This window comes from Miniopterus natalensis, chromosome X, assembly GCF_054644295.1.
Source record: "Miniopterus natalensis isolate mMinNat1 chromosome X, mMinNat1.hap1, whole genome shotgun sequence".
Taxonomy (NCBI): domain Eukaryota; kingdom Metazoa; phylum Chordata; class Mammalia; order Chiroptera; family Miniopteridae; genus Miniopterus; species Miniopterus natalensis.
In genome coordinates, this window is record NC_142103.1 from 9,128,965 (window position 1) to 9,273,143 (window position 144,179).

The 144,179-nt window shown below is 35.9% G+C and overlaps 1 protein-coding gene and 1 pseudogene across 5 annotated transcripts; both read left to right on the forward strand.

Annotated features, from left to right (window-relative positions):
• Nucleotides 1-10,829: 10,829 nt before the first annotated feature.
• Nucleotides 10,830-11,136, forward strand: LOC107525778 (transcription factor BTF3 pseudogene; annotated as a pseudogene).
• A 7,392-nt stretch (nucleotides 11,137-18,528) lies between these two features.
• MBNL3 (muscleblind like splicing regulator 3) lies at nucleotides 18,529-114,760 on the forward strand. Of its 5 annotated transcripts, none has more exons than XM_087829426.1 (11): nucleotides 18,529-18,590; nucleotides 48,961-49,058; nucleotides 59,733-60,634; nucleotides 89,439-89,603; nucleotides 98,111-98,302; nucleotides 99,324-99,560; nucleotides 102,519-102,669; nucleotides 104,324-104,359; nucleotides 106,614-106,708; nucleotides 107,942-108,012; nucleotides 109,834-114,760. In XM_087829426.1, exons 3-10 carry the CDS (start codon nucleotides 60,458-60,460, stop codon nucleotides 107,996-107,998), a joined length of 1,110 nt encoding a protein of 369 aa, XP_087685552.1. In that variant the 5' UTR covers nucleotides 18,529-18,590; nucleotides 48,961-49,058; nucleotides 59,733-60,457; the 3' UTR covers nucleotides 107,999-108,012; nucleotides 109,834-114,760. The 5 variants fall into 5 exon arrangements, with proteins under 5 accessions (XP_087685552.1, XP_087685553.1, XP_016053485.2 ...); XM_016197999.2 differs by lacking the exon at nucleotides 18,529-18,590 and adding an exon at nucleotides 19,119-19,526; XM_087829427.1 differs by lacking the exon at nucleotides 48,961-49,058 and having other exon boundaries at nucleotides 18,556-18,605.
• The last annotated feature ends 29,419 nt before the right edge of the window (nucleotides 114,761-144,179 follow it).

Sequence of the window (144,179 nt, forward strand, 5' to 3'; positions counted from 1 at the left end):
GAACAAAATAAGCTAATGAACAAAATAGATCCAGAGACATAGAAGCATGGAACAGACTGATGAATATCAGAGGGAAGGTGGGGATGGGTGTGTGTGTGATGAGAGATTAACATAAGAATTTATATGCCTGTATGCATGACCCATGGACACAGACAATAGTGGGGTGAAGGCCTGGGGGGAGGGATACAGGATGGAAGGGATCAATGGGGGAAAAAAAGGGGACATTTGTAATACTTTCAAAAATAAAGATAAATTTTTTAAAAATCCAATGGAATTTTTCACAGAAGTAGAAAAAAATCATAAAATTTATATGGAACCACAAAATTTCCTGAGTAGCGAAAGGAATCTTGAGCAACAAGAACAAAGCTGGAGGCTTTTAAGTTATAAATTATAATTTTAATTATATTGAAAACTATAGTAATCAAAATAATATAGTGCTGGCATTAAAAACAGACACAGACACCAGTGGAATAGAATAGAGAGCCAAGAAATAAGTCCCCACATATAAGGTCAAAAATTTTCAACAATGGAACCAAGAATACACAAAGGGAAAGCATAGTCTCTTTAATAAATGTTGTTGGAAAAACTAGATATCTACATGCAACATCATGAAATCTTATAATATACACTAAAATCAACTCAAAATGGATTAAAAACTTAAACTGAAGATATGAACCCCTAAAACTCCTAGAGGAAAACACAGGGTAAAAGCTTTTGAGATTGGTCTTGGCAATGAGTTTTGGATATAAAGGAAAAGAAAAAAAGAAACAGGTGAGATTGCATCAAAATAAAAGTTCTATAAAGCAAAGAAAGAATCGACAAATGAAAGGCAATTTATGGAATAAGGGTGTTTGCAAACCATATATTTGATAGTGGGTTAATATTCAAAATATACACGGCATTCATACAACACAATAGCAAAAAACAAAAACAAATAACTGGATTTAAAAAATGGTGAAAAGATCTGATTAGATATTTCTCTAAAGAAGACATATAAATGGCCAAAAGATATATGAAAAGGTCCTCAACATCACTAATTATCAAAGAAATGCATAACAAAACCTCCTGTTAGGATGTGCTATTATTAAAAAAAAAAAAAAATTGCCTGGCCAGGCGTGGCTCAGCAGTTGAGCGTTGACCTGGGATCCAGGCGATCGAGGTTCGATTCCCGGTCAGGGCGCATGCCCAGGAATTGTGGGCTCAATAAATGACTCTTTCATCATTGATGTTTCTATCTCTCTCTCTCTCCCTCTCCTTTCCTCTCTCTGAAATCAATAAAGATATATTTTTAAAAAAATAAAAAATAAAATAAAAAAATAAAATGTTCTAAAGATAACAAGTGTTGTGAGATGTGCAGAAAAGGGAACCCTTATGCACCATTGGTGGGATTGTAAGTTGGAACAGCCACCATGGAAAGCAGTATTGAATGTTTCCCCAAAACTACAATATGATCCAGCAATCCCATTTCTAGATATAAATCCAAAGGAAATAAAATCAGGATCTTGTAGAGATATATGCATCTCCGCCTTCATTGCAGCATTATTCACAATAAACAAGATATGGAAACAACCTAAATGTTCATCTACAGATGCATGAATAAAAAAAAATTGTCATGCTTTGTGAAATAAGCCAGTCAATTATTGGAAAGGCAAATATCATATGATCTCACTTATATGATGAACAAAATAAACTGACGAACAAAATAGAAACAGAGGCAAGGATACATGGAACAGATTGACAGCTGTCAGAGGGGAAGGAGTGGATGGACTGGATGAAAGAAGGTGAAGGGATTAGCCAAAGAACATATATGCATAACCCACAGACACAGAAAACAGTGTGGTGAGGGGCAGAGGAAAGGTGGGGGTGAGGGCGCAGGAGAGGTAGGTAAAGAGCAGGGAATAGGGACATCTGTATTAGTGTAAATAATAAAAATAAAATAAAAATGAAAGAAAATAATAATTGTAATAAAAAATACATGCACTGAAACATTTCATAAGGCTTGTAATAAAGGTGTAATTAACAAGACACTTAAAAAGTTATAGTGTTCTCTCAGTGAAAGAGACACATAAAGGTTCTGTAATAAATGTAGTTAAGGGCTTTTACAAGGTTTCTGAAAAAGTTTCTGACAAGATTACTAAAAGCAGTTTTAGCAGTGTCAATTTAAAGAATACATTTAATAATCTTGAAAAAAATTTCGATATACATACCATAGAATATTATTCAGCCCTTAAAGATAAGGAAATCCTGCCCTCTGTGTCCAAATGAGTGGACCTGAAGAATATTACACTAAGTGAAATAAGCCAGACACAGGAAGACAAATACTATGTGATACCACATTCCATATATGAGGAATCTAAAATAGTGAAACTTACTATTTGACTATAGTCAAATAGGAGGAAACAAGATGGCGGCATAGTAACAGCTGTACCTACCGCCTCCCACAACCACATCAAAATTACAACTAAAATACAGAACCACCATCACTCAGAACCTCCTGAAATCTAGCTGAACAGAAGCCCCACAACCAGGGAACTGAAAAAGCATCAAGACTGGTAGGAGGGGCAGAGACGTGGGCAGATCTGGGCTGAATCCCAGAGAGGAGGCTGAGGGCCCACAGCCAGGTGCCACGGTTTAAACCTGGGAGGGATACCTTGGAAGTGGAGGTTTCCCAGAGGAGTGAGGGATTCCAGCCCCACAGCAGGTCCCCAGCCCAGCGCTCCAGGGCCGGGAAGAGACGTCCCCACAACTTCGGGCTGTGAAAACCAGCGGGGACTGTCGCTGAGGGTCGTGGAGGCTGCGGGAGCCCCAGCAGCTCCTCTTAAGGGCCCAGCATGGACTCAGATGCGCTGGGCAGCAGCTTGAAAGGAACGTGGGACACTTGGGGAGGAACTAACCTGCCTGAAATTGGGGAGAGAGGTGGAGGGGCAGGTTTCTCCCAGGAAGAAGAGCTGGCAGAGGTCAATGCTCCTTTTGCAAGTCTTCCCCCCACAAAGCCGGCAGGCAGGCGCCATATTTGAATCTCCAGCACCTGACTCACACCTTTCACCCCTACCCCAGTGATTCCCGGAGGTCCCGCCCCTCCCCACCTGCAAGCTCATCCAGGCCATTTCCAGTGGCTTTTCTGTGCAAGTGGCCTGTTGAGCCTTATGCTTAGGACTTTCCTAAAATCTCTTAAACAAGCAGCAGCATGCCCCATATGGCTTAATAAGTGGCCCTAGTACCGGCACTAGTAGCAACCTGCATTGGTTCATACCTTGGCCTCTCCTGGACAACGCCAAGCCCAGTACAAGTAGTAGCTAACTACGGTTTGCTGTGTAGATCATGCTGGGTGGCCCTGGGCAAGGCACTGGCAGAGGCTGACTTTGCACCTCCCTGGAAGCCCCAGAGACAGTGCACCTGGTGGTCAGACTTGACCACGCTAGATTACAACCCTACCACATCCACAAGTGACATACTCAAGGGACACACTTGGTGAACACCAAAGTTCCACTGAAGTAAATCGTGCTCCATAGAGGTGTCTCCAGCACAGCAGCTCTCTGGCTGTAGTTGCAGCTGGTCTTCACAGCTGATTGGCCTGGGGGTCAGTTCCTCCCAGTGACACCAACAGCAACCAAGGCTCAACTACAACAGGACAGTGCACACAGCCCACTCAAGGGAGCACCTAGAAGGCTCAGCCCAGGGGACTGGGGAGGCTGAGCCACTGAACCCTACAGGACACTTACTACACAAAGCCACTCTCCAAATTCCAGGAGACATAGTAGTTCTACCTAATATATAGAAACAAACACCAGGAAGCAGCCTAAATGTGGAGGCAAAGAAACATGTCTCAAAGGAAAGAACAGAAGAAATCTCTAGAAAGGGAACTAAATGAAATAGATCCAAGCAAGCTAACCGATACAGAGTTCAGAATTTTGTTTATAAGGATGCTCAAGCATATTAGTAAGCATATTATGAAAACAACTGAGAAAATTAATGACATAATAAAGTACCAATTTGAAATGAAGACTACACAGACTGAAATGAAGAATAATTTACAGGGAATCAACAGTAAAGTAGAGGACACTGAGAATCAAATCAGCAATTTGGAACATGAGGAAACAAAAAACACCCAACCAAAAGAGCAAAAAGAAAAAAGAATCCAGAAATATGAATATACTATGAGGAGCCTCTGGAACAACTTCAAGTGGCCCAACATTCGTATTATTGGGATGCCAGGAGAAGAAAGAGAGCAAGAAATTGAAAACCCATTTGAAAAAATAATGACAGAAAACTTCCCCTACCTAGGGAAAGAAATAGACTTACAAGTCCAGGAAGCACAGAGGGTCCCAAACAAGAGGAACCCAAAGAGGCCCACACCAAGACACATCATAATTAAAATGCCAAAGGTTAAAATCAAAGAGAGAATCTTAAAAGCAGCAAGAGAATAGCAGTTAGTTACTCACAAGGGAGCACCCATACGACTGTCAGCTGATTTCTCAACAGAAACTTTGCAGGCCAGAAGGGAGTGGCAAGAAATATTCAAAGTGATGAAAAACATGGAACTACAACCAAGATTGCTCTACCCAGCAAAGCTGTCATTTAGAATTGAAGGTCAGATAAAGAGATTCACAGATAAGAAAAAGCTAAAGGAGTTCATCACCACCAGACCAGCACTACAGGAAATGTTGAAGGGTCTTCTGTAAGAAGGAGCTAATGAACAAAAGAATCTGACGAACTAAATAGACCCAGAGACATTAACACAGGTAACAGACGATCATATTTCAGAGGAAAGAGGGAAGGGGGGTGGAGGGTGGGAAGAGATTAACCAGAGAAGTTATATGCATATATGCATAACCCATGGACACAGTCAATAACAGGGTGAAGGCCTGGGGAGGGGGTGGGAGCGAGGTGGAGGGAGTCAATTGGGGGGAAAATGGGACAGTAATACTTTCAACAATAAAGATAAATTAAAACAAAAAACAGAAAAACAAAACAAAAACTTATTGAAGCAAAGGCTAAAATGGCGATTTCAAAGGGCTGGGGAGAGAGGGAAATGGGTAGGTCATGGTTAAAGGGTACAATGTTTCAGGGACTCCAAATAAATAATTTCTGAAAATATTATACAGAATAGTGCCTATAGCTAATAATACCTGTACTTAAAGTTTGCTAAGAGGGTAGATCTTATATTAAGTGTTCTTACCACCAAACAGCAACAACAACAAAGAAGAAACTTTGAGAAGTGGTGTATATGTTTATGGCCTTGATGGTGGTAATGGTTTCACAGGTGTACACTTAACTCATCAAGTTGCACATATTAAATATGTACAGCTTTTTATGTCAATCATAACTCAATAAATTGTTTTATTAAAAACAAACCTATATTGCTTTTATAATAATAAAAAATTGAAAAAACTGATTGAGGAAAATTGCCAATTTCCATTTTTTTTGGAAATCAATATTTATGGTATGTCCTTAATCCTGACTTATCTCCAACTACACTCTTCTCTCAGACAGTCAGATTGTACTATCATTGGCTTTTTGAAAGAGCACCATAACTACTGTGTAATTACAGACTACGTCTCAGGAGCAAAGTGGACTTGTGGTCCTTGTATCATGACATACCAGATCTAAATGTTATTTACAGCCCTGTATTCTCTTTCCCAAGACATCTGCTGTCTCTTTAGCTAATTTTAGTTATGTGAAGGAGGTAAACTGATGGGTCCAATTGCCAAGGCAGACAGGGTGCAGACATGCAGTGCCAGGTTCATGCCATAAGTGTTGATCACACACCTTCATAGAACCTTGCAACACTCCTTGTAATCCCAGCTGGGCCTTCCCTGAGCAGAGAGAGCAATTACGTGTAGAGGTTTTCAGATGTAAACAAATGTTCATGGGGGACTGACTTAAAATCAGCCAAGTCATTTCATTTATGGCTTGCATCAAATTGGAATGAAGGTTTCTGATCAGGGAAATTGTGTACATTCATTTACTGTCCTAGCAAGTGTTTTTAGAACTTAGGTAAATTTCTGTTTTCCTTTAGAGAGATGACTGTATAGTATATTTAAGGCTCAGAAAGCACTTTAGACATAGAACATATCTTAAAAATAACTCTAGATCTTCTTTTGTACTTAGCTCAAGTACACCAGTGTGCATCTGGCTATTTTGTATTGCTGTTATTTCTTATGACTCAGTGCCATATGCCTGGAAAAGGGTAATATAGGAAATTATGTTTTTCCGGGAACTTTGGTGGTACCGTATAGCTTCTCTGAGGAAACTGAGGAACAGAGAAGTTAAATTACTTGCCTATGACCACTCAATTAATAAGTGGCGGAGCCAGGATTTAAGCCCAAGTAGATTATGTCCAAGTCTGTGCACTTAGTGATTTCAGTATGCTACAATTTGCCTAGCTTTTCTGATGATTAGTTGTCCCACTTATAAAAAAAAAAATAGTGATAGCCCTAGCCGGTTTGGCTCAGTGGTTTGAGCATCGACCCTGGGACTGAAGGCTCTCTGGTTTGATTCTGGTCAAGGACACATGTACCTCGGTTGCAGGCTCCATCCCCGCCCGGGCAGGCAACCGATTGATGTGTCTCTTCTCTCACATGGATGTTCCTCAATCTCTCTCTCTCTCTCTCTCTCTCTCTCTCTCCACTCTCTCTGAAAAGCAATCAAAAAAATATCTTCGAGTGAGGATCAAAAAGAAAAAAAAAGAGAGACAATTACTGTTGGCTGTATTGTGAGGAATTCATTAGATAAATTCAGTGAAAGTGCCTGGCACAAAGAAGGCACTCAATAAAAAGCTGCTTATTTTCTTAATTTCCTCTCTTTGAAACTCAACTTTCTCCTGGTTCTTGGAATCAATCTTGCCTTGGCATTTTCTTTAATGTGCACCAGCTCTATGCTTGGATCTTCTACCCCTGCTTGATTCTGGAGTGCCCATCATTATACTCCACTTGTTTTTTGAGTACTTTCTTAGTACACATTTTGTTCTTAGCCTCAAGTGCTTGCCTCACCCTATGAAGCAGGTTAACATCCAATATTTAACCCTTTCTAGTTAGTAGTTTTTTTAACCATACCTAGTGTGTGCAAGACAGAATATCCCTGAAGCATTTTGGAGGCTTCCATCCACTACAGGTACTTATTTACTCAGCAGGTACTTCATAAACATCTGTTGATTGTGTGCTTGGCCCTGCACTATGTGATGTATGGTATACAAAAAAAAAAAAAACCGAAAAAAAATGAGAGAAAATAAAATGAAACAGGATAAAGGGAGTAAGGAAGATTGTAGGAGTAAGGGTGTTCTATGCTCCATCTAGGGGAGCCCATGGTTTTGTCAGATTTTAGTCCTCAGTAGCCTTCAGGCTGCCTCAAGATGCCCTTTCCCTCTTTTTTCCCCCTTGCAGCACCATTTAGTTTTCCTTCATTCACTGGCCTCATGGTCCAGCTTCCTAAAGCTAAGTAATTTGATCAAAGTAATCTTTGCTAAAGTGTTCATCCAGCTAACGGGTTAATGTGTTATTCTTCCTGGGTAATTTGTTCATTTTGAGAGGGTTTTTTTTTAAAAAAGACATTAAGGCATGATTGCAGGAAATTCCAAGGCTCACTGCAGCCTGGAGAGGAAGAGTGCCCCTACAATACCCAGGATTTCAGGATTAACATCTGCCTGGTTTAGTCATTTGCAAAGTCTCCCTGGTGTCAAAGTCTTTGTCTTACGGCTTTTATTATGCCCCATCCAAGTTTAGATAAGAGAGAAAATGCATGATCCTCCTCTTTTGTATCTGAGATGTGTTCTCCCTGGACCCATGAAGAAAAGTCTCCTGATCACAAGAGAAGCTGATAAATGTGATATTTGTGCATGGATAAAAATAGCCAGCACTCATGATCTGGTAGGCAACATTTTAAGTGTTTTACATAATGTTATCTTATTTAATTCTCACTACAAACCCCATGAAGTATGTATGTCATTGTCCCCAGTTTTCAAACAAATAACTGAGTCACAGAGGGGGTTACTTGCTCAAGGTCACACTCCTAGTAAGTGGATACAGGCAGTGTGACTGTAGGATCTGTGCGCTTAACCACTCTATTATACCAAACAGCATCTCAGGTTTAAGTTCCCCCTTCCTGTATAGCATCAGCAGACAGGTCTGACATAACCACCAGCTCATAGAGACTCACCACTGAAGCACACATTGTCATCTCATATCAAGAATATTGCAGTCATGTCCCCATATGGCAAGAGAAATCCAAGTTACTGTGGGGCTGATAACACCTTCTTTCTGTGTCTCACACAAGAGTGACAAGGAACTGCCTCTCATGCTCTCCCTCCTCCACTTCACTCTAAAAATGAAAGGGATGTTTAAACCTGGTGGCTACTCTGAAGATCTGATGAGGTACAGTTGAAGTGTTACCAATCTTATTTTCTATAAGTAGAAGGAAAATTTGCCAAATAGCCTCTCCAGCATGAGTATAGCTAAGCCATCTCTTCTCTTTCTCCAACATGCCCTCTGAATTCTTTCCTCTAAGCCAATGTGCACACTGAGCCTCCAAATCTTCAATGCCCTCCCCCTTCTCTCACTGATGGAGTACTTACTATGTGCCAGGTATTATATGTGCTGTAGGATCATAACCTTGTCATATTTAATCCTACAATATACAGGCATACCTCGGAGATATTGTGGGTTTGGTTCCAGAACACTGCAATAAAGTGAGTAGCATGATTTTTTTTGTTTGTTTCTTAGTGCATATAAAAGTTATGTTTACACTGTTCTATAGTCTACTAGGTGTGCAATAGCATTATGTCTAAAAAATGTGCATACCTTAATTAAAAATGCTGTGTCACTAACAAATGCTAACCATCATCTGAGCCTGTTGGATAAATGGTGTCCAGAGATTTGCTCTACTCGGGGTTACCACAAACCTTCAATTTGTAAAAATAAAATAAAATAACCCAGAAACAAACAAACAAATAAACAAAAAATACACACAAAGTGCAATAAAGAGAAGCACAATAAGACAAGGTATGCTTGTATGCTACAAAGAAGGTTCTAGAATCATGTGCATTTTATTTATGAGGAAATTGAGAGAAATTAAGTTGTCCAATGTCATAATACAGGGATGAGCAAAAGTAAGTTTACAGTCCCGAGTAAGCAAAACACAGAGTATATTCTTGTATTATTATTTATTCTTGTATTATATATTTTTCCATACAAACTGTATACTTAATTTTGCCCACCCCTGTATTTCCAATAGATATTTTTTTAGCTCTTGCCCATTTTTTTGCACTTGTTCATTACCAATTAGTGTCATCTCAGGTTTTATGATTAAGAATACCCATTCATACTGATATTATATTCACAATATCACAAAAGCAAAATACAAGATTGTAATTATTGTATTAACATTGTAATTATTGCATTAACATGTTGCATAGGGGTTAGAGCATGTTTTTGCATGACTAAAAGTCAGATATTTGAAAACTTGAAAATTGGAATAACAGGGTTTCCTATACATGTGAATGTTAATCTTTCATATTTATGTTCATTGTTTTTTTTGTGATGATAAATTCGATGGAATTATGATATGAAGTGTTTTCCACTTGATATAGTTTACAGCCTTGCAGAAACATTTGATTTGGCCTTGGCCATGCATAAATAATTAAAAGATAATTAAATTCAGGTGCCTTTTAAGCATAACTCAAAAATAATTAATTCAGCTTATTCATATTTATTTATTTTATTGTTGAGAGTATTACAGATGTCCCTCATTTCCTCCCCTTCTCCCCTCCACCTACCGCACCCCTCTCCCCAGATCCCCATCTGTCCATTGTCTGTGTTCGTGGGCTGTGCATATATGCTTATAAGTTCTTTGGTTAATCTCTTCCCATCCACCCCCACCTTCCCTCTGAGATTTGTCAGTCTGATCCATGCTCCTGTCTCACTGAATCTATTTTGTTCATTAGTTTATTCTGTTTTTTAGATTCCACATATAAGTGAGATCATGTGATATTTGTCTTTCTGTGCCTGGCTTATTTCGCTTAGCGTAATATTCTCCAGGTCCATCCATACTGTCCCAAAGGGCACGAGATCCTTCTTCTTTACAGCTGCATAGTATTCCATAGGGTAAATGTGCCACAGCTTTTTATCCACTCATCTACTGATGGGCACTTGGGCTGTTTCCAGATCTTAGCTATTGTAAATTGTGCTGCTATGAACATAGGGGTGCATAAATTCTTTCTGATTGATGTTTCGGGATCCTTAGGATATAGTCCTAGAAGTGGGATCACTGGGTCAAATGGCAGTTCCATTTTTAGTTTTTTGAGGAAACTCCAGGCTGTTTTCCACAGTGGCTGCACCAATCTGCATTCCCATGAGCTTATTCACTTTAAAAATGAACAAAAGCAATGTTTTCTTCAACAGATAAAACAAATAAAATACATTTGTGTCCCATATTTTAACCATTCCAAGAACAAAGTCACAAAAAGAGCTAAGAAACATAAAAACAAAAAAGGTGAAGTAAGGGGGATGAGAGAAAAGAAAAAGAGAGATAGCCAGAGCTAGCTGTCATCTTGTGTCCCAGCATGTGTGCACTATTCTCAGCTGGTCTGCTCAAGAGCCCACTGAGCACCAACCTTAGTGCCCTGTGTGGTCTCTGTTTCCTCTCCAACAAGATAAAAGGAACCATCATGAACAAGAGAAACTAGCCAAACTGTAAGTACAAGTACCCATTGGTGGGAAAGGAACTGCTTGAAGAAAGAAGAAGGTGGCTCACAGAGTAGCCATAGTAGATAATGAAAAACAAACTTCAGTTCTTCTTAAAGAACATAGCGGTAAACAATATCTCTGGTATTGAAGAGGTAAATATGTTTACAAACCAAGGAACAGTGATCCACTTTAATAACCCTAAAGTTCAGGCATCTCTGGCAGTGAACACTTTCAGCATTATAGGCCACACAGAGACAAAACAGCTGACAGAAATGCTACACAGCATCTCAAACCAGCTAGGTGCAGTCTGACTAGCTTAAGGACACTGGCTGAAGCTGTGCCCCAATAATCTGTGAGTGGAAAAGCACCATTTGCTATGGGAGAGGATAATGATGATGAAGAAATTCCAGATCTTGTGGAGAATTTTTATGAAGCTTCCAAGAATGAAGCAAACTGAATTGAGAAACTTCTGAAGAAGATAAACTTGAAGAACTTACTGGGAGCTGCTATTTTATATTATGACTGCTTTTTCAAATTTTGTTCATGGGTCTGATAAAATCTAGATCTCTAATATTTTTAAGTCCAAGCTCCTTGGACACTGCGGCTCTTTTCAATTTTACTTATACACAAATCATTCTTTGCAGCTAATTAAGCTGAAGAAGCCTGGGAATAAAGTTTGAAACAAAGGTTAATAAAGTTCTTTGCCTAGGGTGGGGGGTTGGAAAGAGAGAAATAAAGAAAGAGAGAGAGGACCAGAGAAATATTCATAAAAGATAAAGGATCAGATATTGAGAAATACAGGGAAAGATAGAGAGAAATGGCAGAACATGAGAGAAATAGAAGTAGTTTATTTAAAATAGAAGTCTAATTCTCACATCAAAACATTTCTTCAATTTAATACTGCTTTATTAAACAAATTTTCAAAATAATAAAAATTAAACAAATTCCCCCAGTATTAGCTTTTTTGAAAACCTAGATCTAAATATTGGGCTCTCCTGATCATTATCCTTATGAGTACTCTTGGATGCAAGCAAGGTGAAAAAATAATTTTGCATTATAACTTTCTATTAATGTTATTTCATACAATTTTCTGTTTTTCTACAGTGTTCAAATCGTTTCATTAGATTAATATATAATAAATAACTCAACCATTCCCTTCTTGTTGGATATCAAGATTATTTTAAGGCTTATAGTATTCAAACTAAGGCTGCTTTTTCGTTCTTTTGAATTATTATCCAGGATTGGGATCCCTGACTCTAGCACTATGAACATTTTTATGATTCTTGACCTAGTTCCCAATGCCACCAGCAACTTGAATGAACCTGTTTTTCCAGAGTCTGTACAATATTGTTTTGTAAATTGTTATTTTTGTCAATTATATTAAGTATCAAATGGTGCTTCTGAGTTGGAACAATATCTATTTCTTCTAGCTGCACTGATACCCTTTGACTAGTTGTCCCTTGGGGATCTAGTAATGATCTTGTAAATTTGCAGAACCTGTGCATACAGTTTAGATGCTATTCACTTATTGATAATCTTCTTAACATTTCCAACATTTAACCTTTGTTTTGATAATGGTTTTACATTTTTGTATTATGCAGTACTCTCTTCCTTTGCAATATTTTCTATTACTTCAAAACTTTAAAAATTCCCAACATTGAGTTAAATACTCCAGCCTATTCTTAATATATATATTTTAGTTTTCCTTAAACATTTAGTTTTTTAGTTAATGTAGAATGAACTGTTGTGTATGGTAAAAGATAGAGGTTTACATTACTTCCTCTACATATTCATGACCAGTTATCCCAGGTGAATTTACTTAATAATGAGTACTTTCCCCATTGTTTTGTTCTATTTTGTTCATCAAACATTCAACTTTTACTTTTATTAGAGCCTTTTTCTGGTCTAACTGTTATTAATAAATATTTCTGATTTGCGTCAGAATTCTGCCATTTCATCTAGTGATAATTTATAATGTATCCTAGCATTTTGTTTCCCTATATAGTAATGTACAAAATTGTTACTACAAATTATTCTGATATAAGAGATACCTTCATTTGAATTGTCTACATCTCTAAGTCAACCTATGAAGAAGTATCAGTTTCATACCATCTGTGTTCCCACTCAGAAATGCAGTATGACTACATTTATTCAGATTTTTCTTTGTTTCTGCCATTAAGGTTTCATATTATTTCTTTCTCACACTTTTGTGTAGATATTTACTTATTTCCAAACACTTTAATGTTTTTGCTTTATTGTAGATGTTACTTTTTCTCCTTTTGGCTGGCATACTGGTAGATATTTTATTGGATTTCAAAGACTTATCTAGCATTTTGTGAATTTGCTGTATGCTATAGTTTTGTCTAATCATTTGAGGTTGATTATGTGGCTTTTCTGGGTATATACTCTGCTGTCTGAAAATTATCTCTCTGTAATTTCTTATTTCCAAATATTTACTTCTAATTTATTTGCATGCCTTTTTACCAAAACAAGAATTTCTCAGAAATACTAAACTTATAAATGAATAAAAACTCCCTTGTTTTGGTCTAGTTTTTATGGGAAATGACTTTGTTTTTCCAATAAGTAGGAAATTAGTTTTTTGTTTTTTGAATATACTTATTTTATCATGCTAAAGGATAGTTCTCTAATTCTATATTTAAAAGATGTTAACCATAAAGAGGAACTGGATTTTATCAAATGCCTTTTTGTAGTTTACTAAGATGATTGCACATTTGTCAACAATATTGATTGGTAGTTTTGTCTGAAATCATCTTTTCATTTCTGGGATAAACAATATTTGATAAATACTTAAAATTATTTTAATAAGTTTCTGTATTTTATTGGTAGAATTTTGATTAAAATGCCCATATCAACAAGAAGCAGTAGCATAGGAGGAGCACGTGTTTGAGTTCAAATCCAACTGGACCTCATAATAGTTGTATTTGGCATTGTGTAGTAGTTAAAAGTATGGACCCTGTCATCAGAGACAACTAACTTTGAGTCCTGGTTCTGCCACCTAATAGCTTTGTTACTTTGTTAATTTGGAAGAGCCTCATTTTCCTTTTCTTAACAATAAAAACATAATATATACCTTATAGAGATCATTGTGAGGATTGAAATGAGCAAACTTTTGAACATGCTTCTTAGTCCAGTGCCTGATATGTAGTATTTCCACATTCAATGGTTGCTATTGTAATGATCATATTCCTAAGTGATAATAGGTCATATTTTATATGTTTTTATTAATTTTAGAGGGAGAAGGAGAGAGAGATAGAAACATCAATGAGAGAGAAACATCTATTGATGAGCAGCCTCCTGCACAATCTGAATGCCCCCCCACTGGGGATTGAACCCACAACCCTGGCACATGCCCAACCAGGAACCAAACCAGTGACCTCCTTGGTGCATGGGTCGATGCTCAACCAACTGACCACACTGGCCAGGGCTAGGTCATGTTTTTTAAAATACCATTCATTCTCACATTTTTTATTATTCTTATGTTTTTGTATCATTTTTATCTGTATCATTCTTACCATATTTCACTCTGAGGATAATTTAAAAAGTATACCACATTTCTCAATACTCAAGGAAAATTTGTATAATATATTCTTCAAAGGACTAGGGGAAAAATCACCTTATAAATCCATCAGGCCTAAGTGTTTTTTAGAGGATGTGATCCTTTAATATTTTTTCTGTTTTCTTCTGTGTTTGTTAGAACATGTTCAGATAATTCTGACAACTGTATGAAAGAAAAATATGAATTTCAAGGCTTTTTTGCAACCTGAAACTTGCTGATCAATTTATTATCTCTGCTTGCAATTATTTCAGCATATAACTAGTTATTGGATTGCCTTATCCCTTCTTCTGTAAGAAATATAGTCTGCATAATTTTACAAAGGGGTTACTTGGAAGCCAGCATTTATTTGATTGTCTAAAGCTTTATAAGAAGTAGATTCTGCTTTTTTCTGTTTATTTGATCAGAATCTTTTTGTGAGCCCCAAACCCCCAAATTCCCAACTCTGAATGAAAAAGACTTTTCAGAAATTGATGAATGACCAGTGTCTGCTGTTATTTAACCATCCTTATATGTCCAGAGGCTTCTGTATGGAATGACCTTATATGCCCAAATGCTGCTGTGGGGCTGCAGCCTGTGGAGCCATTGTTAGAACATAGCAGCGGCAAATGGTAGCATTTGCTAATAGCATTAAGGTGGTGGGAATAATTCCACAGGTTCAAAAGAGGTGTAAGATCCTTCCCCCTTGTGCATAGCATGACCTGCCTGTATGTCCAAGAGTATTTGTTTGACTACCTTTTAAAGAGAAAAAAATGAGTTATGTGCCTTAGCAAAGGAGTAAAAGAATAATTTTGATAGAATATATTGAGAGTTCAAAACCCTCTGAAAATCACGATACACTGACATATGAGAGAGTTTAACTTTTCACCTATCAGCATCTTCAAAAACACAGCAGCATTTTGTTTAATTGTAGATTACAATAATCCTTTTGTTATTAAACTATTATGCAACTTTTAGAATTCTGTCCCTCATCAAAGTTGATTATATTTATTGGAAGAACATGCCACTTAAGTGGCTGCTACATCCTAAGCTACAGTCTCAGCCATACATTTGTGTGTATAAGTGCCCATTTCAAACATGAAGACAAAGGGAGAGCATAGGGAACATGTTCCCCAAGTGTGTTTAAATGTTTACTTACCTGCCTCTACTTAGTCGACTGCCTAGAGGAGAAGGAAAGGACTGAAAATTTAAATCCAAGTGTTGTGAGTGCTAATCTTTGAAGATCCATTAGGAAATGTGGTTCTCAGACTAGCCCAAAATACAATGGGAAAACAAGTCTTAAGTATTCAGAGACTATAATGTACAGACATAACTTTAAGAACTCATCTAGTGGATCAGTCACTATACAATTTGATTTTTCGTGGGTGATACCTCTAATCATGCCTAAGGGGAAGAAAATTAAAAAAAAAAATCTTAGCTAGCTCTGACCACTCTACAATGTGGAAAGTAATTCCAAGGTGAGTCCAACCCAGAGAGCAATGAGTCCTTTTAAAATTCTGAGGGAGGGGGACAGCAATTTCCTACCTCCTTTGAAAACTCTCTAGTGACCTGGTTGCATGGAAATTTGTCTAGCTTCATTTGTGCAGGTCATACCACCCTGAATAAAAGGAGGATAGTTATCAGGCTAAAATTTGTTTACAAGGTTCCCTTTATGTCCGGTGTGAAAGAGAGAGAATAATAAAGTCTCATTTGCAACTTTCACTGGTCAGAAATTTCAATCAAGAGACAATGTTAAGGCTATGCTACCCTGAGAACTAAACCATTGATGTATCTATGGCCTTAAATTTATGATTAAGCAATTTCAACAATGTAATAACAATAAAATTGATTCAGCTAGTATGGGATTAGGGAAACCTGGAGCCTCCTATAGGGGATAGGATTTGCAATGGTGGACAGAAGTAAAAGAACTGGTGTTGACCCAAGTTATGCTTTGTATAAAGACTCCTTTGCTGACTCGTTGTGATAACAGTTCCTTATTTGTTAGATCACTGGGAATAAAGTTGTATAATTTAGCTTTCTCTTTCTCTCCAGCCTACTCTGGTAGCCAACACCTCCATTAACTATGGTAGTTCCCGGAATGCCAAAGCTACTTCCTATGTGTCAGTCATATTTGACTTTTAGAGTAGTGCAGGTAATTTAGCACATTTGAAGGGAGGTGGTTTGGAATTAGAGCCTTTCTTTTTTCTCCCCTTTCCTCCAAATAACCAGAAATCCCTGGCTTCTGTTTGACTTACATTAAGATTCTACCCATTACTACAAAAATATCAGACACTGTCCTGTACATTGTCTTAAAAACTTTCACGATGCTTGTGGAACACCATGTTTGTTTGTTTTTTCTTAATTATTTAAAGGGCAGTTTGTGCCAGTATTCTCCTTCTAGTCATTATGACCCTGCTTCTATTATGTCATATTTAACAAAAAGAGATTGACTTCCTGCCTAAAATTAGCTAGAGAATTCTATTTGGATCAGTCTGGCAGAAATAAAAATATAATTAGCCTGAGGATTCACTCCACTCCTCAACCTAACTACTGCTTAAATATGTGATGTTTTTGCACTTTCTGCTAAGCATCTAAAAATCTGTATGGGAGTGAAGCAGTGCATTGCAGGAAAGCAGCCCATGCATGCACTGCTATAAGCTTGCCCGTATATTCCTGCATACGTGCATGTTATCAATTAAAATTGTCCTTGTAAAATTAAATAAAAGCGTGCATTTATTATTGTAAAGCTCCAATTAAGAGACAGCTGGTGTCACTCTTACACTTGCATTAAATTGAAACCTGTAATTTAGTTGTCCAGATGCACATTTTTACATCAAAATATATAATTGCATTTGCTTTGCTTATTTCTTATTCAAACATATCTGGAATCCTACTTTAGGGCTTCTCCTACCCTTCAAACTCCACTGAAGAAGGGAACCATACACATAGACCGTTTACCTCTGTGAGGTTCTTAAAGGGAAATTAAGGACTGGACAATTTAAAGGAGACATAGGACCCAGAAAAGCAGCTGGTGAGTATTTTCCTTTTCCTTTCCCATTCCTCCCTCCCTCCCTCTGTCCCTCCCTCCATCCCTCCCTTGCTCTTTTTTTTTTTCTTTTTTAAATTTTTATTTATTTAGTTTTTTTAAAATTTTATTTTTGTTTAAAATATTACAGATGTCCCTTTTTCTCCCCAATGACCTGTTCCACCCTGTCCCTTCCCCCTCCCCAGTCCCTCTCCCCACCATTGCTCTTTTTCTCCTCCTCTCCCTCTCCCTCTCCTCTCCTCCTCCTTCTTTCTCTCCTCTCCACTCCTTCCTTCTCTTCTTCTCTCCTTCCTTCTCTCCTTCCTTCTTTCATGGTCTCTTTCCTTCTTTATTCTCTTCTTCCTTCTCTCCTTCCTTCTCTCCTTTTTTCCTTCTCTCCTCCCTTCTTTATTCTCTCCTTCCTTCTCTTCTTCCCTCCTTCTCTCCTGTCCTTCCTTCTCTCCTTCTTTCTCTCTTTCTCTCCTCTCTTTTCCTCTTTCCTCCCTCTCTCCCTCCCTCCCTCCCTCCCTCTCTCCCTCCCTCCCTCCCTCCCTTGCTTCCTTCCTCTTTTTCTCTTCTTCTCTTCTCCCCTCTCTCCTTCTCTCTGTTCTTTCCTTCTCTTCTCTCCTTCCTTCTTTACTGATCTCCTTCCTCCTTTATTCTCTCCTTCCTTCTCTCCTTCCTTCCTTCCTTCCTTCCTTCCTTCCTTCCTTCCTTCCTTCCTTCCTTCCTTCCTTCCTTCCTTCCTTCCTTCCTTCCTTCCTTCCTTCCTTCCTCTCTGCCTTCAGTAAGGCGATATATTTATTGAGTACAGTAATTTTTAAAATTTCCTATTTCACTTCACCTGTAACTGAAATGCCTCTAAAGCTACAGCTTTACATCACACTGCATTTCTTACTGGCATTTCAGTTCCTGAAGCTCTAGAAACTTTGCTGCCCCCCACCTCCACCCCCGGTTTTGTGCAATCTGCCTGTTTTCACTTTTGTAAAACCTGGGCTTATGACTTGCCGCCCCCCTTCCTTTAATAATGAAATCACTAAGAGCATTTGCAGCGGGGGCTGGGCCGCGGGGCTTGGGGCTGAGGCGCCACACCCCCTAGTAATAAAGCCCGCGCTGCACTCTGAAACCGTGCACGTCTGAACGAACCACACAAAGAGTATATTTGGCGACGAAACAGCGCCCTACAGTGAGAAAGTGCCCGTACCAGGGGCAAGATATTTTGGCGGTTTTTTGGGAGCAGCGAGCAGGAGGCAGAGGACAGACAGTGACAGAGTGGACGCGGGTGCCCGGTGGCAGGCGGCCGACCTCCCGCTGGCCCGCAGCGCGGAGCCAGGTGAGGAGGTGGCAGGTGAGGCGGGGGCGCGCCCGCTACCTGGCTGGGCGGGACGGGGCTGGGCCGCCGAGAGCGGCCCTGCGCTGGTGCCACCAGACAGTTTCGCAGGAGTTACCTCTTTGGCGCCCTATGTCCCCTCGCTAGCGCCCTCCCCTCGGCGCTTCCCGTCTGCGCGGCACGAACATGGGGAGGGCAGCCCCACGACCCCAACTGCTTGTGTCGCAGAGCCCTGACGGGGGACAGCTGGTGGAGGGCACGCCTCTGGCAGGGCCGGGCGGGGTTTGGGCCCGGGTTGCCATGGCAGCCGCTTGCCGGGCTGGAGCCCCGAGCCCGCCCGCCGCTGCCGCCGGGAGGGCGCTGGGGAGCTCGACGGGAATCTCCGGACGGACTGAACCAAGAGCGCGCGGGGCGGGGGGAGGCCGCTCGGCCCCTGGGCCCCCAGCTCTCCGACTGTCCCCGAAAGGGGCGCCGAGTTTGCTAGAAAATAAAATATCATTTCTCGTGGGCCCAAAAGCCGGGGGGTAAGAGCACAGCGTTCTGGGGGCAGAGGGGCGCGAAGGGATCGTCACCTCCACCCGGCTGTCCTCGGCTGCGCGTCTCCTGGCGTGACATTTATATCTCGCAGCGGCCGACTGGGACGAGGGCTGCACGTCCCAGCCGTGAAGTTCCGTGGGTGGGGCAGGCGGTAATTTGCTCGGATCTAATGATTTCACAGACTCCTTTAAAATGGCGGCATTGAGCACACACCCCCGCTGAGTGCTCTCCGGGCACCTGAGCCACCTCGCGCGGCGTTGCTTTTGCTTCTGTAGCTAACAGATGGCATGTGCCACTGTCGCTGTCGCTGTCGCTGCCGCTGCCGCTGCCGCTGTCGCTGCCGCTGCCGCTGTCGCTGAGAGTGGGACCTCTTAACCCCTGGGTTTGCTCTAGCAACACAAGGTAAGGCTGGAGAGGAACTGGGATTCTTGAGAGTGGCTGCCTTCCCAGGATGCGGACGAAATAAAATGCCTTTTAAACTTTACTTTTCAAAATGGCAAAGAGAAGATTGACCCTGCAATTTTGTTGCAAAGTTAGGGCTTTGATCTTTCTTCGTCTTGTTCTTCCTCTCTTTTTTTCTATTTTCAATTTTCTTACATTGCTGCATGCATAATATCTATTCTATATAGTAATTAGAGAAACTTCTTGCATGGCATATTGTCAGCAAATGCGTTTAACAACTAATTTTGCTCGTGGTCCTGCTGTACCCTGAGCAGTGCCCCAGCTTCCTTGGAGCCCTGGTCTTTCCCGCTCTCCTCTAGATCAGCACATCTGGGCAGCTGGCTTGTACTACCGGCAGGCATCTTAAGGGCATGACGGTAAATTCAAACGATTAAACTATTAAAAACTTTAGTTTTTAGCATCCACACAATAGGCTTTTATGGCAAGAAAATGAAATTAAATCAAGGAGAGTAATGAAAGTTAACATTTAGGTGATTCATTTGTGTCGTTTTATCATTATTGGAGTAGATCTATGTGTTTTTCTGACTACTGCCCATTGATCTGGTATAGCAAGATACAACAGTGAGGGTGAACTTATTGTGTTGCTGTTTAATTACGGGAATGTAGTTTAGAACAGTTCTTTTTTTCTTAGATGCTCCTAAGTTGCTAGTGTTTGTAAATGGGCACTGACTGATTCCCACAGCCTATCTCAACACATGTATTGTGTTCTTGGGAAAGCATCAATTAAAACAAAACTATTCTCAGATTTAATTTTGAAATGATATTTGATTTTTCACTATGTTGACTTCCTGGTTTAATCAATATGTCTTTGGTTGATTACTGATATAATGGTTGGAAAGTGGACTGTTTAAATACTTGTAGAAATGATTAGACATCAATGCTTCATACAATTCATCTATGAGGTGTGTTTTTCCCCCTCTGATGAAAGACATGCTAACAGTAAGGCTTACCAGAGACCTCAGCTTTTTCTGATTATATTCACATTTCCTCTTTTGCCAATGCAAATGTTTAAATACTTTTTAAAGTTGTTTTAATTTTTTTTCCAATATGCAATACTTTGGGGGGATGCCTTCATATTTATAGAAACTTCCCTAAACATAACCTAAAAGGACTTTTGTCCATGGCCCAACTAATATTATAATACCCCTGTCTACTTTTTATTTCTCCCCAAACAATAGAAGCTACTTGGCTGGCAGACTATCCTGCCATTAAATTTAGCAAGCTTCTGGGAAAGGGGGCAGGGGGTATTGTTCACCACCTATTAAAGAACTGTGCAGTTTTCCTGCCTGGGTGCTAAAGTGTACCTAGAAAGAAAGAAGTGGACTGTTTACAATGGCATTTACTCGATAATAAACTTTGCATCCGTTTTTCAGATGATTGTTGAGAGAAGTGTATGGGGCAATTCATTGCTTCACATCTGAAAGAAGAGTTCCTGCAGGTAGAGCAATAGGTACTCCCAATTTTGCAAGGGGTAGAGAGAGAGGTGACCAAAAGCAACTTCTCCCATTTTTAGTGATTACATATTTAGATCCCAGTTCAGCAAGCTTTGCTTCCTGGTGTGCTTGCTGCCTTGTTTGCTGAAATACTTCAGACTACATGCATCCTTTGAAAAAAAAGTGAAACTACTAAACCTTGAGGCCAGAGTAGACGAGTTCATCTACTGTCAGAGACCTTAGAAGGAAATTGTGCCAGTTAACATTCTGCAGCTTCATATAATAATGAGATTGGAGACCTTGTATGAAAACATAAGTGAAGGAGTTTGCAAAATAATATTTTGATATATGAGGTGTCCCACCCAAAATGTATACACCCTTTACAGCTGATAGCTCAATTTATATTTCTTTCTTTTCAGACTTAACGCATTGGAATTATTAACCCATTAATAATTATTCAAAGTGTCAATACACTTTTTGGGACACCGTGTATTACTGGGCTACAGGTGGTGATTGCATGTTTTGCTGTACTTCTAAGAGTTACTTCATTTCTCTAATTCCCTTTGCTGCTTTTAGCACTCATAATGATTCCCAGGACTATTGTAAAGTACCTTTTTATCCTCGACTGCCCACACCAGGCATTTGACAACAGCTGTTTTTTAAGGGGGGATAAAACCTCTGATTATGAGCTGGTATCCAAAGTATACTTGGTATTCCCTTGCACCCACCCTTTACCTAAGCAATACTTTGCACAAAGTAGGTGCTTAATAAATGTTCAATTAAAAAGAAAAAAAAAAAGAATAGCTTGTAAACTCACAGAGGAGCAGATTTTGTGCACAACTTTTAATTTAAACAGAAGACATTTTTGTGTACTTGTAAGAACCTAAACATTTTAAGTAGATTAGAATGTATAGTCCCCTAATTGCCTGAATTCTGTTTCCCTCAAATAGGTTCTCTTGCTTCTCATTGTACTTCTAGGCACTTGTGTAATTTATCCCTTTGACCAGTAGGTGTATTATGATTGACCCCGCTCTACAATATGAAAAAGTAATCACAGCAACTTGGGGTGAAAAAGGTTTTGTCTGTTGAGGCTGTACAGTAAGTACTACACATGCTGGGACAGTGACAATCTCTTGGCTGCTGTGCAGATGCTGACTATAGTTTGAAGTACAATTTTGTTCTTCACTCAGTTGTTTTCATATGTGAGTTGGAGTGGAAGGAAGAAAGAGGTGAGAAGATTTTCATTCCTAAAATTTTATTCTTTTCCTGCTTATAGGACAATAAATTCAGGAAAGTGGCTGAATTTTTCTGTTTTGAAATAAATAATGTTGTCTGATAGGATTACAAACAGGGATGGGGCAGAGCAGACACGAATAAGTTACAGTACATGTTTGACAAGTAATTTGATCCTGTAATTAAATTGAGATAATGGTCCCTGCCATGTTAAAACTATCAAGTGTCTGAAAGAGCATGCAAGCTACGATCACTTTTACTTCATCAAGGTGCTTCCATGCTGTTGAGTTTTCGTATAACAAAGTCTGGTAGGGTGAACAGATGGATTCCCTCTCATTATTAATGTGTGTGATGTCAAGAAAATAAAAATCAGAAGTTTTGTTTCTTTGTGGGATTTTTGTTCCTCTCCCCAGGTGTAATGTTGTTCTCACTTCAAAATTAGAAATAAGCCTGTATCTCAGGTAAAATGAGGTGGAAATTTTTCCTCTATGAAAAGAAACTGTGTTTGGGAGCAAGTGGTTTAATCGCCAACCAACAAAACAACAAACAAACACAAATTATGACCAAAAGAGAAGCAATTAGATCTATATTAATGGGGGCGTTTTAGATTTTAAGGGAACCAGGGGCTCCATGGCATCCTATTCTTCCTGAATGGTTATATATTGCCTCAAGATAGCCAATGGCAATGTTGGAAAGGCAACTTTGAGAATTAGGATAAAAAAGGTGTCAATTATGTTATCAGCTGTTAATAATATCTATGTGACCTAAATAGATTAGAGAAGATATTTTTCCAGATCATTCTAGTACAGACACAATATAGGGTGTCCCAAAAAATGTATACACACATTTTGAATAATTATAAAGGCAGTGTTTATTAATATACATTTCATTTTCAAAATTGAGCCATCAGCTGTTAAAGTGTGTATACATTTTTTGGGGACACCCTGTATAAATCCATCATTTAGTTCTACTTCGTACTATGTACTATATTGAGCAACTCTTTTTAAATAATTGATGGGGAAAATAATATAAACTGAGAAATATTTTTATTTGAGAAATAAAGGTACTCCTAATTTTTCTGGCCACATATATATAAGTACACTCATGTGCATGCCTGTGCAAATTAGTATTCATTTTAGAACAATTTATACAGTTATGCATTTATTTCTCCCTGGAGGTTTATAGGAAAATACCTATTTTTATAGCATTCCTCTCATTTTAAGAATGAAAGAAAAAAGGTTCATAATAAACTATAATAAATGTTTGTATTAAGCAGTGTCTCCCAAGCTCAGTAAAAGAGCCGTGGCTCTGAATGTTCAACTCCAGGCAGTTAACTTTCAGAAAAAATTACATTGCTCAGAACTCAAGAAGCAGCAGGAGTAAAAGGAAGCTTGATTTAAATGTGTGTGTTTGTGGTGTACGTATGTGTGTGAATATACAAAATGTACCTGTGTATGTATTTATATTATTTATATTCACATGCATGCATATATGTTATGTGTATATATGAACATGTATGTTATGTAAATTTGCATACATACACATGTAACATATATTTTCCCTCTCTATGTATATGATACTTTTTAAGAAACTCAAGCATGTAATCCCAGAACTTTCTACTCTTTATAACAGCCATAAGAACAAAGTGTTAAGGAAATAAAAGGAGCCTGATTAGAGTGTTCAGAATCACTTAGGCATGCTTGTTAAAATATTATGTCCACTCTCAAGTCCTACTTCCATCAGCATTAAGTTGGCTCATGAGTAGAAGTGATTTGTTCCCAGTTTTAGTCAGGAGTTTTGTGGGCTTTTATTAAATTTTATGCTCACAGCGGGTGAACTACAACAGCCCAGTAAGAAAGGGCTTCCAATTGAGAAAAGCAGTCTGAACAGAAATTCAAGGGGTTAGTACTAGAGACTTCCAGCAGGCTAATTGATCTCTTTAGAACATGGGAGCATCCTAGAGACAGACAGTTTGCTGGATCTTGTTTTCCATTTTGGATCACTTAAATTGGCTTAAAATTGTCCCCATCAGATTCTTTGAATCCTGAGCTCCTTGGCATTACCCAGAACTGGTGTGAAAATTTGAGAATGGTTTCTTTAGGCTTATTCAAGTTTCCCTGAATGTATGAGTAAATCCTAATTATGCATATTACTGGGTCTTCTTAGCTCATAGTCCCAGTTCCTGGCACATAGACTCTCAGTAAAAGTTTGTTAAATAAATGGAAGAAAAGTTTTGTCTTTCTAACTTGGTTCTGTATTTTATGAACACCCTTCCCGTGACTTCAGGTAGCAGCATCTCTGTTCTTTTTTTGAAAAAAATCAACAACAACAATGAAAAAGAGACTGAACACTAGGTTGAATGTCCTGCTGGAGGCCACAGTAGCAACTAACTCTCTAACAAGTTCAGGGAAAAGCAAGCATTGTCACACTTTGGGCTGAGATCTCAAGGATTGGCCTGAAAGCCAGCAGTTATTTTTCTGTCACCTATAGTTGCATTTAGTATATCTTCTCTACATCCAAGGGAAATTAGTCTTCAACAGGAAGTCATGTAGAAACCTTTCTTTAAACCGTTTCACCAGATTAAAAAGGAACAAAAATAAGAAGTACTGTGACTCAGATGCCACGTGTCATGTATAGTTTAGAAAGTGATGAAGTCACAGACAAAACCCCAAAATGACACTGGGAGCTGTCTCATTTTCAGTCAAACAGTGATTGCCCATTTAGAGGTTGTATTTGCATAGTTTTTATTTACCGAGATACAGGTATGAATAGTGCCTCTTTTTATATATTTTTTATTTTTTTACTGTATCCAGAAAGCAAAGCCAACACAGTAGAATAGACAGGAGCTGCTATTGCAGATCCATCACAATTATCTTTTGTGCCCAGAGGACCATCAGGCCTTAGGTACAGCTTTTGCAGTCTCCCCTTATGTGGCAGTATGAAGAAAACAAGGTGGCTTTTTGGAGGGGGTGGCCTGTTAGAAAAAATGAGAGAGTGAAAGAACCAGAGCGCTTGCATTTCATCTTTTGTTTTGTAGTCTTCAACATTTACCCAAGAAAACAAAACAAAGCAAAACAAAAACATCATGTATAATATTAGCTTGGGCATGTATCTCATAGTATAATTCCTCAGTTATTTAATACTTTACAAATTGAGTAAATGAGATTGTCACATAATATTAAGGTAGCTGCTTTATTATGATTGGACTCATGAACTATATAGTGGTTTTTTTGAGTTCTATTAAAAATATTATAGAGACATATTCAACAAGACCCACAGCACAGTGATGGAGATCACATTTCACCTCAGTGTCCAAGTGGAGTTTACATTTGTCTTCTGAAAAGTAGGCATTCAATAAATGGTCCAATTGTGGGTGCTGTTTTGTTAAAGGGTGCATTGATGTTTCTCAAAATTCTTGGTGTCTGTGATCGATGAGGATCCCAAAAAAGTGAACTGAATTTCTTTTCAGATGTGATTTTGGGAAAAATTTGAACTCCCAACTCATTTATGTCAGCATTTTCCCTAAGTAATTGGATAGCTTGAAGAAAAACCTTATTAGCTCACCCAGAAGTATGAAGTGAAAACTAGCACACATTATAAGGTCCACATTTTATGTCTAAGGACTTCAAAATACAGAAAAACCTGTGTGTGTGTTGGGGGGGGGGGTGGTTAGCAGGGGGTGTTGCGTAATCTGATCTGTTTCATGAGCGCCTGAGGCAGTGCCCTCAGCTACCCACAGAGGCTGTGTCAATAAACGTTCTGCTGGCTTTCTGAAGCCAGGGTCTGGGCTGGACTCAGATTGACAGGCTTCCCAAAGGAGGGCCTTTTTTTTTTTTTTTGAGAAAGGCCTTGGGTTTTGGTGGAACTTTTGACTGGCCAACAAGCTGCCCTTCTACCATTTATTAATCCTCTTTCTTAGAAAGATAAACTTGGTTTTGTTGGGGGACTCATTAGACATACTTAGAGATTCAGTGTACTTTCTGACTAAAACTCCCCTTCCAAAGCTCTTTTGTGATTGAAAAAATGACAGGCTGGAAAAATGTGACATATGGCTTGACATTTTATAGTGCTGGGAAAAAATGAGAACACCTCCATGAGTTGTGGAGACTGTGATGATTATGATGTTGATGATGATAATAAAAAGGATCTGAAATGTGATTCCCTTAGAAAGCTGTCATACATGCATACACTTTGAAGTTTCATAAGTTGTGTTGTGAGAATGGTGAGAGAGAGGGAGAGAGGAGAAACTCTAACAAGTTAGTTCCTCTTCTCAGGGACATTGTAGTCTGCAGTTGTGTCCTACTAATTAGATGCATGAAAATTGTGGTTTTGAATATTGATTCTGAATTAACAGGATACAGCTAGTCTACCTAATGTCTGATTCTAAACACTTTTGCATTTATTAATGTAATCTATTTTTCCTGTATTCATTAAAATGAAGAAGTTGAATTGACTGGTTGTGTGACCTGTACAAAGTAAAATTTTTTGGTAAAAGTTACATTTCAAACCTAGATGATATAATAGCCCTCCTTATTGCCTTCCATCTATCCCCAGATAAATTTCCATAATATTTTTAGCTAAGAAAACAATTCAGACAGAGGTACTCAGAAATGGTGGCAAGCAATGACAGGAAATGCTGGTTGCATTGGCCTCCTTCATAACTTAAGGAGGCCACAGCTGGCTGATTTGCTTTTAACTTCCTGTTTGGGGGCTGTATGGGTCAAAAGTAGCAGTGTTTTCCATATAGAGATTATTTTTTGGCTTTATTCTGTATGGCTACAATAAATCTGTCACTGGACTGCGTGTTTTGTATATTTTATGGACTGTATCATGTGGTTTGAGTTTAATTTGGAAGGCAATGCTTTTACAATCAAGATTCTACTCCACCCCCCCACCCCACCCCCACACACGTGCAGTTTTAGGATCTGGGATTGTACCAGCCTTCCAAAGTTTATAGCTCTATTTACACAATAGTGATTGCTGAGGAGGGCATTTCCTGCCAGTTAATGAGTGGTTGGAAAGGCCAACAGTCCAAATCCAGGGAGGGAGGGCCATTCATTAAGTGCCACAAAACGGGACCAGAGCACTTTTATCATTAAGTGGTGAGGAGAAAGTGAAACCACATTCTGCCTTTTGAAGAGTCCAGCATGAGCAGAGCTAGACATGGATGTGATGCTTCCTGACACGGAAAACTGAGCTTCTTTTCATGACAGGGACCAACTAACATTTCCACAAGTTGTCAAATTAGGACTTGGGTGAGCAGGTCATTTCCTTTTCAGTTGATGACACAGTGGAGAGGGGACAAATAAAGATGAGGACCTTGAACTTGCCAAGTATTAAGTATTAACTGCCTGAAAATATTCAACTCACAGGTGTTACGGCTACCTTAAAGACCTTAAAATTCACATGAATAAGTGTCCTAATTAGTTGTATAACTGATTGTTGCTAACATGGACAAGAATTGAGGAATGGAAAGAATGATCTCTTTTCAAGTTCAGTGTAGCAGGACACAGATACTCCATTTCAATTCCCAATATAATGAATGTAACTAATACATATGGAGGATGTCTTGCTTTTTGTGGAAGTACATTTGAGGGCTGTAATATTAACCATTTAACCTGAGGCATTCCCAGGAAATAGCTCTAGCCCCTGTATAATTCTTGCCTGCTATAAAGCAGCTGAGGTGTGAAGAGTTTGGCATTGATTTAGAGCAAAAACAGAACAAGATCAAGATTAGGTTCATATCCAGGAATTCCTGACTTCCTGACTTGTCCTTCACTCCCTTACCTTCCTAAGCTTTCAATTTGCCATGTTAAATGTTTATAAAAGATAAACATCTGTTGTAAGATCTTTAGTAAATACTTCCACAAAAGGAGGTTGTGTGACACCCCCACTCCAGAACTTGGCTTGGTCCCTTACCTTGAAATTTTAATTTCTTTCATATCTCCCAAATTTGGTGAAAGATGGCAGGAGTGGCCTGGACCTCTAAAATACAGGCAATCATTAGAGTCCAGCACCTGGATTTCTTCATGGGATTGAGTAATCTGTCACATTCAGAACAAACCAAATATTAAGTTTCATTTTTGGATCTGGAAAATGTCATATGCTTTAAATATTCAGTAATCCAAGGATTGCTGATCATTCATTACGAGTTCACAAAATAAAAGCACTTTCTAAAGTTTAAAATACTCTATAAATGAACTGTATATGCATTATTGTTGTTATTATTAGATGATGCCTTGAGCAGATTTAAAAACCATATAGTGACTAGATGAACTAAACAAATATTTTAAAACATGATTTTATTTTTGAATATTCTTGAATTTGAATGTTGATATACATTAAAATTTTATTAGCTCAAATTAAAGACAATATCTTGAATAAAAAATGTTTTAGAGTAAGAACAAAGAAGGTTTTTCTAAGTCAATGTTCTATTGGCCTGAATAATAACACTCATTGATAAGTAGCAACACAGTTGCATTTAAATAATGATCCCCAAACCTTAAAAGTTCTTGTGTTAAGAGATTACATACCGTTTCCATCTTCCTAACATTATTATTTTGTTAAGCAAGCCATTTATTTATAGATTATCCAAAAATATATTTCAAGCTGGTTTAGGTTCATTTACCAGTCTGTATTAATGGCATAAAAATTAATTAGAATATACCCAACTATATGTGGAGCCAACAACATTACTTTGTGATATTAGAAATGCCTATTTGTTCTATCATTGTAGTTTTCAAGTGGTGAGCAATAACTCATTAATGCATAATGCATTCCATTTAGTAGGTTGTGCCTGGCATTCCTTTTAAACAAACTGGAGTAAAATAAACAGTAAGAATATCAGAATGTATGTATCATGTAGTAAGGTTAAGTATTTTTGGTAACGCTTATTTCAGATCCATGTACATATGTAGATATGTATTAGGATCTAAAATGTATTTCTTACTTTCTGTTGCTGTCAAAGATTTAAAGGTCAATGTTTTAGTGGATGTTACTTCAAAAGAAGTCAGAAATGTTTCTCCTTCCCCTTTTTTTGAAAGGAAGGTGGCCAAGGTATGCTGGGGGCTTGGAGCCTTACACATTGAGTTTTATTGGTTAAGTACCTTGAGAGTTATGTGTGTGTTTCTGAAACTGAGAAGTGAGACATATTTCTGTGCTAAGTATACTATAAGATTTAATATCTACTGTATTTTGTAGTCCTGAGGGGATGCACATTATGCAAGTATTATGTATTTATCAAGTGATATTACTAGATCATGAGACAGAAAATGATGCTAGCTAGGAACAGAAGCCAAAAGAAGATGTCTTAGAAAAAAATAACCACCAAAAATCTTAAGGCGGCTGTGTATGAGGTGCTTCTAATAGCAATAACCCCATCTTATTTTAGAATCAGTTAAATTTAAGTTAAAAGAGTTCAAAAATTAGTTTTGCTTTTTACAAATCGAAAATGGTAAGTCACATGAGAAATTTTTTGCAAGAAGCAAGTTGGTTTTTAAATAAATATAAATGTACATATTTACAATACATTGGGAAAAAACCTGTGAATGGCTTTTTTTCTGCATTGAACAAAGGCACACATTAAAATGAATTTAAAAATTGTAGGTGGGAGGCATAAGCCGAGAGCCTGTTAAATATACCTGAGCTATTGATGGGAATGATTATACAAATAAAGAAAACAATAACCATATGGTTTTTCTAATTACTTTTTTGTACTGATGAGAATTAAGCTCAGTGTTAGGAAAAAAACATTAACTCACATGAAGTACTGAGTATAATCCATTAGGAGATTAGAAATGTTCTTAGAAGTCTGGATCATTTGTGCATATTCATTTGAGTTAAATAATTGTTAGATGGGAGGAAAATATTGCCTTCTGGGTAAAGTTGTATCTACAGGAGGATCATTAGGATCTCTTCCTCACCTCCCCACCCCCAGTTTCCTCCCCATTCCATTAAATCTCTTTTATCGCTGGACATGACTTCATTTCCAAAGTTCTCTTCCTGTGGACATGCTCCAGAGCCTTACAGCACTGCTGCTTTCTCAACTCTTGAGAATTTGAAATGCAATTAGGCTTTTCATTATATTTAAATGTTAAACTCAAGTTACTGTTCTGAAAATAAAATATAATCTCAGCTCTAATGAGGGTAACTGAGCTCTGTCATTGTAAATGAGTTATTTCCCTCTTCATATATACCGTATTTAAACTTTTTAAGAATAGGAAAAGATTTACACATCTGGTTGTATAATTAGCAATCAATTTATGAAATGAGATGTGAAACAATTAAGCACCATAATAACATGTGGCAGCATCACCAAAAAAAGTTACATACTTTACTATATTTATGATGATAAAAACTAAAAAAATGTTGATAGGTGAACCTGCATATATTTACAAATCCTGGGAGTCACAGGTTTTAACTATTCAGTTTGTTAAAGCTCTTTAGAAAGTACTAATATGGATGGCTTTAGGCCAGAGGATAACTTTGCCTGTAGCATCTATTTCACTGTAAACATTTACAGGGTAGCATAGAGTAGGTGGAACAAGGTGTAGGAAGATATTATGTGAGCTATTCAGGATTTTCAGCTGCAGCAAGCAAGCATGTGGCTGGGTGTGTGTTTTAGGCAAACAAAATTAGTCATTGGTTTGGGGTGTCAGCTACTTTTTTCACTTTAGCCTTCTAGGTTTCTTGTTATGGAATACTTGGCAAATTAATGGTGATAAGAAAACATATGTAAGAAGGTATGCTAAAGCCAACCCAACCCCAAACTATCATTCATTTCACACAGCATTCCGGCTTTCCTCAGTCTGTTTGTAAAATATTATAATCCTTCATGTAACATCTGCCATTTAAAGCTTTAAGGTATACATAGAATTCAATACCTTCGACAGGTGAGTTTATTTTGTATATTGTGAATAAAAATTCCCCTCAGAAGGCAATGAGACTGTGAAAACAAACTTTCCTCTAGAATGAAGAAGGAAGATGGAAAGGAACAGATGCTAGATTTGCTAGTCTTTTGCTTAATTATGGTATAATCTTTTACACCATATTTCTTCTTTTCATAGAATTTTGGCCAAGAAATTAATATGTTGGTATTTCTGTTGGCAAATTTTTTCTAACTGATAACTGAGGAAAATCCCTTGGTCTCAAGAATTGCAACTATTAGCACTTTCAGGAAGCACACATCCAGACTTCTGAGACTATACTTTTAGCATCCTGGAGCAGGACATACTTAGGAAATAGGAAGTTAGAAAGTAAAATAAACGGCCATTGCTTTTCTGTCATTAAGGTTACCTTTTTGATTTGCTCAGTGCAAATAGAGATATAGAATTTAACCACATGAGATGTCAGAGGTCTGTGACTTCCCTTGACACTTACCCTAGCAGGCCCAGACAGGATGACATTGGCGCCTGGATTTCTTGGGTGACAGCTTTTAATACTACCTTCACCTCCAGGAACATAGTCTACTTTCAAATCAATCCTAATATCCATAGGCAGGAATAATCTGTATATTTCCTATATCCATATATTGGAATAAAATTGAACCCCAATTTTTACACCCAATAAAAACGTGCAACAATAGTATTTATTTAGAGTCAACAATAGTATTTGTTTAGAGTCAATAGCATTTATTGAACAATTGCTGTGTACTATATGCTCGACTAGGTGCTTTCATTTTGTTATAACAAGATTTCCTTTAACTGTGAAATATAATTGGTTCTAGCCAGGCAAGTACTCTCTTGGGCATCTAATAGGTATCAGGTTAAGATTACACCTTTAATTCTTTGCTTTCATTTTAATGCAAGCTCACTTCTCACACACGATAATTTCATCATTGTCTAGTCACATTGTTTTCATCATTTGGGGACCATACCATGACCTCATGACCCATGGCCTGCTTCTTCCATCAGTGAAGACATTTATTTCCTAGTAGGTCAAGCCAACATTAATCTCTTACTCATCTGAATAGAAGAAAGACTGGTTTAGCTATCTGGTGGATGGTGCTGCAGTAGAATAGGAAATACCAGAGAATGTGTGAAATGATGTTAAGAGAAAGTGTTGCTGAGACAGCCATGTAGAAAAATCTACAGCAAAGTTGGATTAAACTTGTCCAGAATGCAGAGAAAATAATTGAGCAAGACCTTGGGAGTCAGTCTTTTACCCTTAAGAATGACCAAGGCAGCCCAAGGAGAGCACCAGAAGAGGAATCTCTTTGTGTCACAGAAACGAAGGAGAAAGTACATTTCTAGAAGAGGGGAGCAATCAACAAATACCACAGGAATTATATAAATCGAGGCCACTGGTATTGGTAGTTAAGAGGTCTTTTGTGACATTTTTAGAGACCAGAAGCCAGTTTAAAAGGTTGAGGAGTAAATGAAAAGTTGGGAAATGAAATTGATAATGATTACTTTTTTGACATACTTGATGATTAGTAATGAGAAATGTTGGAACTTCACAAGGAAATAAGATCAAGGGAAGGAAGAGTTTTATTGTTCGCAGGGTAGGAATGACTCAGATATGCTTACTGGCTGACAAGGAGGCAGAAGTGAAGCAGAATTTGATCTCTGACCCTATTTTTACTCATCAAATGTAGAATGTAAGAAGCGTCTCTAAATCATCAGATATGTATTGGGAGCCTACCTACTTGCCCAGTATCTTGTTAATATGCTCAGTGTTATTGTGCAGTGTGATTAAGTAATCCATGAAGAACTCTGGTATTTATTCTTTTTGCCCTTAAAGTACAGGATTAAGGTTGTAATAAAAAGAAACATGAGGTTTGCACACACACAAAAAAGATAGTAGAATTCAGCCAAAATTATATATAAGATTGTTTATAAATGGCTTTAGAGATGAGACAATGCTACTGAATTAGTGAAAATGTGACTGACATCTTTCTATAGGTCAGGCTCAACAAAAATAAAGACAAAATGAGGAAAACTATTAAAAATAATGAGGATTCAGATATGACCACCAAGGATGTACTTTTATTCTTTGATTTCTTTTTAGACTAAATTTCAGTGTCAGTCCTTCATAAAATTAGAAATTTTAACATGGGAAACACCGTCCCTGTGTTGCATCTGGCAACTTCAGGTTTTCAGGAGTCTTATATTTTTACATATAATTTAAAAAATAAACCTCAGGTCCAGATTCACTTCCCCTCATTTTAATCACCCTCCCAATTCTCGCTTTTGAACACATGTTGTTCTTTTCTTAGAAGCTGATGATTATTGGTACAAAATATCTCTAATGTAAGCCTTGTATTTAGTGTTTAGGTTGGTATGGACTCTACTCAAAGAGAAAGATTTGCTGTTCTGAGGCTCTTAGAATCCTTTTTACTCTAAAAAGAAAAAGCCATGTAGCTTAGTTGGTTAGAGCGTCATCCTGATATGCCAAGGCTGTGGGTTCAATCTCTGGTCAGAGCACATACAAGAAGCAACCAATGAATGTATGAATAACTGGAACAACAAATCTCTCTTTCTCTCTCTCTCTCTCCCTCCCTCCTTCTCTTTCTCTCTTCCTCTCTCTAAAAGTCAATAAATTAAATTAAAAAAGAAAAATGATGCAAATTTTGTAAAATGTTGAAAAACTTAAAATTTTGAAGTTATTTTTTGCCCCACCCCAGCTTCATTGAGGTATAATTAACAAAGAGGAAATGTATGTATTTAAGGTGTACAATTTGATGTTTTGATGTATGCATACATTGTGAAATAAACTCCACAATCAAGCTAATTAACATATTCATCACTTTACATAGTTAACCATTCTCTCTCTTGCTGTACAATACTTAAGATCTACCCTCTTAGCAAATTTCAAGTGTACAAACTATAGTAAAAACATGTTGTACATTAAATCTCCAGAACTTATTCAGCTTGCATAACTAAAACTTTATATCCATTGGCCAACATCTCCCCCTGATCCTAACAGCCCCATTCTGTTCTCCCCTATTCACTATTTTAGATTCCACATATAAGAGATCGTGCAGTTTACATCTTTCTATATCTGACTTATTTCACTTAGCATAATGTGATCAAGAGCCATTCATGTTATCACAAATGGCATGATTTCCTTCTTGTTTAAGGCTGAATAATATTTCATGGTGTATATACCACATTCATCCAGTGATAGACTGTTAGGTTGTTTCCATATCTTGGCCATTGTGAATAATGGTGTAAAGGTATTAATCATGTAAACCAGCATTTCCCAAACTGTGTTTATTTTGCCACATAGTCCAGGAAAAAAAAAGTTTTCATGGGTGGAATGCTTGTGAATTTATGGTTAAAAGGAATATTCCGTTCTGAGAATTAAATTTCATTAGAATTACATCCCCCCAAAATATGTATTTTTTATTTCAATTTTTGTATTTTTATGCTGCATTTCAAGTTACTGTGCAAATATTACTGGTTGATAAGAATTTAAGAATACTCCATTAACAGGAATCAAAATAGTTTAATAACATCTTCCTGCCAAGAAAACACAGTGCACAAAATCAGAAGTAACTTAGACTAAACGATTCCCCCCACTTCAGAGAAAATGTGTGTTAAACGTATTTCTAAAATGACTGTGAAAATTTTGGTATTAATTTATTATTTATGATTTCTAGTTTAAATTTCTTTCTTTCCATTTTATGCTGAAGAAAATGGATTTCTATAGTATCAGAAATAGAGAAGGAAACCAAGTGGTTTCACATTTAAGTTATTGAGGCTATCTTTTTAGTTTGTTTAAGGAAAAAATTATTCAGCTGAACTAAACTTACAATAATAGCATAAATGTGCTTATTAAATACATGATCAACAATTTTCAACTCTTTGCCTTGTAATTGGAAAAGAAAGCAGGTTCATATGGTTGGTTTCAATTAAGGCTATTGTTTTGAAGGAATTAAACAGCTTGATAATCAAGTTATGGATTCTATGCATCTCTTAACTAAATAACTTAGTCTGATATCTCTTCAAAAGCCATGTTCCATGTTACTAATTAACTACACCTCATAGGCATCTCACCTCCTCTTTCAGGATCTGCTCTCTGGTATATTATTATTACAATTTCTTATTGTATTCAGTAAAGAAGTTGAATTTGCAAATGGATCATTTTGGGGGTTGATTAGTATCACTAATAACACATTCACAGAGTCCTTTTGCTTAGTGCAATTATATTTTTTACGAGGTTTACACATCGAAATAAAGATCATAATTAAAATTATTAATATTTAAAATTAAAATACATATAGAAAATGTATTTTTCCAAAAGTCTTTACTGTGTTATCTTTGTTTATGTGTGTATGATTAATATTGTCATAAATACCAATGAAATGACGACTTGTTTGTTGAGCTTCAAATGGAAAAATTCCAGCAAAGAAGACAAAAGTGAGTGATGAGAGAGTATTTCCAAACAAACCCCTCTTAAAATGGCTTTGCAGTAAAAGCCTTTGCCTCCACTTCTGCCCAGCTGCATTAAGTTGAGAGGAACATTTACTTTAGGATGCCAAGTACCTTGTCTTTTTCAAAGCTAGGAAAGTCTGGGTTTGTGGGACTTGCCGCCTTTGAGAGGTAGTCATTCACTTTCTTCAGATTCAAATTCTATTTGATTTCTCTTCTGTATATTTATCATCGTAGCCCCCTCTTGTTTCAGAAGGTGAGCTTACATTTGGATTTTTAGCCTCAGTACCTCGTACAATGTTAATGTTGCTAAATGCCCATGTTGACATCCAAAGGTCTGTAGCCTCTTTTCATGGCAGGAATTTGATTTTTCCACTATTCTAATTGAAAGTTGTAGCCTCATATGTGCAGAGCAGTTGGAAAAATTGGGGAAGGGGACAAATTTATCTGACTCCAGAAAACAAGCTATGCAAATGCATATGAAAAAATTAAAATCTACAAAAATACATGGAGAAAAGTCATGTATACCGGTTGGGCATTTCTTTTGCAATTGACTTTTACAGTGTACCAACCCTGACATCCTTCCAAAGCAGTGTTTGACTAGGAAATCGTTATACCTATAGCCTTGGAAAATTGGTGTAGCAATAAAATTTATTATACATTGTGTCTTCTTTTTGTCTGAAAAGCACACTTACAGACTACATATTTATCAGAAGTTTGTAATAGGCCATCCAAAGTATTAAATGCACCATCACAACACATGCACACAAACACACACAAGAACAGTTTTAACTTATGTGCAAACCTGAGTTTTGCACTAGATTGCAGTTGTATTTATGTAGTGGCTATGGATCTTTTTAAATTGTGTATTCCCATGTGATATCTGACCTAAAAATCAATCATACCTTTTTATTTATCAATAACTAGTTTTTAGTGTCAGAGCAGGACTAACTCTAGAATATGGAGGGAAAAAGGGAAGTAAAAGGAATATTAAGATCATATTAATAGGGAGAGGTGATAGGGAGAGGTGAAGTAACTTTGTAGTATTTTCTAATAGAAGCAGCTACTTACTCTGTGCCAGGCACTGTGGTAAGCTTTTTACATATATTGTCTCATCTAATCCTCACCGCAACCCTGTAAAGTTGGTGTTACCTCCTTTTTACAGACAGGGCATGTGAGGCTCAGAGAGATTAAGAAGCACGCCCAAAGACATTCTGCTAGTAAACAGCATCATCAAAACTTGAACTTACCTCTCTAACTCAATAGTCTATATTGTAACCCCCGTGGTTATATTATGGAAGTATAAAAAAGGTTTTATTGGGATCTTGAGTTTGCTGCCTGTCTCTTTCACTATGTCTTAGCAACATAGCACTGAGCACTCCTGAAACACAGTGCTGCTTGAATGAAGTAAACATCTGGAATGACCAGATGCTACAGACTTATAATGACTTCTGAGTTATAGAGCTATAAACTGTTAGGAGTGGAGGAGAGAAAGCATTATGAAATTAACAGTACACTTGTGCTGGATAAGTCTCTTCTGCATAATATTGTCAGTAACAGCAACCAGACTTTTAAAAAGTTGTATTAAGGTAGGATATACTATTATTTAATAGTGACAATTCCTGGTATTTTATAGGAATCTTTTGTTTAGGAGGTTTTAATGTAAACTATGTTCAGTGCATGAGCTATCACAGCACATTTTAAATCCTGGGTTGTTTTTCCCCTAATATTTGACCTCCCAGGAATTTTCTGTTCTACTCTCCTTTCCATCCCACTTTCTGCTTTTTTTTGCATTGGTGGTTCATTCAATATACCTTTAATAAACACATTCAATAAGTCAGTCATGTTTCTAGGTGTTGAAAATACACCCCTGAGCAAGTATTCAAATAAGTTTTAGTATTAACATAAGGAGCCTAACCTTTTTTCTATAGCTTGAGCATCACAAATTATCACTGTCTAAAGAGAAATAATAAGTTGATAATAAGTTGCCTTGGGTGTCTTTCTGTAGTCTAATCATTTTGTCTTAAAATTTTACTGACTTATTTATAATGACCAAGAAGAAGAAACAGCCCAAAGGTACATCAGCTCATGAACAGGTAAACTTAATGTGGCATATCTATGCAATGGAGTATTATTCGGGAATAAAAAGGAATGGAGTACACATACATTCTACAACATGCATGAACTTTGAAAACTTTTTATTAGTGAGAAAAGCCAGACACAAAAGGCTACACACTGCATGATTCATTCCATGTATATGAGATGTGCAGTAGGCAAATCCATAGAGGCGAATATAGATTTTTGGTTGCTGAAGGATGAAGGAGTGGGAATATAGCTAAAGGGTATAGGACTTCTTTGATAGGAAGGGGTATTCAAATGTTCCAGAATTGATTGTGATGATGATTGCTCATATCTGTGAATATACTAAAACCACTGAATTGTACATTTTAAAAACTGAGTATTATGGTATGTGAATTATATCTCAATAAAACTTATTAAAAGTTGTACTGACTTATCTATAATGAATGTTATATTATTCCTATTTGAGGAATTACAAAAGTAAATTAACAGCTAAATTGAGAAGGTTGTTGATCTATTTTTAAAGAGAGGTAATGGATTGGGACAGCTTTGGATTCCCACTTATTCTGTAACCTTTATGGGGAAAGTTGATTTCTTATATAAAAACTCACACTGAGGATCTTTGTTCTTTGGAGTGCCTCTCTTATTTGTCCCACTATGTACTGGGTATTTTGTCATGATACCCTGAATGTAGACCAAATCTTTATTTTCCCACCAGCTAGCACAATGTCGCCTGTAGAGCAGGTGCTCACTACTTCCATTGGTTTAGCAAGTATTTGTTGAGAGCTTACCATGTATGAGGTATTGAGCCAGACACTGAAGACGAATAAGATGTGCCTTTGAGAACCTCAGAGTCAAGCAGAAAGATAAGCAAGAGTTCCACTATAATATGACAAATGTTGAGATGGAGAGGGGCCAACATGTTTGATGGGGGTGCTGAAACCCTGAGTATAGTTCTGTGTCTGGATGTAATTCAACCACACATATGATATGCATATCCCATTTGAGTTATTCTTCCCTACATTTAAACACATCCATTAAGAAGGCACTCATGGTTTCCCAAGACAGTGAAGTTAAACTTCATTTTTCTAATTCAACAAATGCCTATGTATTTTGACATCAAATCTATGAATATAATGCAATTACATATTTCATTTGAAAATAAAACTGAAGGAGAGCTGTGTTAGTATTACATGGCACATCCAGAAATCATACTATATATTAATAGAAGTTTGAATAATCTTTACAATTAAAAAAACACACCTTGGATTCATTATGTGTTGAAATTGCTAGTAATAAGCTTATGAATTTTAGGCTATGTTTGTGCACTGCTGTGCCCATGGGAGGCAGTAGAGAGTAGTTCTTGACATCAAGCATTCTGGAGCATGTCTGCATTTGATTCTGGCTTTTCCACTCATCCACTGTGTGACAGACAATTTGCTTAATTTTTCCATGTCTTAATTTCCTCATCTGTAAAACAAGGACAATAATGGTATCTACCTCAAAGGATTGTTATGAGCAGTAAATGAATTAATGTATGTGAAAATGCTAAGATTAACACCAGGTACATAGGGAACACAGTGTTTATATTAGCTATTATTATATTTTTTGTCCAGCTGAAATTTCATGTTTTACTATTCTGTTTTTCATGATCATACACACTCACGTTTAAACGACATTTGAACCATTAGAGATTAATGTGAATCAGCAATTTTCAACCGGTGTGCTGCAAGAGACACATTTGGGTGCCACAGGAATTTTTAAAACATGCAAAACCTGACTAGTCAGGGGCTCTGACCTCTTTTCCCTTAGATTGTCAAATAAAAAATGACAACAGTCAACACAACAGTAACCATCTAGTGTGAATGAATCAAAATTGTACCTATTTTTGTTCTCAGATTGGAAAAAACAAAAATGTTTTGGTGTGCCACAGAATTTTGGTAATTAGTTTATGTGTGCCATAAAATGAAAAAGGTTGAAAATCGCTAATGCGGAGGTTTCTTTTACACGGAGAATATAACCCTTTGACTTTGTGCTCTTTTGACCTTTTGTTCTTTTTCCATCAAAAACCAAGTAAGTTCTCTCTTATCTCTATTTAGAAATGAGAAGCCAATTTTGACATTCCTTTCTGCTCCTTTTACATGGCCTCAGAGCTTTACAATAAATTATGTGACTATCTCCTATCAGCTTGATAAAATCTCCATAGCTTGAACATTATCCCATGCCAAGAGATCAGTGATTTTAGAATATCTGGTACATAGTTTAAAATCTACAAGAAATAAAACATACAACAGAGTTGGATTTACGCTTCTTGGCCTCATTGATACCATATTGTTTGCCAGCCTTGTGATTTAGATGGGCATAGCTTTAGTCAACCAGTAACATCATTCGCCAGTATGCTGTCTAGGGGCCAAAATTTAGTGATGGCTTTATTCTTCTACAATGATAAATGTGTTTTTTTCAGTGTTTAGGAATTCTACTTGGCCACAAAGTTGACAAATAATTCATTTAGAATAATAGTGAATTAATAGAAGTGTTTTTGCCTTAGTGCAGGTTATTGTTAACCTTTCATCTTTCTATATTGTTCCACATTTATTATTTTTAGTAGTGATATCATTTTCAGGATCAAGCACAGTAAAAAATGCTAAAAATGACACGAAGGAGCGAGGTAGCCAGTTTGGCACAGAAAACAGAAGCCTGATGGGACTAGATGCTATACTAAGTTCAGCTAGGTCTGGGATCCAGTGGAGATCCACATTGTTCTTTCAACTTTATGGACTAAGTTGTTACAATGTCCTCATCATTATGCTTAAATTACAATTTTATCTTTGTCATTAAATGGATGCATATTAATGTCCCCACCAAAAAAGTTTCCTTAGTAGCAGTAAGTAATGGGTTAATTATAGATTTCACATGTATGATCATTATTAATTTTTATTCAGAAGTTCCCTTAAATAAAATACATAAGCAGTTAAGTTGCCTTTAGAAATTTACCAACAAATAGTCTTTACACACTGTAATTATCTCTAAAAATCATCACGTGTTCAGTGACTAACTCTCTAGAGCTTTTACTAAGATAAACAGAGGCAGCAATAACCAGTTCCCTTGTATTTCCCAATCATTGGCATGCCTTTTAGTTGGAGTTTAGATTTAAGGAGGGCTCTGTCTTTCCCTAGGAATCCAAACTATGCTATCTCCTAGTTGGCTCCCTGGAAAATCTAAGCCTCCCTGTTACTCAAGGACTAAAGTCCAATCAGGCTCTTGTACATCCTTTTATAGTGTGTTTGTATTGTCGACAGATCTGAACGAACATGTGTTATGTGTCAGCAAGCACCTAAGCACAGACTAACAGTGTGATACTTCATTAGCATACCTCAGTATGGTCATATATTATTGAAATACTTTTTGGAATACTTCCTTTTTGATTGGTCAATAGACACTGATCAGAGCACCTTTTCCAACGCTCTCACTTCCCAAACACCACACGATTCAGCAACAAAAATGGCAATGCCTGGCAGAATAGCATCAGTCTTGATTGTCATGTGCCCATGTTGTTAGACTTGTTTACTGTTTTGAATATCCCCCCTGGCTCATAGCCAATCATGAGTTCTACCTCTGCCTACATCACACATGCCAATGGAGGTCTGTAACCTTCACAGACTTTTCATGGGCTATTTTCCTCTTTTTGTATCCTAAATGTTAGCTAGCATTCTGAGAGAAGAGTCATATCCCATAAAGAGATGGGGCACTACATCTAGACATTTAGACCTCACTTTTTAACAGAAACTTCAGACCTCATGAAAAACAGGTCCTAAAGCCTTCAAACTGTATTAATAGGTAAGCCTCCAGGGCCTTGCATTATAGCACTCCATAGCCCATGTCATTTGTATTTTAAAATGTATATCTAGCATACTTGATTCAACGCCTTACACAGAAATTGTTTGCTGCATTTTATTTGATTGAATCTGGCTTTGTAAACCACAGAAAAATTTAATTGGTGTGCTTGTGGGGGAAGTAATAGAGGGAGGTACACTCTGATGTCATAGCCAATCAATAGCTGCCAGTGAGGCAGAAGACACACAAACTATAAAAGTAGACATGAGGACTCCAAACACAGGCATCTGGGGCCATTTAACAGTGACCAACATATCCTCCAAGGCATGACTAATGTTTCTTTGTTAAGATGACCAAGAATTATTTAAAAAAGGATAACTTTTTTTTACTATCCTATATCTAAGAGGACAAAAAAGTTTGAAAAAAATTTTAGAAAGATTTCTATCTAGATTGATAAAGAGACAAATATTAATGTTTAAGAGTTTTGTTTTTGGAAGTTTCACTTTTATTGATCCCTCCTGGCCCGTGTTCCAATGAATAAGGTGTTATTATAAAAAGACCTTAATGCAAACTTGTGGACTTTTGTAGTATCTGATGGGCCGGTAATATTAATAAAAATTATTCCTCATAGAAATTATCGTGTTGAGAAAATTATTTTGGGACCAGAACCAGCATTAAAAAATGAAAGCACTTCTGAGCTTATGGAGTTTGTTTATGGAGGAAAAAATATAGAATGCTAATCTTCTGTGTTCTGTTTTTGATGAAAAATAATTGAAGAATTATTTTCTCACTAATAATAGTATAAGGGAGCCTAGCAAAGAATAGTATAAAATGAACTGTTGTCATCATTGAATTTCTGCATGTGCACCTTTTCCTCCCATAAGTATGCATTGTATCTGGAGGGAAAATTATTTTCCCTCATTAATATCATACATGCTCCAAAATATTTGTGCATTATTTAGAAATAGAAATGTGGACTAAATAATAGAGATAAAGAACACCTTAAAATGTTTTTTGAGGTTCACTTTGCCAGTAGAAATTCTTTCAAATAACAATAATACTTTGCTTATCATGTGAGGATTTTCAAGTGCTGTGTGGATGTGAATGCTCACACTACCCTGCATTAGAGGCAGTATTCTCCTGAAGAGAGACTATACAAATGGAAATGCTGCTTGTGTGTGCTTAGTGAAACCCATGACATTTTCTTCAGAGCACAGCTTTAAAAATTAAGTTCAGTTTTGTAGTATTCACAGTCATGAATACTACAGTCATGTGCAACAAATATTCTAATTGATTTAAAAGAGGTACCTCTTTGATAACTAAATAAATAACATAGTAGCTTACAAGATGTGCCCTAAATAGAGTTTTGTATGTACAAATGTATATATATTCAAAGAAATTTACTGGAGGGAGGCTTTTTGATAGACTCCATATTAGCACATGATATTTATGCTGACATATATTTTTGAAAACCTACTATGTGTTCAGCGTTAAAAAGTCTATTTTAGTTCCTTTTTAATGGATTACTCCCTTCCCCTTTTTAAATCATGTTTTATCATTTCAGCTTCCATCTGCTTTTAGAAAGCAGCATTTGTGTTGCATCAGATGGTTTTTGAAGTATGCTCCTTTAACCTCTGGTTAGAATAACTAATGTATTCGGATAGCAATTATAATAGGACATTTTCTTTTGGTGATTTCATCTTTAGCTGATACAGTATCACTCCACTTATCACTAATGGTTTTACTGATTTTTCTATTGACATGAATAACCCAATAAAGAAATGATATACGGAATTATTATTTTTCTCAGGTTTTAAGTTTTAATTCTATTTCCCACTAGATGTGAGAATTGAGTCTCACCATTATTAATTGAGAGTCTCACCAAAGGTTATCTTATAAACCTTTGCAATTGTAAGAGGCAGGTTTTCTTGATTTTAGCTACCATTATAAGATATAATTAATTTTGAATTCACATTGTAGGATCATATTTTTCCTATTAATGAGGTTGCTAATACATTCTCAAATGCAGTGAAAAATTAAGTGGAACTCAACTGTCCAAAACACACAGTCAATAAGAATTTTATCTGCATTTGATCATTAGGAAAAATAAAATATGAATTTACCAGAGATTAAGTGTAAGAAAAACACACCTTGTTATAGCCTAAGGTCAATTTATATTGAAGCAAAACACTAATAGCTTCTGTTAACCTTAATAAGAACTGATGTCCAGGAATGCTGGTTTTAAGGAATTATAGAATCTCTAGTAATGAGAGAATAATATAATTAGGTTTAGTGTATGTGATTTATTAAGATACACGCGCATGTGCACACGTGCACACAGAGGATTGTATTGAAAATATTTCTACCCAAAGTGTTTTCTAATAACCACAATTTAAAATAATCACCCAGTATCTTTATTAATTGTACCTATTTTATATGATCTACTGATTTCAAACAGTAGTATCTTTTCATAAAACTCATGAAGAAAAGCTGTTTTTCTCATGCATCTATTATTTGTGTTAATAATCTCATGCCACATTATTCTCTTCTTATATCTTAAAAAAATTAGCCCAACCTCTTTTAGGTAGAGTGATGGCTGAATTTTTGTTAAATTTATTATTATGTTTCTTTGATTGATTATGGATGAGAAATCCACTCATTTTCTAAATTTTATTTATTGATAGGAACTGCAGTGCAATAAATTCAGCTGTAATATCTGTATATATTTTAAATACCAACAAAGTAATAAAAACAGTCCTTGTAAAGGCATGGTTTGTTATTTGGTGACATTTTACGGGGTACCCGTTTCTTTTTTTAAAATATGTTTTTATTGATTTCAGAGAGAGGAAGGGAGAGGGAGAGAGAGAAACATCAATGATGAGTCATTGATTAGCTGCCTCCCACACACCCCCTGCTGAGGATCGAGCCTGAAACACGGCATGTGCCCTGGTCAGATTGGGACCTCTTGGTGTGTGAAACGATGCTCATACACTGAGCCGCACCAGCTGGGCTGGGGTATCTATTTCTTAAACTATACTTGCAAAACTAGCCTCATGTAGACAAGCCACTATGCTTGCAATTCTGTTAGCTGCCACTAGGTGGTGGCTGGTTGTAAACTGTAACCATCTGGGCTTTCCATGTGTGGATAATAGTGAGGATAGGTTTATAGTACACAACTGAATCAGGGGTTTTTTAAATGAAAATTAATTCTTTATTAAAATTGTCAATATAAATTTTTAGTTATCAATTATAGACAGATTGATACACAGTTTTAACAGCATTTATAGAAATGAAAGTGCATAATTATGAGTACCTTTTTCCCACCAACTTTTGTTATTAATAACTTCAAAATTCTTTGTTTTAAGAAGCTGTAGGCCATATGCTTATATATAGCTTTCTGTAGGCTTTTCTCTTATAGCTTTCTCTTCTACTGCCCTAGTTAATTGTTTCTGCTGCTAGTTCCAATTGTCCTAAATAACTAAAGTCTGAATTCCTTAGGTTTCAAGTGAAGTATTATCAGTCATAAGATTTTATCCCTTTTCCCAATAACACACACACACACACACACACACACACACACACACTCACAAGTAAGTGCACATATCCCTCCCCCCATGCACTGGTTTTCAGCAATATAATATAAACACATAGATTCGTGCCTGTATCTTCCTTTGGTCTCTTCCACCAGCTAGCTGCCAGCTTCTGTCACTCATTCTCACTCCTGCTTTCTTTTGGACTTTGATGCTTGGATTGTTTTAAAAAAACCAATCTGTATCAAATAATAAAGATTATCTATTAACTTCCTTAGTAGATTCCTGGCAGTTTTATGATCTTCTTTGTAAAAGGAGGCCATTACTCTGTTTCTTCTTTTGAAAACATTTATTTAAACTTCCAATTCAAATAAATAGAATGGTATTAAGTAGAGACATAGTGGCTTATTTTGATCACATGTATTCTCATGCCATGAAAATTAAGATTTTAAATATGAAGAGAAAGAAGAGAAAGGAGGGAAGGGGAGAGAGAGAGAGAAAGGGAGAGAGATGAAAATGCCTCCAAGATGTAGAATGTGTACAACAAAGTGTTCAACTCTGGTTATTAGATCATACCTCTTGTGCTGGCTGTGTCACTAACTCTCTTTGTAACTGTGACCAAGTCCTTTATCTTTATAGTTCTGTTGTCTTGTCTGAAACATGTGAGGATTGGTCTGTAGATCATCATTTCCCACATTGTGAGTCTGTGACTCAGGTTCATATTAAAGCAAAAATGTGGAGAATGCATCTCAGTTTCAGGTCTGCTTGAGTTCATGACTGAACAACTCAACTACCAATAAAAAGCACAGATTTTTATGCATAATGAAAATGTATAGGTTCGTTCTTTTTCTTTCCTGCATTTTTTTGACCTGCTGTTATCAATGTATTAAATGCTTTGCATTTGGGAGACATTGGTAGATGTAACACTTTCATATTCACATTGAAGGTAAACAGGAACCCTGCAATGGCTATTTTTTTCATTTGTATAGATACAGTCATTGTGGTTTATAAGAAATATTACCTTTGAATAAGAGAGAGTATTCTAAAAGGGCACAGTTTGTCATTTCTATCTTTGTTGGAGTTTGTGGTTATAAAGCAAGTGAGATTCAGAACTTAATTATATGCCACCTCTAACAATTTGGGGATGTGAGATTATCTCTCCAACTAGATTATAAACTCATTGAGAGAAGAGAATCTGTCTCATATATGCATTTTGTGTCACTCAAAGCCAAAATGCAGTGCTATGCATGTAGTACACAAGTTAGCAATGCACTTCCTTTCTGATACTATAATAAAAAGTTTCTGACTCATGGCATCTTCGTGGTGTACGGTGATTTTGATGTTTCTAATCCAACTTCCCATGTAATGTGGTAGAAACCAAGTGAAGAGGAGTGTATTACCTAGTGAAGCTATTCACTGCACTGTGGAAGAGCCAGCCCTTCACTGTGTTGAGCTAAAATGTACATCTCCATGACTCTCTATAGTTTTCACCAATAGAATCTTCTAAAGAAACAGTAAACAAGTCAACTTCTTGCCTTTATTTTTTTTCTTGCTCATCTCTAGAGTTTCTCATTTTAAATTGTTTCCCTTATAAAGATCTGGAAAAGGTTCTGCTTAAATATCTGAAAAGATACTGCTTTCATTTACTCTGTTTTTGCCACCTTGAAACACTCTACCTTTATTTTGATTATATAAAACTTTTTTCCTAATGAATTAAGTGATATTACTAATATCTGGGTAAGTTTTACTCTAGTCTCTAAGGATGCTGTTAGATCAGCTGTTTTCTTTTCCTAGGGAAGCTCTTTACTTTTTCCCATCTAGGTCCTTTGCACTCTCCCACACTGAATTTATTTAAATGTTCAGTTTAGCTAAGGTAAAATCTAAAACATCAAATAAATACCAAATTTGTTTATATTTTTCATAGTCTTTAAATTCCTAACAACCCACCTATGATGTCTAACACCAGATCCATGTCATTAACTGGGATCATGGGTTTATTGAGTGCTTACTTCACACCAAGGGTTTTCACATTTGTCACATGATTTAATTCTGCTAGGAAACTGAAATGCTGAGGTTAAATATTTTGACCAAGGTTCAAACTCAGGTTTTTGTGATTCTACAGCTCCTTCTATACACCACAGAAAACACTAACCTTTCTTTACTTTTCTGGGCCCTAGTTTTCTCATATATGCAATGAAAACAAATGGACTGAGAGTCTACTAAGTGCCAGAACCAGGATAAGTCCTGCCCCAAACTGGTTCACAGAAATAGGTGCACAACTATGATATAATGGGATCATGGTGGATAGTTCTATTTGAACAATGCTTTGAGAACCTGGTGATCCCTCTGTTTGGTGGAGTTCAGAAGCTAGCTTTAGAAGAACAATGGGGATTTTTTCCTTTCTAAGGAGGTACATTGCATAATTCTATATGAAAAAATATATATATATGTAAATTTAAGTGTGTGGCATCAAAAATATAGTTTTTGAGACTCTTGAAATCCATGAGAAGAGGAACCATGTCCAATATTTTGTACATAGTACTTAATACATATTTGGAAAATGAATGAAGTAAAACATCAGTTTTTGTAAATAAACAAACTTTTGCTTATACACAACTGACAGTTCAAAGATTTTTTAATGAGTAAGTACTATGTTAAGTGCACTGCCACCTTTATTATTTATATAATATTCAACTCAGGCAGTACTTATTGAGAACCTAGTTGTCTAGGTACTGTGCTTGGGGAGGTAAGAGTAAATATACATATGGTTCTAGTAATGTTTAAATCAAATTAGTGTTGTTCTTGAATTCCATTGAATCTAGGGCTGTTTCAATACAATGGTATAGATGGAAGCCATATTGTAGTGATTGTAGGAGTGATTGGGAATGAGGAAGAGAAGGTATCAGGTGGAAAATATTTCAGCAATAAAGGCTTAGGAGGCCTTTCCTGAGAGAGAGAAACAGCTGACCTGTAGAAAAGTCACATGGATTTTTTGGGGGGGGTAGAGACAGAATTGTAACTTAAGACATTATGGGAAGACACCTGAAGAACATAGTTAGGAATGGGTGAGTTCTTCATGATATTGCTTGGCCTCTAAATAATTAACCTTGTGGCCCTAAACATAAGTTTTTAAAAAATGAAGTGTATATAACATACGGATTCCTACATTCATATAATCTATCCACTAAGATTATCTTTAAAAATTTGTTTGAAATTTTGAAAATAAAATGTAAACGTGAGGGGCTGTGGCTTATTAATACATCTTGTCATCTAGTTATATGGCCCTAAGGTAGTCTTCAATACATGTTTGTTCAGGGAATATATTTGTGAGAGATAAATTATAGAGAACTGCTGTCAATATGCATTCAATGATTAAATATGAGCCATTTACCCTGAATGGTTTAGAGTCCTTCATTTACTTGCCTGATGGTAATGAGTTAAATTTGATCTTTCATGATTACTTGCAACTCTAGAATTCTCAAAATCCTTATCCTTCTAAGCATCTTATCTGACTTTTGACAAACCTGATAACCCAAATTGTGTTGTTTCAGTGATTACTAATATGAAGCAGCTTTGTTGATCGTGCCTTGAATGTTTTTAGTTAAACCGCTGTTCAGTAGTACATGTGATTAATAATGCCATTCATATTCAGACCCCGGGAACTTAAGCTTAGTCTTACATCTTTATGAGTTGAAGAAGTTTCTATTATGCTGAGAACCTTTATGGTCTTTTGTGGGATTATACTGTTATTTACAATAGAATCAAGGCATTTTGGTCTCCTTCATTAATATGTGGAACTATATGGCAGTCAAGTTTAATCATTTAAGTCATTCAGTACTTGGTAATATAGATGATAGAATGTTAACCTTCATTTCCTTATCATCCCTATAAGGTGTACTTACATGATTTTCAATTGATGAACACAACATGATTACTACAGTATAGAACTTCATCAGCTTTAATGGATAGTCCATTCACCTCTGTATAAATGTAAGTGCTCTCTTTAACTCAGTATTGAAGCCATTAATTCTTCTCCTCCTCCTCTTTCTTTTTTGCTTGGCCATTTAAGTTGAGTCAATTTTTTTAAAAATAATTCTTGACCTATAGTTATCTTCTTACTTTCCATATATGGTGCTGCTTACGTTAGTGTACAGACTTCCTTGCTGGTTAGACTTCAGCATTTTCAAATTCCTGCTTTCTTTTCAGGCTCTTACTCAGATCTTGTACTGAAACCTTCATGTGGAGAAATTTTTATTTTATTTTTACTTCTTTTTATGATTTGCATACTCTAGATTTTGATATAGCAAGCTTACAAGTTAGCAACAGAGAGAGGAGTTTTTGAAAGCGCTGGCTGGCTACCTTCACAGTTTTTTCATAATTTATAAATCTTGGTTCAAAATTTTCACTTGGGTTTGGATAACCATTTATTTTCATAAATAATTTTTTATTACTGGGGGAGGAATTTAGTATCCCCAAAGGCTTTTATGCTTCCCTTCGGCCAGCTGGATGCCAGATTTCTGGGCCACATGTTCTCTTGAATAGCAGATTTTAAACCCAATATGTCAAGCATTTTCTAACTTATTTGCCAGACATGCATGAGATGATATATTCAAAAAATTATGAGCAATTCAGTATCCTCTGGTTTCCATGGATAGGCAGTAATGAACTTTCATATTATAATTACAAAACGCTGGTAAGAAAATTGAGAAACTGGAGATTTTAAAATTAATGTTATGACTATTATTATGACATTTGAGAACTTTAAATATTGAAAAACTCAATATCACTATTTGGTGACAAGTTTAGACTTGAGATTTGCAACAGATTTTTTTAAAAATAAGACTTTATCAGTGCTCCTTATTATTATCTACTTCATATGGTATTGGAATGATTGAGTGAGATAATGAATATAAAAACACTTAACACAGTGTCTGGCACAGAATAAGAGCACCATAAATGTTAGCTGTTATTAACACCTAGGAATGCCAATTGTTTAATAACCAAGATACCACTTTAGAGTACATCATAAATTGTGGTTAGTAAAGCTAATTTACATTCATTGTGTTATAGTGGTTATTTTGTAAACCCTAAATTCACTTTTGGAATTCTTACTCAATAAAATTCCCAGTATCCCAATTGTGTTAGAAATTGATATAGATAATTTTTTAATTTAAGTATACTTGGTATACAATATTATATAAGTTATACTACTTTCAGGTGTACCATAGGGTGGTTCAACATTTTTATCCCTTACAATATGATCACCCCAATAATTCCAGTAATCATCTGTCGCCATGAAAACTAACCACAATATTATTGACTGTATTCCCCTTCATTCTTTTCACTCATCCCCTTATGCCCTCCACTCTAGTAAACATCCCTTTGTTTCTATGAGTCTGTTTTTGTTTTGCTTATTTTGTTTGTTTTAGATTTCACATATAAGTGAAATCATATGGTATATGTATTTCTCTGTCTGACTTATTTCACTTAGCATAATACCCTCTAAGTCTACTCATGCTGTCACAAATGGCAATTTCATTCTTTTTTATTTTTGTGTAATATTCCATTATATATATGAGATATATATAATATATAATGAAATATATATGTATATACATACACATATATATACCACTTCTTTTCTTCCTTATCCATTCATCTATCAATGAACATCTAGGTTGCTTCCATATCTTAGGTATTGTAAATAATGATTCAATGAACATAGAGGTGCATATATGTTTTCAAATTAGTGTTTTTGTTTTCTTTGGATAAATACCCAGAAGTGGAATTGCTGGTTCCTGTGGTAGATCTATTTTTAATTTTTGAGGATGCTCCATACTGTTTTCCATAGTGACTGCACCAATTTGCAGTTCCACCAACAGTGCACAAGAGTTCCCTTTTCTCCACATCCTCACCAACACATGTTATTTGTTGACTTTTTGATAATAGCCACCTGACTGGTATGAGGTGGTATCTCATTGTGGTTTGGATTTGCATTTCCCTGATGACTAGTGATATTGATTATCTTTTCATATATCTGTTTCCCTTCTGTATATCTTCTCTGGAGAAATGATTTTTCATGTCCTCTGCCCATGTTTTGATCGGATTGTTTATTTTTTTGTTATTGAGTTGTATGAGTCCCTTGTATTTTTTATATCAACCACTTATATACCACCTGCAAATATATTTTCCCATTTCATAGGTGGTCTTTTTATTTTGTTGATGGTTTTCTTTGGTGTGCAGAAGCTTTTTAGTTTGATGAAGACCATTTGTTTAATTTTGCTTTTTTTTGTCTTGCTAGAGAGAACATATCCAAACAGATATTACTATGTTGATGTAAAGTAGTTTATTAACTATGTTTTCTTCTAGGAATTTTATGGTTTCAGGCCTTACTTTTATAGAATATTTTATATGTATGTTTATCCTGACTAGAGGATAGTAGAAGTGGTCTCTCATAAGTAGAAACAGGAAATAAGAGGTCAAAACCTTTGTTAACATTTGGTCATGAGGAGAAATATGCTAGATTATATATGTTTTGGTTAGTAATACACTTTGGCCAGGAGGGTCAGGTTGTTATAAGCCAGTAAGCTGGGTCTGAATCTAAAAAGTTTTCAGAAATTATAGTGGATCAGGTAGAGTGTGGTAGAAAAGCAGAGTCCAAAGTTTGGGTAACTTACATTAGAGAAGCACATGGGACAAAACTATGTATTCCAAGAAGATAGTTTTCTCTGAAACTGAAAGAGGATGTCAAGGCAGTTGCATTGAAATTAATGGAAGACACAGACCAATAGGGATCAATAAATCCTTATAATTTCAGAGGCAAGGTACTGACTTTCCTCAGGGATTCAAAGCTACTGAGAGTGCCCTTTGGGTTTTCACTGTTGTGAAATGCTACCATAGCCAGGAATTAAGCTCCAACACGTATGAGTTGACAATGAAAGAAGTAAATCAGGACAATTGGGTTAAACCTTTGGGAATCTGCTTACCCATTCTGAACACAGATTGCCAAGATATCAGATATGATGAAATTTGATCCTGAGCTCTTCATATATACACTAACAATTTCAGGCATTTTAGCCATGTAGATGAACCTTTCTGGGCCTCCATTCAAAGTCAAATAAATCAAAAGGATACTTTGTTCATCACTGGCTTTGATAACCCTGTTGTGAGCTCATTTAGAGTTTTTGGACTATATATATTTGATGTGGACTTGATTTTCCACACTCTCCGTTTTAAAATCTGAAATCTGGATTTAAATTACACACCATACAAAAGTTGTCATATAAGTTATTTCCCTATTTTTTGAGTCAAATCAAAGTTGAAATTGATAGGTTTCATAGAGTTGTTCTTACTGAAGTTGACTGTTACTTTTCAGGGTTAAGGTTTTGCTTTTTCTTCTCATAGTATAATTTAACCAATCTTCTTTCCAGATCTCTTCTGCTTTGAGGGTTTTGTAATGCTTCCTTTGATACTTATTGAGATTGACCTTGAGAGGTAGAGTGGAACTATTATATCTGGGCCAGGAAGATGACTTTATAATGACTGTACTTTTCCAAAATTCGATGAAATTATGTTTAAAAGCCAGCTTATTTTACATGTCCTCTAAATTTCTCTATAAAGAAAGGTCCATAATTTCCAATTCAGCATAAACCACTCTGAAAAATCAAGAGAAAAAATGGAGTTCTTATTTTAGAGGTCTTTAAGGAAGGATACTCTAAGGCCTGTGTGAATGTTGGGACATGTAGAACTTAAGGTTCTATACTGTCTGTGTTCCCAAAAATTTATTTGTAACTCTTTACTAGAGCAACCATCTGTTCAATATATATATATATATATTTCAGTCATGTGTATGATATAAATGTGAAATAATGTCTCTAGCAGCAGTAACTTCAGAAACAAAAGGTAGAACTCCTGTGTACACTTAACCAGAAAAATTACTTGCCCAGAAAACTCCCATTGAGTCCACTAGCAGTATTGGCATTGATGTATTAAACTACTTGGTCCTTGAAATCAGGGTACATTTGGTCCTCTCTCAACATTTTCAGTCACAAAATTGTTTGATATTTTCCAGGCCGAATTTGCATGAATTTTAGGGATGATAATAACTATTTGTTAAGTGAATAAAATGAATGATGGATATATTTATTTGTTTATTTTCACCTTCGCCCATCCTCACCCATGGCTAACCAACCAATTGTATGATTCTCAGGACAAGGATTTTATCTTGTTCACCTTTGTATCCCCGGCACGTAGATAAGTGCTAGGTCATACTAGATGCCCAATAAGTATCTGTAGAATTAATATTCAGCAAAATCACCCAGCATATATTAAATATAATCAGTCTTGTGATTCACATTGTATTTTACTCATCTAAAATACTTGAACATTAAAAGGCATGAATTGCCAAATATGTTAAGTTTTCATTGTCTTCGAGTTTAAATCCAGCTTTGGATGATTGAAAATCTTTTAACGGCACTGGGATTTCTGCCCCATGCACAAGCAAGCAATTAAGCTGTATTGTTTAATAACAACTATGTTTAGAATCCAGATTTTAAGTTGTTCTTATATTAAATTGGATTAAAGTATTTAAATGGCATTTGTTAGCAAGTTCTCATAACTTTATATAATATTTAAAAAGAGATAAACCTTTAAAAGAAGATGAACTTCTTTGACAAAAACCAGGCACATACATTGCTAAAGCTATGTTTGAGAGAGACACTGTAGCACCTATTTGTTTTTCTATGACCATTTGTATGAACTGAGATGTGTCTTTTTAATTGGTTTATGAAATGAAATAACTGATCTGCTTTTTGTAAAAGGTATATTAAATTTAGTACTTTGGGAGTATTGTGGGAAAATGCAATTAAGCTTTAAAAAACTTAAGGAAAAAGTTCTGCACATAGGCAAAATATCCTTATTTTTACAGGTTTTTTGGGTTTTTTTTGGTGTTTTTTTTTTTTTTTTGGTAAAAAACTCAGTTTTCCATAGGATGCCTGTGAAATCATGCTTTCCATCTGCAATGCTAAGCACCTCTCATATGCCTCAAGAATGAGTATTAGTGAACCACTCACCATAACATGTGAGGAAAATAGAACCTGAAGCAAATATGAAAACTTGAAAGCTTTTCAACTTTGTTAGCCTGCCAATTCAAGCAGCATGTGGCAGGCGTGTCATATATTCGTAGAGCCAAAATAAATGGCCACAAGAAATTCCAAGGTAATACAGATGTAAGGGAAGTTTAAAATGGAAAGAAAGAAAACATTGTTTTTACTGTTTATTCAGGAGATTGATAAATACATTTAAAGAGATGCCTCTTCATATATTCCTTTAGGTGCCAAATAGTATTTTTTGTGATCTTCTTGACCAGGCATTGGCAATATTTCTGTTCTGTGCTGGTTTGTGGAGGGAAAGCAAAAGAAAGGAGGAGACAAGGAAAATTAGAAAATGTGGGCAAAAGTAGCTGCTGGTGGTGGCCTTGCAAACAGCTCTGGAACAAGTTACTGTTTCTAGTAGATCAGTAGAAAATGTTTATTTCTTTGTTTTACCAAGGAAATGCCCATGAGAAAAGTTGTGAATCCTTAAAAAATTATATAATCTACTTTCTAAAAAGAAAACACTTAATAATGAATCTAGTGTGTGTGTAATTTTAAAATAAAAACTTTTATATTTTTCTTATGTCTTATCTAGAATTCTTATAGATGAACATTAATTAAAAGTCAAAATTAACTTTTATTTTCAAGGAAGAGTACTTTGGAAATGTTTCTTCCTATAGCTTAAAGTGAAATCTCCTCCACTGCCACACCCAGTTCAGTTTCATCACACCGATTGTTGAACAAAAACATTTCAAAAATTAACCTCCTATCCAAAGATGTAGGCAGAAATAATTTGGGAATTCCAATTTTTTAGTCTAAATCCCAGGTAAGATCTTGCTGCTGTCAGATGAGCAGGGATAGATTATTCCTTATGGAAACTGAATGCTCTACAGATCAAGCATCCCAGGTATTAACATTCCAATTTGAAAGCTAGAATTGTGGGGAAATACTCAACTTTAAAGGCCTAATAGATTCAAAACTGGCAGAGGTGGCCAAAGCTCTGCCAGCCTCTAAGGTGCTCATCTAACAAAACTCCTTTTTAGCATGGTACAACAGAAGGGTTAATGTTGAATTACCATTTAATCTTTGACTTTTCAAAATAAGAGCATTAAGGAATGCTATAACACTCTAACTTCCAATGAGAAGATAGAGCCAACAAAACTGAGTAAGACATGATCTGTACCCTCAAGGAATTTACAGTCTATTAATGGAGGAAAACTCATAATCATTTTGCTTCTCTGTGGCTTAGGCTTCTTCTCTATTTAAAAGAGCAAAGGAAGTTCCTTGACAGCAGGGACCCTACCAGTCTTACTCAACTCCTAGAACAGTGCCTCACACATAGTGGATGATGGATAAATGTTGGTACAGCACAACTCAGGGATATCATGAAGATGGTAATACAATCAACATGAATGTAATTTTGAGAATGAATCATGAGTACTATACAAAAATGAGTGGCTTTTCTTGTTTAAGATTCCAAAGAGAGATAAGAGATAAGAAATGATCTCTATTACAGTTCTCTGCTGGGATTTAAACATGAATTTTGGAGTCAGAGGATCTTGCCTCGACTTGTGGCTCTATCACTTAAGGCTTTGTAACCTCAGATAAGTAACCTCTATGAGCTTTATTTCGTTCATCGGTATTTTGCGGTTATCACCCTTGCTTTGGAGCATTTTTTAGAGCTCCAACGATGAATGAAATAAAAGCACTTGTGAACTGCAAATAGTATGTCAGTACAAATATGCTAAGCAATGGCAAGTTTATGTTCTACCTTAGAGGACTAAAACTCATTAACAAGCAAAATTGTATTCTTATTACTCAAGTTTAAGGTAGTGAAGATAAAGCTGTATTGTCTCCAAAAGTAGATCTTATTTAAAATCTGGGAAAAATGGACACCCTCCCTGTCTTTTATACAGAGTCAGACAAGCACAGCTGCACAAGAGAAATTCTTTCCATCGTCACAACAGCTCCCTTCAGTTGTTGCATCCAGCTTTTTCTATGCCAGCTCCAAAAATAGTTCCAGTCTGAAGGAAGTGTTTTGAGGATTTGGCTAGGGACCCAGCAGAGGTTACAGGCTGAGTTAAAAGAAAAAAACCACGAAAATTCCTTCTTCAATTACCCCTATCTTACATAAATTGCATGGCCAGAGTCCACTTTCTGTTTGCATTTTTCATTTGTAAAAGTTCAGCATTTAAGTTTATTATTTATTATCTGTTTCTATATTTCATGGACCCCTGTAGAAAAAAATATTTCTCCAGACCCTCACTGTTTATATTCTGAGCAATTTATATATATATTTGGGGGAGGTATTTTTCTCTTAAACATGTTCAGGCAGCCTATATAATTTAGTTGTCAAAATTTTCTTTAAGTATAAACTTATACTTAAAGAATACACACTTTATAGTGCTTTTCATTACACACTAAGTCAGTTACAGTATGGGACTTAATGTACTCTTGAAATTCAACTTAGCACTAATTAGAAGAATTTGTGTCTAAGGAGAATCTAGGAAAGATTGGTGCAGCCAATTTCATCACTCATGAGGCTTTTTTTTTTTTTTTTTTTTTTTTTTGGTTTTCATGTCTCTGTAGACTTTTAAAAAATATAATAACATTATTAACATATAATACACATACTATCCAATTCACCCACTTAAAGTGTACAAGGTAGTGAATGGTATCATCAGCACTATCTAAGTCCAGAATATTTTCATCATCCCTAAAGGACAACACATACCCCTTGCCCAGGCCCTCACAACCACTAATTTGCTTTCTGACTCTATGGATTGCCTGTTCTGGATATTTAATACAAATTGAACCATGCAATATGTGGCCCTTGTGACTGGCTTCTTCAGTTTAGCATAATGTTTTCAAGGTTCATTCATGTTATAGCATCTATCAACACTTCATTCCTTTTGATGGTGGAATAATATTCCATTTTGTGGATATATCACATTTTGTGTATCCATTCATCTGTTGAGAGACACTTGGTTTTTTCCTACCTTTTGACTATCGTGAATAGTGCTGCTGTGAACATGAGTGTACAAATATCTATATCTCTTTGAGACCCTGCTTTCAATTCTTTTCGGTATGTACCTAGGCATAGAAGTGCTAGGTCATATGGTAACTGTTTAATAACATTTTGAGGAACTGTCAGACTGTTTGCCACAGCAGGTACACTATTTTACATTCCCACCAGCAATGTATGACAGCTCAAATTTCTTCCCCATTTCTCTTTTTATTATAACCATCCTAATGGGTGTACAGTAGTATCACATTGTGGTTTTCAGTTGCATTTCCCCCATCTGGCTACTTTTATATATATATTGTTTTCTTATTTTTTTCCCCTAGAGGTCATTTGCCTGACAACCTTAGCCCTCTAGAACATGGTCCTGCATGGAACATATTGTGAAAGGGCCCCTAAACAAATAAGAGCAGTCATAGACCTTCTGCATGAAAGCCTTGCACTTTGCTCCCTGAGGCCCATCATTCACCGAGTAACTAACTCTTATTCAACATTCATGATTGGCTATTATGTTTTACAGAAGGGAGCTAGATAGTCCACTGCGGCAGATATTGTGGCAAGTAAGAGTAGAATTCTAACCAGTACAATGTACACCGGAAACTAATACAAAATAATCTTGAATGTAAACTGTAATTGAAAAATAAAATGTAAAATAAATAAATAAATACATTTTAAAGTAAAAAAACCCACACAGGGATAGAAGTGACAAATATCCATCTGCCACTGAAGATGAAGAGCTATAATACTTCCCAGGACATTTGTGACCCCAATTCTTCAACCAGAGGCCAAATTATGTTCAATATTTTCTGAGAAGCCAAAGCTACAAGTAATACATTTGAGAAAGACTTCCACAAATAATGACTCAGAGAAACACATGCTTTGCTTTTGAATGAATAAGTTTGCATGGATTTTCTAGATACTTAGTTTCCCATCAGCATCTGAAAAATTAGGTGATATTGAGCTTCCTCTTGAATGTGGAAAAGACAGATAGAAAATTCAGATTCTATAAGGTTATAGAAGACATTGTTTTAAAAAAGTAAATGAAATGTTCTTAAGAACTTTAATTCTACTTTTTTGATAAAGTTAACAATTAGTTGATTTGCCTGATACTCAGAGCTTACTTTTGCTTAGAAAATCCCTGTTATTTTGGTATGTGTTCATGGCATAGTCCCAGTAAATCAACCTTTCATCTGTCTTATCTAGCTGAATTGCTAGAATTTGTTGCTGGTTGACACTGGGTTAAACTGCAAACCTTAAAGCTGAACAATGTTTATTTAATGTATGAGTGAACAGTGCTTTCTATCTCACTTATTTGTATATGCTGAAACCTTTTTCTAAGTTCCAATGTCCCTTCATGGAGACTAATAACGAATAGAGCATACACAGAAAAAAACCCAGCATCTTTTCAAAGGGTTTCTTTCTTTCTTTCTTTTTTTAAATATATCTTTATTGATTTCAGAGAGAGTACAGGAGAGAGAGAGAGATAGAAACATCAATGATGAGAGAGTCACTGATCGAGCCCACAACCCAGGCATGTGCCCTGACCGGGAATCGAACCCTGATCTCCTGGATCCTAGGTCGACGCTCAACCGCTGAGCCACTCCTGGCCGGGCCAAAGGATTTCTTTATATGAAGCACATTTTACATATTAGCATCTATCCTACCTCATTTTCAGTGGGTCTCCATAAAATGTCATGACCATTTTATATGACCAGCAACAATTACATTTCAAGTACATACACAGAGTTAACTCATAGAGCAACTTAAATTTTCTTAACAATTCCTGTTTTGTGGATTTTGAGAGCAGATAATCAAGTCTTCAATCAGAATGTAGTAAGGCCAGTTTAAAGACAGATCTTTTATTATTATTATTATTATTACTGTTGTTGAGAGTTTTACAGATGTCGCCCATTCCCCCCTTATCCCTTTTCCCCATTTCCCCCCTTCCCCAGGCCCCCACCTGTCTATTGTCTGTGTCCGTGGGCTGTTCATATATGCTTATAAGTTCTTTGGTTAATCTCTTCTCACCCTCCTTCCACCTTCCCTCTTAGATCTGTCAGTCTGTTCCATGCTTCTATGTTTGTGGTCCTATCTTGTTTGTCAATCTGTTCTGTTGCTTAGATTCCACATATGAGTGAGATCATGTGGTACTTGTCTTTCTCTGATTTGGTAGCCTCTAAAAATTTGGGACACATAGGTGCATCATAACTGCACAAGAGTCTGTTATGATGGGCTCTGAGACTTTCTGTGCAGTGGACCCCAGAATGAATTTCTTCCCCCAAACCAAAATTAAGCATTCTTTTTAAAATTAGGTTGTTGCCTAGTCTTGTACTGCAACAGTGAATCTAAGTATTTGCTTCCTTTTACTATGCACAATTCTACACTGGGAAATGCCCATTTTATTGACAATGGCTGATTGTATTGTGTTGCACTGCCAGTATTTACATGCTTCCTGTTTTAAATAAGATAGTTATCTCTTGTCCAAATCTAGAGTTTAAGTCAGAAGCATTGTATTATATTTGCTAATTTTCTTTTATGTTTTTCTTGCAGGTTTCTGGGAAGTGTCTTTTCTGAAAACTCTGCTGCTTTGATTCCACTCTAGAGTTGTCTCTTTATAAACTTCTCTCCTTACCACCCCTACCTCCACCCCAAACCTGGTGTAGTTCATCTACAGCAATTTGTTCATTCTTTTGATTTCTTTGATTCTCAGTTTTTCATAGTCAATTTCCCTCATCTTGATTTTGAAGCAAAAATATTTTTTCCAGTTGTAACATCCTTACCAATCTTAATCTTTAAAGCCAAGAAATAGGGATAAAAACTTTTCTCCCCCTGAACTGAGACCATTCCACAAATTGAAGGGCAGCCAACAGCATATGTTTTTTGCCAGAATAATTGAAAACATCAACTGGAGAGCACATAATTTTTTTGAAAGTCCACCAGTTATTTGAAGTAACTTTGGCAGAAGAACAAAATAAAACACTCAATATTTTCACCTTTATGGTTGCCTCAATATTTTAACCTTTATGGTTGCTTTCTTAGGAGTTGGTCTGTAATTTGTTTTTTAGTTATTCTGATACAATTTTTATTGTATGATTGGCTTTTTGTTTGACTAGACCTAATTCAACTTAAGTGAAAACCTAAGTGCTAACAAAGAAACATTTCACCAAAACAACCTGTTATCTCTTTACATATAGCTTGAATTCATTTTTGATCTTTTAACAACAGCATTAATACTGTTCTAGAGAGGGTGTTCTTGATTGTAATTTTGTTTCAATATGACTGCTGTCAATGTTGCCCTGGTTCGTGATACCAATTGGCTGACTCTAGAAGTCTGTAGAGAATTTCTGAGAGGAACCTGTTCGCGAGCTGATGCAGACTGCAAGTTTGCCCATCCGCCAAGAGATTGCCATGTGGAAAATGGTCGTGTGGTGGCTTGTTTTGATTCTTTAAAGGTGAGTCTCATCTAAATGTGCATAATGTTTAAATTAAATGTGTTGATTTCTAGTTTTTGAAATATGGTGTACTTTGATACTGGTAAAGTTAATAATAGCATGAAAGCAGTTAAGTTTTTGTTTGTTTGTATTTTAAGACAGGATGTAGACTTTGTGTTTGTACAACTACGCCAGACTAAAGTTCACCCCATCAAAGTCACTGATCAAGAGAGATAGACCTAAAGAAAAAAAAAATCAAGAATTTTTGAAGGAATGAGAAATTTCAGCTTTACAATACTTCTTTGTATGTGATTTAGGTTTTGGATACAGTGATCATAATCCTCATATAACCTAGAGAAGTCCTTTACTGAATTATGTTATCAAAATACACTTGTCAGGGAACAGTCAGCTTTCAGAGAATAAAGTCAGATCCAGAGAGTATAAGATGAAAATCTCACTACCCAGAAAGAAAATGATGGCATTTTGAAGTTTCTTAGTCAAATTATATTTTGAATGTTTAACTGAAACATATTACTATAAAACTAGGTTCACCCATTTTTTTCTTCCTGAACTGCTTTTTGACCAATTTCAGATTTGTCAGCACATTTTATAAGGAAAGTCCTATCACCAAGGTCAACAAACCCAAATAATATGTACTAGAGAATAAACAAAATATGAAAATAAATGAGATATTATGTAGAATAGAACATATATGATTGTAGAACAAGAAAATGCACTGATTTTCATATTTTACCCATAGTTATCCTTAAATTAAGGATAAATATGTATAAATTAAAGCATAGAAGTAAAAAAGCAATAGATTCCTGGTTTAATTAATAAGAAGAGATTTGCTAGGATGCATTAAAGTTTTCCCCCCAAAATATGTTAGAATGAAGTAAATTTAAGAACTTTCCAATTTCTTGATATTATTTTATACTCATCATGCCCAATTTTACCTCATTGACATTTTTATTTATGCATTGGCTAATAGAGATGTATTCCTTCATGTGGTCTTTTCTTCAGAAAACATTTATCAAGTGATATACTACTTAAGTAGTTACTTATACTTATTTTGTAGTTACTAGTTTTTGTTACAAACCATTCCAGTTTAGTAATGGAAACTTGTTACCATAAATATAATGGTAATTCCTACCATTTAAAATGTCTGGATTGCTCTTATTTGCAATAAATATTATGACTAAAGGGCTTATTCTGTTCTTTATTTCAGAATCATTCAAGTTTCACCTACAATTATTTTGTGTATTATTTAAATCTACAGCTGCAGAACTGGGCAGTGCCATGAAGGGGAAAGAGCACTGGTTTAGTTGTGGGGGGAGGGAAGGAGAATATGTCTTTCATCCAGTCCATAAAAAGGATCTGGCACTGCACTAGGCACTTTACATATTTACTTTCAGGAGATCTGGTATACAATCCCAGACCCACTACTGACCTTAGCTATTTAACCTGACACAACTTAAGTTCTTTCATCTCTAACAGATGGGCATTCTTCTCTACTTATCCTCCATGATTATTGTGGAGATTCTATTAAGAAAAATGAAAAACCATCTATCACTATAAAAGTGAATTAAATGAAAGGTTTTCTTACTATTAGCTAACATTTTTTAGGAGCCTTCAAAAGAGCTCTGTTAAGTTAGTGTTTATTTAAAACTACATACTCATGTTTCAAATGTATATGCCCAAACCTAGTTGCCTGAGTGTTATGTTAGTTCTTCAAGCTAAGTATCACTGTTTTTATGGTTTACTCTTTGATATAGAGTTCCTTCCAGGTTTTGTAATGTCTGTATTCCCAGGCATGTAGTGGAAGGAGACCTGTGATGTTCCTAATCATTGTTATAGTTCAGATCACTTCTTCTACTTAAAGGAAATAGAGTGCCATAAAGGAAATATTTTGAGGAAAAGTAATATGGAAAGTGATTGTTAACAGAATGCACACTGCACTATCACTTTTTAAAGCTTGAAAAATGTTTAATTCAGAAACTACATAGATAATGGCCAATAAATATTAATAAGCCATTTAGTTATTTAAATATACTATCTATTCACTGCATTCAGAGTTTTAAAAAAATTTTACATTATGTTAATACCTGATGACCAGTCACGCAAGATATAGATGATTTACATCATCATTACATTCTCAAACTTTAATGAAAACCTTAATGTTTCAAATATTCAGTGCCTTTCAAAAAATTTCCTTTGCTATTTGGATAAAACATTTGTCACAGATCCACATCTTCACAAAAGCTTTGTATTTCTCTTCCTTTTTTTTAAAAAAAAATTATTTTTGTTTAAAATATTAGAGATGTCCCCTTTCCCCCCAATGAGCCATTCCACCCCATCCCCTCCCCCTCCCCAGTCCCTCTCCCCACCATTGTCCGTGTCCTTGTATTGTGCATATATGCACATAAACTCTCGGTTACTCTCTCCCCCTCCACCCACCCGCCCTCCTCCATCCCTCTGACACTCGTCAGACTCATCTCTTCTTTTATATTAGTTGAGGGTAATTGATCTATCATATCTATGTACTCCTATCATATCTATTATACACAAATAACTCACCTCATGGTTATTGCAGCATTTGCTACACCATCCCCCCCCGCTTAAGTTTGTATAATTGAAACACCTTTGAAATGCATCTGTTCACTGTTTTTTTTTTTCTTTCATGGGTGGTTAAATAACTGAAGCAATCATTTGGTGAGTTTTAGGCTGCTGCTTTTGTTTTTGTAAGGACCCCTTTAACACTAGGTAATCTACCAGATGATTATGGTTCTTTGCTTTCATAATAGGCAAAAGAAATATAATGTCCTACACTGACTTCATAATGAGAGAATATTGTGAAAATAAGGGGGGCAAACTTGACGGCTAATTGTGCATTGTGAATGTTGAGTGTTCATTGATGAAGGTTACACTATCTTCAGATAGAGCTTTAGAGAGTGCAGCCCACAGATTAATTTCCAGCTACATAAAAGAGTATTTTGTTTTGTTGATATGCAGCTGTTTTTTACTCAATTGCCTAGTATACTTGACACAATTTATTTAAAAATTTCCCTCCAAAATATTGCTTAACTCATTCTGCACAAAATTCTTGATATTACAGTTTGCCATTGATTTGTGTGGGTATTTTTATTGAATGTCCCTGGAAGTTAACAAAACCTCATCACTAAAAATACCTACCTAAAATCTTTGAGATTATTTTCATAGCCAAGAATGTTATCTTCACCTATTATGCTTCAACAATGTCAGGATATCTTGAACCTTCCCCTCCATACCTGAAACAGTGTCATATCAGCCATCTGTTTTCCAGAAAGAATGTAAACGCTATCATTATTTCTTTATGGCATATCAACAGCCATCACATCTTCCCAATCCACTCACCACTTTGGGTAGTTTTGTAACAAAAGTTCTCAGGAAAGGCCTTAACAGCAGGCATAGTCAGAGAACAGTCATGTAAACCTATATACATTCCTAAAATATTTGAACTGGGTGAGGAACACACGTAAAACAGCCCCACAATATCTTCAAACATCTCAGATGACCACAAGCATAATATTTTCACAAGTGAAACTGGTTCTATAGGCCTATGAATGTGAATCTATCCTTGTAGGTCAAATTGTCCTCAGTTACCAGCATATTCTGTACTAGTATCACTAGTCACAGCATTTTTGCTAGTTTAAAATTTGATCATTTTTGACTGAGTATTTACCTTATCCTTGTTTGCTAAGGGAAACTTACCAGGAGTAGAAGACTCCTAGCAACATAATTGCAAGGGTTGCTGGATTATGCAAGATTTAGAACCATTTTTGAGCTCCATCAGAGGTGTCTGCTGCACTATAAAGACACAAAGGCAGCACCTGTCATCCTTAGACTCAAGGAAAATAACATTTTTCTTAAGGATCTCTAACTTCTATGATATGGACCTTAAAAAGGAAGTATCTTTGGTGAAAGACAATGCTATTCTGGACACTTTAACACCACTTGAAAGACTTATGGACAGAGACAACATTTGTTGCTTTCAGTTTTATATCCCACATCTGAGTGAAATCATATGGTTCTTAACTCTTTCTGACTGATTTATTTAGTTAGCTTAGCATGATATTCTCAGGGCCCATCCATGTTGTTTCAAATGGCAGTATTGCACCTTTTCTTATGGCCGAGTAGTATTCCATTGTGTGTGTGTGTGTATATATGTGTGTGTGTGTGTATGTATATATGTGTGTGTGTATATACATATATATACATATATATACATATACATATATATACATATATATATACACACATATACATATATATATATTCCTTATCTTCTTTATCCAATTATCATTTGGCGAAGGTACTTTTGTTGTTTCTATGTCCTGGCCACAGAAGTCAAGTCAAGCTAGTGAAGTAGAGCATCTTTTCATATATCTGTTGGCCATTTGTATATCTTTTTGAGAGAATTTTCTGTTCATATCCTCTGCATATTTTTTACTTGGATTGTTTGGTGTTGAGTTGTATGAGTTCTTTATATATTTTGGATATTAACCCCTTATAGGAGCTATTTTTCTGATCAGAAAATAAAAACACAGTTTTCTAGAAAACTGTGATATAGAGACAAATATTTTCTTAAAAAAACGTGTAATTCCATTACCCAATGAAACTCCTCACATGTTGGTGTATTTTGTTTCAAAATTTCTTTTAGTGACAACTGTTTTTTTAAGACAAGATTCATTTCTTCCACAGACTCCCAAAGGACTTTCATACTTGTGAAGGAATAATATTTTAGAAATAGGCTTAATTTAAAATATACCATTCTTTAAATAATATGCAGCCATCAGAAGTTATGTTTATGAGAACTATGTCAGAATAATAATAACAAACTCTATGTTCTATTGACTGCGTACTATATACCAGAAACTTTTCACATGTTCACTTTAATCCTTCCAATAACCCTGGATAGGCTTTACCATTGGATAGGCCAGATTTCACCAGCTGTGTGGTCTTGGTTTCTGTCCCTAAGTTTCCTTGTTTGTGAAAACAAAGAACTTACTAACACCTACCTCTGTAGTTACTGAACATTTAAATGAGATGATCCAGGTAAGGTGCTTGGAACGGGGCCTGGCTCATCATAAGCACTCAAGAAATATCTTTCCAAAAAATAAATTCTGGGTGCCCTGAAAATATAAAATTAAATCATGATAGTACTATAATAACGTATAGGTGAACATTTATAATCCTGTGTGGGAAAGATCTTCTAAGCATTCTAAGGCAGAATCAATAAAGGCAAAGGATTATTATTGGCCATACAATAAAAATCATTTCTGAATGGCAGAAAACACCACACAATTAGAAGACAAGCAATAATTTGGAAAAAAAACTGTGACACATAGATGTGTGTGTATTCATGGATTAGTATGCTTGATTATATTTTCTAGCTCAGTCTTAGGAGGACCTAGAAGCAATGACACCTAACTCCCAGATCCTGGCTTCTAATAACATTTTTCAATAAAGGAACCAAGGATCTTGGGAGTAATGGCTGATTCTGGATCAGTACAGGACAAATACAAGGTAAACCTATAATGCTTTGTGCCAGGAAATAAGGAAGCTCTTGAAAAAGTTTGAAGCATGACCAAGAGGACACAGGAGCCAATCTGAAGGAGCTCCCAAGGGCCAGTGCATCAAGATCATGAAAGACTGAGGAACTGTCACAGATGGGAGGAAACATAACAAGTAAATGCAATGCAACATGCTGCAATAGAAAAGATATTAGGGGGGGGAATTGGCAAAATTCAAATAAGGTTTTTATTTTAGTTAATAATATTGTAAATCTCAGAGGGAAGGAGGGGGGTGGCGGAGGGAGAGATTAACCAAAGAATTTCTATGCATATATGCATAACCCAAGGACACAGACGATGGTGTGGTGAGGGACTGAGGAGGGGGGTGGAAGGAGTGGAAGGGGTCAATGGGGAGAAAAAGGGACATCTGTAATATTTTGAACAATAAAATAAAACAATAAAAAAAATAAAATTGTAGTAAAGTTAATTTCATGGTTTTGATAGTAGTGCTATGTATGGTATGTAAGTTGTTGATATTACAGGAATTTGAGTGAAGGGTATGTAGGGACTCTGTAGTAGTTTTGCAATCTTTTATAAATCTAAAATTATTTAAAAATGAAATATTTTTAAAAGTTAGTTTTCTTAGTCTTACATGTGCATCTTTTGTCTTTTAATGCTCAGAAATACAGCGGAGTATTGTTTCTTTTCATTTTTCCTTTTTTTTTAAACTTTGGATATGGTAAGGAGAAAACTCTGAAACTCATGAAATGGCAGATTCTGCGACTGATAAGTCAGACAATTAGATATTTAAGAAAGCATTCATATCCATAATAGCATTTCACAAACCTAGCAAATCAAGAATTTTTACTTTAGAAGGAAGACCATTCAGTTTAAATTGTTACCATGTAGAAACTGGAGATAGTGAGGAAGAGTCACTTGCCAAAAGTCACGTAAGCAGTTACCACAAGAGCCTGAGGACTTCTATGTTCTTGTAGTCATTTTAGTGTGTTTTTTTCCCCTGTGAAGGAAGAAATGGAGCAAACACCAACTGGGCTATTGTTTTATTAAACTAAAAGCATCTGGATTTTAACTCGTTCAGACTGTCACACATTATATTGGGATATACTGCCTGTGAAGTTTTGTTGCTTTCCTTCACATCTTATACTTCAAAAAAGGTGAAAAGCTAACTTTTGCTTTCCTAATCCCTTCTTCACGTATTGTTTCATGATAGTGTAGTTAGATTCATACTTTAGATTAAGGTTTCATATTTAGTACTTTGACAATCATTTGGACTATTAATTTTGAGAAGAAGGAAAAGAGGCAGGGTGCTCTTTATTTTTAGACAAAGTTACCTAACTTAGTGATACCAAGCTTTGTTTAATTGCTGAGAGTCAGGACACTGAGCTAATTATCTCTACTCCCTTGTCCATTCTTCTCCATAAACCCTGCTTTATTGAGTTAGCTAGCCAGAATTGGGGATTTTAACTGGCTGTGGATCATGTACATCTTCACAGCATGAAACTCTCTGATGTCTGATTTTGTTATATATTCATTAGTATAATGCCCTGGACAGGTAGAGGGGCACCTGTCACAGGTCAACTGAAAATAATTGTAGTAGCAGTTCAGCCTATTATGGGTCAAATATTGTACTGTAAAATAACTGGAATCTAACCCAATTCATTTAAAATGTTGTTTTATGGGAGCATAGCTCAAAATATTTTCTCTGCTCCTCGAAGCCAAGTTTGCAGTTGGCTACCTGGTGAGAAAGGACCTGTGTGTGATATATGGTCATTATCGAGATTAATATTTTGTTACAGGAACTCCATTTAGTACAAGAGATCTGAAAATGTGAAGTTTGAGAACTGTCTACTGTTTGTCAACTCTTTTGTTTGGGAAAAAGACTCTTACATGTTAGGGAAATATATATTGTCTTTTTCTCTGTTTTAAGTTTTTGTGAAATATAAGATACTTCTGTGCATCTGGAAATAGCAATTAGTTCTTCTAGGATCATGACTTTATTTATAGAACATCATTTATTGCTCTTTTTGCCCTTACAGGTTAGCTTTCTGTTTGTAACATCCCTGGGTATATGTTTTTCTACTGAAACTCAAATTTTTATTTACCCACTGGAAATTTGTAGAAAAGAAATTAGGCTTTTATTCTTATCCACGTTCTTGTGGATAGACTTTGGATAGTGAAGACAGTTTCTACATTCTAAAAACCATCCATTATTTTGAAAATATAGTCCACAGTGATATAACTCTTAAATATGTGTTAAATATGACAAGTTCCCTAAACTAGGACATAGCCTATGTGCCAGCCATGATTTACTAGCTAACTGTATAAGAGTAAAGTTTTAATTTCTGTCTTTAGCATGCAGAAATGCAAACAAAATAACTTTTTCTCTATGACTTTAAAAACCCTTCCCCCATCTTTTATGTGTCTAGGTACATCGAGTAGGCAGCATTGTAGTATCAACCAACTCTTACTCATTTCCAAATACTTTTTGGAGGCTACAAGTTTTAAAGTGACATTTTTTATGACCACATTGTCACATTGCCTTTAAATTTTTGTTCATCTTATTTTGGAGAGAGAGTAACACTGAAGTGACAATTTGAGGCTGTTTATAGCTTCAAGAGCTCTGTGTTCTTGTGTTAAATATTTGATGAACACCTATCCCAGAAGTTGTTTTTCTGTTGTTAATGTTTATGCTTATTACATGCTCCATTAAAAGAACTTAAAATTTGTCTAGCTTCTGTAAAAACATAATCTCTGAAGTTTTCACAATTTCCTGGTTATTTCACTTTCTATTATCCAGGAGAGCATTCTATAAAGAAACAAATTTATTCTTACCTTCAAAACAACTGAAAAAAATTAAAATCATGTCTGTTTTTATTTTGCTAGTACCCACTGGAGAAAGGATTTATTTTTCCAACTTTATTAAGATTAATTGACATATAACATTGTGCATATTTAGGGTATACAATGTGATACTTTTATACAAGTATATATTTTGAAATGATTTACCACAGTAAGGTTAGTTAACACCTCTATCACCTCACATAATTACCTTTTCTATTTTTTGTGGTGAGAACATTTAAGATCTCCTTCATTCACTATAATCACCCTGCTGCTGTACATTAGATCCCCAGAACTTATTTTAACTGGAAATTTGTACACTCTGACTAATATCTCCCCATTTCTCCCAATACCCAGCCCCTGGTAACCTCCATTCTAGTCTCTGTTTCTAAGTTCAGCTGTTTTAGATTTCTCATGTAAGTGATATCATACAGTATTTATCTTTCTTGTGTCTGGCTTATTTCACTTAACATAATACCATCAAGGTCCATCCATGTTGTTGCAAAGGGCAGGAATTCCTTCTTTCTCGTGGCTGAATAATATTTCATTGTATATATTTTGGGCTATTGTTTAATTTTTCCAAGAAGCTTTAGAAGTAGTCTTGATAGATGCCTCTTTCTTGGGTGAACTTCAGACATAACCATGGAAATATATGAAATGAAGTATGGTATCATCGAGTGGTGTAAACATATAAAATGCTGCCTTGTGATAATAGCTCTAACAAGGGTTCCTTGTGTGGCCTTGAGCAAGTCAGGGGAATCCTACTACCTCTGTTTCTCTTCATCCAAGGGCAAGCAGCAGTGCTCAACTTGTAGGACTATTGGTTGTGAATTACTTCAAGGATTATATAAATGTCAGAGTTCATTTAATGCTGAAAGTCCTGTTAAGTCCATTCAGAGTTCTATATACATTCAATTCCCCAAAGAAATGATGCATTCAGCAAACATTTATTGAAATCTATTACTTGTTTGGCACAGGGCTCAGTACTGTGGAAAATACAATGTTATAGAAGACATGGTCCCTGACACACTTCTTAGTTTGAAGTTGTTTGTGTTATTTGCCACAAACCAGGTACAAACTAACTGCTAAAAGAGTCCAAGGAGAGAGGAAGGGGCTGAGATTACATACAGCTGTGGTGACTAAAGATGCAATCATGTGAGAGGTGCTGTTTGAGGTATTCTTTGAAAGAGGGATAGGAAGCTATTCCAGGCAGATGAGATACCCTGAACAAAGACAGAGGGGGAAACTGTGATGTATATTTGGAGAGTTGAGTGTTAAGTCATCCTGGCTGAAGCACAGAGCTTCTGTTGGCAGAGAAGTAGCCTCAAAAGTCAGTGAGGAGTTTAAACTTTATTTTGTAGCTTTGAGGACTCTGACAATTTTTAAGTTATGTCATCATCAGCCTATGCGAGATGAAATGGTAGAGCAAAAGAGGCCGGCAAGAGGGGGACTTCTGAGAAAGTTGTTATAAGTATTGAAGGTATGAAATAATAAGAATTTAAATTAGATAGTGGCAGTGGGAAGGGAAAGCCAGTGATGGAGTTGAGATACTGCTGAAGTCAATGTAGGTAAGTAAGAGGGTATTGATATTCTATTCCAGTCTACTGCTATTTTGCTCATCTTAATATCCAATCTGCTATCATTGTTTTGGTTTCACATTAGATGCTGTCTTGTTTACCACTGTATCTTTTGTGCCTAGCTCACATAGCACATATTAGGAGTTTAAAAATTATTTGTTGAATGAAACATGAGCTTATTGAATCATTTTGAGAGAGGGAGAATAAATATGGGCTCCCCTACAAGGCACGCAGTCATCTCTACATCTGCATTTGAACTTCCACTCCCAGTTTAGTTTTTACTTAAATATGAATTGAAATTGTATACACCCATTTGCCAACTTTCCTCATTCAACCACATTTAACCTAGATTTGATGACCTACAAATTGCTGATTTTTATGAATTTAATTCTGTTCCTTAGCATGATAGAAATATTCTTTAGACACATGTCATTGGATACTCTCCAAATGTTGCATTTTGAGTGCTTTTACCCTATATATGGATTTTAAAAACTTTGCTGAGTGGCCATTGTTAAATATTATTTTAAAGTAATTAGTGTGGTAATCTAGTAATATTCAAGCATTATTTTTGCCTTAAAATGTTTAAAATTGAATTTTATAGCAGATGGCTAGCTTGCAAATCAAGATATTCTTGGAAGCCTGATTAGTGCTAATAAGGTCATTCTGAGTCAAGTATAAAGTCATAATCTGCAGAAAAGGGTTTTGTGTAAAAGGTAACTGCCTAGTCCAATAAAAATATATTTAAAGTTTAATTACTAGCTACTGCTCCAAATGTACAGTAATAATTTCAGAGTCTAATAAGTTTGATCATAGAAAGGCAATGCATTGACATTTTAAAATAAACTTAACTAGAACCCTCAATAACTAGAACTTCCTCATTTTTTAAAAAGCAGATTGTTTGAATTAATTTCTAGTTATTGAGGGCTCTAGTTAAGTTTATTTTAAAATGTCAGTTCTCTATGAGAATTATTCTTTGTCTTTCTATGATCAAACTTATTGGATTTTGAAAATATCACTGTATATTCAAAGCAGTAGCTAGTAATTAAGCTTTAAATATATTTTTATACCTTTTTCATCTTCATCTCCATTTTTGCGTAGTAATTTCTGTTTTTCAGACGAGATGACCCTGAGGCCTTGGGTACAGTCCTTAGTAATCAAGACATGATTCAGGTTTGTTTCTACTTTCAGACATAGGAAACGTACCTGGAACTTTTTTTTAAATCCTCACCCAAGGATTTAAAAAAAGGATTTTTCCATTGCTTTTCAGGAAAAGTAGAAAGGAAGGAGAGAGAGAGAGAGAGAGAGAGAGAGAGAGAGAGAGAGAGAGAGAGAGAGAGAGCAACATCGATGTGACAGAGACACTTGGATTCGTTGCCTCCCGCACAAGTCTGCAGCCAAGGTATGTGCCCTTGACCAGAATTGAACCCAAGACCCTTCAGTCCATGGGCCGACACTCTTAACCACTGGGCTAAACCAGTTAGGGTGGACATTTAGAAAAATGTTTCAATAAAAAAAGGAAATTAAAGTTGGCTATTGTAAATAATGCAGTGAACATAAGAGTGCATATATTCTTTTGAATTAGTGTTTTGGGTTCTTTCAGATATATTCCAATGAGTAGATGAGTAGATTAAAAAACTGTGGTACATTTACACAATGGAGTACTACTTGGCCCTAAAAAAGAAGGAAATCTTACCTTTTGCGACAGCATGGATGTATCTGGAGAGTATTATGCTAAGTGAAATAAGTCAGAGAAAGATAAATACCACATGATTTCACTTATATGTAGAATCTAATGAACAAAATAAACTAACAAACAAAATAGAAACATACTCATAGATACAGAGAACAGATTGACAATTCTCAGAATGGAAGGGTTTGGGGGGCTGGGTGAAGGGATTAAGCAAAAAAATATGAAATGAAATTGTATACATTGTATACACCCATTTGCCAACAAAAAACAAACTCAGACACAGACAACAGTATGGTGATTGCCAGAGGGAAAGGGGGGGGGGTAGAGGCAGGTAGAAGAAGGTAAAGGGGGGATAAATGGTGATGGAAGGAGACTTGACTTTGGGTGGTGAACACACAGTACAATATACAGATGATGTATTGTAGAATTGTACACCTGAAACCTATATAATTTTATTAACCAATGTCACCCCAATAAAGTCAATATAAATTTAAAAAGAAACTTAAAATGATTTGAACTATTTAGCAGCATTCAATTGATGTCATTAATATTTTTAATTATATACATAATTGTGATTTGCATTTGTTTAATAGGCTACTGACAGCTAAAACTAAACCAAGACTCTCTTTCACTTTTCCCAAATTCTGAAGACCTCACTCAGATTGCACATGACATTTACTCTATCTTTTAAATATTAGTGATAAAACATATGTAACCATATTTTACTTGTTTCTCCCCCAATCTTCCTATTTTCTCACTAGAGAAATGTAAGAAAAAAATGACATTACCTCCAAGTCAGAGATTGTAGAGAAAAAGGAAAGAAAGAGAGAAAGAGAGAAAGAAAGAAAACAGAAATCAAGAATGGAAGGAAGGAAGGAAGGAAGGAAGGAAGGAAGGAAGGAAGGAAGGAAGGAAGGAAGGAAGGAAGGAAGGAAGGAGGAAGGAAGGAAGGAAGGAAGGAAGGAAGGAAGGAAGGAGGAAGGAAGGAAGGAAGGAAGGAAGGAAGGAAGGAAGGAAGGAAGGAAGGAAGGAAGGAAGGAGGGAAGGAAGGAGGAAGGAAGGAAGGAAGGAAGGAAGGAAGGAAGGAAGGAAGGAAGGAAGGAAGGAAGGAAGGAGGAAGGAAGGAAGGAAGGAAGGAAGGAAGGAAGGAAGGAAGGAAGGAAGGAAGGAAGGAGGAAGGAAGGAAGGAAGGAAGGAAGGAAGGAAGGAAGGAAGGAAGGAAGGAAGGAAGGAAGGAAGGAAGGAAGGAAGGAAGGAAGTTTGGAGACACCTACTGAGAGAAGTTTTTCATTTTGAAATACTTCAGCTCTATTAATAATGTATTTGAAACAAAACCCCAATGAAGGTGTAATGAATAAAATAACACTAATGAAAAGAGGGTGGTAAAGAAAGTAAGACTCCCCAGAGAGATAATTATTTATGCCATTTTAATCACACATTTTCCACTATAAACTCTTCTTTTCTTGAAGTGAAAATGAAGATCTGTGATTAATCATGGCTCAGAGATGTCTGTTTTTTCTTACCAAACTTGCTCCTCCTTGTTCTCAATAGCACAAGTAAATGTACCCCTAGTCATCTTTGATTTCTACCCCATGGTTTTTCTTTGATTTCTGTACCTACTAGTAGGCCAAGTGTTAGAGCCCCTTCCAGCAACATTCTTCATATCTCTGCAGTTGCAGGCGGGATAAGATATGTAAACTCCTTGTGGCCAAGTTCCCCGTCCTGGTCTTCTTTATGTCTTCCACAGTATCAGCAGTCTTTTCACAGAAAGGTGCTTATTAACCGGTATGCTTTCTTTTATCAGGCAGTAAGAACAATGCAATTCAATACATGCCCTATTTACTATGGTTGCCAGAAAGGTCAGAGCTAAATTTCCTGCCCAGCTGAAGCAATTCACCTTGGTTGAGATTTTTGATGTTTTTTTATATATTTGTTGCTATTATCCCATCTTCACCATGATCTTACTCTTACTCATCAGGCTTATCATAATGATCTTATTGAAAATGCATCTTTCTTATAAGTTATTTCCCAGTTTTTCTGGAAGAATGTAGTTGTATAACTAGTGAGAGAGCAAGGGAGCAAAGGAAGGAGATAATGCTGTTTCTGAATTTCTTATTTGAAGCTTATTAAGCTATCTTTCTTTTTTTTTTCTTTTCTTTTTGCTGTGTAAATGTATTGCAGGTATTCCAGTCATGCAAACTGGGGGCTTTGGTTTTTATGGGCTTCAGTGATACTCAGAAGTAAACTAAGTGCTGCTGAGAGTACTCTTAATACATAAACAAAAGAGTAATGAATACTTGGATCACCTTAGACGTGTTTTCTTTACAATTAAAAGGACATAGTGTTGTATGAGATGTACTGTTTTCTTACTGCATCCCTGCAGGGTACAACTGATGAACTTTGGACTCAGTACTTGCTTTGAGGTCTATGAATCTATCGATATTTCAGCTTCTGTTTGTCCATAATGAAGTGCCATGATCCTCACTGGGTTGTTTGCTTAGTTGATGTGAAAAGTATTTTCCTCTTAGCTTATCTTTTTCCAGATATTATTTTGGGGAGTGAGGAGAAGGGGTAATGCTTACAATCAAGTGTGCTTTCTGCAGTAAGTGAAGGTATTAATTTATTGGAAAGCTGAGGAGAATTTGCTACAAAATCCTTTATCTGCTTAAATTCGAGCATATAGCAAACATTTAGAAAAACACTCTGGCGAGGTTTATAGAGTAAATGTAAGCAAAATGTCGTACAGAGCTCTTATATATTTAAGTTTACAACTAATACCACTCACTACTTTGTAAACAGAAAATGAATGTTTCTGAGGAGTAGTAGAGTAGAATTCTGAGAAACCCAGTTTTTTTGTTTTGTTTTTCTTCATGACTTGGATTGGCCCTCTTTTATATGACTGCTAACTTCATTACTGAGGTCGGAGATATGAAATTAAGATATCAAAATCACTTGATGTTTGAATTATCAGTAACATCAGAAAATGCTTAATAAACAGCTAAATCTGTTGTTGAATAGGACCAAATTCGCATAGAACAGAGGTTCTCAAAAGAGTTATTGACAGACTAGCAGCACCAGCTCCACCTGGGAACTCATTAGAAATGCCAGTTCTCAGGTTACCCCACAGAACTGCTGAATCAAAAACTCTGGGTGTAGGTCTGAGGATTTGTATTTCCAGAAGCCCTCCTGGTGATTCTGATGAAGACTAAAACTTTAAAATCATTGGTTTAGGGAAAACCATGCCAGTCCAGGAGAGTATCATCTAGAGAGGTACTTCTTAGTTTCAGAGTTCTCAGCAGTTGCTCCCTAAATGGTTTTCCTTCCCTTTTCCCACTGTTCTTTTCAAATGGCCTCATTCTTGGGTTATTGTTTATGTTCATATCTGGTAGAAAGAAAATGGTGTCTGTTCTGGAAGATTATATATATAATCTTTGAGAAGCTTGTTATGTTTCTCCCCCCAAGGAGTACCACAATGCTTATTAGCTAATAAGACTTAATTAGAGATAAGGCTTTGAAACATAATGCACAAAAGATGGCAGTTTAATTTTGTTTGACCCAACAGTTCTCAAAATTCTTTGACCACAGGACCCTATTTTTGTGGAGCATATAGAAACTTCTCAGGGAACATTACATCACAGATATTGGGGAAGAATAATATGTGTCTAAATGTATGAAACCAAAACAAAAAAAAATGTTCCTATTATAACACTTTGAAAACATTAGTGACTTTTTTAATACCCCAAGAGCTCTAATGTTGGTGTTTCTAGCTGTTACAGGGGGGCTTTCAAAATTTTATATGCAGCAAATGTGGAGGCATAAAAAGGTGTCTATACATATGTTATATAGTTATATACTTATTAGTTCTAATGGTTATTTCATATTTATAATATCTGTTGTATATTTTTAGTTTTTAACAATAGAAATGTATATGTATATACATACATATCACATATTCAAATATGTTTCATGTTTATATGAGTCAATCTTGGCTTCTAAGAGTTTCGCATAAAAATGAAAAAGTGAAAAATTAGTTCAAAAACTTATAAAGTTTTATAATGAAATGCAATTTTAATATTTCACCAATTTATATAAATAATATTCAAAATCCTTTTGTTGTAATTAATTATTTGTTAGTATTTTAAGCACCATTAACATCTTCTTTTATTGTCTGTTATTTGCTTTGCTTTATCCTCCTAACTTACAAGGCAAAAATGACTTGCCTGATTTCTTTTATCACTTTAATATTATAAATAAAATATAACAGCAGGTTGGCAAAGTAAAAATTTTTAAGTGTATCAACCAAAAAGTGTGGTGTTCCAAACATTTTTATAAAATAGAAATTACTTTAAATGTTTAGTCATTATGTTTCTAAAGTGTATTTTCATTATGAGAGACCTTAAAGTAAGAAGCTTGTGATGGTAGACATGTGTCTCTTGATTAGATAAACAGGTCTCCCTAAGTAAGCACTGGCTTATTGCCAGTTAAAAAGGGAGCAGTAATTCTTTTATCTTTTCAGTTATTTGCAAGGATAAGATTAAAGCCTGAATCGGCTTCTCTATCCTCTGCTATTTCACCTATCATACTGCTGAGCTGTGGGAGCAGCAACTGTTTAACAATATCCAGTTCTAAGAAGAGAAGTGTCCGTGGCTCTTTAACATTGTATATAAGTTCCCTCTCTAGGCCCATGATAATTTACCCACAACATCAAGAATTACTCATATAATAATGCACTACTTTTGTGGAGAGGTAAAATGGTAAAACAGTTTGTAATCTGTCATATTTTAATATTTAATTCACAGTAACAATTTTAGTTCTATTTGAAAGAACTAATAAAGAGAAATAAGTATAACACTTACTACATTTTGTACTCATTATATTTTCAAAACATACTAAATTTTACTTTTCATTTGTTCAAAGTACTTCTGAAGTGTATAGGGTCCAAAATTATTCCTAGAAAAACTGATGCACAGAATTGGAAAATAATTTAGCCATGATCTAAAGGCAATCAGAATCCAGGACATTTAAATCCCGGTCTAGCACTCTTTCTAATAAAAAATGGAAATCATATTAAAATTTAGACTTATTACTGCTTTGTCTAGGAACAAATATATGAGAAGTCAAAGTATGAATAGCCTGTGACCTCACTCCAAACAGTTGATTTATTTCAACACTGGATTTTTTACTATTGTTATTTTCTCTATGAGATTGTCTTTAAAAGTATAAGTACACTTTTGAGTTCTGCATGCCCAGTCGTTCAGTCACTTATAAAATCCAGGTTCGCAACTATCATCAGCAAGTATCTATAACACTTTGTTTTTAAAAAGCTGTGGGAAAACCTAAATGATGTTATAAATAGAATTGATGTGTTTATATTATTGAAGTTTTTACCTGATATATCCACGTATTGATTTGTATTTGAAGTCTTTAGATTTATTTACTTACCCAAAAATAAATTGGCAATATAGAAAATAAAATAAACATAACTCCTGTTCATATCCTACTTTTGAAGTACTGAAAAAGTCAAACCCTAATTCCCAGGCCCACAATTCATCAATCACCCTGCTTTGCTCCATCTCAAAGTATGTACATTCTCTGGTCATTTAAATGAAATCCCTACTACTGAGCTTTTGGTTGTGTAGTTTTTTGTGTGTAGTGTATGTGCATTCTCATTTGCTTGTGCTCTTAGTGGAATGGAATGCTTAGTGGAATGAAACACTCGGCACTACTTTGTGATACAGTTGATCTTTTGTCACCATTTAGACATTTTCTCTGCTTTATGATAGCGTTGAAGCTACAACACTTAGACATTTGTGGTCTGAGTAAATCTGCTTCTAAATGGCACTACTGTGTTTTTAAAAGAGTCTTCTTTTAGTGTGGTAATGACAGCCACAAAATGCACACAACCAACTCTTTCACTGAGCTCTACTTCCATCTGTTCTCTATGTCCATCAGGTTTTGCTGGACTGTCCTTTTGTCAGGTCATGGTTGTTTGTGTTTAAACTCTTATAACCCAACTCCTGATAATATGACACTGCTTCTCCCAAACCAAATGGCAAAATTCTATTGTGCAAGCATTTAATAAAAAGCTGAGCTAAGAGAGGACAGGTTTGTACTAATTGTTCTGCTTCGGTAAGGATGAAAGACTTAATGCATATAAAGCACTTTGAACAGTGCCCAGCACATGGTAAATACACAATAAAGTAAGCTGTAATGATTCAGGTGTACGTGCTATAAAAAAAATGGACATTCAGTTACCTTGTCTTACTTGTTTTCAAGTCACCCAAGATCCCTAGATAAGTAACAAAACATCTTATTCTCCATAAATTTAGCTTAAATAGTTTCTGGACATACCTAACAGCCGGTTGACGTGCAATAATCTTAGAGGAAAAAATAGTGGCCCAGACAGTAGAAATATTTGAACTAGCTCATTCCTCAGTTTAGTTAATGTCAAAGTATTTGTGGGGTAATAGTGTGCTGGTTAGGAATGTGAGCTCCAGGTCCAGAGCACCTCAGTTCCAATCCCAGCTCTGCTACGTTAGATCTGTCACCTTGCGTAAGTTTCTTTACCTCTCTGTGTCTCAGTTCCTCAATAAAACACTGACCTCCTAGGGTTGTTTATTGTGAAGATTAAATGAGGTAATGCATATAAAGCACTTTGAATAGTGTCTAGCACATGATAAATACATAATAAAGTTAGTTGCTATTATTCAGGTGGATGTGGTGTGAAAAAAAAGGGAAACCAGATTGCAGAGTTCTATAAATTCTTTAAAGGGGTTTATCATTATGACCACTTTCAAGATATTAATGGAAAATATAATTTTATGGAGGCCTCAACCTGGTGTCTAAATATGTGTCAGCAGTTGTCACATGCCAAATACATGTGTTAAAACTGTATATACAATTATTCTCCAGCACACTCATAAATGGTAAGAATTAGTTCATTTCTAAAGGTCATTTGATCTTATATACTAGAGTCTAGTATATAAAGTCAATGTAAAACATGAAACAAAATAAAACCAATTAAAATTTCTAGTTATATTTAGTAGAAAAATAAGTGGGAAAGATTGGCACAATGATGTTTATTTCACTGTATCACTTTATAAAATACTTTTTTCTAGAATTAAATTTTATTTGCCTTATATAAGAGACACATAAACTGGACTTTTATTTTTCACAAAGACCTGATTTTTTGAAGTTTTCTAATTTTCAGGGAAGGCACAATGAAGCTAGAGTAAATCTGTTTTATTTTATTTTTCCTTACTAAAATAAGGAGTCCACTAATCAAAAGGTATCAATAAGACTTTTACTATGACCCTTGAAACCTTTTTGTGGTTAATATAGAGGGTATATATTTTCAAAGAACGCTACATCCCTACAAGGGTACTATTCTCCCGGTAACTCTTGTTCCAGCTGTTGAAACTGACTTGAGGAGTTCAAATGAATAGATTTAAAAATTACTAATTAACTTTTTCTGTTCTTTGCTTTGCTTTATTTTTCCTTGTTTTAGATTTGGAGATAGGCATTCTCTGGTAGAGGTCATATTTCAAATTCTTCTCTGTAAGGATATGAGACTTTATGGTTGAGGGATTGATTTATTTTAAAACATAAAACCTCCACTTATCATTTTATCTTCTTTAAACTAACCCCATTTCTAGTCACATTGTTTGTGGATAGCCTTGTTTAGGTTCTTTAAATACCAGGAACAGTTTCATCATCATCAAATATTAACTTCTCACTGAAAGCAGGTGAGCTTAACAAGGTTAGTATATTTACTAAGTTAGACTGAAACAGGATAATTTTAAAATACATATATTTTAAAAAGTAATCTCAGTACTTTTATCTAGAACTTTGTCAATTCTGTTCAAATCCCTGAGACACATTCTGGATGAAACTTAATATACTTGATAGATATTCAGGCGAGGCAGCATAGATCTTTGTTTTTAAAAGAAAAAGAATTCGTATCAATAAATTGCTTTTCTTATGTCTGCAGAACAAAATGAAAGCTAAGTTGGCCTAATTTTCAGATATGTTTTAAAAGAATCCCTTGGCTAAAAACACCACTTTATTTAAATATACAACGTGTTTGGAGTTTTTTTGGGGGGTGTAGTATTTGCCTGATACTCTAAAATGCCTAGTTTTAATAACAAGTTAACACAGAGGTCTCAATAAGACTTTTGGTGATATAAAAAAATGTTATCATTGTATATTTGGTGTTAGTTTGGTAGTTGGGTAGGAATATGAGGAAAATGGCTTAAAGTGGATACATTTTGCTCTATTTGGGATCTGAAACATGATTTCACACTTAAGAATTTAGCCAGACCCTGTAAACAGCCATTTTGATATCACACTTTTAATTTTCTTTATCTGAAAGAGGACTTATGTTTAGCAAAGGAGGGACTGATTTTCATCTTTGTGCCTCTAATTTAAAAATGCAAAGGTAAATCAATAACTGTATTTGCCCTTCATATGACCTCTGGGTGGAGGGTTACGTGTCTGGCTATAGAGTTGTAATTATTTAATTTATTCTTAGCAGCATTCTGAGCTCTGCAAAGCTAAATTGTTTAAATCTGAAAAATAATCATTGCCTCTCTCACTTTATACCCTCTTTCTAAGTTTGCAAGATATTTGTCTAAATTTAATTCTTCTTTGTAACTTTCCTTTTACTTAGAGACAGGAAATTTAATTTTGCCAAGTGGAAACCCCAAGGTTTAAGTTAAGTGCAAAGCTAAGACCCTTAGGAATGGAAGGGATTGCCAAATACGTTCTTACTTCCCAAGTTTTAGAGCAGTTAAAATTCACTTGAGACCCTTAAGTCATGGAAAACCTAAGCTAACTGGCATGGGTTCAAGGGACAGAAGTCATAGTGTAGGAAATCCAGTTAAACAGATAAGACTCAAAGTTGTAACTTCAGAAGTTGCCTAACATACATTCAAATAAAAGAAGAAAGCTTTAGCAGCCATTTGGAAATATCTGACAGAACTTACAGCTTTGGCAATGGGAGTTGGGAAGATGTTTGTGGGATCTTTCTTTGTAGCATTCATAGGAAAAATCACCATTTCTTTTTTTTTAGCTTTTGGGAAATCAAGTAAGGAGATCTTCAAATGATGTTGTTTTGTTATAAAGTTGATGAGGGGGAAAAATTGATTCCCGGCCAGAGCCACTGTCTCTGTGGAGTTTGCATGTTTTTCCCATGTCTGCACGGGTTTTCTTCAGGTTGTCTGGTTTCCTTCGCATCGCAAAGATGTGCATGTAAGGGGAACTGAGGTATCTAAATTGTCCCAGTCTGAGTGCCCCTGTGATGGAAGTGTGTCCTGTTCAGGGTGGGTCCTGCCTTGTGCCCAGAGCTCTGGGAGAGGCTCTGGCCACCAAGGACCCTGAACTAAAGTAAGCGGGCTGGAAAACAATTCCCTTATTTGTTTTGATTCTTCTTTCTTATATATCTGTAGAACTCCCATTTATTTCCATGTTTAATATTAGAAGTATTTTTGAGTCTTTATTTAGAAGTTTGGTTGGAGCTTTGTACTGTATACCAAAAGGTCATCAGTTCGAATCCCGGTCAAGGCACATACCTAGGTTTTGGGTTCCATCCATGTTCAGGGAGCGTGTGGGAGGCAACAGATCCATGCTTCTCTCCCACATCGATGTTTCTCTCTCCCTCTTCCCACTCTAAAATCAATAAACATATCCTCGGGTGAGGATAAAAAAATAAAAAGAGGGATGGTTTTTGTGATTAAAGTATGTTGGGAAATGCTGTTAACAAAAGTAAGCAGGTTTCTTTACTGTAGGACATATAAGAGAAACTTTACTATGCTCTGGTGTGTTGTCAGTCTACACGAGAGGAATATAGTTTGCCATTTCTTACAAGTATTTAACTAGGAAACTCAGTTTTTGAGGGTTCTTGGGAATGAATAGTGGTCTCTGGTACACACTCTGGCAAATGCTGGACTAAATGATCTCTAAGAGCCATTCCAGCTTTAGTATTTAATATTTCTGTGACAGGTTGTCTATTATCATATAAACTTCCTCAGTGAAGTACAATTTCATTCTTTTTGAGAGTACTAATTCTGAATCTTTGATAATTCCAATGAAGGAGTTTGTATTCTTAATGAATAAAAAATAATTTCAGAATTGTGTCTAGAAACTGATTCTTAAATGTTCAAAATTGTCACTTTTGTAATATATATATTCTATAATGTGGAGCTATTATGGATTGCCATTTTTCCTGAATACATTATTTTGTTCATTAGAATTAACCATGCCCCTCTACTTCTCCCAGTCTTTTAATGTGCATTATCAAGGGTTGACTGGAAAATAAATCTATGCAAATAATGGCTATTCATGCCATTTTTGCATGTTTTGAATAAGTATCTGCATAGATCTTGTGTGTGCATATAGAAACATGAAGCTTAAGCAGTCATTTTCCTGAGCTTCAATGGATGACTGTTGCTTGAATTTGAGTATGCCACAGACAGACCTGAAGGAAAAAAAAAAAATCTGCCCTCCTCACCCCCCCACACATATAAAAACCTTAAAAACATAAAATCCTCATTTTCCTGTAATAATTCAGATGTTTAAAACTTCTGTATAAATTTAGAATCAGTAGTTAGGCGTGGTGGTCACTCACCATGCCTGTCTTCATTCTAACCGAAGGGAGGAGCTCTGGCAGGCATCAAAGTCATTTGAATATACACTTGCACCACTCTGGGTGGGAAAGCTAAGTGGCTGACAGGATTGGGAGGGAGCCATGTGAAGCTTTTTGGTGGGAGGAGCCATGAAATAAAAAACTGCTTTCCCCAACAGTCAACTTCCTTAAATTCCTTGTAGCTGGTCAGGTAAGCTGGGACTGAGAGTGCCTTCTGGTTTGCTCCGGGCAACTAAAGGCCAAGTAGAACCTGGGCTGATTCCATGGAGAGGGCTGCTTACAACTTTAAGGTAAAGGGGGCAAATTGAGTTTTGGATTATTCGACTCTATTTAGCTCAACTCACACGGATAGAAGAATAAATAGGGAGAGGGTGGACAGATAATATATAGATTTGAGCATACTTATACTAAAAAGTTATTTGTTGTTTATCTGAAATTCAAATTTGGTTGGGAGTCCTATATTTTCCTTTGATAAATTTGACAACCCTAGATAGTATTCTAAGCAGAAGCCCTAGCTGGGAAGAAGGGGTGCAAGTAGCTGGTGTCCTCTTTGTCCTTGTTCTAAATTGCTGTGGTAGGTGACTGGATGGGGTGTCCAGAAAAGGGAAGTGAGGGAAGCCTATGAGCAGGAGATCTGACTGACTCTTGGCTGAGATACCCTTTTATGTTATTTCATAACAAATTTTATGCAATAAGTAGATTTTGAAGTCACATGGTTTTATGTGTATTTTATTCTTAGAGTAACAAGTTGAATGTCATGATTTTTCTTTCCTTTTTTGCTAAATTTTAATGACATTTTATGTTTGCTGCCATCAACTACTTTAAAGACAACTTCCATGAATACTTAGCATCAGAAATGCCTTCTGACTTTTGGTAATTTGTATCAGTGTACTTCAGTAGTCTCCGGGTTTTAATTTGATTCTGGTTGGCTGCTTGGAAACAGAGACAACGCATTCTTGAGGAGCTTATTATTGAACAGATATTCAGTTAATATTTTTCTAAAAAGATTGAAAGTATTTGGTTAAATCAGGAGGAAACTGGGGAGGGGGCAGGAAGTATATTTGGGGTATTGGTGAGGCAGGCTTGGTTTCACTGTGAACAGCAACTATGATATTTTATTTAACCTTCCAAAAATTTCAAGGTAAAAATTTAAGGTCATGATTATTTGAAAATAAGTGTTTAATGCAAATGCAGCTGAATGTGTGTCTTTGAAGTACAGGGGAACATGTTTCTTATAAGAAGTCAGTATATGTAATAGAGATCCACAAGGAGGCCCCACCCATGTTATTATCCCAAAACCAGGTATTCCACCTTTGTCCAAGTAGCTTCTTGGGAATTTGACTTGCAGCTTGTTCAGAGAAATGTGGAGTAGAGGTGGAGCAGTTTGAGAAGGCAGTTTATTCAAAGCAACCCTGGAAATGCAGTGCTCCCCCAGGCAGGCCCAGATGCTTCTTAGATATGAATCTTCTGCAGGTTCCTTTATTCAGCTCTGTGGGATCCTGTACCCTGGGGGTTCCTGTGACCACAGACTTCTGTGAACACAGACCAGAGTTAGTGTCTGTGTACCTCATGAATTCTTGACACTTCTGGTTCAGTTATACTGAATTACCAGAATTTTTCAGCAAGATGGTCACATACACCTCTGAGTATATATTCATAGGAAAAAAAAAAAAAAGATATAAATTTGTTATTTTCTGGGCCTGAATAGGATAACGGTTTATTTGGAACAAACAACCAGGAACAACCTTAGTCATGTGTTGGCTACGATTCTCTTCTTGGAGCAAGATAAAAGAAATTATGAAAGGAAATAACAAGAGAATGGAATATAAACACAATAATCTGATGAACAAAATAGATTCAGTGACATAGAAGCAAGGAACAGACTGAGAAATCTCAGAGGGAAGGTGGGGGTGGGGTGGGGAGAGATTAACCAAAGAATTTATATGCATATATGCATAACCCATGGACACAGACAATAGTGTAGTGAAGGCCTGGGGAGGGGAGTAGGTGCAGGGTGGAAGGGGTCAATAGGGATAAAAGGGGACATCTGTAATATTTTGAACAGTAAAAAAGAGAGAGAGAAAGAATTAGGCCTCTAAGGCAGACTTAGTGTTAGGCCCTGTAAGATTATTTTCACAAAGTTTATTCATTCAATCAGCAAACTTTATGGACTGGCCACTATTAACCAGGCACAGAAACATTCCTGGAGATTCAAAGATGAGGAAGATATAGCCCTGCCTTTAGATAAGCTCAAAGTCTAATGGGGAGATAGGTATGCAAACAATTTATCACAGTGTACACAGTGATAAGTACAACCATAAAACTGAGTACAAGGTGCAGCTGGAGGCACAAAACAGGGGGAGATAAATGGCAGTGGGGGTGGGGAGATGGGTCCAGGGAAATTTTTACAGAGGAAGAGTCATTTGAACAGAAAATCCATATTGGGTAGTGAGAATCTGAAAACTTGGCTTCTGTCCTTCCTGTGCTGCTTGTTAATTATAGGACAAGCCACCTCATCTCTTTCTCTGAAAGATAAAGGTGCACAAGATGTTCCTTAAAATCTGTCTCAGCCCTAAATGTTGCAATTCTGGTAAACAAGTTATCTTAGTGGGCTATTTCAGAACAATGGGGGATTGTTGAGCATATTACTCCCTTCATCTTTTGGAGGTCACAATTTGAAAGCTTTCTTGAGACAGGCAAGAAAATTATTCAGACCTTCTCCCTGCTTCTTACATATTCAATCTTGGTTTCTGGTTTGTTCCAAAGTCATTGCCCTGTATATGTATATCAGTGCTGACTGCCGTGGAAGGTGTGTGTACTTGGCTGGACCTCTCCATGGACTCTACGTTCAGCCTCATTAATTTTGGCTTCAATATATTCCGGAAATGGTTTACTATAGATCTGAAAAAAATTTCTTGTCTGCATTCCAAATTTAAATTAAAACTTGTATGCAAGATTTTAAAAATGCTCTTTGTGTATATATATTGACATTCATAGATGGTATAATATTGGAGGAGAAAATAATACAAATTATATTTGTATAAAGACAAAACTCTAAAAGGAAAAAAGTGGAGAATTTGCCATTAGTATGCTGATATCTGGCTAATACTCAGTTTATGTTGATGTGCCTCACTTTTAGCTCTTTGAGATCCTTCCTAGCCTTTAATAGGTCTGAGATGGTTGTAGGAATCCGGGAACCTAGTACGTATGATTTGTAATTTTAAAATTGCTCTTACTTCCTCTGAGAGGCCATGTCTATGCATATATGTAGGTTTCAGTGGGGCAATATAAAATCAATAGGATTTTTTCTTTTAATAGATGATCATTTAAATGGAATAACATTTTTGTTCACAGAACTAATCATCTGTTCGTTGCCTTTATTTAACATTTAACTTAATTCTTGGTGGCCTAGCAGAGCAGTGAGATATCTTTGAAAATATAATCCAGCTATATTTGAGAGGATTTTCCTCCATAATTCCAAATGTATTTTAAGCAGCAAGTAATTTTGCAAACAACTGTTTCTGTTAAGATACAGTGATTGACAAAGTGTAATTTTCAGCTTCATGCTGTCCTTTTCTTATTCTGATAGATAGTATAACTTTCTGTCATGAACATAAAAATAGTACATTTCTCAGAGTTTTTCTACCACCAAGTATATGGAAAGCCTTGTATCTGACAGAATCTCCTAGGTCCCAAGACTTCGGTGGGGTTTGAAACTCTACAAGGCTACCTTTCTCTTTTAGTCAAAGGTTTTGCACTCATTTGTGAAAAGCTTAAAGGTAGGAAAAAGGAAATAGATTGAAGTTTGGAATTTTTATAAATGCTCTGCAACTTTTTTTGTTTGTCATCAACTTTTTCATGCAGTTGTATTTTAGAAACTTCACTGACCATTTTCTCCCCCCTGCTGCCTTTTGGATGCATATTCAAAAAGAGTAGATAAGAGAGGGCTGCTGGAAGATTCATAGGTGTAGTAGTGCTTGTTTCAGTAGAGAATCACTCTGGGTAGAGAATGCAGATATTTTTGTCTTTTATAAACTTTTTTTAATATAAACAACAGTCTCTGTTAAGGTACTATTGCTATACATCTGCATTGTTATAGAATTAAATTATGAATTCTGTCATTCATAAGAGACTACTTTATAAATCAAGTAAAATCTCATAAATAAGATGAATATGTTTGTTTTTTAAATCTCATGCTGCCTCATATTCCAGTTTAGTTTTAAAGCCCAACTTGATGTAATTTTTAAAGAGTAAGTCTCTCTTTTTCCCTATTTTTATATACTGTTTTGCTTTGTAAAAAAAAAAAAAGTCATTAGTTTCCCAGGATAAAAGCTTAAGAAAACTTATTATATGTAAAGGACAATTATATAAAAACACAAAGGCGGGTAGTAACTCTTTGTAGATTGGCAGGACATGTGCCAAATACCCCGTTTTCTCCCTCTTTTCCTTCCTCTCCCCTCTCTGATTGCATTCAATATAAATAATGTTAAAACTCTAAATTGTAACAAATGTCAAAATCCTAATGTATTTCTCCCCCCCCCCCGCCCCCCTTTTCAAATGATCTATTGTTTGGAATTTCTAAATATAAGACAGTCCTCATTATACAGGTTTTTTGGAAAGGAGTAATAAATTGTGTTCTCTATAAATGCCTATGGTTGTGTTTGCCACTTGTCTGGGAGAGCTATGGTGCCTAATTTCTTTTTTCATTGCTGCTCTGTAACTGTCCTAAAGTATGGGGATTTGAGCAAGGGTCCTAAATGTAAGTATGCAGGAAAAGAGAAACTAGTCTGAGGGGAAGAAAGGTCAGGAGTAAGTTCTTTAGACCTGGTTAGGGGCAAGATTTCCAAATGCTGCTGCAATTAGAGATAAAAAGGAATGAAATTCAGAAGAAGAATCAGAGAGATAGAGATATAAGGTCTGAGCAATTACTGTGACAGATGAAAGTTTGCACGAATTTCATTTCTCAAGGGAAAAGAGATTAGAGAGGAGAGCAAAGGATCTAGTACCAAACTTTGGGGAAATCTTTAATGTTAGGGTGTGAGAGAAAGAAGAGAAATGGTAAAGTAGAAACTAATATGCTTAGCTGTGGAAGCCACTAAGTGTCACTGCTTCCCAGGGCTGTTAATTTTGAGTCATATAACCTCAATTATGCTGGGTTGAGACTGGAGAATCTAGGGACTAAAATCCTTGAGACTATCTTTGCCTTGGTGCTAGTTGTGGTAAGTGTAAAAAGAAGCTCATGTTATCTGTTGGGAGGTGTATTAATGGGGGAAATCTTCATTATTGTGATTTTAAATTTTTCGTACAGCGGTTATATGTGCTGAAATTATGTGGCTATCCTTAGGCTACTTTTATGAATTTGGGAAGATTGGGTTAATAGCATTCTCAACTCTTACTACTAATAAATTATTCCTTTTCCAGGATTTGCAGAGAAATGTAAAGGTACATTGAAACTAAGTTATTATTTCATTTTATAAATCATTTAATTTGATTAAAAATAAATTGAGCAATGGGAGAAACAAGAGGACAAACCTGACAGAAAACAATAGTTGAACCTTTCATATCTCAAGCTATGCTTTAAGTTGTACTCAGCTTCTTGCCAGGGAAAGTAAAATAATGGAGCGCCTCATCCCACTGATCTAATATTTAAAAGAGCAGTTGCAGTGCATCAGGTTTTGCATTACATGTAGGTCTATAAAGTCTTGAAGGAAAAATCTTGATTCTCAGTGAAATTATGGGGATGATTTAGTAACAAGATAACTAAATATGGAGATGTGATTGTGTAAACCATTTAGATATCATAAATAAGGAAAATTCACAGCATCAGTTCAAAACACTTGAACTAACTAATTTCTCCTGGTTCGAAACAAAAAGTTGCCTTTTTTTCTTCATCCATCTCTAGCACCTGTTGGGGGGGAGGTTGCTCGCAGTTTTTCTTGTCTTAAATGAGTTATGGTGAACCTAGTAATCTAAATGAGAGAACGATTAGCTGCTTTATATAATGCTCATGAGTTAAACACAACAACAGTTGACATTTGCCGATGCGATAAATATCTGTCCAGTTTTTCTATAGTAAGCATCCTATTTAGTAGCCACGTCAACATTTAGGCAACACCAAAGATGCTTGATTCCACAGGACTGACATATTATTCTGTTTGGAAGTGTTTAAACCATCAATAAAGCATCCAAATAGCTGTGGCTGCCAGATATAGAGATTTATTCTATGGTTACAAGATTGTCAGTGGATTTCAGGATTTTTCTCACATTGTATGGGTTTAGGAAAAAGAACTTGAGACCCCTAAATTTCCAGAATAATGAACCTAAAATTTAGAAAATATATTTCTGTGTATATCGTATTTTTATACTTTTTTCTCCACCCCCAATTGAGGGAAAATTTAACATTTTCCCTTTAATTTTCTCTATTGTTTGATACACTTTTATTATTCTTAGCCATATCAGATTTTTAGAAATATTAATGAAAATTAGTCTAATTCTTCATTTTTAGGGTCGGTGTGCCAGAGAGAACTGCAAGTACCTTCACCCTCCTCCACACTTAAAGACACAGCTGGAGATTAATGGACGGAACAATCTGATTCAACAAAAGACTGCCGCAGCCATGTTTGCTCAGCAGATGCAGTTTATGCTCCAAAATGCTCAAATGTCATCTCTTGTAAGTCAGAATTGTCTTCGAAAAATTGTGTATGTGTGCCTTTAGGGGAAAAAAAGAATATATGTCTACACTGGAAAAACCTTGCAGGGCCTTTGGGAAGTTAGTTATGGAAGGATTTAGGACACAAGCTAATGTATTAATGGACAACACAAAGCTGTCCTTCATAGGAAGGGAGCAATCAGGTGTGTTCGATTTGAAATCTGGGCTGTATTTAGGCATGAATTCAGTTTATAGAAGAATATTAATAAAGGAGCAGGGTCATTTTAAGATGAGGAAGAGGCCTGATTATTATTACATGATGTAAATCTGCAAATTCTAGGACATTAATTCCAATAGTTTTTTATGGTAATTTTATTGTTGCTTTTTAATAGACTTTTTATTTTGAAATAATTTTAGATTTAAAGAAAAGTTGCAAAGATAGTACAAAGGGTTCCCATATTATCTCTTACCCAGTTTCCCCCACTGTTAATATATTTCCATGGTATTTTTGGTGAAACTAGGAAACTGACATTTATACATTACTATTAACTAAATTCCAGATTTTATTCAGACCTCATCATTAGTGTACTCTTTCCGTTCCAGTGCCCAATCCAGGGTACCTCAGTGCATTTATTTGAATCTCTCTCCCCTCTCCTCTGGTCTGTGACTGTTTCTCAGCTTTTCTCTGTTTCCCACGACCTTGACAGTCTTGAGTAATACTGGTCAGATATTTGATGGTGGTTTTAATTTAACCTAGTCACCGAGTTTCTCTTTGCAGAAATTAATAAGATTATGGTGTCATTCTAGACAAGTATCTTACTATTTTTGTGGATCAGTGAGCTTAGATAGGTCCTTAAAAAAGCAATTCTTTTCCTATTGAGAATGAATCATCTTTTGCTACCTTAAAATATAAAGTTTCAGTTTGGTCTTTCAGGGGGAATTGAAAACTGCCTTTTCTACTGAATTTACCAGGTCTCAAATTTAGTTCAGTGGTGTTTCATTCTAATTCCAACTGGTCTACTTGCTTTAAACCATTAACAAGATGCTAATTTGAAAGAGTTATGTTACCTTTATTTGTTATCTGTTTCATCAGTGAATAAGTAATAAACACACTGAAAGCTGAAAGATGTTTGTAGTATTTAGATACGATGAAAATATGGATGCCAAGAGTGGATTGACTATCCCATTATAAAGTTGATTCTCAGAATTCAAGGAGATATGTGTAGATAGGGCACCCCTTAACTAGTCCAAATTGATAAGCAGTACATAAAACAAGTGGTGGGGGTACTGATGAGTCACTAAAATTTTGCACTGTTTCTTATTTCAAGAACATCTAGACAAATTTAAGTAAAATAAATAGATTTCATGTTCTATAGTATTAGTTTGCAAAAAATATTTGCCTTGGAATTCAGTGTTGATTAATTACATTATAAATTAGTTCCCAGAAGCTCACCAGTGAGCTCCTCAGAGCTCCTCTTTGGCCTTCAGGATTACTTTACATGGTTGAACTCCTTCAAACTATTTCCTGGGCTTTCACACACTGAAATATTTACATTTCTTCCTACTTCTAAAGGGGTAGGAAAGAGAAAGTCCACTAGATGCTGAGACTGGATAAACAAAGCCACAGAAAATTGAATGTGCTTGGTGAGTCCAGAAAATGTGAGTAGATGGGGAATAAATCAAGGGAGCTTTCTACCCATCTGTACTACTCTCAGCATCTTGTGGGATGTCCCAATTTCAGACTGAAGAAAGGATAGGAGCCAGACTTTATCACACACTTGAACCCAGTCTTTCCTAAAGAGTGAGAGTGTATATCTTTTCACAAGTCAAGGGACAGCATCAGGGCAGCAATCGAATGCCCTGTTTCAGGGAATCAGAGTAAGGTCTGGGGTAAAGCAGTGGTAAAGACAGAAGGCTGACTATTCATTTTCTATTTAGACTCCAGTAGAGTCTCTCCATTCCTAGTCTCAATTCTTTATGCATTATTGATCATGCTGGCTCACACTGGGGAACAGGGAGTAGTTTTAGAGCCTAATAAGAGATACATAGAATTTTCTGGCCTCTTGTTCCTTCTAATTTGATTCTTCATGCTTTCTATAATAGAATACATTTCCCTTATTTCTCAGTGAAGGTAATTTTAGATTCCAGGCTGTAGAACATGACTTACATGACTCACAGGAGTACAATTTATTTTATAGCATATCACAAGATACAAGTCATTACTTAGAAGACCCCAGGGAACAATTGGAAATTGCTTTTCTAGCTCATAGTTATTTAAAAATAGCTGTTGTGACGTGATAAACTGATAAAACATTAAATTTTGCAATTATTATGTGTAAAAAAATTAACCCCACAATGGTTAATATGATCCTCTTTTGAGGTCTAGAAAGCTGCTTTGAAAGCATGTTGTAATTGAGCTAGTAACAATTTTAAATGACATTTACCAGTCTGATTAGAAAGAAACGTTCTTTGTTATGGATCTTGATATTACTATAAAAGTAACATGTATTTTACTTAATTTATCTCATACCTACTCTCCCCAAATAATCCTCTCTCCCTTTTAACACTCTCCATAATGTGATCATTTTCTTTAAAATAGTCAAGCTTTTGTTTAAATTTCCAGCCCTGATGTTTGTATGGTTGCATATTAAGACCCATTTGATATCGCTGGCTTGAACTTCAGGTCTTTCCACAAAACATACTTTGATCTGTTTCTAGGATACCAGAAGAGCACATCTGTTTTTGGAAAACTGGAGTATGGTTTGCTTATTATAAGCCCTCAGATAAGGAGAATGTCAGCCTAAATGGTATGGTAGCTAGAGAACAGATTCTGTTCAGTGTGACTGAACAATGACTAAAAGCCACACCTAGTCAGTTTGGGTGGAATGCTTGCTGTACCAGGCAAGTTTGTTCACTGTGTTTAACAGGCTTGAATTGACATTTACTAGTATAAAATTCCACCTCTGAAAGCTTTTGTTAGCCCTATTGAAGAAGTGTAGTAAATGAGAGAAATGGTGTGACTCCCTGATATTTTTCAATGTTGATTAAGAGAGAATTTTTGATGTTCTCAGCAAAAAACTATAAGTTTACGAACTCCCCGTGGCATCATTAGGGAGGCCAACATGAGCACTGTACAAGAATCTTAGGCAAAGTAGACATACTGGATTACTCTCAAACAAAGCTAATGGTTTAAAATTTTAGGAATTTTCATTACAGGGAGGAAGGAGCCTCACTGCTGGATGCAGTGTATGTATGTATAAAGTGGACATGGTGTTATAAGGCTATTAAATATTTTTTATTTAGACATTTTGCATAATCCAGACCTGTCCATATCTAGTAAATTTCTTTAGTTTCTCTCTCTGAATGTGTTGACTCACATTGAGGCAGTTCTTTACACACAGATAAACTTGACTCAGTTGAGTGTATTTACCTGATGATTTATATAGAGATTATTGGCTTGGCACATTTGGCTTAGCCATTGGGGTGTACCAAATCCTCTGGCCTGCTTTATGCTTTTCATGGCTTGCATTCCTGTGGCCAGGTTATGGTGTCCCAAACCACGCAGACTGTAAGCATGGGTTTCACTCCAAGATTTTCGTTTATCACAGATAGAATTATCTGACTTCTGTCTGGATCCTCCCCACCTTTTTAACATAATTTTTATAGTTCTATTTACCAAATACATTTCTCATAAACAAGATTATATGTTTATCTGACATTAATATAGTAAAAAATGAAGGTTATGTGACACTTCAGAACCCAAAGGGGAAAAATAGGAAGTTCCAGTAGAAAGGAAGAAGGGAGATATACTAATTAATAAATAATATCATTATTTTCAGACTCCAGTGTTTTTAATGTTTTTCTTCTTTTTTTTTAAAATAGGAGCTATAAGGTAGTTTTAAGTGACTTGATGTAAAATTGCAAAATATTTATTTACTTTTTCATTTTTGAAAAAGTTTAATAGTTAAATGATTTTAGTAGTTAATGACAAAAGGATAATATCTTTCCCTCACCAAGGTACATTATACATTGTGCATATTCACATCAGAGTTACATTTTTTCTAGTTCACATAAACTAATTTTATTGACTGAATTATTTATGCTATATCTCTAATTGTCATGGCTCTTTTATTAAAAGTTATGAAAAAGGTGGGTAAAGTATTTTGTAGATTTCAAGGAAAAGGAAACTATGTCCATATTCCAGATTACTAGTCTTGTGGTCAGTACAGAAATTTAAGTATATTTTAATGGTGGTTCTTCAGTGGGTTTCTCAGTTTACCTACTTGCAAAATGACAGATGGTGCTTAGCTGTTTCATATCGGTGTGGTGACATTAAATGTTTTGTAAAGTGATTTTTGCAAAATGTTCAAGTCAGTAGATAACATGCATTATGCAATTATAAGGCTAATATGCTGTTAATATAATTATGACTGACTGTCATTATCATGTGAAGTTCCATATTGACTGAAGTTGACCAAGTCACATCACAAGAGTGAGTGGAGTGAAACCATACTATGAACCCACATTTCATCTGGATTTCACTACGTTCTCTAAAATATTAGAGAAGATTTTACTATAGCTATAGCAACTAAAGCCTAACATTATTTATTTGTTCAACAAATTATTTCCAGGGGTAGGTTAGTGAAGGCTCAGGGCCCCTCATTTGCATGATCTCCTTCCAAGGCCCTTGGAAAAGCCCAAACAATATGTTTACAATGGGTTTGTAAAATTTGCAAAATATATTTCTGTATAAAGCTCCCCTCCCCAACTCTACTGAAAAACGACAGGCCCTACAGATCCTGGATTCACTCCTGATTGCAATTACTGATCTAAAATAGAGTAGTCATTCAGGTTCTTTCAAAAGGCTGTGTATGTTACACTGCTTAACGCTCCTTTTGTAGTAAAACAAAATAAATCACACCAGCAGTAGGTTTGCTGTCTTGTGTCAAGTCTGTTAATACACAATGCGAAATCTTTTTTTTTCAAAAGTTAAACAAAAATGGTACACTTTTGCAGACAGAGGGCATTTGTACATGATATCTTTTACAGAGCCCAGTTTCTTTGATAGTGATAAATCTCAACATTCTCCCTCTCTCCTCCCTCATATTTTCCCATGGGATATATTAAACGTAATCTCTTCTCATTACAGTTTGTGTCCTTATCCTCTGGGGCTGGTTAGCTCAGTTGGTGCTAATGAAACCACGTGGGCCTGCTCTTGGTCACAGTCTAAGCTACAGCCAGCTACCTCAAAATTGCTTGCTGTTGATCAGCAGTGAGATGAAAGCAGAAAAGTTGGGAAAGCTCTGTGAAAAGCCTTTTCCTTGATGGAAGATAAACAAAACAAAAGTAACAATAAACAAAATCAATGCTTGACAATCTTACCTATAAAGGATGATCTTTTTCTTATCAAAGCCATCCCCTTGCTCAGATCTCCATCAGGAGACCTAGTTTAAAACCCACGGTTGCTCCTGCACAAGATAATAATCTTCACTCCAATGTAAAAATGCATACATACATATGTGTGCCATCTACTCTGTGCCAAACATTTAAAGGGTAAGAGGTGGATAGAAAGATGAATTAGAAACAGTCTCTAACATCTAGGAAAGTATAACAATAGTAAGATGGTGAATTAATGTTTTTGTGACCCCCCTTAATTTCTGACATATACCTGATCTTCTGTATTTTTATAGCTTTGGGCTTTTCTTTTTTCCTCCATAGAGTTATCTTGCTATTAATGATGTGAGGTTTTGCTTTGATTTGTGTTATTTTGGTGGTTGTGATGGCTGTTTGTTGAACCCCTGATCATTATAACACTTAGAGTCCGTTTATCCTGGACTTGCACTGAGATGTTTAGAGTCTCCCCCCTCCCTGTGGGGTGTTGGGGTTTTTTCTTTTCTAAGATCTTGGCATTCCTTCCTCTTCTCAAAAAATCTACATTTTGTTTCATACCTTTTGTTTAAATTGAGTAACCATTTGATTTTTAAAAAAATACTTTTCCTTCCCTAGTGAGATGATAAAGTTAATTGAATTGTCATTATTACATTGTGGTTCACCAACAAATAATTTTTAGGTCAGTTCTTGTTCACTTCTCGGGAACAAAGTCAAAACTGCCTTGTCCAGAAGATCCTTACCTCTAGTCATCATCTGGTGTTATGCTGATGTGTGTGTAGGTTCTCCGTTATAACTCCTGGCCTACTTTACAGCTTCTTCTCCACCAAATATAGGCAGATCCAAACCAGGACTTGCCCTGTTTTGCATGCTATACTTTACACCTTTTATCCCTGCAATAATCTATTGATCCTTTACCTACCTGCCTACCTTGAATGCTTTCTCTTACTTGGAGACTTCTGTGACTAATAAGGTCAGAAAATCCAGGTCTAGGTGAGAACAACTATCTACTTTTGACCCTTGAACTTATTTTTTTCTTAGCTTTCTCTGGAGCCACAGTGACTTATTCATTAACAAGCATGATTAGTACATAAACACCACTATCTGCTTTGTATCTGTTTATAAAGTTAACTCTCAATTACCGTGGGACCAATTAACCAGTAGAGGTTATGTGGGCTTCCCACTGTGCCTTTTGGCTACTTCAGTCCTTGCAGAAAATCACACAAAGAGTGTGCAAATGACCAAGTCAAAACTGTGTGACCAAGATCATTCATTTGCGCTCCATATGAATAGTTACTAAAGTCTGATAGAAACTAAAATTATACATTTCAATGTGCTTTGGGATAGTCTAAGGATAGGAAAGAAATATGCATGGTGATGGTGAAATGGGCTTCCTTTTATACTGTATAAATGCTTGTAAGTGAGCAATAAAATTAAGGTATTATGTCTGCTAGTAAAAGTTAAGAGGACTATTTTTCTGGTATTAAAATTGAGTCTACAAATTGTTACCAAATGTTTACCATCCTATAAAAGAAAATGTTTAGTCATCCACCTCTAGATAGGACCTCAGAGATGGAAGGCCCCAATTATCATATTACTTTCTTACCAGGATTAGCCAAAGTGACTTAAACTATTTTGCATTCATCCAATAATTGTAACTGATCTGGGTTATTATTGAAATAACTACAAGTAGATCTAGGCTGTTGGAGAGACACAAAGATTGGTTTAGCATAACATTTACTTTTTATTTCTTTATATTAGCTTGAGGAATAACCCATTTAAGTATTAACTCAGTGTTTCTAAAATGTATGTGTAAACTGGACATATCTATTTGAGGCATAATTTTCCCTTGAATTATATTGTTATTCAATGGTGCTTCAGAATCCTTTAAGACTAATATGTGGTGACTCCTAACATTTTACCTTTAGAGAATTACATCTGTCTTTGTCACTGAGCAGTTATTTTTCTATTAACAAGTAGTTAAGAACCTTAATTTTAGTGACTATTTAAAATAACATTTCAGTGAATACTTTAGTATTGGTTTCTAAAGCTAAACTTTTTCAACTTCTAGAATCTTGCCACAAGTATTAAATTCACATCAATAGATTTATACATAATTAGCACTTTAATCCAGAAATTGATGGAGTGCTTTATTTTCGGGAACCCTCTAGAACAAGGGTCAACAAACTTTCCTGTAAATAATTAAATAGTAAAGGTTTTAGGCTTTGTGGGACAATGGGCGAAGTTTAGGATATTATGTAGGTACTTCTATAACAAGAGCAAAAACAAATACCGACTACTATTTGTAATACAGATCTACTGATGAGCACAGTCAACTTTATGGACACTGAAATGTGAATTTCACATAATTTTGATGCATTATGAAATATTTTTTATCTTGTACTTTTTTCAACCATTTAAAAATGTAGAAATCATTCTTACCATTTGGTCGTACAAAAACAGGGCAGACGAGATTTGGCTCAAGCGGCTTTCAGAAGAACCTTAAATCTACTTGCAAAGGTCATGTCTATAGAAGGAGACAAGGCAGATTGTCCATGTATATATCATTGGTGACATAGTTTTTAGATAAAAATGAAAGTGCTGAAGAAAACACATTTGGAACAGAATCCCATCAATGATGTGAAATTTGGTTAACTCATGATTGTTAAAATTATGTGGCTTATTTATCAGTTTACCAATAAATTTGATACTCAAAGATACTTGTTGGTTTAAAAGCAACTCCTATATGGAATTAGTATGAGACTCAAAATAAATCGAAGAAACAATAGCAATTTTTTAAATCCTCATCTGAGGATATTTTTTTCCCATTGTTTGTTAGAGAGAGTGGAAGGGAGGCAGGGGGAGAGAGAAAAACATCGATGTGAGAGAGACACATCAACTGGTTAACTCCTGCTCATGCCCGATAGGGGTTGGGGATCGAACCTGCAACCCAGGTATGTGCCCTTGACCAGGAGCAACCCTTTGATGCAAGGTCCGATGCTCTAAACATTAAGCCACATTGGCCAGGGCAGCAACAATGGCAAATTTTGATATGCTTAAGCTTTCTTAAAAAATGGCTCCTTGTGTATTATTAGGAATAAATGTTTACCTCTAACACTATTTTTCTTTCAAACATACAGGCTTCCTTCCCCATGACTCCATCACTTGCAACTAATCCTACCATGGCTTTCAATCCTTACTTACCCCATCCTGGGATGGGCCTGATTCCTGCCGAACTTATGCCAAATGCACCTGTTCTGTTTTCTGGAAACCCGCCTCTCACAATGCCAGGAGCTGCTGGTCCAAAACTGATTCGTACAGATAAACTGGAGGTATTTGTGTAGAAATATATAAATACCTATATGGTTGATATTAACCTTATGCATAAAACAACATCCTCAGAGCTCTATGTTTTGAATGTTTTAAATAAGTGCATTAAATGTTAAATATTTTACTACTGCAATTATACCCTTTTGTGAAGTGCATTGATTCAGTTGTACAGTAGGTCAAAGAATGTTTTAGTGTCCCTGGCCACAGACTGCATCTCTTTTGCTATGGCATAGGAAGTCTAGGGGAATTCTGCTTTTACCTAGGCCTCAGCTTCACAGACCAGAAGTATTAGAATAATCAAATTGAAAATAAGTAGACTAATCTATCTGTTAATGAAGAATGTAAATGAATCTCATAGTATCTAAACCTTTTTTCCCCATTTTTAAAGAATGTTGTATTAGATATTAAATATCCCCTGATGCCTAAGAAAATAAAATTTAAAAGAAATTTCAAGCAGCTGATTTATTGAAGTTCTTCAAACATCTCTTGTCATTTTTCATGTATTGAAATAAATAACTAGTCAGTGTCTTACAAAGTCAGCTTCATTGGCAGCTCCTTAAATGCCAGGCAGTGTATCATAATGGAATTTGATTGTACACATAATGTAATTCAATCATGGTCCACAAGTCTGCTCCTGGAAAAACACATTGCTGTGTGATAAAGACTCATCTCGGACCTTAACAAAATAACTCTCTTTTGCAAGCTTAGCTAATTACACTTTAGGCTGTATTAAATGGAAAATTAAAAATTAGTTTCCAACAGTGCTTTTAAGCACTTTTATTTCAATGTAAGAAAAACAGAGAACTTTCCTTTGGAGAGAATGAAATTTTTTTTCTAGGAATCAAAATGTTGTCTGTGTTTACATCTCATAGTGAATATGGCCTTACATTATCCTTCAGCTTTTTAGATTTTTTCCTAAATAAATGACAAAGTAATGTATACTATTGTTCTTACATTCACTGGCAAAATAAATACAATCTAATCACCTTCCAAGTCATCAATGTGATACTGTTTTTCTTCAAGGTTTGCCGAGAATTTCAGCGTGGAAATTGTACCCGTGGTGAGAACGATTGCCGCTATGCTCATCCTACTGATATTTCTATGATTGAGGCAAGTGATAATACTGTGACCATCTGCATGGATTATATCAAAGGCCGATGTACCCGGGAGAAATGCAAATACTTTCATCCTCCCGCACACTTGCAAGCCAAACTCAAGGCAGCTCATCACCAGATGAACCACTCAGCTGCCACCTCGATGGTAAGAACAGGCCAGGACTTGTGGACTATTTATTTGGGGGAAAATGATTAGTCTATTTCCCAATGTATGTCTTGTAACCATAATCTTGGATAGTCATGAGTGGACCTTAATATGAATAGCCAAGGTTATAAGCTGGAAAAGAGAGAATCCATTTATTCTACTTCATTTACTAAAATATTCTAAAGGTAATTATTTAAAAGCTTTGCTGATTATTTTAATCTACTGCGCTTTTTCTCCCATTTTTCAGAGAAAGAGAAACTTACATGATTTAAACAGTAAATTAGTTTTGAGTGTTTTTTTTTTATAGCATAACTAACCTTAGTAAATGAAAAAGTCAGCAAGGTGCCTCTCTGCCTGTGAACCACCTTCATGGTCACTTTGCTAGTAATATCCATAATGCCTTTCAAAAGCAGAAGACTTGAAAGATGGGATAATAAGTAGGCTCTCATTTCCCAGAGGTTAAGGTTCCCTTTCTTTTCTGGAGGAATAGTTTTAAGGGAGCAGCCAGCTGAGGCTGGGGGAGACAATTCTACATGGTTGAGAGAAGAGGCAAAAAGAGTTGTCCTAGAAAGTCAGTTTTGGGGAAAAGGTAATTCTAGTTAACACTGAAAGGTAGGAGCTAGGGAAAATAATTATATACCACAGTACTGTATGATAGGTTGAGAAATAAGAATTGTGATTACTTGTTTGTCACAGCTCTCAATTATTTTGACAAGCTGCGTGCTATTTTCTTTTTGGCTTGGGCCCTTCTTTGTGTAATAGGGCATAACAATCCAATAAGGGACAAAACCTTGAGGAACCTCCTATTTCCTGACTGTGGAAAAAAATCATCTACAGGACTCTGAAGCCCCTGACAGAGACCTTGCCTTTACTCAAGGAAATACATTTATTTTCAGACCTCCCCTATTTGTTCACAGTATTTTCCTCATGAGTTGAAATCTACCTTGCTGTAACTGGAACTTACACTAATTTTATTACAGAAAATAAGTCAATCCCTATTCCACATGAGTGGTGACTGTGATGTCCTTTTCTCTAAACCAGATACCCCAAATTTCTCCCAACTTGTCTTGGTAGATTATGGCTTTAAGGGTGCAGCACCAATTTTGGACTTGCTCCACTTTCTCAATGCCCCTGTTCTCTCATGACTGAACCCATTACTTCATGAAAGATCTGAGCGCCAAAGTAGAACAAACTTATTTTCTCCTTTGATCTGGATAACATAAACTGTTAATGAATGTTAAAAAAAATAAAAAGACTTCACCATGTGTTTTTTATCTTAAATTCTTTTGATTGAGGGAATTTCAAGCTATGAAAATAGGAGGTATCCAGAATGTTCAATGTAGAATTTAAGCCTTCAATTTTTTGATTCTTTCAGTTGGTGGCATAGAGTTCAGAAACAGTGTGGACCTACCATAAAAGAGAAGGATACAGCTGGCCCCTCTAAGTAAAGGTTCTCAAATGTGTGGGGTGTATAAAGAACAGCTTGCTTGTGCTTTTATGGACCTGTCCCACACTCAGACATGGGGCCTTCATATGTATGTGGCCATTTCTGATAATTTGGGTATGCTCGGTAAAATACACATAAGTCAGCCCCAAATTTCTATGTAGAAATTTTCATATTATATCGGCCTTCAGTTGATTGGTACTTGTGAATGTAAATCTAATATGCCTTTCTGAGTAACGGATGAGAGCAGAGACTTAGCGGTTAAGTCAAATTGGCCCATAGGAATTTGTCTGAAATAAGATTAAACAAAGGTGGCTTTCCATGAAGAAGTTTAAGCTTTCTATATTTTTAAGGATTCAGAGTAGAAATGCTTTATAAAAGAGATATTTTACACTGTTCATGGTCATGTGCATAGCTCAGGTTGACTTCATTGAAAGAAGCTTGTATGCATTTAAAATAAGACTTGAAGTATTGATGTTTAGTTTCACAAAGAAAATACTGATTCATTTAGGCTTTCTTTATCCACAGGAGCAAGGAGGTCATGACATATCCCTTTTTAGTGTATGGAAGGCTAATTACTCAGCACAAGTGTCCTTGTCTCCTTGAGAATTTGAAGCACACCTAATTGTTGCCTGGTCATGTTTTTAAGTAGTCTGTAATTTGCTGAGAGAAAAAAAAAATGTAATTACAAACTTCTCCAATGAGTCTGATCCAGGGACAAGTTTGACTGAGTACTATAAGAGTATTGTAAGCATGGTGGGATTTTGAAAGAATTGTAGACATGAAAGGAGGATTTTAAAATGCTAATCCAGTTTAGAATTAAACCTTACAAGGACTGTACAAAGCAAATGGCACATACTGAAATGCACAGCAAGCTGCTATAAATGAGAATTGCATTGATTTTGCTAGCTATCTATGGTATCTGGGTGAGGTGGATGATGGAGTAATAACTCATTTACCTTCTTCTAACATTTTAGTTGGGAGATATACAGTTACAGAATTTGGATCTGAAGTTCTTGTATAAGTTAGATTTTGTTTTTTAGGGCTATAGTATCAGACTCCAAATACTGATAATGTTTTATCATCTATATACCATTTATCTCCTAAATCCATACCAGAATTTTAACTGGAAGAAATCTCTTTCCTGCTATAGCTGTTGCCTCCGCTAATCTCATTTTAATAGATTAGTAGATGTGCATCTCTGAGATGTTAATTTTAAATGCTTATTTGCTGTTAACAGCTTCCTGTCACGGCCTGTCCAAATGATGAGGTTCTTTTATATTTACCTCAATTAGTGAAGTTGAAAAGCTGCTTTTTTTCCTTGTATGCATTTTTCTGTTTTGAATCAAGTCTCCATTTAGTGAACTGCTTCATCTCTGCAGTTGGTTACCTTGCTCAATGGATATCCTTGCAGAGGGTTCCCAGACCATACCTTATCTAACTGCTGCTTGCTTGGTTTAAGTACATTCTTTACTTTCTTTAGTACTATATATTAATCTATCCCTCCCTCACAGGCCCTACAGCCTGGTGCATTTCAACTGATACCAAAGAGATCGGCACTTGAAAAGACCAATGGTGCCGCCCCGATCTTTAACCCCAGTGTTTTCCACTGCCAACAGGCTCTGACTAACCTGCAGCTCCCACAGCCGGCATTTATCCCTGCAGGTGAGAACAGGGTTCTGGACACTGCGACTGTAATGATGTTGTGAGTGTATATAATGCACACCAGCTTCTAAAGAATTTTTATGCCAGGACTGTCAACAGGTGTTTTGACTGGAAATAAAACATGGCAGTTATGTTTGATCTGCTGATATATATAAAAAAACTGTTTCTGTGATTCCTGAAAATAAATGATTTGAAATCCAACCAGGAAACACTGTCAATATTTTTATTTTTAGTGTTTCTTAATTTTTGCTTCTTATCATTGATTCACTTGTTTCAGTCTCAAACTAATTTCTTGACTCTTAGGTATAACATTCAAAGACATTGGTTTGCCCTAAAAAATGTATTTCTCATTTTCAGCATTGCAAAAATATGTAGTCTATATATCTTTGATATACCGAAGATACTTATAATAAAACTACCCTTAAATTTATAGCATAGTATAATACTCAGGTAATATATAGTATAATATAACAGGTAGTTCTAGCCTCTAACTCTTAAACCAGTTAATGTAAAAATACAGCTTTTCTGACATATTATCCTGACACTTTGCAGCATATTTTGTTATCCTCTACATTCATCTATATTTAATAGCTTAAGAATTTTGTACCAAATTGAATAAAAAATTTTTAAGCCAGAATTTTGTTCAAATGTGTATATATATATATATATATATATATATATATATATATATATATGAAAATACTTTTCTTTAGTGGTTTAGTACTTTAAGAATTAGCATGTAGTCTCTCTTAGAAATAAATCTAAAGTACTAACTACCCAGAGTATAGATTTTCTTACCAGAATTATAAATGCCCATTTTTGAAAACTATTATTAAATGAAAATGACATGATTTAAAAATTAATTTATAAAGCCTTGTTAATTACAGAAACATACTAAATGCATAGTATTATATACCTGGACTTGAAACAAAACCTTTTGGTTAATTGATAAATTAATCAATAAATCAATTAATCAGTTAATAAATTTTGAAAGAAGCTATTAAAAAGTATTTTGTCTAGTGACTAACTGCAATAATTTTCATGGTATCATTTAAAAAACACAATTTTTAGATTTTTTTGCTGGATTTGGATAATTTAAAATCTAGATTTATAAGCCAAAATATGTGAAGAATCCTGTCCCTCTTAATAGCAAATTACAAACCTCTCAGGCTGAGAGCCCCCTTTTGATGAAAAGCCTATTTGTCATATGTTCATAGTCAAGCCCTCAGTTACAAGGTGGAATGGGCAGTGATAATAGATAATTGCTCTAAATAGAACTATTGGCACTGGGTACCTTGGTACATATTTTGAAAATAATTTATGTAATAAAATTCTCCCTTTCATGATTAAAATTACTTAGGATGTATTTGTCCAAAATAAATAAAAGATGTAATTTAAGTGAGATAATCCTCTTAAAGAAAAATTAATATTAATTTTTATACCTAAGAGTCCAAGAATTACTTTGATTACCTGGGTTTGTGGTTTTAAAACTAAGCTATAATTGTAAACATAGGAGATCACTTGGATTTGCATGTGCTGATTAATTCATATTGCAAAGAATATCTTTTTAGTTAAAAATTATTTCTATCAGTAAAGCTTAAATAATGAAATATCTCTTTTCTTTACTTTTCACGCTTTTCTGCATGGTGTACAGGGCAAATACTGTGCATGCCACCTGCTTCAAGTATTGGTAGGTTTTGTACAAAAATTCTCAACTTTTTCTAATCTGAAAAAAGTGATTTTCTGTTGTGACTGTGAAAGAGATGAATGAACGATGTGGTTGGAAATTTTCTGAATATTTAAGGTTTCATGTCTTTGTGGAATCACAATAGTCCTGCACTCTCAAGTCCTAGTTGGTTGGCCAAATACTGACCCTGCCTTTGCTTTATTTTCACCCTAAAAATGATGAACTATTTTGAAATATTTATTTATCTAGGCAGAATGGGCAGTTTTGTTCTTAACTTTACATATGTTACTAAGAAATTATAAAATATTTAAAATGTATAATTTCTAAAGTAAAAAAAATTCCTCCAAAAAAAGTTATCCTTAAGATCTAAATTATTCAATACTCAGATGTTTAGAAAGGATGAGTTAACAAAGCTAGAACATTCCTTAATGTTATGTGATGAATTCTATAATGTTCTAGGATGAAGCACATGTGCAGGGAAACTAGGCACAACAGAATAATTTCAAAGTGACTCTCGAGGGGTATGTGATTTTTAAACAGTTACACAAGATACTTAATTAACCACCAATACAATATGGTAGCCATCACTAATACAAAAGACAAGAAAGTGACTTGTTTCCCTGTCTAGAATTCCTGGGGAGTTCACAGCTCCTGTAGTCCCCATGAACACCAGGAACAGTTGAGGAGAAAATAGCTCTGTTTGATACAGGGAGAAATTATTCCACCCCCACCCCAACATTTCATATTAACCCAGTTCCTTTCATTCTTTTTGAGAGTTTGCAGTAGCTTTATCTCTATCCTATTGGTCAAACAGAATAGGCGCAAAGCCCCAAAAGAACTAAGAAGCCTATTGAGATAAAACAACCACATAGTAGTAACACTCACTGGCTATGGAGGTGAGGCTTCTTTTATTGAGGGATTGGCTGTCCCCTGTAAGAATTAAAAATATTTCCATTGATAATAACAGGAGCACTATATGCATAGGATTAGAAGAACAGACTTCTGCAAGTTTGTGAAATGTCTTTGTCTTCACATTTTGTGACTCTGCTCCCCTGTCCTTTCGCCTAAGAACTCTGTGTAGGAATGCAAGCTGCATGCTTCAGTAGTGCTGCTTCCTTCGTAATTGCTGTGTTCCCAAAGCAGGGGAAAAGAGTGTTTTTAGAATTGACACGTTGTACAATAAGGGATGTCTATAAGTAATGGATAACTAGAGATAGGCATAAGGAATAACTACAGAGTTTCTGTTAGTCACCATTTGGGGTATAACTGTGGTTTCTATGACATTACGTATGTTGATTTTCCTCTCTCCAGATCATTCATTTTCTCTGTAGACTTTCAGAAAATCTGAATTCAACCAGTGTAGATGTAAATTATTATATATGAATGCTTGCCATTCACCCATTAATTCCTTGGTTTGCTTTCCAAAATGAGCTGAAAATGAGAAAAGCATCCAAAAGGCTTTTAAAATGAGGTAGAAACTGGAAAAGGCAAAGAGAAAATATCCTGAAAGAGATGCTATAGCTGCTAACCATTGTAGCTGTAATATTTGCCATGAAGACAAGATTTTGTCAGATATTTTCTATGAAGTATCCCATGTGTTTGTTTGATAAATAGCTTAAATTTCAAGGGGCTTGCCAGAGGTGTCCTTAAAAACCTGAACGTGTAGGCCATTATATTCTTCATATCTGCTCCCCTACCGTATACCCACCAATTGAATTACTACTTTTTTTTGCATGTAGATCAGGTAAGTATGCAATAACTGTCCCTTTGAAACTGCAAATCTAGTGACAGCATCATATTTATAAGTTAGTGAACCCAAACACCAACTCACAGTTCCTTACTTCTATTTTGAATGTGCAACACAATTACTTTTCTGCTTAACTAGCTATTCATACAGATAGCCTTGGTAAAACCAGATTTTATTATATGCAGCCATTATAACCCTCTGGAAATTTGGCCTTTAAATTCAAATAAAATGTGATTCTACTAAAAATCTAACTAAATGTTGAGAGTAATTTTGTTTTCCTTAATGTAAACTATAATTGGTTTTCCCTTTTCTCTTTTTAAATGTTTCCCCATTCTGTGCTGTGTTGCTTTGCACTGACTGTGATTGCATGTTGCACCCTGGTGTATCCATCATGATGATGTCACATGGCTTGTTGCTGTGATACCTACCATGCTCCATTCCATCGTTTATGTCATGGTGACATAAATGGTTCACCTCCCTCGTGTTGCTTCCATGGTTTCCCATGGAAAGTGCCCATGATGCACGGCGCTACACCTACCACTGTGTCTGCAGCTACAACACCTGCCACCAGCGTTCCCTTCGCTGCAACAGCTGCAGGCAATCAGGTTTGGCAATTTACTTCACCTAAATAACTACACTGTGTTGGTAAGACGCAGTGTATGCTTTTTGGATTGGTGAGAGACATTGGTACATAGTCTTTGTTTCCTAAGCAGTCATTACATTTAAATTTTTATTTTTGTGTTTATTCTAGAGCAGCAATTTTCAACCTGTGTGCCACAGCACACTTGTGCACTGCAAGAGGCACACTGGTGTGCCACCAGAAGTTTTTAAACACACAATACCTGACTGATTAGTCAGGGGCACTGATCTCTCTTCCCTTTGATTGTCAAATAAAAAATTACAACAGCCAACACAACAATGTGTGAATGAATTAAAATTATACCTATTTTTTGTCAGACTGGCAATAAATATATTTTTTTGGTGTGCCACAGAATTTAAGTAATTAGTTTGTGTGTGCTATGAGATGAAAAAGGTTGAAAATTGCTGCCCTAGAGGGATGTATCTGCTTTGTTACTTATCCTGAGGTGAATCGGCAGAGTTTTCTCATTTTCAGTGAGTTACCATATGTCTCTCTTGATATGCTATATATACAATTGTTGCTACTACACCAATCCTTAAATGTATATACTAAATGTCTCTTAAACAATTCCTCATTGGTCAAGAGGTGAATTTGTTTTATTTTACTACCATTTTTGGTTATGGTATTTAAACTTTCACTTAGTACAATCACCACCTTTACCTTCATATCTACTGGAAAGAAAGCAAGTTAACACATTTCTTTCTAAGGCACAGATAACCCTATAATTATCTAGTAATTATGTCAGAAATTTCTTCTCATACTGACATAGGATGTGCTTGTGCTGTTCTGATATTCATTTGCTTTAAGTATTTACAAGCAGAATAACAAGGAAAATTATAAATTTGGGGGGAATCTTGAAACTGTAAGGAGATACATAACAATAGTTACAGTGCAATGTGCAGTGTTATGGCTGTTTTACCTTACTAAAGTGGTAACCATACTTCAAGACCGCAAGTTCCGCTGCTGTTTCAATTACAAGTATGATAACCATAAAGCACACAGAGCATTAATTAATTGGAGAAATAAATCACACTCTAATCTGTGTTTTGCAAAATTAACTATTAGTGGATATGGTTAATATGTCTAAATTTTCCTGTGAATTGATTATGGTATTAATTACCATGTCCAAGCAGTGAACAAAATAAATGGAATTCTCTCAAGAAACTATTTTAATCTGAAATCTCTTTTACTACTACAGATACCCCCATTATCAATTGATGAATTGAACAACAGTATGTTTGTTTCACAGATGTAGAAGTTACCAGAACAGTAAGTTTCTTTAAGTATTAATATAAATAATATTTATAGGTTATATTTTTTATTTACACAATTGCATTTGCTAAAGCTTCAGTAAATACTTTCATTAATAGACATTGCTTATAACCCAGAGCTTGATTTAAAGCATCCTAAATTTTCCAAATTGAAATGTAGATAGCAAATATGCAATCTTTGTATAAAAATGACAGCTGGTACTGTATTTTCCCAATGTGCTTAAAAATTCTGAAATGTTTTCCTATTATTAAAGGGGTATAATTTGTTAGCCAAAGACAGAGATCACTTTTCAATTTTAATTCTTTAACATTTCTCTAGCTTCTTTTAAAACTTAAATTTAAGCAAAGTAATTTTGTCACAATTTGACTGCGATGGTTATTTTAAAGACAGCAAGCAATATACTTCTACGTTGTTATAGAAAATAGTGATTTTACAGTCTGCCATTTTTGCACTGCTTCCCATGTAAGTCTATCAGAATTGCTCCAGTTCTTTTGAAATTTGAGTGATATAATTTAGTAATTTAATCAGTATTTTCATTCAAATCATGGCTTTTTTGTATGTAATTTTTGTTGCTGTTGTTGGATTTTCACCCCCTTCACCTTTGATATCCTCTTTGTCTGGTTTAGAGCCTATAACACACACTTAACTTGAGCACTTGTTCACTTGGAGCATGTGACTTTTGAAGCGACTTAAGGCTCCTAGGTATCTTAATTATAAGGACTTGTTAAACAAGTGTATCAATTCTGAATTGCATACATTAGTCATTGAAAGCTTGAAGTTCTCACAACCAAAGTGTGTCATTTGGTTGAAGAGGGCAACAGTCCTATTCTCTTGATGGGCTAGTTCCTCAGAACCTGGCTGGCATTTCTTTCCTGCTGAGGACACACAGGCCTGGAATCCTAACTGTTCTGGACAGAGTCTGTAGCTGACTGTACATTAGATAAATAGGTCCCTTCAATCGAAATATACAATTATGTATTTTTTAAAATGATACCTTTGAGTACATGGAATAACTGAAGTAGTGTGAATTGTAATAGTTTTCAGTGGTATCATTTGGAATAGTGGCACCTTGGGAATAGCACCAAACATGAAGCTGTGGGTTTTGTGAACACTTCCCTGTTCTCATGGGCTGCTTCACATCAAGGTAAACAAAAGTTGTCAAATTAACTTTCTAACAGGAAATATTTGGGAATAGTGAGTCTTTTTTTTTTTTTATTCCATTAGAAAATGTAGAGAGATTTGGCACAACATAATCACTTAAATATGCAGCAGATGTTGAAAATTTATCCAAAATTCAAAAATTGTAATTTTGTAAAATACTATATAGTGCTTAGATTTCACATTACATTCAGATAAAAGGTTTAAAGTTTATTTTATTTAATATTTGTATATTTGAATGTTTGGAATCAAACTTTTTTTTCTTTTTTTGTTTCATCTATTTTCCAATTACAGTTGACATTCAATATTACTTTATATTAGTTTCAGGTGTAAGCATGATTTTTCAATATGCTTGTTGAAGGAAGTGGATGTTCATCAAAAAGTTTTGGCATTGTGCAGATAATGCATTAAACAATTGAGCGCATCTCTGTTAACTTAGGGCAATTCTGAGAATTAGAGCTCAATGAAAACCATATACCTGGGAGATGAATCTTTAGAGACCATCTCCAACAGCCCAGTTCTTACAGATGTTGAATATGAAATTCAGAGTGGGGAATATCTTGGTATAGTTCACATAAGCCGCTGGAACAAGAACCAAGTATCCTGACTCCTGCTTCAATAACCCTTAAATATTTCTTTCTCACTTTTTTTCCATTTCAGTCGAAATTCTGAACAGAGTTATGGAGTATCAGAATCTCTCCATGTGAACCTCCATATGACCTGTCTATATATAATCTTGTATGTCATCTTCTACCAACACAACAATAAGCATCGTGCAGTCAATATATTAAACAAAACAAAAATACCAACAAATTCAAATTTAAAAATAAAGCATTAAACAATCAGTGGAGATGTCAAAACAAAACACGAATAGAAAACTAACAACCATCTTATTTGAATTATTAGGTAGAACACTACTGTAAAATCTGTGATTTGTCACACTGTTATTTGTGATTTTCTAATCATTGTTATGCTGAGTGAATCTCCACAGTGGATTTTTGGCTTACTGTCCATTGTTGGTGGGTAAATGCTCATCTGTTTTGAAATGTTATATTACTGTTTCGTTTCCACAATAGCCTATTGGGTTGATTTAAAATGTAAAAATTATATCCAAATACCATTTTCCCCATTATTGTATTGTACTGTATTATGGTATATTGTGTTGTGTTAGGTTTTTACATACTACAGAGTTTTGCTGTAATATGTGTGGTCTTTGGTTTCAACTAAAATGTTACTAATGGGAAACAGAAATATCTGTGCTTGAAAAATATGGCAGGTTAATGTTAATATGCTTTCTCTGTTTAGAATATTTCTGTAAGTTTCTTGGGGCAGACATTTAAAAGACCCCACTTTTGAGTGTTCACAAAACCTGTTCATAAACATGCATGTGAATAATTTATACCCGCAGATCTAAAATTGCATAATATGATCACATTAGTGCATTATTTGTAAGAGAGACGTAATTACCTACAAAAAACAGGGAACTTCTTAAAATGTTAACCCCTAATTTCACTCCTTAACTAGCTTATAAAACTAGAATTTACCTTTAAGTGAGTTTTTCAGCATTTATACTAAAAATATGTAAAGTGCCCATTACATTTTTTGTGGCTCAAGGATCCTATCTCCTAGGTTGATTGTCCAAAACAGCCATTTGTTATCTTCAGCTGAAAAACTGGTACTTGGAGGCTTAAAAGTATGCTAATTATAGGTAATAAATTAAACAGGGAGATGGGGGGTGTGGAGATACTTTTTACATATTTGAGAAAAGCTTGTAAAAACCATTGCAATGTTACCTTTTACACAAGAGCCATTTCTGAATGCAAATGGCTCATGCTCTTTAGACTACTCTGAATAATAAGTAAGATGCAATCTAGCAAAAGTCAGTCAGGGTGAAAGAGAATTGGTTCCAAGTGAGGCCTTTCCTCCCCAAATGGACAATCTTTTCTACTGATTACAGTTGGAGCCTGAGTATAGGTTTGGAGAAATGGCGGGGGTGAGGAGGAGGATAGGAAGACATTCAAAATTATGCTTTAAATCATTTAAACATTCTAGGAAGGATGTCCATAGTTGGCTTTAGCTCCAATTCAGCTGAGTTTTCAGTTTTTTAAAATAGTTCAGTGAAGGAGCAAGCACCTGTGATATGTCAAGTATTGCCCTCCCCAAACTTTATTAACCACAGAGTCTCTCTCATCATAACTAATGTTGATTTGGATTTGTTTTTTATATGAATCTGAAAATTGTAACAGAGATGTTTTCAAGACCCTTTAGATGAGACAGAGTGGATGCATTCCACAGAGCTGAGCTGAATTCACATTACTAATTCTTATAAAATAAATTTATAGCCAAGTAAAATAGTAATTAATTCCTGTTATATGATATGCCTCATCCACTTTACTCAGTTATTAAAGTTACTATTATTGTACAGTGGTGGAACCATATGATATTTTGCATCAACTTAGATGTAATGTTTTCTACTTCGTGAAAATGACAAAGAGAAAATCTGATTTAGGATACCTTAAGCAGGCTAGTAGTGTTTGAATCACAGAAAAATGAAATTGGTAAAACCTTTTCACAGATGCTGAAACTGAGGCCCAGGGCATGTGACTTACCCAAGGTTACCTACTTAGTTGAGGACAATGGGACACAGAAAGATCTCTTGACTCCCAATTGTTACTCTGTTTCACATTGTTAGTGCTTCAGGACATTTGAGAATCCATCCCAAAGTTGATCAATTTGGCTCAGAGTATAAAAGAGCAAAATTAGCTCTTTAATAGTTGATATCCTATTGATCGTAATTATCAATCCAAATCATGATCATCAGTGATTTCTAAATGGTCTTGTTTGAATGGAGCCATTGCCATTTGTCTACAGTATTGCCTGGAGTTAAAGAATATGAGGTGTCCTGACTTTTACCTATTGCTTCTTTGAACCACTTAATTTCTCTTTCCTCAAATCTTAACATTGTTAAAGAAAAGAGGGTACATCTTTGTGAAATTGCTTGTGTTTGGAACTGAGTTTTGTTAAACCTGTGCCAGTGCCTCCCCAAAGGGCAGATCTGATCACAGGACTCCAGAAAGGATGCACCTAAGCTAGTCTGGGTGTATTCTTAAAGGAGACAGAGATGTTTTCAGGGTAAAATGAACTTTTTTGTGTAGTTGATATTTTGATGCAACATGCTATTTCATTTAACTTTATGAACTTCTGACCAAGAGGTGCAGAGACAGTAGACCTAGAGTACAGCTGTTTTCATGTTGCTTTAAGCACTGGAAGACCTTAATAATGACTTATTTTTTAGTAAGAGGTTTGGTGAGAAATATTCAGGGTAGTTGAATTTTGGGTGCCACAATTTTTGATGTTGTTGGCATTTAAAAAATTGCTTTATAAATGAATTTAAAGAGAGGAAAGTCAAAGCACTAAAGTTCTGATGCAAAAGAATTTTGACAAAAATGCAACTTTAAGATAACATTTTTAAAACTAGTTGTGCAATGACTTGTTCAACTTATCTTTATTCAAGAAAAGAAGAAAGATTAGTCATGAGACTATAAATTTTCAGATAAAAAGAGAAGTCACAAACTAATCAGTGACTCTAAACAGTGATTTACTCAATGAATTGTATATATAAAATTCTAATCACTTGTGATTCTTAGTTAAGATTTTATAAGCTTTGTAATTTACAAGGGACTATATTTTTACTTATCCAAAATTGTGTCTGTTCATTTCTCTCAGCTTTTTGCAAAAATATGCAAGAGTGCTGAAACTTGGACAAAATAAGTCATGTATACAGAGAAAATAATCTAAAAATTATCTTTTAGGAGAGTTTTAGTAGTGTCATTTTTTTAAATTGATTTCAGAGAGAGGAAGGAATAGGGAAAGAGAGATAGAAACATCAATGATGAGAGAGAGTCCTTGATCGGCTGCCTCCTGCATGTCCCTGACTGGGGATTAAGCCCGCAACCTGGGCATGTGTCCTGATCGGGAACCGAACCACAATCTCCTGAATCCTAGGTTGATGCTCAGCCACTGAGCCACGCCCGGCTGGGCAGTAGTGTCAATTTTTTAAAAGCCCTATGATCATAAGTATAATTTAAAGAGAGATTAATATTAAATCAAAATTAAATGGATTCATAAAATTGCTATTTAAATACAGTATTTGTTTTTGCAATTGGAGCATGACTCTGCAACTAGCTATTGCATTTCATTTCACTTCTCTAGTCTTTATTTGTAGTTAATTGTGATGTGAAAAGCCATCTTCTCCCTACTCCAGCAATTGCCTCCATTCATTTTTGAACATGTTTTAAAGTCCTTTGATCTTGCCAAAAGTGTTGTCCTACACCACTGGGCTGTGTTCACTAATTGGCAGCCTCACCAGCTCTCAATTTGGGAAAACCAAGTACCTCCTCATTTCCATCAGTAGGAACCAAATAAACCTTTACAACTTGAATCTCTTTTTAATGGCATGTCTAGTAAGCATAGTAATGTCTGAAAAAGGAAAACATTGGCATTAAGTTGTATTAAATAATATGTAAAGAAGGCCTGTGTGGTACTTGGAATGTTATTTGGTTCTTTCCCCACTCCTTTGGAGAGAGTAGATGAAGATGCTCTTAGGTAAAATGAAGCCACAAGGTTTCTGAGTTATTTTAATCTCTAGGGTAGGCTATTATGCACAGAATGGTTAGAAACTGGAATCCTCTTTTTTTTTTTTTTAACTCTTCTACATTTCACACACATTGAAAAAGAAATAGGGAAATATGATTTCCCAATTCTGTCGAATAGGTTTAGAAAGATAGTGGCCTAATTTTAATTTTACCAGTGCCTATTAAAAGTAATAGAATAAATAGCTTGTAAAAGGATATAACTTTTTAACAAATTTAGTTGATAACCTAATCAAACTGTAAATATAATGACAAATTAAAGTTCTTAGCACCAACTCTCTAGTTGGTGCCATGTTTTAATTTTTCTTGTTAGTTTTTAAGGTTTTGATTTTATTACTTTTTATATCTCTAAATAACTTTTGAAGGAGAGTTAGAGAAAGTTTAAGATTTTACTACATGTATTCAACCTTTTAGATAGGTTCTAAACTGACACTGAAGCATGACAAGATATAGATTACAATCCATAACTATTCTTTACAGTTCACAGTTTAAGAACAAACTTAACTTTATATACAAATAAATTTAACTAATTATATTTAGTTGTTGCTTTAGCAACAAAACTACAACATGGCTACCTTAAGACACCTTTTTTGGTGAAAATTTTACTTGTAAACTATACATGGTTTTTGACAGTATGAGCATGTAGAAGATACATCTCAAATCTCAGAAAACATATATGGATGATTTTCTTTTTATCCCAAATTCCCATGTGAAAGCTGAATTTGTGTCCTTGTGTGACTTTTTCATCAAAAAGTTTACAAGACGTGGATTCTAAAATCAGACTTTATAGCTTATAGAATTTGTGTAGATAGGGTTATTCCACAGTATTTAGACTCCAAAACACAATTGTGGTATTTATAATACATTACCTGACCTTTTTTTCATAACTTCATTTATTCAAAATTGTTCAAGTGGCATAGCTGTAGCTGCAAAAATTCTCCTTTCTGGAATTACATACTTACACAAGTGAGGATTAATGAATGATGAAAGCATATTATGAAATTAATTCATTTGTAAGACCATGCATAAAGATACTGTGGAATGACCCCTTAACAGTGTTTAAGAGACATATGCTGCAGTTAACTGTCTCAGTTAGGGTGCGAATGTGTGAGACACACCTTTTTTGCACTTATGTACATAGTCCATGAAAGCAATCGTTGGAGCTTTTTTTAAAAAAAAATATAAGAAGTCTGTGAGAATAGTGGAAAAGTTAGTAAGAGAGAGTTATTTTTAAGGCTTTGAGAGGGTGGGATTGTTTTGCTATAAGACTTAATGAAAACATGATGTTGCCTCACTGTTGCGGAGACTTTCTAGTTTGCTACAGCTGACCAAGAGAGTAGACTGGTAACAGGAAACAGCTCAGGTAGCAGCACTGAATAAGAGTAAAGGTTATTCATCTCTTAGCAAGACCACTAGCAGAGAGTGCTTTAAATTAATCCTCAATCCTCGCTGTAAACACACACACACACACACCCCAGGCAGGTTTCTAGCTGAGGGTTTTTTTCAGTAGTTGCAAGTAGTGAAATACCCTGTAAATTCCAAAGTGAATGTTCCATTATGATCAAATTATATTGTTTCTTTCACAGAAATTATCAATTGCTATATATATATATATATATATATATATATATATATATATATATATATATATATAAATTACATGTAATTGTAATTGATCAGTTACAAATATATGTAACTGATATATATACCAGTTACATAACCTAATATCTATGTAAATGACAATCAAATAGTTAACATTTATCATGAATTCCCCTTTAAGATCCAGGACCCCAAACCAAATTGGCAACCATTGAAAGACTTAATTTAACAGTTAAGTATGGCCAGAATGTGGCATTTCATTCCCTTCAACAAGGGAAAAAATGCTCCTGGCACAACTTTATAAAAGGCTTTATTTGCCTTATACCTACCTGATCAGTCAAAGCTGTTTTCTGACTTAATCTTTACCAGATTAGAAAGTACTTCATTGTGCCACTTCAGCCTCCCACTGTTTTAACAAAACAGAAGAGAATCAGGCAAAAACTTAGGAGCTGGAAAAGAGATGTTTCAATCAGACTGTCTCTACCAATTTCAGCTCCCACTTTACCTACAGATCACCATTTAATTTTTTGTTGCCTCCAAGAATGAGGTCTAGAAAAGGTCGAGGTTAGAAACGTTTAAGGATAGATCACCACAGGTACTTTGAGTCCTTCACATCTTGGGACTTGTTGCCCTTGCCCTGGAGAAGGAGCCCCTACTGGGGTTGAGGGAGTTATTAGTATTGTTATCCATTTTGATAGTTCTCACAGAAACAGGAAAATAAGCCAAAGCTAGAAAGCAATCCAAGCCTTACAGTTGTCCAATAGCTCAGGGCCAGTTGGCTATAAATTTTTATTTTTCCCTTCAGCCCATATCACTTAGAGTCAACCATACAAAGAAATATTACCTTTAAATAGAACTCATCCTCAATTATAGTGCTATACCTAAAAGAAAAAAAATGTATTATGTTGAAGTGAATCACAGCTATTCGCAGATACTGCAAAGATCGTCACTAGTCATCTTTTACATCTTATTACTTTAATAACATAAAATACCTCTGTAAAAAGACCTAAAAGTAACCCAGTTTTAAGCAGTGCTCTTTTTTCCCAAAACACACAACCTAAATATTTATCTGTCATACAACTGCATGATTTCAAAGCTTTATTTGTGTATACAGATGCTATTTGTGATGAAAACCAGATTATTTTGTTGATGTCTTCTGTGTCTAGCAGTTGAGAGAATGATGTAACTATCACATCATTGGATTCCGAGGTTGCCCTTTTCAAAATAAATTTCCTATTATTGTTTTTGTTGTTGTTTTAATTATTAGAAAATGAGCCATTTGTAATGTCCACTAATTACAATAATTTAAATTAAGATATTTTAAGAAGATGTTCTTAAATGTATTCTTTTTTAAGGGCTAACTCTCCACATTTATATTACAACAATCCAGTATAATGTAGAAAATGGAAACATGTATTTTGGGTAGAAAATGTCAATTTAAAAATACTTATAGATGAGAAAATTATTAGCCCTGTGCAACAATTATAGATTTTGACCGCAATATTTCAAAAATATAAATTTTCCATAATATTTTGCCTCCAAAATGCAATAGCTCATTCCCTCAACTGCTATCAATAGGGCAGATGCTTTGATTTTTATGTTTTTTTCCAAGTTATAGTGCTGTATTGCTTTTTTGTGTTTAAAGGTGTGCATTATGCAACTCATTTTAGTATGCTATTTCTATGTTTATTTTTTGGTCTTTTAATAAAATGTTAAATTTCTTGATTGTCTTTTTTTATGAATCCATATTCACACATTAGGAGTTCACTTAAAAGCTCTTCATGTTCTAGCATATTAATTATAATGTTTTGTAATTCTAATATAAAATTTAAGCTTGTGATTTGGTTCAATGTTATATTTCATATATAGAATAAATTTATTTCCCAATATACCTTCAGTATTTTGAATTATATAGATAACACACCCATTGTATTAGATGTATTATTCCTATGATAGTGAAGTTACCAACACTAGAAAGACACACTTATATTTTAGTAAAAGAAAATTAAAAATTTTGAGATAATGCTTACTGGTTTCTATTCCACTTCAGAAATTGAGGCATACTCAAAGATACATTATTAAATGTTTATATTTTCCACTTATTCATTTCTACCCTGCATCTTCAATGTAACATATGAAACCAGTGCTGTTCATTTTATTCTTCTAAAGATGGACATCAATGTTTTCATAACAATGGGATGCATAGATTTTTTTATTAAAATGTTTTCTCTCACTTAAAATTGGTTTCGCCCAATAAATGACAGAGGAATGAACGGGTAATCATTTTAGGTTTTTAAGAAGTGAAATGTAATTTGGTAATACTTGATTCTGTCAGATTTCTAAATACTTAAAAACATTAATTGTGAACTTCTCATTGGCCACCATTGGATAGTGGGCCTGATAGAAAACTGTGATGAAGGGGCTTTGGATGAGAGGTTGTGACAGAATAAAGTATTATTATTCATACATCTGTAACAGTGAAAGAGGGCAAGGAAGAGGTTGGGTCCCAGTCCAATATTAACTGAATCATACAGAGTTACTATTTCTAAGTGTGGCTCCCACTATAGCATTTTTTGATAAGCCAAATTTGAGCCTTTTGATGTGTTGTGTGTGTTTCTGTGAGTCTGTGATAATCCCAGCACTAAAACCAATTCAGTATATAGACATTTACAAGAGGTGTTTGGCCTTCAGAATTCAATTTATGTCTTTCTCTTTGAAGCTGCCAAATGATAGGTAAGAATTCAGGGCAGACATTCCTGATCATCATGAAAATGGAGTTTCTATTGGCCAAAAGAAAGTTGACCCACAGGCTAAACTAGATGGACATCCTTACTCTGATTTTTTAACTCTTCTTTTCTGTACAAGAAATACCCATTTAACTAAGCCCTCCCAAGTTTTCCTTTCAGTGCCTGTACTTACACTTCACCCTCAGGCAGGAGGACAGTGAGACTGGGGAATAAAAGCCAAGAAGAGCTCCAATAATAAGGGAAGCCACTCAGACATAAGGGTGAGGCTTGGGAGAGGAAGAGGAGGTCTGGTTTTTGTCCTTAAAAATGGATACCAAAAGCAAAAGCACAACATTCTGAAGTAGATGCAGAAATCAGCATAAGAAGGAAGGTCTGGTCAGAGTAGCCCAGTGTTTTTGTGCTGTGCATGAAGACGGAGTGCAGTGCAGAGACAGGCAGGATATCCGGGCAAAGCACAACAGATGCAAGAAAAAGTATAGGTTTACCTAATGAGGGAGAAGGAGGTTTTTCCCCATAAGAGATTCAGTGCATTGCATGCATGTAAAAGTGCAAAGAAGGAGATTCGTGAAAAATCAGAGTAACAGCAAGCAGTAGCAACGGCACCTTTTTACAGCAGACAGCCTGTTCATTAACAACTGGACCGGAGAGGATGCAGAAGGAATCTGAGGCGTCTCTGCAGTCAGCATACTTCTAGAGATATTCTGGTTACAGAAGATGGTGGTCAACCCATTGAGGATCAATGTAGGTCTCAAGAAGAGAGTGGGAAAGAATAGGATCAGGACTGAGACTTTGCTTTAGCCTTCATGCCCTGAAGAGTTGAACGATTCTTTGTTGGGGAAATTGGCAGTTAAGAGAGACTCATATCTGTGTTAAATATATATATCTATAAAGTGGTTATTGATATGATTTTGTTAGCTATTTAATAAATGTGTGTGTAGTTCACTCAAAGTGTTTTGGTTTTCCTCAATATCTATTTACAAAATCCCATGTTAAAGAAATCTATGGGTTGTTATATTTGGAAAACATGAACCCACATGAATCCAGGAAATCGATGGTCACAATTTGGGGGTCCAGGTAGAGGTTGCTAGTAAGTGAGGCATTTGTGTTTAGTCAGACTTCAATTTGGATTGTGTACAGGACCTCACTGAATATCAAGCATTTACCATAAACTGAGCAGCAGTCAATGGTAGAAACCACTGTAATGGTGTCTTTCTCCTGATAGACACCATCAAAGATATTCTAGGTCCTGAAGATGCTTGGGGACTCAAGAGTCATTGGGATGAGTTTGTGGGACTGGAAGAGCACCCAAATAATGCAGGAAAAATAGCCAAGGAGTGCCACACATGCAGTCACATCCACCATTGTTTTCCTCTACTATCTACATCCATGAGAAATGTCCCTGTAGTAAAAATAAAAACATATAGATCCAGATATTGTTAGGTGACTAAGAGAAAGGTTAGTACAGGAAGTACCTTTGAGTAATGAGACTAAGACTATCCTTAAATAGTATTTTAAATTATTATTGTGACCAATTTCAGTGCTGTGCCATTTGTCCCACCCTCCATATTACAGCCTGAGTCATTTTTCTAAGGTCAAAAATTGATCACTTCCCTGACTAAAAATCTTCCATAGCTCCAGAAGTCATGGCCTATGGAATAAAGCCTGCACTCTAACATAGGACTCTTCCTTGCTTAGGCTTTAAGGTTCCCCTCTAGCTTCATCTTTCCCCCTGCCTTCTGTAACCTGAGCACTCCTGACAAACAAAAGCACTGTTGGGGAAATACACAGACATGGAAGTATAGAACAGATTGACAGATCTCAGAGGGAAGGCAGGAAGGGGGGGGGATTAACTGAAGAACTTATAAATATATGTGAACAGCCCAGGGACACAGACAATGGACAGGCGGGGGCATGGGGAAGGGTGGGTAATAGGTGGAGGGGGGTAAAAGGGGGAAATGGGGTACATCTGTAATACTCTCAACAATAAAAACATAAAAAAATGAGATTTTTTTCCAATCCAAAAGTCCTCTCCACAAAGGTAACAGTGGAAGAAAACACTTTATTATTGAGTAAACACTAAACCAGAATGTGGTGTGCATCACAGGCAATCTACTAATAGATTTCAAAGATATAAAGGAATCTCGCCTCCTTATACAGCCAAGCAGATACAACCCATTACATGCATGTTTTCAAAATAAACTATAACTAGTCCTCAATAAGAAGACTTGACAGCACCTGTTGTCATTCATAGTGTGTTCTTTATCATCATAATCGGGGAGACCACCTGTGTTGACTTTATCCATAGAAGTCCACAGAAGATAGTTTTGCAAATTGGAGCAAGGTGCTCAGTTAGGCTGCTTCTAGGAAGTAGGGCTCTACCTTCCTTGATATTTGCATTTCAAAGGAATGGATCCCAGGTCCTTGAGGGAACCTTCCAGAGTTGTGAGACTAATGAGAGGCTCATTTAGCCATTATAAATATTTAAATACATTTGAAAAGGACAGGGAAGCAAATTTTGAAAGAGAGGGGGTAGGGGAGAAGTTTCTTCCTTTATTTTCCACAAGGAGAATTTAGCATCTATTTTAAATTTGTATTTGCTTTTATACCAACTCACCATTTCTCAGATACATACCATAGTCTATACATCTTCATGCTATTTTTCTCTCCACTTGGAGAAACACTTTCCCCTATATTTCTTCCTTTCAAATCATTCATCATATCTATCATCAATCATCTATATCTATCATCTATCCATCGATTGATCTATCATCTATCTACCTGTCTATATCAAACTCACCACTCAAAGTATATATGAGCTATCAATTCTTCCTTCCTTCAGGTCTTCTCTGTCCTTACCAGATACAATTGAGATGCAGCTTGTATTTACTTAGTGCTTAGCATATAATCTCAAGCTCAGTAGCCACCTCCCCTACAGTGCTTCTAACATTGTCTATATGACTTCTCCATTAAAATGGGCTTCTAAAGGGCAAGAACCAGGTCTAGTTGATCTTGATATTCTTTATGGTATCTCAAACAATAGCCACAGAGTAAATGCATAATAGATTTTTGGAGAAATAATCAACTAAGAAATCAGGGTACTTTAACTGTAAGAAAAACAACAACAATAACCTTATTTAAATAAAAGGGATTTATGTAATGGCAGGGAAATCTCACAAATTCCAATTACAGGAAGAAGAATTGGGCCTTGTAGAACTGGAAAGTTATCAGGTAGATTCTCCGTCTCTTTCACTCTCTGTTTCACTTTCTCTCTCACACCTGGAAGGCTTGTAAAACAGAGTGCTGGGACCCACTCAGGAGTGTCTGATTCAGTAGATATGGGATGAGGTATGAGAATTTGTATTTCTAATAAGTCACCAAATGATTCTGATAATCTGGGGACATAATTTGAAAATGATTAATCTACTTGACCTTCAAGCTTGGTTCCCCACAAATAATTGACTCAGTCACTGGGCCCCAATACCTGATTCTGATGAGAGAGAATTTGATTAGTGAGTCAAATGTTTATCCCTGTTATATTCAGTTCTGCCCAAAAGGTTAGAGTTACATGGTATATAATGAAAGGTTGCCTCTTTGAAGCTGTGGGCTGGGAAACTTTTCGAAGAAGGTGGATCTCTAGTATAGTCACTCTAATGGCTCCTTTTAAAGCTATAAGAATTTCCACACCAAACTAGATCCTTAGTCTATGCATCTCAATCTTCATAGCCAATAGAGCCAATAAGGACATTACCATCTATTGCACATCTCTAGGCAGTTATCTGAAAGTAAAACCATTCTTTATATCCATCCCTAAACTCATGATCTTCCCTCTCAAATATGTTGTTCCTCCACCCAGTTGTACAAGCAAGAAACCTGGGAATCACTTTTGACTCCTCCTCCCCCACCCTCTATATCCAATCTATCAAGGTCTGTCAATTCTATCTCCTAGTTATTTTCTCCATCCTTATTCTACCTGGTTATTTTACTTGACACCCTGCTGCCAGTGCTGCTTTCTTTCTATCCGTTCTTCACAAGGCTGTCAGAATGATCTATCTAAAGCAACTTCCCAGTCTTAGATCTTGGGACAGCTGTATTAGGCCTGAGGCAGCTAAAGCCTGGGCCTGTCCTTCTTAGCAGCATGCAGCTGCAAGTTTATCTACATCAGCATGGACATAAAAAATATCATGTTATGTATACAATAATGTAATATGGAAAAAGAATGGGGAGCTCTGATCTAAAACACACATTTGACTAACTTCTCTCCTTAAAACCATTAAATCATTTCCCATAGCTCTCAGGATAAAGCCTAAACACACCTCATGATAGCCTATAGCATCTGGCATGATCCAGTCCCTGTCTACTTCCCCAGCTTCATCTCTTGCCACTTCCTGCCTTGGACTTGCTTTCAACAGCAGGTAAACGCTTGTAGTTTCCAGCAAACACCCTGCTGTTTCATGCCTGTAAGCCACTGCTCATGCTTTCCTTTTTGCCTAGAATGTTCAGCCTCCTCCCTTTTGGCCTGGCTAGCAACCTTTGAGACTGCTTAGGTACCATATCTCCCAGGAAAACTTCTATTCCCACCTCTTCTAGCATACCCCTAGTCTGCTTCCCACCTCCACTAGTGTACCCCTCTTTGAAACTCTCATAATGCCTTGGACATATAATTGTTATTGGATTTGCCACACTGTATTAGAATATTGTTTGCTGCTTCCACTAGCCTGAGTTTGTTGAGGATAAGATCTGTGCTTTATCCATTGCTATATTTCCAGGACCTAGCACAGTGGTTAAAAAGAAGTAGTATCATGAAACTCAACAGAAAAACAAACAAAAAACAATTAAAAAATGGACATAGGAAGGACTTGAATATATATATTTTTTAAAGAAGATATACAAATGATCAATAAACACATGAAAAGATATTCAACATTCATTAGTCAATAGGGAAATGCAAATAAAAACTACACTTTACACTCAGTAAGATGGTTATAACAAAAAATGGAAAATAACTAATGTTGGTGAAGATGTGAAGAAAGTGGAACCCTGTGCATTGCTGGTATACATGAAGTTCCCAAAACAATTGGGAATGTTTGTTGGACAGAAAAAAAGAAACACCATATGAAACTTGATAGCCCACCCAAATTTACAAAAGGTCTCTAACTAATATTATGCCACTATACCATCCATATGAAAATGAAAATGTACTCATGACTTCTATACAGGGAGAGAGTCCAAAGTCATGTGCCCCAAATGCACTGAACATTGAGCCCAAGATCTTGAAATAATTAAGTCATCTTGACCAAGTCTTAATGTAGCTCCCAATGGTTTCATATCTGTAGATAAATGGCATAGTTGATCCCATCCAAAATACCCTATGTCCAATACTGGAGGGAAAACAGAATGAACTAAATAAATACACCTACCATTTGGAAATGGAAAGATGAATACAATACACAGATTACCAATCAATATCATAATAATTTATGTATTATATGCATGAATAGCAAGAACTTTTTGACCTAGTAATAGAGTGAGTTCTTGGTCAGCCCAGCTGAATGTCTCAGATTCTCTTCCCTGAGAGCATCTCCCTTGTCCATTTTCCTATTTGGCAACTCCTGAAAGGGGAATTGGGAAAGTTTACCCTCTGAGAACTGCACCATTTCAGCAACCCACTTCCTATAGATGTGAGTTCAGTGACTCAGGGGTTGCCTTAATGATTGAAAAATTATAAGCATTTAGGTTTTTATGGCAAGGCTTGGCTTTTCTCTAGCAATACGTTTTCTTAAAATTAATAGATATATCACTTAGTATTAAATTTAGTTTCTTATAAAAATCCAAAATAATAGTGGCCTATTTAAGATTGAAGTTTATTTCTCTTTTTCATAAAAGAAGTCTGGAGGTAAATTGTCCAGAGTTAATATGAAGCACACAATTTCCTTTTAGCTCTCTGCTCCACTATCCCTAAGGTATGGTTATTATCCTTTTGGCCCAAGATAACTGATAGAACGCCAGATATCATATCCACATTCCAGGCAGTAGGATGGGGAAAGGTGACAAAAGGCATGCTTCCTCCTTTCTAAGGAGACTTTTCAGAAGGCCCACAAAATACTATTGCCTTTGTTTCATTGACCAGAACTTAAAGGCATGGCCATGCCTAACAGTAAAGGAGGTTGGGAAATGTAGTCTAGTTTTTTATTTCAAATGACAATATTCCAAGATAAAAATTGGAAATCCATTACTACAAGAGGAAAAAATAGATGATGGAGTAGGTAACTAGAATTCTACATTATACCACAAAATATTTTATTTAAATTCGGTTTCATGGTGTGGTAGTCAAAGGAAGAAATGTTGTAAACTCATGTCCTAAAATATTTACACTAGCCTAAATAGTTCTGTCTTTTAGCAACAGAACTTATGACTCTGCTCAGGCCTCCTAGTCCCTCAATTAAATGACCTCCATCTTGGCTTTTGCTTTGGGGTCATTACTGAGGGATCTCAGAGGGAAGGTGAGGGTGAGGGAGTGGGTGGGGAGAGTTTAATCAAAGAACTTGTATGCTAATAGGCATAACCTATGGACACAGGCATTGGTATGGGGAAGGCCTGGGGGTGGGGCGGATACAGGGTGGAGGGGATCAATGGGGGGAAAAAGGGGACATCTGTAATACTTTCAATAAGGATAAATTTTTTAAAAAGTCACCTTAGAGTGAAGGAGGAACAGTTAATCTTTCTTTCTTTTAAGATGCATCCAATGTATTGGCCCTCTTTGATAGGACTAGGTACTTGAGGGATACCTGGGGGATCTAAATTTCCCCAGGTCCTATTCTTTTGTTCCACTGTGTTTCCTTTTTATCTTTTTAAAAGTGCTCCCTTTTTATCTATTTGTCTCTGCATTCTACCCATTCCCCTAGCACTAAAATATCCTTGACTAATGAGACATCACTTATAATTAAATCATTGTCAGTAAGTTTTCTCCTTGGTCTGGCAGATAATTTTTAGAGGAACCTACTTGAGAAAAGCCTAGACCATCAATTATATCTGCTGCTATGGCTGCCAATTCTTTGCCTCTGGTTGCCCAGTTTTGAGATAGAGAAATATAAAAGATATCTCTGAATATATATGGATAGCAACCAGAATTATTCTAGGTTAGGAAGTCAGAGCTTTTGCCTGAAGATATGAAGAGACATGATCAGCACATTCATAGCTTTTCCAGTGTGAGCATGAACCCCCCAAATGGGTCCCTCAGAGCTGTTAGGTGAAGTAATTAAGCAAGAAATATAAGATAAACCTTTTATTCTGCTTTCTTATACTAATAATGATAATCATTGCCTAATAATCATGATGTTAGATCTCAAATCAGAATCAAAGATAGGTCAGAAAAGCCAGATATAATTAATGTCAAATTCATGAAATGGAACCTAAGGAAAAAAGCTGCTATGTTCATTGACAAGGAGTCCTGGCAAAAAAGTAATCATAAGTGGTTTTGTTGATGATCCCATCCTTTTTCTGTTTTTTAAGGTTGGAATTATAGAGATTAAAATATTTAGTGATTTTTGTGTCTTGCTGTTTGAAATCTTTACTAAGATCACATTATAAAGCTTCTAAGAGCAGGAGAGGATTTTTCAAGGCATGCATCAGTGAAACTTCTACATATGATTATGCCTAAATCCTTGATATTCTTTTATGTGCATAGACTTAAATGCTTGTCAAGGTGAGTCAGTCTGCAAATGTTTGCGTCATACAATCAGCCCTCTTTCTGTTCTTCATATTTACCATTGTAACTCGTCCTTTGATGCTTTCATCCTTGCTACCCTCTCCCCCAACTCTTCTCTTCAAAAATCTGACTCATATTTCCTTCAAGACCTAGTTCATTGCCCAATGATAATTTTGACATGTTAGATATGAATGTGTCCTTAGAGCTTTCCAAAGCCCACTCACTTGTTTTGTAAGTGAAAAAACTGAGTCCCAGAGAAGCAAAGTGACCTGCCTACTTGCTGCTCTTGAAACCAAGATCACCTGATTCCCAGTTTGATGCACTTCTTACCTCTGCACAGCAACTCAGAGGTGTCAGTTATGTCCCTTTGCCTATCAACATTTAGAAACATTTGAAAATTAGATATGGAGTCAGAGACAAAAATATCAGCTTTATTGCAAATAAAATATTATTGGAGAATCTGACCTGTATTTATGGCCACAAATGGGTTTTGAATGCCTGCCACTTTCCCCCTCCTCAACATCAAACTAAACTGACTTGCCACTAAGACAAAGAACAAATAAGCCCACCACAGTACATTTACCATGTGGCAACCTTGTGGCAGGCGAAGGAAGGTCTGTGCTACACATACTCAATCTTTCCCCCCAATTTCACCAAATATATGTCGCTCCTTCTTTTGGATAGAAACAGTGAGTGGGAGGTAGGGGAAAAAAGCATAAGCTCTATTCAGTACTTACGAAGGGGGGGAGAGTCCTTTTTTTATAGACCAAGGTTGGAACAAAGACATGAGGAAGAAAATCACTTCCTCATACAGTCTTCTGTTCTCTTAAGAGTTTATAAGTGACATAAATCTGGGGCTATGTTTTGTCAATATATATTATAAGTGAGCAACTGCTGTTTATAACCGCCCAACATATTATTCCCATTGTTTATGTAATGAAATCCCAATTTTCCTTTAGGAAACCACAACACCTCTTAACTCAATCAATGAAGTTGTAACAGTGTTCATGCTGCCTTCCCTTTCCCCCACCACATTTTAGGGGTATTTAGATGACCCAGACCCTACCAAATCAGCACAGTATTAGATTTAGAGGTGGATAGCTAGCACAAACTGCACCAATATGAGTCAAATCTGTGACTTTGTTGGAATTATTAGGGAAAAAAATGTGGCTCTCTTTCTGCTGGGCTTGTTAAACCTGAAGAATGTAAGCCTGGAGCTGCTGATAACCATCTTTGTTATCACATGAGAAGAGTCTGCCTAAAAATGATGCAAACATAGGAAAAAGTAGAGCTGAGATATGGGCAATGAGAGAGGGAGAAACATGGTGAAAATCCTGATGATATCATTGAACCCCATTACTCAGGTGTTCCTTAAGCCAGATTGAGCCCCAGACTTTTGAACTATGTGAACAAATACACTTTCTCCACATAACGTTTTAGACATCTGGAGTAGGGTTTCTATCATAACCAAAAGGCTACTGATAAAAACACCTTCTTTGTTGATATATATAGAACCATTCCTCTCACTTTTGTGGTTTTTTGATCCACAGTCTTTGCCTATCTCAAAATCCAGTAAGTTAGCATTGGGATGACACAAATTAGTCGTTTCTCTTTACTCTTGTTTTCTGATTGTGTTAAATGCATGCATTGCCTTTTCCCCAGTTAGTCCGTAAATATCTGAATGCCAAAGTTGTTTTACTTTCTTTTCCTTTTTTCTCTCTTTTCCAGATTTATTGAGACATGTTTGACATATGACTTTACGTAAATTTAAGGTGTACGCTCGATGATTTGATATTGTTAAATGGTTACCACAATAAGGTTAATTAATACATTCCTCTCTGTTTCTATGAGTTCAGCTTCTTTTAGATTCCACATATAAGTGAGATCAGAGAGTATTTGTCTAGACAAAAATGAAAAGGCAACATATAGAATGGAAGATTTATATTTGCAAATCAATATTTGATTAATAGCCTAAATATATAAGGAACTCATACAATTCAATAGCAAAACAGCAAACACAGTAGTTCCCCCTTATCTGTGGGAGATACATTCTAAGACTCCCAGTAGATGCCTGAAACCACAAATAGTATGGAATTCTAAATATACTATATGTTTTCCTATACATTCATACCTATGATAAAGTTTAATTTATAAATTATGCACAGTAAGAAATTAACAAAAGCAAATAATAAAATGGAACAATTATAACAATATATTGTAATAAAAGTTATGTGAATGTGGTCTCTCTCTGCTAATAATTGATCTGATAACCAAGATGGCTACTAAGTGACTAATGGTTGGGAGCCGTATACAGCATAGAGATGCTGGACAAAGGGATGATTTACATCTTGGACCAGACAGAGAGGCACAGCACAAAATTTCATCATGCTACTCAGAATGGTGTACAATTTAAAACTTATGATTTGTTTATTTCTGGAATTTCCCATTTAATGTTCTCACACTGTGGTTGACTGGAGGTAATTTAAGCCACCATGGAAAGTGAAACCATGGATAAGGGGAGATTACTGTACTGTTTTACTTGCCATTTCTTTTTTCCCCCTGGTATATCTCCTCATAACCTATTATTTAAACCTTTCATGAAAGTGTTTACTTATTGAGATTATTGATATATTTGGACTCGTCTCTATCATCTTACTGCTTTATTTCAATTCAAACTATTTTTCTATACTTCTCTATTTTTCTCTCTCTCTCTCAGCTGATTAAGTTATGGTACAATTATTATATTTTCTTTTTCATATTTCATTATATTTTCTTGTAACAGTTTGAAATTTATGCATCAAATAATATTCAAGCGGCTAGCATTGTTTTTTTCCAAAACACAGACTAAAGTTAAAAATCATACCTTAAGCAACCCTTCTTTTATCCCTCCTAACAACGTACGTACCCTTTGGTCCAATATTTTAGTTTTGTCCTTTCTTTACGCCAATAAATTAGACATGATTAATATTTATACATAAAAGGTTTACTCAGATTGACATATGTACTTATTAGCTAGTCTGTTCAGTACATCTTCCTTTTTCAAAAACAACTTTAAAAAGTATAACAATAAAATTCACACATTTTAAGTATATAGTTCAATGAGTTTGCACAAATATGTACACCTGTTGTTGAAGATGCAGCTGTGTACACATCCTCCAGCCCACCCTCCTGCCCTTGCCACCAGCTGTGGGGAGTGTAGTCAGCAGATTAGTGGGTCATGTGGAAGAGGGCTGGGAACTGTGGTAAACTGAAGAGTACATGCTCTCCTCTAAATGGCAAAGCTGCTGCTTCAATCAGTTGTTGCCATGAAGGTCCAGTGCTGTCAGTTCCTTGGATTTTTCATGAGATGCTGGAAATCCAGAAATTATTTAAAATATTCTGATTTTTAATTATTGGCAATGGATTCAAAAGTCTTAAAACCTGGAGCAGGCCAACACAAAATATTTCTGCAGGTGGTATCATTCCCTTTGAATTACTATTTTCCTACTTTTGCCATAGATAATGGAAGTCTGTATATTATGTTGAGGTTGGGTTCCCTTCAACTTTAGTGTAAGGTGCACTTGCAGAATAAGAATGTGTGCCTCTTCTCTAAAAAACAAAACTACCTATGGAAGAAGAGGATTGTAGAGAGGGATAGCCAAAGTAAATGAGACAGTCATAGAAACTTTCAATAGGCCCTTGGAGGTGAGAAAAGATGAGAACTTTGCCTGGCAGAGATATACCCTGACAAGTACCTTTTGACTCTCAGAGTCAAAAAGACAGATATCACTTAGGGGTATTTGGCAGTAAGTAATGGGTTTCTCCTTTTCCTCTTACAAGGAGTTTGGTGGTTGGTAGCCCAGGGTTGGTTTAGTTACTCAAGATTATTCCTGACACCAATCTTCCTTATCTGTCATTCTTGCTATTTATCTTTTTTTCATATGGGTTTAAGATAGCTGCTGTAGCACCAGGCACAGCATCCATGTTTTACACAAGGAAAAGGTGGGAAAGAGCAAAGGCAAAAATGTGTATGATAACTGAGTCGCTATCTTCTAAGAAGGAAAACAGCTTTCTCAGTAGACTTAACTGTTCAACTTCTGTTCACATTTAACTGGCTAGAACTCTGAAATATGGCTACCCCTAAGCTGAAGAGGAGGGTGCTCTGAATAAGAATTCTCTTAAGAAAAAAGAAGGAAATAGATATTGAGAAGGCATTATCCAAATTTACAGGGCAGGTAATTCTGGGGCAACCCTTCTATTATATTGTTCTTATGATAATGCTTGTTATTTATTGGCCAGATGCGTCAGCAATCAGAATTTAGCCTTGATGTTTTAGAAGCTATGATGTAGCTGCAGGAAGTCAAAATAGCAGAAAAGCATTAGTTCCACATCTGGCTGACCCCTGGGAAAGTAGGTTGAGACCATAAATATCCCTTGGCTTCTCTTTGACCTGAACTCAATGGCTTTGATGAAGAGATGGTAAAATAATTAGGGTATGATATCAACACATAGAGTGAAGTTAATCCTACCATAATTGTGTTTTGCATATAGTATTTTAAATCTAGGATTTTGATCCCTTAGGCTTGGCACTGTAAATCAGGGTTAGAGCATGTGAGTCATAGTCTGTGGTTATCTTTAATTCAGGGAGTGATTATGGGACCAAATTCCAGACTGACAGAGTGGCTAATGATTTGGATCCAGAAAGCTTTTTAATGAATGAAAACACTGTCAGTTTTGAAACAGCTATGGCCACCTCAACAGGGTAGAGCATACCTTTAATTTAGGAGTCCTGTCAGGGCTACTTCTACCAAAATTTAAAAAACACACAAAAAGAGAATGATAGGGAAGGATGAACCTCAAAGTGAAGCTTTGTCTTGGTTCACTACTTCCTGTTCACTACTGTTTGACATTTGGAAATCTGTTTCAATCATTCCTTCCTCCCATCATTTCATCATTGATTGATTAATTCAGCAAATGTTTGAGTAGATACTCTATACAAAGGAGCTAGGTTCATAGTTGATACTGAGGTTAAAGGAATACTCTCAAGGTCATCATTTAAGAGGGGAGATCTTGGGTGAGTGTGAAAGCTTTACAGGGACTGTAAAAGTGTCATGGGGTTGGGAAGACTACAGAAGTGTCCTATTGGGCCTAATTTGAAACCTACATTAGAAACTTCAGAATATTAGGAATAGCAAAATGGACTTCAATTTGTAAGGGGTCATTTGGTAAAAGTAGGAAAGGAGATTTAAACACTGAAAAGCAATTTACAAAAAGACTTTCAACAAGACCTCTGGCAGGAGAATGAAATAGTTTCCTTAAAAGTCAGATCACTCACGATAAGGTTAGAAAGTCAAAACATCCTGTACTGTGGTTTCAGGTCAGGAGGGAATAATCCCAGGACAGCATGGAGAGGTGCCACTAAAATGTCTCCATAATGTTTTATGGGCAACTTGTCCAATGTTTCTCAAAGAAGACCATAAAGTTGAAATGTACTTTTGGGGATGGGAGGGTAGAGAGAAGGAGCTTAAATGTTGTAGTCTTTTGAATGCTAGACAACCTGTATTTGGTCAACAAATCCAAAATCATTAAGGGACAATAATTGTCCTCCAACTTTGAGAGTGGTGAAATAGAGCCTTGGAAGTAGAACCCCAGAGTTGAGGACCAGCAGAACAAGAGTAAAACTACAGAGAATGACAGTTTGTCCCAAGAAAGAGCCCCATGGGTTATAAGGGGAAATGAGAAGCCTAGAATGAAGGAAAGGGTTGTAGTTTGCTAAACTAAAATCTGTGAGACTCAGAGCCAAATATTACTGAGCTTATTAACTGTTCTTGAATCTACATTGCCATGGAGAAACATGTCTTACACTAATTAACTTAACATGAGTCTGTATTTCCAGGTTATATATTCATCTCTATACACAAAGCTGCATCATTCACACATCTATGATTTTTTTTTTTTTTTTGCATGCAACATTTGAAATAATTTTAACACTCTAGTCTATTTCCTCCTTTGGGTTTCAGTATTTGTGATCCAGGTTTAGTGAAAACTTTATCTAGAGTCAAATTTATGGAAGCCCTGCGCTCAGCCTTCTAAAATCCATTTTTCAGGGGCTTCCAACATGATAGAATGGAAACAGAGTTTTCAGTTCTTCCTGGTTTTATGGCTGCTTAGCTCTTTTAGATTCACTTCTACTCTGAGAAAAAATATGAAGTAGAAAAAATATTTTATAAGCCCTTAGAGTTTAAATGCAATAAAGCCCTTCAAAATAAATGGATATTTCACAAAAAGTTGCTGTTTTAGGATATTTAAACAAATTGAGGGGTGAGGAGAAAATGGGGAGTCAAAAATGATGATATTGACCCATGGGTTTTACTCTTGGAAGAAAACAGTAAAAGAGAGTCCATTTTAAGTGAGCTTATTTTTTTCCCTCCTGAAGGAGTCCTAGTGTTAAGTCTGGTGAGCGGACACTTGCTTGGCAATAGATAGTGAATTGCAGTAATAAGGCTTTTAGATGCTCAGGGGAAAAAGACAAACCATTGAACTCATACACCATGCATATACCTACCTACAAGGCTATAAGCAAAGACCCAACAAGACCTACCTACTTGTTTTCCATAGACTGTCTCCCACTGGTACTAAGTCTCAGAACACTGACCTTCTGAACATTTCCATTAGCACTGACTGATTTTTTTGTTTAATGCTTCCTGTATTGTTTCAGATAGACTATCCCAATTCTAGCTTGGATTACCCAAAAAGCAAATCCCCAAATTAACCATATCCATACAGGTAATCCCTGCTCCTTTGCAGGTATATAGGAAAAAGAACCACATGTGGTTCAGACATCCAGCTGCTCAGGATCCATAGGAACTGAGACTAGCAAGTAAATATAGCAAACATAGAAAACTGTTGGGCCACTCCACTATCCCATTAAACTTCCAGCCCAAGGGATTATTTTGTAAAATAAAAGATTAATTAAAAGTGCGCAAGATTCCATCACCCACTTACTCTTGCCTGATCCCAGGGCTGCTCTGTCCATCAACAGCAAATTGTAGTCTGGGTCACTTGATCTTGGGAAGCTAAGAGGAGTCAGACCACTGTTCATACTTATGTGCCCACAGGGTGCTGGTGTAGAGTACACAAAGGTAAGCTTTCTCAACCTTTTCTATCTTCTTTGTCATCAATCATCCTATCAAAGAACCTGGGATGCACCATAAAACAAAAGCCCACTTCTTCCAAGAAGAGCTTTTATGTGTCTACAGGCAATCCATTATTACATGTATCACTGGTTGTGAGTTTCAAGGACAGAAAAAATTGCAGTAGTGTTAATGGCAATAATTTTATTTACTTCTTTGCTTTCCTGCTTTAAAACATGAGCCTAAATAAGGGAAAATTGCAATAATGCTGTTGAGTGCAAACCTTACTGCTATAGTAACTGTAAAAGCACACTGATAATTTTTTTTAATTTGTGGTCTATTTGTGTTCAATCTTAGTATTATGAGTAAAACCCAGGAAAGCAAATTTAATAAAAATGTAGTCGTCAGGAGTTTTATATGTCATGATATAGGACCTAGTGAACAAGACAGATCCAAGGTTTCTGACTTTAACTGATGGTGGAACACAAAAATTAAATGTCTGGGGGCTTCAGGAGGGGGAAAAGACACAGTGGATAATCTTTTACAGGTACAGAAGGAAGGCACACATCAATGAAATTCTGCCATGGTAAGCAAGGGGAACTGGATAAGGAGAAGAGAAACCCTGAGTCCCTGAGGATATTTCTTTAGTGCCGAAAGGTCACAGACTGATAACCCTCTGTAGCGATAGCAGGTGGAGGTGAAGATTATAGAAAGGAGAACTCCTAATATAATAAGCGGGTTCAGATAGCACTATCAAAGGGAAAAAATGACAAAGTAGTATATTTGATTAAACTTCCACCAACTAAAATTCAGAAATATTCAACTTAATAATAGTTACCACTTATGAAATTCAGTATATATGCCAGGTCTGCTTTCATGTGTTCTGTTTACTTATATTATCTCTCATTCTCATACAATCCTGTGAAGTGCATTTACTCTCATTTTAACATGTCATAAATGTCACTTAGGGCCTCCATTACTTTTGACTCCAGGTCAAATCTCAAAATCCACTATCAATGAAAATTGAAACTTCAACCCACATTTTCTGTGGCTTCCTTTGTCTCCTGGGCTTCTGCTTTCTCTCACATGACCTCTGTCCTCACAGTAGGAACCCTCATGTGATATTCAGCTTCCTGTTCATTTTCCACAAACACATGCAAATTCATAAACCACACCTCTTGCACAAAATATTTGTTAATATAGTAACTTTATTGCAGGTCTGGCAATCATCGGGATGGGGTTACATTGTGCACTACATCTTACTGTCTTCCTTCTCCCCCTTCCTTCTCAATTTCTTCTTCCCTCTCCTCCAAAGAGCCCTTGGGAACTCAAAATTCTTCTTGCCCATTTTATTTCAGTTCTCACTGGCTACAACACCCACACTTGCTTGTCAATGTCATCAAAGTGCAAAGCAGATAAAATAGCATTCCAGCTGGGTGGTTCAGTTGGTTGAAGAGTCGTCCCATACACCAGAAAGGTTGCGGGTTCGATTCTCAGTTGGAGCGCGTATGGGAGGTAACCAATCAATATTTCTCTCTCACATCAATGTCTGTCTGCCTGTCTTTCTATCTCTCTATCTCTTCCTTCCTCTCTCTCTCAAATCAATAAGCATATATTCGTGTGAATATTAAAAATGATAAAAATAAAAGATATGCACTTATTAGAAAGAAGTTGTGATAATAAATATGAAAATATAAATCAAAGATATATATCAAAATCTAAGATAGCTGGCCAGTACCTAGCTGAGTGTGGTTCAGTGGTTGAGCATTGACCTAGGATCCAGGAGATGGTGATTCAATTCCCTATCAGGGCACATGCCTGGGTTGCAGGCTCGATCCCCAGTCGGGAGCATGCAGGAGGCAGCCACTCAATGATGACTCTCTCAGCATTGATGTTTCAACTCTCTTTCCTTCTCCCTTCCTCTCTCTGAAATCAATAAAGATAAAAATAAAAATAAAAGATAGTTGGCCAGGACTGAACAACCAAAAAGTTTCAGAGTTATCATTAAAAGCATATCTATCTGAATCTAAAGCCTATGGTTGTTATATTATACAATAGAAATCTCTTTTGGCTTGCAGGGAGAGGAGAAGCCTCCAATACCTAGAATACCTGACTATTTTCTTTTCCATTTTGCACCTCTCTATTGACTTTCAGATTACTCAGTTGTTCTCTCAACTGCTGCTAAAACATCTAAGTGAAAGGTACAAAAGCAGATGCCCTAAGGAATTTATGGGTCAATCTGATGCCCTGAGATTTATCCCACCCTCACCGTTCTGTCATTCTCTAGAGCACTGGTTGTCAATTGAGGATTTTGCCTCCTGGGAAATATGTGGCCATGCCTGGACACATTTTTGGTTGGCACAAATAGAGGAGTGCTACCGGCATCTATTGGATAGAGGCCAGGCTCTTGCTAAACATCCTACAACGCACAGACAACTCCCCATAACAAATAATGATCTTACCTGAAATGTTAATAATGCCAAGGTTGAGAAGAAGTTTACTCATTGCCCTAGGGAGTCCACCTCATTACAAAATATATTAAACAACTGTTTTCACGCATAGGAATGTGATCCATGAGAAACTAGCACAATCAAGCTGAGCCTTACTTTCTTGTCCATAGTGCAAGAATAGGGAACTCAAGCAGAGCACAAGAGACACACTGAGTTCAGGAGACTGAGATTAGAGTTTAGGAACGCTGAATTGAGTTGAATTTGTTGGACAAAGCATAAGAAAGGAGGAAGACATTTAGGAAAAGACCTTCAGAAATTTGCATAGGGGTATCCTGGAGTCTCTTTTTGAATACTAACCCTCATGCATACATGTAATGAAATTCCATGGGCCAAAGGGAAATTACCAGGGTGATGTAAGCTGAAAAATTCACATAGCTCACACAGGGATAGGAGACATTTGAGTTCCAACCAAATAGTGAAGAATGAACTTGTTGAACACCCAGGGGATTCAATAGACACCCAAGAAGAGGCGTATCTTGTAATAGAGCCAAATAAATCCTGAATAAAGTGAGTAATAGACTTGCTTTAACAAAACTTAAAAACAAGACTCAAAAGTATCATAATGAGCTGTAAGTAACATAACTGCCTACCAGACCAATCTCAACATTCTTTGAAGGAAGGCAACAAGTCTAGATACTCAACAACTATTCTCAATTCAAAATTTAGGCTTGCAAAAAACAGAAACCTGCAATTAGGAGAAAAGTCAATCAATAGAAATAAAACTCAAAATTACAGAGCTGATGGAATTAGTGAGCAATAACTTTAAAATCACTATTTTAAACATGTTCAAAAAAATAAAGGAAAATATATGAACATAATGAGGGGAGAACTGCACAATATAAAAAAGAAACAAATGCAACTTCTAAATCTGAAAAATACATCTAATATGAAAATAACAATATCTGAAATATACTGTTGAAAGGTTTGTACCTAAATGAAGCATTGCAGTAGAAAAGATCAATGTCTTTGATGACACAGTAATAGGATCTAACCACAATGAAGCACAGAGAGAGAAAAAAAAAACAAAAAACAAAAAAACAAACACAAAAAATGAAACTCAACAACTAAGAACAGAAACCTGTAGGGACAATACCAAGCAATCTAACATATGTTTAATTGGAGTCCCAGAAAGAAGAAAAAGAGAAAGTTGGGAAATATATTTGAAGAAATATAGGCCGAAATTTTTCCAAATTTGATGAAAATTATAAACCCACAGATCCAAGAATTCCAATGAATCAATTGGGATAAATACCAAAAAAACACACAAAACAAAACAAAACAAAAAAACACCACCACACAAAAAACCCCACAAACAAAAAACCCCAAACAAAACAAAACACAAAGATACATCATAATAAAATTTCTGAAAAGCCGCAGTAAAGAGAAAATATCAAAAGTAACAAGAAATTAAAAAGAAATACCATAAAGGAGAACAAAGAATGACTGTAGACTTCTAGGCAAAAACAATTCAAGTCAGAAGTGAACTTGCTTTAAAAGATTCAAATATCATTCAAGAATAAATCCTTCAAGAATAAATGTAAAATTAAGACTATTTTATAACAAAAGCTAACAGATTTCATGGCCAATAGTTCTGTAATATAAGAAATGTTAAAGGAAGTTCTTCAGCCTAAAGGAGAATTACATAAGATAAAAATTTTGATCAAAACAAGAAAATGAATATCTCCAGGATGCTAAATTTGTAGGCAAATATTTTGAATTTTTTTCTCATTTATATTTTATTTAAAAGATAATTACCTTTAAAGAGAAAATGATTATATATTGTATGGGTTATAAATATGTAGATTAAAATTTCTGTCAACAATAATGCAAAGGATGAGAGAGGGAAAACGAAAAGATATTGCTCAAAGGTTTTTACATTATATGTGAATTGGTATAGGATTATTGAAAAGGAGAATCCACTGAGTTAAAGATGCATATGGTAAAACTTAGAGCAACTCCTAAAATAAAAACAAAAAAGTATATCTATCAAGCGCATAATGGAATCTATGAAAAAAGTTCTGAGAAAAAATTAATAGAGGGCAGGCTGGAAGGTCATCACTCTTATAGAGTTATGGTGGATGCTTCGTTCCAGTGGCTCTTTATATTCCTCCTTAATTATCTTTCAGAGCCTTCAGCATCGATTAGTCTTAAGAACTTTCTTTTTTCCAATATTGAGTCTTTAATAGGAAGTCTTTGATGCATCATTGTACTAAAAGCTCCCTCTTAAAAAAAATTAAAATAAAATAAAAGCTCCCTTTTCACTAAGAATGAGAAAAAGAAGAAATAGAGATAAAGAGCCAAAGAACTCCTGTATTTATTTCTCTAGCCAGGACCTCTCCTCTAATTTTTAAACTCATGTATACAATGACCTACCCAATGTCTCTACTTGTCCCTCAAACCTAACCCAACTCTTTAACAGTTTTATTGAGATATAATTCACAAACTATACATTTACCCACTTAAAGTGTATTATTCAATGGTTTTTAGTGTATTCACAGAGTTTTGCAACCATCACCACAGTGAATCTTAAAACATTTGCAACACCTCAAAAAGAAACCCTGCACACTTTAGTCATTACTCCCTCCCCCCCCCCCCATAATCCCAGCCCTAATCAACCACTTAATCTACTTGCAGTTTTCATAGATTTCCTTATTTAGGACATTTCATATAAATGGAATCATGTTAATATGTGGCCCTTTTTGTCTGGCTTCTTTCACTTAGCATAATGTTTTCAAGGTTCACCTATGTTGTAGCAGCTATCAGTACTTTATGCCTCTTTATAACTGTATAATGTTCCATGTATGAATACACCATATTTTGTTTATCCATTCATCTGTTGGTGGACATTTCATCTGTTTCCACCTTTTGGTTATTATTAATAATGCTTACATGAAAAATACTTAGAATAAAACCCAAACTTCTTATCCTGGCTTACAAGGCCCTATCCTGGTTACTGTTTAATTCTCCTACCTCTTCTCCTACAACCACTATTGCTCACTGCCCTTCAGTCACATTGACTTTCTTTTTCCCCTCAAACATGCCAAGTCATTTTCCCACCTCAGGACCTTTATGTTTGTGATTTCCTTTTCCAGGGCTACTCTTCCCCAGATCACCCCATATCTGGCTCCTTTTGAAAATTTCAGATCTCTGCTCAAATGTTTCCTTATCAGAAAGGCTTTGCTAACCACCCTAGTTACAACATACCTGTCTTCCTGTCATTCTCCATTATAGTAGCAGGGTTAATTCTCTGCATAGCCATTATTATGATAACTATTATTGGTTGATTTATGTTCTTATTATTACCTGTCTTCACTATTATTATGCAAATTCCATAAGAGTAGTGACATATGTGTCTAATTTCTTGTTGCATCTTCAGTAATTTGAAGTGCCTGACTCATAATAAGTCCTCAAAAATAATTGGTAAATAAAGACTTCCAGTGCACAGTTTGATATTCTGACAGGAGAAGGAACAGAGGTGCAGATAAAAGTTCACAAGTATCAGTAGAAAGGTGATACCATATATCCTTGATATTAAGGAAATATTTTTCTCTTTTAGTATTTCTGAAATTGGAATGTACCTTATAGTGACATTCTATAAAGCTATTATTGACTCAGTATCTTACAATTCATAACTTCTTGGAGTCATAGAAAGATGGTATTTGAGGTACAAAGGGTGACAAAAAAGGGTGGCCAGAGGTAGAATCTTAGTGAACATATATTCAGGGATTAGATGAAAAGTTACCTGGGGGGTTGAGCCATGACCTTTAAGACCCAAAACTTTTCTTTTTAATTGAAAACAGTCTAGTTGGGGGAAAAAGGGGACATCTGTAATACTTTCAATAGTAAAGATACATTTTTTTAAAAAGAAAGAAAACAGCCTGATGAGAACCTACTAAATGAATCATGCAGGTATCTGCATTCTTTAAACATCATTGACATTTTTTCTGATGAGTGAGGGGACTAAAGATGGAAATTGGAGAGAGGGAAACAGGGTTAGGAGGTAGAAGTGAGTGCCAATCACTGGGGATAAACTTTATAGACTTCCAGGGTTTTCTGTAGGCTTGCTTTGCTAGGGAATAGCATTGTTTATCTCCGCCTTATCCAAAGAAAAAAAAAGATAAAATGCCAATAAAATAGGTGAGCAGGGGCTACACAGATGGTCATAAAAATTGAGGTTCTGGTGCTAAGAGGATTTTGTTTTGTTCTTAGAACACTTCTGCCATTAACAACTTTCCTACAACTAGCCCCAGCTTCACTTTCATGTGCCCATCCTGATGGATTTCCCTCTCTGAAGCAGGAGGTGAGCTACAGACTTACTTGGGAAATAGGACAAGCCTGAATAATATACTGTTTATGTCCTGTCAAGTGTCTTCATACTGACTTGGAGGGAACTTTGAGGTGGAGAGCTGGAAAAACAAGTTCAGCAGTTAAGTGATTGGTAAACTGAAAGGAAACCTTTTTTACATGACCTGAATGAATTCTCCTCACTCCAACAAACACAAAAAAATTTTTTGTTACTATTTTTTTGTTTTTTATTGAGCTTATTGGGGTGACATTGGTTAATAAAATTATATAGGTATCAGGTGTACAATTCTATAATACATCATTTGTATACTATATTGTGTGTTCACTACCCTAAGTCAAGTCTCCTTCTATCACCATATGTCCCCTCTGTATCCTTATGTCCAAAAGGCATTTTCAGAGGCTTCTTTCCAAGCTCTGAGAAATTAAATAGAAGTTCACATGATACAAAACATGGAACAACTCTAATGTTTTTTCAACTTTCCTCTCTTGAGCTAAAGGCCAGGCCTGGGAAATGCTTCTGTGGCCAGGTGCCATTGCCAGTTGTGTTTCTCTTCCTCAGCTATGACTGGGCTTGGGAGAATCTGCTTGAGCCTCTGTGCTACACCCACACCGGGGAACTTCCCATTTAGGCCCTAAGGGGTACAGATTAAAATCCTCTGGATGGGCTGAGGCAAAGTAAGCAGGTTACTCCAGGATATAAAATTCTCATTGGAATTCAGGAAAGCATTGGAACATATTAGATCTCTTTAAACCTTTAAGATCCCACCTAGAACTTTCTTCCTAGGCTGGAAGAAGATCAACTTCCCAAGTGCCTAACTCCCAGCTGAGGAGGAACTACAAAATGGGGAGTAGAAACCACATAAATCACTATCACTAAAGTATCCTGAGGCAGAGTTAAACAGCCAGCTGTAATACAAAAGGGAATGGTGAAGATTATGGCTCACAGTTAAGACATTTTTCTGCCTAAAGGTATTTAAATTCCAATCTTTAAAATTGTCCTGGCCAAGTAATCTCTTTTGGCAGGCTGCTCTCAGCCTCTGGGACACCAATCTTTTTGCAACCTCACTGAAATCTGCAAATAATGAAAGCATTTTATTTTTAAAATATGTTTTTTATTGAATATATTGGGGTTACATTGGTTAATAAAATTATATAGATTTCAAGTGTACAATTCTATAATACATCATCTGTATATTGTATTCTGTGTTTACCACCCAAAACCAAGTCTCCTTCCATCACCATTTATCCCCCCTTTTACCTTCTTTTACCTCCCCCACCCCTTTCTCTCTGGTAATCACCATACTGCTGACTGTGTCTATGACTTTGTTTTTGCTTAATCCCTTCACCTATTTCATTCAACCCCCAGCTTCCCTCCACTCTGACAGCTGAATGAAAGCATTTTAAATGGGCACATTAGAAGCATGACAAGCACTGAAGATGACATTGTGCAGTGGGAACCTCAGTACTCCTTTGTGCAAACCATGTGGTGGTCACCTCCTCACAGGAATGATTCCCATGCTCCTAGGAGGAATCTCTTGGGACCTAGTTCCCAACACAAATGTATTTCCTCTTTTGGGGAGAACTAGAATCTTGAGAATCTCTAGCTGCTTGTTTAATTACGTTCACAGAATGGATTGCACACTTGTCGGGACAAGAAATCAAACAAGCAAAAATGCAACTCTAGGAAAATTAGACCTACCCAATGAGTAATGCCAGACACGTGAGCACATGCACTGAGACGCAAGAGACAAGTTTCTGCTTCCAAAGTGTCTAGTGAAGACTTTCCTTATCATAGATAGTCAGCACCTGTTCTGACCCCCAGGAAATGTTGCATTGAATGTTAGGATTGGCTGAGCTCTTAGTGACAACATAGTCCAGCCTCTCATATTATAGATGGAGAAACTATATACAATAGGGCAAGTGACTTGCCCAAGGTCAGATACAAGTGGTAGAGCAAAGGTGTGGGCTTTATTTTGATTTTTGGAATGTCAAAGATTTCAAGGTTCTTAGTGATAATAGCCTATCCTTCCTTTCATTTTACAGAAATAGAAACTGAGGCCTAAGAATTTAAAGAGGTTTTTTTCAAGGTCACACAACTAAATAATGTCTCATCTAGACATTAGAACCCAGTCTCCTGAGCCATAAACAAAGCTATTTCCTCTGTATTATGCTACCTCTTGTGTTCTGTTTGAGAACATAGAGGAATGACAAAGCAAGAAAATTAATGGGATCATTGATGCGATCATTGATGCCCAGTCTCTTAAACTGTTCCTGAGGCTGTCCTAAAGTCCCTAACCCAAAACAAAGCTCTGAGACAGATGAGTGGGAGTCAGCAGGGCTGCAACAATGGGCCTCTGAAGTCATTTCTTTATCTTTAATTTGCCTCTATGTTTCCATTGCTTTGTTGTTGGCTGCCTTCTGCCTGGTTACAAAGTGATAATGCCAACTTTGACCAATTAATGATAGTCTGTTCTAATAACTATCATTAGCCCTGGGTCTCTTATATTGGGATTTATGTGATTGAGAGTGACTGAGAGAGGAAAGAAGAAGCTTGGTGGGGGAGAATCTGAGGGTCACTTGCTAGAGTTTTGTGAGCTGCTCCTTATACTCTCTCCTGTGCTTCCTTTGTCCACGGACAGGGCAGAGGGCAATTTAGGCATAGAATATACCAGAGAAACTGCCCAAGATGTACACGTCAAGAGAAGGAAGGAAAGAGAAACTTGTATGCAGGACGAGATGAGCATTAATGTTTCAAAAAAGTCTGATGGGGAAATCTGGATAAAGCTCATTCTAGAAGCACCAAAAGCATCCCCCACTGACAGCATCTAGCCAACTATTCTTGGTAAACACTGAAAGCTGCTCTGGCCATGTAACTATTTTGTGCATGTCACAGCTACACTTTCTGAGTAGCTAGCTTTATTCAGGGATCTGCTTCTTTAAGCACACAAAATGAAAATCTTACACCATTTAATATAGTAGGGTCTATCACCCAAGGAATGAGATTTATTTTCAACTGAGCAAAAGCCTGAGCAACAATCTCTCCTTGTCCAGAATATAGCACAAAACATTATATTTTCATGTGTATTCTGCTTCATATTCAGGGAATTCTGAAGAGCAAAGACCACATCAGCAGCAGTAAAGACTGAGATCTGTATAACTGATGAATAGCAGAGCTTTTTCAAATGAGAACAAAGAGCTGCATCTTTCATCTTACTACCAGTCTCATCTGTCATCCCACCAACTTTTTAAGACTAAGGAGACTTGCTCTCTCAAACAGATAATGTGAAAAGAAAGCAATGTTTAAGAAAAAACACATAGGCATCAACAGTAGAATTTCAGGTCCTGAGCTCTTAGTGAACAGAGATTTGGAAGGTTGGAAATCATACTTGGTACTTCTCCGATCACAGCGAGGTTGAACTCCATGTCATCATGTTACTCTTATAATACTTGGCACAGTTTGCTTTATGTAACATATTGGGGTGATTTGTAAGAAGAGTTTATTTCTAACTAGTAGCCCATCATAAGCACACTCAGATTCAAGAAGATGGTACCCATGGGTTTCATTTTCAGTCCAACCAAAGCCCATTTCTGATGGGAGTGTCTGATCTCCCTCTTCTCCTCCCAAATTGTCCCAGTTCCACCCTGCAGGCTTTTCAATAGTCTGAAGCTTTTAATATGGTCAAGGTCAGGGATTTTTCATTACTAGGGAGGAGTGATGGTGGATCCTTCCATCCAATGGCTCCTTACCTTCTCTTTTGGAAGCAGGTTTGTGTCTTTCAAAGTCTTTAGCATAGGGCAGCCATGTTAATATTGAACTGTCTTTGCTTCTTGCTAATATTGAACTGTCCTTGATGGCAAGAATTTGCTGCATTATTATACTGAAAGCTCTCCACTAGAAGTAAGGAAGAAAAGAAATGAAGAGAGAGAGACAAAGAATTCTGTCCCACTTATACTTATATTAAAGTTATTTGTCTTTTATACCAGACACAATTTCCTAGTAGGCAGGGACCATGTCTACAGTAGTGAAAGCATTAGTAGCTCAACAATATTTGAACAGAACATGAATAAATACATGAGTGAATACTCCACAAGTCCACTTTATGAAGACTGGCTACAAGGAACATCATTTTTGTAAATGAATCCACAAAACAAATCAAGGGAGACCTATAAAACTTTGAAACACTATGATGCATTTCTTTTCAGAGGATATACCAAAATTCATTCTGAGAAAATTGTAAGAGTCTACAGCCAAGGGAAACATGAGTTTGCCAATTGGAAGAGACAAGGGCACTGTCCAGAGGGTGAAGAGTACGTGGTAAGATATCTCTCTTTTTAGAGGTAGAGGACCCCTATTCTGTATGCATTCTGAATTTAGC

What these genes read in the sequence shown, in the direction of transcription:
- MBNL3 (XM_087829426.1), top strand. Translation starts at nt 60,458, where the DNA reads ATGACTGCTGTCAATGTTGCCCTGGTTCGTGATACCAATTGGCTGACT. An exon ending in ACTCAGCTGCCACCTCGATG is followed by an intron (nt 99,561 to 102,518) that starts GTAAGAACAGGC and finishes CCTCCCTCACAG; the next exon opens with GCCCTACAGCCTGGTGCATT. An exon ending in CAACAGCTGCAGGCAATCAG is followed by an intron (nt 106,709 to 107,941) that starts GTTTGGCAATTT and finishes TTACTACTACAG; the next exon opens with ATACCCCCATTATCAATTGA.